Genomic DNA, 144,179 nt, shown 5'->3' on the forward strand with positions numbered 1-144,179 from the left:
ACTCGCCCTATTTCTAGGCCCTCAAGTCTTGACGTGGGCAATTGCTGTGAGGCAATCTAGTTGGCAACTGCGTTTTATCAAAACCAATAGTAGATTCTTTTATATTGTAATTTATTTAGAAATGAATGACTCTATTGTAGCCAATCAATAACATCTAGTTTTTCTATAGAATTTACAGAACTTCAAACAATTTTTATGGAATAAATTGCATGAAGGAGAAGCAAGAGAATCCTCCAATGGTATTTGCCATGCATGCTGGATTTCGCAATAAACAAGAATTTGGATGTGAAAAATACGAATAAATTTTGCAAATCGTCAATTTTGATAAGAGTAGTGCTCCTCTTTTGTACCATTCCAAGTGTGCCATTAATTCTTACACTGAACTACGCTGCCTTCAGTGTCTCAGATCCAATCCGATCCAAATGAAGCAACATCGTGCAAGTTTCTGCTATTTGTATTATGAACTGTTTCTTCTTTTGAGGATGTCACCATGTAACTATAAAGACTATGACCATGACTGTTTATGGGCAATAGCATCCTCGTGATGTATCAAAGATTGTTTGCAAAAAAGAATTGACTGCAGTCACAAGGAACTGAACACGGTTAGATACGTTCTTTTATTTTGCACTTCGAACTTTTATACTGAGCGGCTAAAGTTATACCTTCAACGTTAAGCAGTAGTTCTTTCAGCAATATGTTATCACAAAGGACGGAGGAACATTCCGTCAGTAGTTTGATTATTTGAGTTCCTGCCATTATTAAGCAAACAGCTTGAAGCAGACAGTGCCAGTCATGCGAGTTGCTGAAACACAAAAATGTGGGCAATGAGGTGAAACATCCATGCTGTGACCAGAAAGAATATATGGAGTAGAGAATCCATGTCATAGTTATTCTGCATATTCGGAAGAACCACAACTTGTATATTTTGATCATTTAGGTGTCAAAACTTCTGAACATACTTTTTGGTTCATGGTGTAGATTTTGCTGTTTGTAACCCATGGAATCATACCATTGTTTAATATTGTTCAGGCAGTGATGTGGCAAGAATCTAGTGCTCAATGACTTCATATAGTTTTATGTGTATATCAGACAATCTCAGAACTCAAGTAAAGGTGTGCCAAACTCCTGTTCGGAGGGCCTGAATTTAAATTCCCATTCTCAACCATCATACAAATATGGCTCCTTTCTTTGGGCCAATAGCTGGAGTGACTTAATTGAGTGAAGGAAGGGGGTGCGCTGAGGGAGAGGGTTGTACATAGGAGTATATCAATATCTTACAAAGTACATCTTTTTGCCAATTAATACAGAGCAGTACTGAAGATAATTGTAAAACAAAATCATTGGTCCAGAACATGCAAAGGAGAGAAGCTCACATATTATAGTCAAACTTGAACCCTTCTGAAATCATTAAATTATTCTACTTATGCTCTTACAGTAATTGTATATCCATTGGCAGCCACTACTTTTACTTTCATCTCTTTTTCTTTTTGCCTGAAATCATAGATAAAGAAACTACATACAGCAGCACTGTCTAAGAGTGATCTCATAACACCAGCGATGGACCTCCAGTCCTCATTCTCCATTTAAACACATTTCACCTGGACTGGGGTAGTCTTTCCCTACATTATAACAGTGGCTAACCTTCAAATGGTAAGTCACTGGCTGCCAGAGCACTTTGCGATATCTTGCGATCATGAAACGTACATCACATGCAAGCTCTTTCTTTCTCATGTGAAAATTATAACATATGCAACACCTTTCCATTCCGCAAGACATTTCAAAACACTTTGCAGCTAATTAATTACTTTTGAAGTGCAGTTACTGTTATTATCTGGACAAAAACAGCAGCTAATTTGTACATCACAAATAGTAAAGATGAATGATCAGTTAATCTATTTTGGTGGTGTTGTTTGAGGAATAAATATTAGCCAACACATTGGGGCAACTCCCTTTTATATCAACCTAAATGGATAGATGAGGTCTCTTTTTGCATCTCATCCAAAAGACAGCTTCTCGAAGAACACAACACTCCCCCAGTGTCTCGATGAAGTACTCATTTTGGGAGTGGGGCTTGAACCTACAACCTTTTGACTCAAAAGGCAAGAGTACTACCCGAGCCAAGGCTGACACTACATCAAAAGTGTCACTACATCATCAAAAAGATTGACATCATTGACATTGCTATAACAGAGTTTCATAATTTTACTAGTGAGGCTTGGAAAGACAGCTCTGAAGTGCCCCAGTGTATCTGTGCCTGTACATGTAACTGAAATAAGTCAGAATATCTCAACCCTGTACATAAGAACATAAGAAATAGGAGCGGAAGTAGACCACCTGGCCCCTCGAGCCTGCTCCGCCATTTAATAAGATCATGGCTGATCTGATCATGGACTCAGCTCCACTTCCCAGCCCGCTCCCCATAACCCTTTATTCCCTTATCGCTCAAAAATCTGTTTATCTCCGCCTTAAATATATTCAATGACCCAACCTCCACAGCTCTCTGGGGCAGAGAATTCCACAGAGTTACAACCCTCTGAGAGAAGAAATTCCTCATCATCTCAGCTTTAAATGGGCGGCCCCTTATTCTGAAACTATGCCCCCTAGTGGCAGTTTCCCCTATGAGTGGAAATATCCTCTCTTCATCCACTTTGTCGAGCCCTCGCATTATTTATATGTTTCGATAAGATCACTTCTCATTCTTCTGAACGCCATGAGTATAGGCCCAACATACTCAACCTATCTTCAAAAGTTAACCCCTTCATCTCTGGATTCAACCTAGTGAACAGCCTCCAATGCAAGTATATCCTTCCTTAAATATGGAGCCCAAAACTGTATGCAGTACTATAGGTGTGGCCTCATCAATATCCTGTACAGTTGTAGCAGGACTTCTCTGCTTTAATACTCCATCCCCCTTGCAATAAAGGCCAACATTCCATTTGCCTTCCTGATTACTTGCTGTACCTGCATACTCACTTTTTGTGTTTCATGCACAAGGATCCCCAGGTCACTCTGTACTGCAGCACTTTGCAATTTTTCTCCATTTAAATTATAATTTGCTTTTCTATTTTTTTCTGCCAAAGTAGATAACCTCACATTTTCCCACATTATACTCCATCTGTCAAATTTTTGCCCACTCACTTTGCCTGTCTATATCCCTTTGCAGATTTTTTGTGTCCTCCTCACAATTTGCTTTCCCACCCATCTTTGTATCATCAGCAAACTTGGTTACATTACACTTGGTCCCTTCATCCAAGTCATTCATATAGATTGTAAATAGCTGAAAATTGGCCAACAATGAGTCAATATAAATATAACGTTCATTTCAAAATAATTCATATTTGAGAAATGGAGAAAAATAATGAAATGTTTGATCATATCCTCAGCCTATTGTTTTTTCTTTTACAATGGTATCAGTTTAATAATCAGCATGAAATTAGAGAGGGGCACATTTTTATATTATTATATATTGAAAACATAAACAGGCCTACTTCTATCATCAGTTTATGAGATCATGGATTCTGTTGTTCACAATTTATATTTATATTAATGATTTAGACTTTGGAATTAAAAACACAATTTCTAAATTTGCGGATGACACCAAATTGGCGGGAGGATAGTCAGTACTGAGAAGTACTGCAATGAATTACAGGAGGACATTAATAAACTTGCAGAATGGGCATATCATTTGCAAATGAAGTTCAACACAGATAAATTTACATTTTGGTAGGAAGACTTGGGAGGTCACTTATTACTTTGAGGATGTGAGTCTGGGTGGGGTCGAGGAACAAAGTGATCTCGGAGTACAAATACACTAATCACTAAAAGCTGCAACACAGGTTAGCAAGGCCGGGAAAAAAAGCAAACCAAGCACTAGGGTTTATTTCTCGAGGTATGGAATTGAAAAGTAGGGAAGTTATGCTAAACCTGTATCGTCCTTCTTCCTAGGCAGTCCCTCGGAGTCAAGGATGACTTGCTTCCACACTAATACGAGTTCTCAGGTGACTGATGAGTCCAATGTGGGACCTACAGTCTCTCACAGGTGGGGCAGATGGTGGTTGGAGGGACGGATGGGTGGGGTGCTTGGGTTGTCGTGCTGTATCGAACCTTGGTTAGACCCACACTTAAGAGTACTGTATACAGTTCTGGTCTCCATATTATAAAAAGGAGATAGAGGCACTGGAGAGGGTGCAGAGAAGATTTACAAGGATAATACCAGAAATGCGAGGGTATACATATCAGGAAAGGATGAACATAAGAACATAAGAATTAGGAGCAGAAGTAGGCCATTCAGCCCATCGAGCCTGTTCCGCCATTCAATAAGATCATGGCTGATCTTCTACCTCAACTCCACTTTCCTGCACTGTCCCTATGTGAACTGGCTGAGTAAAGAAGGCTGAGGGGTGACCTAACAGTGGTCTTTAAAATTATGAATGGCTTTGATAGAGTGGATAGTGAGAGAATGTTTCCACTTATGAGGAAGAGCATAACTAGAGGCCATCAATATAAGATAATCACCGAGAAATCCAATAGAGAATTCAGAAGAAACTTCTTTACCCAAAGAAACTGGATACCACAGGGATTGGTTGAGGCGAATAGTATAGATGCATTTAAGGGGAGGCTAGACAAGTATATGAGGGAGAAGGGAATAGAGGGTTATGCTGATAGATTTAGATGAGGAAAGACAGGAGGAGGCGAGAGTTGAGCACAAACGCTGGCATGAACTGGTTGGGCCGAATGGCCTGTTTCTGTCACGTATATCCCATGTAATCTGTTACTAACATCACTATAATTGACCATTGTTCAGTCAGTTAATTCTACCAGGGTTTCACTGGAAATGTAATCAGGTCAATAGATTGCGGCGTATCGCATTCCCTCTCAAATGAAATCAGTTTAAACTACGGACAGACACTGATGTTATGAGATCATCCTCCGAGCAGTGGAATGTGTCGATAATTTGTGTCAAATGAATGCAGAATTGACTGGGTTTTCCATCATATTCTTTGTGTCTTAGTGTTGTGGAGCACATCCTAGAGCAGTAGAAACTTTACTAAAACATCCAAATAAGTTACTAATTATTCTGCGGACAGGTCGCGCCACCATATTCCGTGTCATTTCTGCGAGCGGCTTTCACAGATGAAGATGAGATCTGTGCGCGCACTTTCAAAATCCCATTTTTGATAAAGCCTCACACACTGTGCCGAGATCACTCCGGATGTCTTGAACAACTTTTTCAATGCTTCTGGTATCCTTGAGCATTTCAATGCTTTGGGTATATGGGTTGTAGTGTACAGAATATGGGCGTTTGACTGATTTTGCAAATTCCCTGAAAGAATAAAATGTGTGATTTTTAACAAAGTTTAGTTAGAATTGTATCGAGAACAGTTTAATAAGTAACATTGGATAACAGGAATGTAGGACCATAGAACGCAGAGTGAGAAAAAGCCATTTGATCCATACAGCCTGCTCCTTCCACAGACCATATGCAATCTACCCCATCATGCACTCCTTCTCACCAGTTTCATCTCCTGAAAGAATGCTCCCTGATTCCCAAAAGTAATTTGTCAAAAATCCAAAACATATTTTTTTATTCATGGGATGGCCAGCAGTTACTGCCCATCCCTAGTTGCTCTCGAGAAGGTGGTGGTGAGTTGGTTTTTGAACCACGCAGTCCGTGTGGTGAAGGTACTCCCACAGTGCTGTTAGGTAGGGAGTGTCAGGATTTTGACCCAGCGAAGGTGAATATTTATCTGCCCTCAAATTCAGGCAGCTGCCCTCCACAGACACCAGATCCCATCCCAGGAGTAGGAGTATTAACTCACCTCAGTCCTAAAACCTGCCCACCCTCCCACTTCTACAGATGGGAATATCTGTCTTGGGAGTCGAACTTCCCAGTACGTTAGCAACTACAGTCTAACAAAATATTAATCTACTAAAGTTCAAACATTCAAGGGCTGATTGATAACAGCCTTGTCATTTGGCGTATCAACACTTTGGCAGTGAATTTAATTCCAGTCCTCTGATAGTAAAAAGCGTTCTGAAGCAGCTCGGCTTTGCTACATGACGATTGCTACATGCCTTTACACATATAAGGGATGGGAGAGAATACTGGTCAGGGAAAGGTCTCTTCCTGCATCCCTCAACCACAGGACTGTTGGGGACGAGCTGATAGTCAAAAAGAGGAAGACGGATCACAAAAACATTCAAATACACAGAGTCATCTTTAATTTTAGGATTGAGGTACAATTTTTAAATAAAATGTATTGAGCCTCACTGTAAATGATGTGTTGGATCTGCAACCACGCCACCTGGTGGATCCAAAACAGAACAGCACATCATTGTCCATGAAAGAAACTACAGACCAGGCCTAGCCTCCCTCCTGCTTGAGAATAGCACAGATGAGAGGGACGTCCTAGGGAGGAGGGAGAAAATAGGAGAGAAAAAAAATAAAGAAGCAGTACCTCTTGGTTAAAATCAATACAACTTTAATGGTTGATTGGACAATTAGCCCCCACAAAAATACAATAAAGAATATAAGAACATAAGAAATAGGAGCAGGAGTAGGCCATACGGCCCCTCGAGCCTGCTCCTATTTCCAGCAGGAAGAGCAGTGCAAGGAAGGTAGTGCAGGGGTCCCCTGCGGTCATCCCCCTGCAAAACAGATACACCGTTTTGGGTACTGTTGAGGGGGATGACTCATCACGGGAGGGCAGCAGCAGCCAAGTTCATGGCACCGTGGGTGGCTCTGCTGCACAGGAGGGCAGGAAAAAGAGTGGGAGAGCGATAGTGATAGGTGATTCGATTGTAAGGGGAATAGATAGGCGTTTCTGCGGCCGCAACCGAGACGCCAGGATGGTATGTTGCCTCCCTGGTGCAAGGGTCAAGGATGTCTCGGAGCGGGTGCAGGACATTCTGAAAAGGGAGGGTGAACACCCAGTTGTCATGGTGCACATTGGTACCAACGATATAGGTAAAAAAAGAGATGAGCACCTACAAGTCAAATTTAAGGAGCTAGGAGCTAAATTAAAACGTAGCACCTCAAAAGTAGTAATCTCAGGAATGCTACCAGTGCCACGTGCTAGTCAGAGTAGGAATCACAGGATAGCTCAGATGAATACGTGGCTTGAGCAGTGGTGCAGCAGGGAGGGATTCCAATTCCTGGGGCATTGGAACCGGTTTTGGGAGAGGTGGGATCAGTACAAACCGGACGGTCTGCACCTGGGCAGGACCGGAACCAATGTCCTGGGGGAGTGTTTGCTAGTGCTGTTGGGGAGGAGTTAAACTAATATGGCAGGGGGATGGGAACCAATGCAGGGAGACAGAGGGAAACAAAAAGGAGACAAAAACAAAAGACAGAAAGAAGATGAGTAAAAGTGGAGGGCAGAGAAACCCAAGGCAAAAAACAAAAAGGGCCACTGAATATAAAGGGGCTGCAGGAGGGGTCAAAACTAAAAATCATGGTTTAAAAACTAGTATTAAAACACTCTACCTAAACACACGCAGCATTCGAAATAAAGTAAATGAGTTGACGGCACAAATCATTACAAATGGGTATGATTTGGTGGCCATTACAGAAACATGGTCGCAGGGTGGCCAAGACTGGGAATTAAACATACAGGGGTATCTGACAATTCAGAAAGATAGACAAGAAGGGAAAGGAGGTAGGGTAGCTCTGTTAATAAAGGATGATATCAGGGCAGTTGTAAGAGACGATATTGACTCTAATGAACAAAATGTTGAATCATTGTGGGTGGAGATTAGAGATAGTAAGGGGGAAAAAGTCACTGGTGGGTGTAGTTTATAGGCCCCCAAATAATAACTTCACGGTGGGGAGGGCAATAATCAAGGGAATAATGGAGGCATGTGAAAAAGGAACGGCAGTAATCATGGGGGATTTTAACCTACATATCGATTGGTCAAATCAAATCGCATGGAGTAGCCTGGAGGAGGAATTCATAGAATGCATACGGGATTGTTTCTTAGAACAGTATGTTACAGAACCTACAAGGGAGCAAGCTATCTTAGATCTGGTCCTGTGTAATGAGACAGGAATAATAAACGATCTCTTAGTAAAAGATCCTCTCGGAAGGAGTGATCACAGTATGGTTGAATTTGTAATACAGATTGAGGATAAGGAAGTAGTGTCTCAAACGAGCGTACTATGCTTAAACAAAGGGGACTACAGTGGGATGAGGGCAGAGTTGGCTAAAGTAGACTGGAAACACAGACTAAACGGTGGCACAATTGAGGAACAGTGGAGGACTTTTAAGGAGCTCTTTCATATTGCTCAACAAAAATATATTCCAGTGAAAAAGAAGGGCGGTAAGAGAAGGGATAACCAGCCGTGGATAACCAAGGAAATAAAGGAGAGTATCAAATTAAAAACCAATGCGTATAAGGTGGCCAAGGTTAGTGGGAAAATAGAAGATTGGGAAAATTTTATAAATGACAGCAAAGAATGACTAAGAAAGCAAGAAAGAAAGGAAAGATAGATTACGAAGGTAAACTTGCGCAAAACATAAAAACGGATAGTAAAAGCTTTTACCGATATATAAAATGGAATAGAGTGGCTAAAGTAAATGTTGGCCCCTTAGAAGATGAGAAGGGGGATTTAATAATGGGAAATGTGGAAATGGCTGAGACCTTAAACAATTATTTTGCTTCGGTCTTCACAGTGGAAGACACAAAAACCATGCCAAAAATTGCTGGTCACAGGAATGTGGGAAGGGAGGACCTTGAGACAATCACTATCACTAGGGACGTAGTGCTGGACAGGCTAATGGGACTCAAGGTAGACAAGTCCCCTGGTCCTGATGAAATGCATCCCAGGGTATTAAAAGAGATGGCGGAAGTTATAGCAGATGCATTCGTTATAATCTACCAAAATTCTCTGGACTCTGGGGAGGTACCAGCGGATTGGAAAGCAGCTAATGTAACGCCTCAGTTTAAAAAAGGGGGCAGACAAAAGGCAGGTAACTATAGGCCGGTTAGTTTAACATCTGTAGTGGGGAAAATGCTTGAAACTATCATTAAGGAAGAAATAGCGGGACATCTAGATAGGAATAGTGCAATCAAGCAGACGCAGCATGGATTCATGAAGGGGAAATCATGTTTAACTAATTTACTGGAATTCTTTGAGGATATAATGAGCATGGTGGATAGAGGTGTACCGATGGATGTGGTGTATTTAGATTTTCAAAAGGCATTCGATAAGGTGCCACACAAAAGGTTACTGCAGAAGATAAGGGTACGCGGAGTCAGAGGAAATGTATTAGCATGGATAGAGAATTGGCTGGCGAACAGAAAGCAGAGAGTCGGGATAAATGGGTCCTTTTCGGGTTGGAAATTGGTGGTTAGTGGTGTGCCACAGGGATCGGTGCTGGGACCACAACTGTTTACAATATACATAGATGACCTGGAAGAGGGGACACAGTGTGGTGTAACAAAATTTGCAGATGACACAAAGATTAGTGGGAAAGCGGGTTGTGTAGAGGACACAGAGAAGCTGCAAAGAGATTTAGATAGGTTAAGCGAATGGGCGATGGTTTGGCAAATGGAATACAATGTCGAAAAGTGTGAGGTCATCCACCTTGGGGGAAAAAAACAGTAAAAGGGAATATTATTTGAATGGGGAGAAATTACAACATGCTGCGGTGCAGAGGGACCTGGGGGTCCTTGTGCATGAATCCCAAAAAGTTAGTTTGCAGGTGCAGCAGGTAATCAGGAAGGTGAATGGAATGTTGGCCTTCATTGCGAGAGGGATGGAGTACAAAAGCAGGGAGTTACCCTGCAAATGTATAGGGTATTAGTGAGGCCACACCTGGAGTACTGCGAGCAGTTTTGGTCACCTTACTTAAGGAAGGATTTACTAGCCTTGGAGGGGGTACAGAGACAATTCACGAGGCTGATTCGGGAGTTGAGGGGGTTACCTTATGATGATAGATTGAGTAGACTGGGTCTTTACTCGTTGGAGTTCAGAAGGATGAGGGGTGATCTTATAGAAACATTTAAAATAATGAAAGGGATAGACAAGATAGAGGCAGAGAGGTTGTTTCCACTGGTCGGGGAGACTAGAACTAGGGGGCACAACCTCAAAATATGGGGGAGCCAATTTAAAACCGAGTTGAGAAGGAATTTCTTCTCCCAGAGGGTTGTGAATCTGTGGAATTCACTGCCCAAGGAAGCAGTTAAGGCTAGCTCATTGAACGTATTCAAGTCACAGATAGATAGATTTTTAACCAATAAGGGAATTAAGGGTTATGGGGAGCGGGCGGGTAAGTGGAGCTGAGTCCACGGCCAGATCAGCCATGATCTTGTTGAATAGCGGAGCAGGCTCGAGGGGCTAGATGGCCTACTCCTGTTCCTAATTCTTATGTTCTTATGTTCTTATGCTCCGCCATTTAATACGATCTTGGCTGATCCGATCATGGACTCAGGTCCACTTCCCTGCCCGCTTATCATTTAAGAAACTGTCTATCTCTGTCTTAAATGTATTCAATGTCCCAGCTTACACAGCTCTCTGAGGCAGCGAATTCCACAGATTTACAACCATCTGAGAAAATAAATTTTTCCTCATCTCAGTTTTAAATGGGCAGCCCCTTATTCTAAGATTATGCCCCTTAGTTCTTGTCTCCTACCTACTCATAAGTCAACCCCCTCACCTCCGGAATCAACCTAGTGAACCTTCTCTGAACTGTCTCCAAAGCAAGTATATCCTTTCTCAAATATGGAAATCAAAACTGCATGCAGTATTCCAGGTGTGGCCTCACCAATACTCTGTATAACTGTAGCAAGACTTCCTTGCTTTTTCCATTGGCCTTCCTGTTCACTTGCTGTACCTGCATACTATCCTTTTGTGTTTCATGCACAAGTACCCCCAGGTCCCGCTGTACTGCGGCACTTTGCAATCTTTCTCCATTTAAATAATAACTTGCTCTTTGATTTTTTTTCTGCCAAAGTGCATGACCTCACACTTTCCAACATTATATAAAATAGACTGCACTTTCTTTTTGCTAAAAGAACATTTTCTTTCTGCTCTGTCATTAAGTTTCTCAGGCTGGTTATTTTTGCTGATCTGTTAGGTAACAACTGTCTGTACACCATCTCAAACAACCAGAGCATTTGATTGGTACTCCTCCATGTAAACATCGTAGACCTGAAGCCGCCATTTTAATTTTTGTATACAGGGGAGGGGGCCGAATACAATTGTATTCATTGTCGAAGGAATAGTCGTGCTTTGTGGCTTAACGCAACAGCAAGTTACACTGGCAGAAAAAGCCCAGCAAGCTATCCAGATATTACGGTGCTGAGATATTGAAAAAGCTTGTGCACGTTCAGGGCTGGACTTTCAACTTTGCGACCGGGTTTTTACCGCGATTTGACCTTCCGCGGCGAAAATCCGGTCGGCAGGATCTTCGAGCACCTATTTGCGGCAGCGCTTCCATGTACCGACAGGGAGAGGTGCGCCAATGTGAAACGCCACGGATTGCGTTACCATCGTACTTTCGGCACTCTCCGCCACGCCCAGAATACCGACAAGTCAAACCACTCGGTGCAGTCCTGCCAGCAGTGCTAAGTATGAAGACCTGCAAAAAAGGTAAGTTATAAAGTTTTTATTTTTGAATTCTTTTTCTGCGATTTAGGAGGTAAGGGTTTTGTGAATGTTTTGTGAGTGTTTTTTGCAATTTATTTTTTGTTTGTTTTTCCGCCCTCCCAAAGCCTCTCTCTCAGCGGCCTCGGACTAAAGTTTCCCAAACCCACGGTTTGCGCCGCGAGTCCTCGTGCAATGCCGACTTTACCGATGTATTGTAAAGGCCAAAAATTAGGCCTAAAAACGGTAGCGCAGCAAAAACAGTAATTTTGGCGTAAAACTACCGTTTCCGCCAAAAAACAAAAATCCAGCCCAAATAATCCTTTTCAAAGAACACATACCTATGTATTGTTATGCTAAATAGTATAAACTCACAGCTATTCATCAAATCATTACAAGTACATGGGTAGATAATACATAGTTGCATGGCTGATGTTAAAGTTTAAGTACTGAGTGCGTGTCTTGGAAATTCAGGCCTGGAAGCCCACAGGATTTTCCAAGTATGGATGGTGCTCAAATTCCCCAACACATAAAACTCGGTGCCAGGCACACATTGCAAAGCACATCTATCGTTATGCAAGTGTGTGATAGATTGTACCCTCATTTGCTCAATCTGTAAGGAAATCTCTTGAAATTGCTCTACACAACAAAGTTAGATCAAACTTGTTTTAATTAAAATCTTATCTCAGCTGATTTCAATTCTCTTTGTTTGTGCACGCTACGACTTAACTTTTCGATGTTAGGTACCGAACTGGTGAGACTATGAAGCAGCAAGGTTAGCACTCACCAATGTCACAGTGGGTCAACCCCAGGTGATTATCCAAGCTCCACATTGTTAACTATTCCCATGTGAGTTCCCAACTCAGGCTGGAGTTGGCAGCTGATGCTCAATGTTGGTGGAAAGTGGGAATTAGCCTGAAGTTTCAGCTCTAATAGGCTTTTTAGAGGGATGTACTGATATCAAGAGGCCGGGGATGAACTTTACATGTAAGCCTATGGATGGCTGAAGGAGCTAGTTCCAGTGAGTGGTATTGCTGGTGACTGTGGTTGCCTATTGCAGTGATGTTGAAATCCATTGGACCTTTTGGGCTGCGTTGCTATAACTTTGTGAAATTCCACAGGGAGCCTGCCTCTCTCACATGAAGGGATGAATCCTCACACGGGATCTCATCCGACATAACTTCACTGGAAGAGCCACAGAAACCCCCGCGGAATTGGAGTCATCTCCTGCAGAAATCCCCCCCCCCCCCCAATCTGCTGGCTATGTGGTGGTATTGTTGCTATGTCACCTGTTGGTAGTCGGCCAAAAAAGGAACCAGATTTGGGAGACTTTCTCTTGGTCCAGCCTTAGTAAGAGAATTTTCCACAACATCTCAACTCACATAGACCAGATAGGAGTTCCACCTGCTGCAAATACAGTGGGATGCCTCACCAGGTTGCTGCAAGTAGGAATCCAGAGGTTTCTCCCATACTCGAGACTAAGTTGAGCACTATGGGGTGGCAAAGATGTCAGTGCACTGGGTCTGGCTCAATTGTGCTCCACAAGCTTTTGGATTTAATGCAGCACTTTCTGTTAGCACGACTGATCTTTGGCCATAATCACTGGTGCACGTTTTGGGTATGCCTTAGACACCCTTTCGGATATAGTGGTGCTGGTCACCCTAAGCGTTCTATGTTCAGGAATGTGCCTGTATTTCCCAATATCTAATTCTACAATAGCATAACCTGGGGTGTGACCTATTGATCTGAACTAGATATCATATGATTTTCACCAGTGTCCTCATATACACCTCACCAATCTTTCTGAAGACAGACTGAAACACTTCGATCAGGTCAGATAAAAATAATAAAACTGCTTTATTTTAAAGACAGTAAGTGAGCATAAAGAGTAACAGGCAAAGCAACTTCCCCTTATCTTACTCAATCTCACTTCTCTCCTTGAAATATGAGGAAAAAAAATAATAAACCACATTGTCTGTCCCTGTTGTAGGTGGCTTCCTTGTTATTGGCAATATCCTATCTAGACAACGTTTAATTGCTTAAACTAACCTCCTGCACTTTAGCTTCCAGTTCTGGGCTCCTACACCTCAGAACCTCTTGTTTATAAACCTGACTGCCCATGCATCCCTTTGTCCTTTTCTCTGCATTCCCAGAAGAAGGATGGTTGTGACATTGACATCCTCCCTGTTCAGTGATTCCCCAATAGACCCAAGAACATAAGAAATAGGATCAGGAGTAGGCCATTTGGCCCCTCGAGCCTGCTCCACCATTTAATAAGATCATGGCTGATCCGACCTTGGGCTCAGATCCACTTCCCTGCCCGCTCCCCATAACCCTTTACTCCCTTATCGTTCAAAAATCTGCCTATCTCCACCTGAAATATATTCAATGACCCAGCCTGCACAGCTTTCTGGAGCAAAGAATTCCACAGATTTATGACCCTCAGAGAAGAAATTCCTCCTCATCTCAGATCTAAATGGGCGACCCTAGTTTTAGATTTCCCCATGAGTGGAAACATCCTCTCTGCATCTACTTTGTCGAGCCCCCTCAGTATCTTATATGTTTCAATAAGATCATCTCTCATTCTTCTAAACTCCAATGAGTACAAGCCCAAACTGCTCAACCTTTCTTCATAAGTCAACACCTTCATCTCAGGAATCAACCGAGTGAATCTTCTCTGAACTGCCTCCAATGCAAGTATATCCCTCCTTAAATAAGGAGACCAAAACTGTATGCAGTATTCCAGGTGTGGTCTCACCAATATTCATACTCCGTCCCTTCATCCAAGCCATTAATATAGATTGTAAATAGTTGAGGCCCCAGCACTGATCCCTGTGGCACCCCATTAGTTACCATTTGCAACTGGAAAATTACCCATTTATCCCAACTCTCTATTTTTAGAGTACTGCATACAGTTGTAGCAGGACTTCCCTGCTTTTATACTCCATCCCCCTTGCAATAAAGGCCAACATTCCATTTGCCTTCCTGATTACTTGCTGTACCTGCATACTAACTTTTTGTGTTTTATACACAAGGACCCCCAGGTCCCTCTGTACTGCAACATTTTGTAATCTCTCTCCATTTAAATAACAATTTGCTTTTTTATTTTTCCTGCCAAAGTCAATAACCTCACAATTTCCCACATGCTACTCCATCTGCCAAATGTTTGCCCACTCACTTAGCCTGTCCATATCCTTTGCAGATTCTTTGTGTCCTCACAACTTGCTTTCCCACCCATCTTTGTTTCATCAACAAACTTGGTTACTTTACACTCGGTCCCTTCATCCAAGTCATTACTATGGATTGTAAATAGTTGAGGCCCCAGCACCGACCCCACTAGTTACTGTTTGCCAATCGGAAAATTACCTATTTATCCCTACTCTCTGTTTTCTGTTAGTTAGCGAAACCTCTATCCATGCTAATATATTACCCCCAATCCCATGAGATTTTATCTTGTGCAGTAACCTTTTATGTGGCACCGTATCGAATGCCTTCTGGAAATCTGAATACAGGTTCTCCCTGATGCACCCTGCTTGTTACATCCTCAAAGAACTCCAACAAATTTGTCAAACATGATTTCCCTTTCATAAAACCACGCTGACTCTGCTTGACGGTATTATGCTTTTCCAAATGTCACGCTACTACTTCCTTAATGATGGACTCCAGCATTTTCCCAACAACAGACGTTCGGCTAACTGGTCTATAGTTTCCTGCTTTCTGTCTCCCTCCTTTCTTAAATAGGGGCGTTATATTTGCAGTTTTCCAATCCGCTGGGACCTCTCCAGAATCCAGGGAATTTGGTAGATCACAACCAATGCATCCACTTTCTCTGCAGCCACTTCTTTTAAGACCCTAGGATGCAAGCCATCAGGTCCAGGGGACTTGTCCACCTTTAATCCCATTATTTTACCGAGTACTTTTTCTTTAGTGATACTGATTATTTTAAGTTCCCCTCTCCTGTAGCCCATTAATTATTTATTATTGGAATGTTTTTAGTGTCTTCTACCGTGAAGACCGATACAAAATATTTTTTAAAGTCCCTGCAATTTCCCCATTATTAATTCCCCAGTCTCATCCTCTAAGGGACCAATGTTTACTTTAGCTACGCACTTCCTTTTTATATACCTGTAGAAGCTCTTACTATCTGTTTTTATATTTCTTGCTAGTTTACTCTCTTAATCCATCTTCTCTCTCTTTATTTTTTTAGTCGTCCTTTGCTAGTTTTTAAAAATTTCCTAATCCTCTGGCCTCCCACTAATCTTGGCAACATTGTAAGCCATTATTTTCAATTTGATACCATCCTTTACTTCTTTAGTTAGCCACGGATGGTTCTCCCATCTCTTCTCTTACATAAGAACCTAAGAAATAAGAGCAGGAGTAGGCCATTCAGTCCCTTGTGCCTACTCCGCCATTCAATCAAATAATGGCTGATTTCTACCTCAACTCCACTTTTCTGCACTATCTCCATATCCCTTGATTTTCTTAATATCCAAAAATTTATCGATATCTGCCTTGAATATACTCAACGACTGAGGCAGCACAGCCCTCTGGGGTAGAGAATTCCAAAGATTCGCCACCCTCCGAGTAAGGAGATTTCTCCTCGTCTCAGTCCTAAATGGCTGACCCCTGGTTCTAACTTCCCCAGCCAGGGGAAACATCCTCCCTGCATCTACCCTATCAAGCTCTGTAAGAATTTTGTATCTTTTAATGAGATCACCTCTCATTCTTCTAAACTCTAGAGAATGTAGCCCTACTCAATCTCTCCTCATTAGGACAATTCCCCCCATCCCAGGAATCAGTCTGGTGAACCTTCGTTGTACTCCCTCTATGGCAAGTATATCCTTCTTTAGATAAGGGGACCAAAACTGTACGCAATACTCCAGGTGTGGTCTCACCAGCGGCCTATATAATGGTAGTAAGACATCTTTAATCTTATACTCAAATCCTCTTGTAATAAAGGCCAACATACCATTTCTTATCCTAATTGCTTGCACCTGCATGTTAACTTTCAGTGGTTAATGTTCAATACACCCACGTCCCTCTGACCAACACTTCCCAATCTCTCACCATTTAAAAAATACTCTGCTTTTCTATTTTTCCTACCTCAGTGGAATACTTCACATTTCTCCACATTATATTCCATTTGCCATGTTCTTGCCCACTCACTCAGCCTGTCTATATCCCCTTGAAGCCACACAATCCTCCTCACATCTTACATTCCCACCTAGCTTTGTATCATCAGCAAACGTGGATATATTACATTTGGTCCCCTCATCCAAATCATTGATATAGATTGTGAATAGCTGAGGCCCAAGCACTGATCCTCACAGTCATCATAAGTAGTCCCTCGGAGTCGAGGATGACTTGCTTCCACTCTAAAAGTGAGTTCTCAGGTGACTGAAGAGTCCAATACGCGACCTACAGTCTCTGTCACAGGTGGGGCAGAGTGGTTGAAGGAAAGGGTGGATGGGGAACCTGGTTTTACGTGCGCTCCTTCCGCTGTCTACGATTGATTTCTGCATGCTATTGGCGATGAGACTCGAGGTGCTCAGCGCCCTCCCGGATGCATTTACTTCACTTAGGGTGGTCTTTGGCCAGGGACTCCCAGGTGTCAGTGGGAATTTTGCACTTTATTAGGGAAGCTTTGAGGGTGTCCTTGTAATGTTTCCTCTGCCCACCTTTGGCTTGCTTGCTGTGAAGGAGTTCCAAGTAGAGCGCTTGCTTTGGGAGCCTCGTGTCTGGGATGTGAACGATGTCGCCTGCCCAGTGGAGTTGATCAAGTGTGGTCAGTGCTTCAATGCTGGGGATTTTGGCCTGGTCAAGGATGTAGGATCTTGCGGAGACATCATTGGTGGTATTTCTCCAGTGACTTGAGGTGTGTACTGTCCACCACCAAGCTCATGGTCTACAGGGCTGCAGTAATACCCACCCGCCTGTATGACTCAACGGATATCACTACTGCCCTGTAGACCATAAGCTTGGTGCCAGATTTGAGGTCCTTGTCTTCAAACACTCTCTTCCTCAGGCGACCGAATGCTGCGCTGGCACACTGAAGGCGGTGTTGGACCTCGTCATCGATGTCTGCCCTTGCTGACAGTAGGCTCCCGAAGTATGGAAAATGGTCCACGTTGTCCAAGGCCACGTCGTAGATGTTGATAACTGGAGGGCAGTGCTGTGTTGCGGGGTCAGGTTGGTAGAGAAACTTTGTCTTACGGTACCACAATAGTTACAGCCCGCCAACCCGAAAATGACTCATTTATTCCTACTCTCTATTTTCCCTCCATTAACCAATCCTCAATTCATGCTAGTATATTACCCGAATCCCATGAGCCCTAATTTTGTTTAATAATCTCTTGTGTGGCACCTTATCGAATGCTTTACACCACCTCCACTGGTTCCCCTTATCTATTCTGCTAGTTACAACAGATTTGTCACATAAATCTGTGTTGACTCGGCCCAGACCTATTATTATTTTCTAAGTGCCCTGTTACCACGTCGTTAATAATAGATTCGAGCATTTTCCCTGCTACTGATGTCAGGCTAACTGATCTGCTGTTCCCCTCCTTCCTTTCTTAAATGGTAGGATTACATTTGCTACCTTCCAACCCGTGGGAACCGTTCTAGAATCTATGCAATTTTGGAAGATGAACATAAGAACAAAAGAAATAGGAGCAGGAGTAGGCTATACGGCCCCTCGAGCCTGCTCCACCATTTAATACGATCATGGCTGAAACGATCATGGACTCAGGTCCACTTCCCCGCCCGCTCCCCATAACCCCTTATTGGTTAAGAAACTGTCTATCTCGGTCTTACATTTATTCAATGTCCCAGCTTCCACAGCTCTCTGAGGCAGCAAATTCTACAGATTTACAACCCTCTGAGAGAAGAAATTCCTCCTCACCTCCGTTTTAAATACACAGCCCCTTATTCTAAGATTATGCCCCCTAGTTCTAGTCTCTCCTATCAGTGGAAACATCCTCTCTGCATCCACCTTGTCAAGCCCCCTCATAATCTTATACGTTTTGATTTTTCTGAATTCCAATGAGTAGAGGTCCAACTTAGTGAACCTTCTCTGAACTGACTCCAAAGCAAGTATATCCTTTCTCAAATATGGAAATCAAAACTGTATGCAGTATTCCAGGTGTGGCCTCACCAATACCCTGTATAGCTGTAGCAAGACTTCCCTGCTTTTATACTCTATCCCCTTTGCAATAAAGGCCAAGATTCCATTGGCCTTCCTGATGACTTGCTGTACCTGCATACTAACCTTTTGTATTTCATGCACCAGGATCCCCAGGTCCCGCTGTACTGCAGCACTTTACAATTTACTCCATTTAAATAATAACTTGCTCTTTGATTTTTTTTTTTCTGCAAAAGTGCATAACCTCACACTTTTCAACATTATACTCCATCTGCCAAATTTTTGCCCACTCACTTAGCCTGTCTATGTCCTTTTGCAGGTTTTTTGTGCCCTCCTCACACATTGCTTTTCCTCCCATCTTTGTATCACCAGCAGACTCGGTCCCTTCTTCCAAGTCATTAATATAGATTGTAAATAGTTGGGGTCCCAGCACTGATCCCTGCGGCACCCCACTAGTTACTGATTGCCAACCCGAGAATGAACCATTTATCCTGACTCTCTGTTTTCTGTTAGTTAGCTAATCCTCTATCCATGCTAATATATTACCCCCAACCCCGTGAACTTTTATCTTGTGCAGTAACCTTTTATGTGGCACCTTGTCAAATGCCTTCTGGAAATCCAAATACACCACATCCACTGGTTCCTCTTTATCCACCCTGTTCATTACTTCCTCAAAGAATTCCAGCAAATTTGTCAAACATGACTTCTCCTTCATAAATCCATGCTGACTGCCTGACAATTATGTTTTTCCAAATGTCCTGCTACTGCTTCTTTAATAATGGACTCCAACATTTTCCTAACCACAGATGTTAGGCTAACTGGTCTATAGTTTCCTGCTTTTTGTCTGCCTCCTTTTTTAAATAGTGATTACATATGCAGTTTTCCAATCTGCTGGGACCTCCACAGAATCCAGGGAATTTTGGTAAATTACAACCAATGCATCCACTATCCCTGCCGCTACTTCTCTTAAGACCCTAGGATGCAAGCCATCAGGTCCAGGGGATTTATCCGCATGTAGTCCCATTTTCTTACTGAGTCCCACCTCCTTAGTGATTGTGATTGTGTTAAGTTCCTCCCCCCGCCCCCCCCCCCCTATAGCCCCTTGACTATCCACTGTTGGGATATTGTTAATGTCCTCTACCGTAAAGACTGATACAAAATATTTGTTCAGAGTTTCTGCCATCTCCATGTTCCCCATCACTAATTCCCCGGTCTCGTCTGCTAAGGGACCAACATTTACTTTAGCCACTCTTTTCCTTTTTATATACCTATAGAAACTCTTGCTATCTGTTTTTATATGTCGTGCTAGTTTACTTTCATAGTCCATCTTCCCATTCTTAATCATTTTTGTAGTCATTCTTTGTTGACTTTTAAAAGCTTCCCAATCTTCTGTCCTTCCAATAGTTTTGGCCATTTTGTATGCCCTTGTTTTTAAATTGGATACTATCCTTTATTTCTTTAGTTAGCCACGGGTGGCTTACACCCTTTCCTCCTCATTGAAATATATTTTTCTTGAGAGTTGTGAAATATCTCCTTAAATGTTCATCAACCATCCTACACTTTAATCTAATTTCCCAGTCCACTTTAGCCAACTCTGCCCTCATACCTTTGTAGTCTCCTTTATTTAAACTTAATACATTGGTTTGAGATCCAACTTTCTCACCCTCCATTTGAATTTGAAATTCAACCATGCTATGATCACTCATTCCAAGGGGATCCTTTCCTAGGAGATTGTTTATTAATCCTGTCTCATTACACAGGACCAGATCTAAGATAGCCTGCCCCCTGGTTGGCTCCGTTACATACTGCTCAAGGAACCCGTCCCTTACGCACTCTATGAACGCTTCCTCAAGGCTACCCTGACCAATTTGATTTGTCCAATCAATATGGAGGTTAAAATCACCCATGTTGTTCCCTTTTTACAAGCCCCCATTATTTCTTGGTTTATACGCCAATCAACAGAGTTGCTACTGTTGGGGGGTCTATAGACTACACCCACCAGTGACTTTTTCCCCTTATTGTTCCTTATCTCCACCCAGACTGTTTCAACATCCTGATCATTTGAGTCAATATCATTTCTCACTATTGCAGTGATTCCATCTTTTATCAACAGAGCTACCCCACCTCCTTTTCCTTTCTGTCTATCCTTCCAGATTGTCAAATACCCCTGACTATTTTGTTCCCAGTCCTGGTCACCTTGCAACCACATCTTTGTAATGGCTATCAGATCATTCCCATTAGTATCTCTTTGTACCATCAACTCATCTATTTTGTTACGAATGCTACGTGCACTTAGACAAAGAGCCTTTAAATTAGTTTTTTTTGCCCTTTTTCCTGCTTGTTTCCTCTGTCCTTCAAACCCACTTTCTTTATTTTTGATTTCTAATTCCAGCTTTACTCCCTTCCCTACTGAATCTATTCTCAGGTTCCCATCCCCCTGCCAAGCTAGTTTAAACCCTCCCCAACAGCACTAGCAAACTCCCCAGTGAGGATATTGCTCCCTGCTCTGTTGAGGTGCAACCCATCCGGCTTGTACAGGTCCCACCTCCCCCAAAAGCGGTCCCAATGCCTCAGGAAACTAAAGCCCTTCCTCCTGCACCATCTCTCCAGCCATGCATTCATCTGGTCTATCCTCCTATTTCTGTACTCACTAGCTCGTGGCACCGGAGTAATCCGGTGATTACTACCTTTTGAGGTCCTGCTTTTTAACTTCTCTCCTAGCTCCTTAAACTCTGCCTGCAGGACCTCATCCCTCTTTCTACCTATGTCATTGGTCCCGATATGGACCACGACCTCTGGCTATTCATTCTCTCCCCCCCAGAATGCCCTGCAGCCACTCGGTGACATCCTTGACCCTGGCACCAGGATGACAACCAATGCATCCACTATCTCTGTAACCATCTCTTTTAAAACCCTAGGATGTAGACCATCAAGTCCAGGGATTTATTGGCTTTCAGTCCCATTAATTTCTCCAGTGCTTTTTTTTTTACTAGTACTAATTTCTTTCAGTTCCTCATTCTCGCTAGACCTTTGGTCCTCCTTCCAGGAGGTTTTTCCAGGAGGTTTTTTGTCTATTCTTCTGTGAAGACAAATACAAAGTATTTGTTTAATTTCTCTGCCATTTCCTTATTCTCCATTATAATTTCTCTTGTCTCAGCCTGTAAGGGACCCACATTTACTTCCGCTAGTCTTTTCCTTTTTACATACCTATAGAAGCTTTTACCATCCGTTGTTATAGCTCTCGCTAGTTTACTCTCATATTTATTCTCCCTTGCTTTATCAATTTTTTGGTCCTCCTTTGCTGAATTCTAAAATCCTCCCAATCAGGCTTACTACTCTTTTTGGCAACATTATAAGTCTCTTCCTTTAATCTAATACTATCTTTAATTTCTCTTGTGAGCCACGGTTGGACCATTTTTCTTATGTATTTTTATTCCTTCAGAAAATGTATATTCGTTGTGATTTTAAAATTATTTCTTTAAATGTTTGCCATTGCTTTTCTACTGTCATATCTTTTAATGTGGTTTCCCAACCTACCTTAGCTAACTTGCCACTCATATCTATGAAGTTTGCTTTAACTAACTCACTCTCAAACTCAACATAAAATTCTATCATATTAGTGTGATGTATGCATGCCTACAATGTTATATGTACTGTAACACTGAATGTACCTTCACCCTGTACACATCTTACCTGTACACCAGAGGGTGCTGCTGCCGGAGACCTAAGGGTCACCTGCACACTGCAGGTAACCCAGTATAAAAGGGAGCTCACCTCTTGGTGTCCTCACTCTTGGAGCTGCAATAAAGGACTACAGTCTTCACAGTTTAAGTACCATATCCTGCCTCATGGAGTCATTAACAGAGTGCCTACATATTCAATAATTATAATCACGAATCCACAGAGGTTCCTTTACTGCAAGGTTGTCAATAAAACTAGCTACCTCTCTTCATCCTGGCAAGGGGGCCTTGATGAGACAATTGACTCTCTTTGCATCTATTCAAAATAGACAATAGACTGCAACATTCCACAAACTGGCTTGCCTGGCTTTAATACACATCTTCAATACCTGCAGCCTGTGGCTTTTTTTTTTAAAAACCTGTGTGAATTCACTTTGTTTTCAAACACAATGCATAACTCAATCCCCATATCCTTCCCATGAAGGGAAAAATGCTCAAAAATCTCAAAACATAACAAGCAAAAAGGAGAACATGATGCAGAATGCACAGGCCACACGTAGTCATAACAAAAAAAGTTGATATCTTTCCAGCATTTACTGGTTTTTTATTTCAAATTTGTGGCATTCACGGCTTTTCCTTTTTATTATTGCACCAAGTAATAATTGTCAGCCTTTGAGCTTTTCCACATGGAGTGCTAGAATCACTTTTTTTGCATGGGTGTATGAAGAATAGTCCAGCAGTTGTACCCAGAATGTGGTTTGTCAAACATTACTGCAGACTATAATTTCAAAAAATAAAACTGTAATTTTATTTCTTCCACAAAAATGGTTGGTGAGCTTCAATGTTATTTTCCTCACCAGGGGATTTGTAGGATCTTGCGGAGACATCATTGGTAGTATTTCTCCAGCGACTTGAGGTATCTACTGTATATGATCCATGTCTCTGAGCCATACAGGAGGGCGGGTATTACTACAGCCCTGTAGACCATGAGCTTGGTGGCAATTTTGAGGGCCTGGTCTTCAAACACTCTTTTCCTCAGGCGGCCGAAGGCTGCACTGGCACACTGGAGGCGGTGTTGGATGTCGTTGTCGATGTCTGCTCTTGTTGATAAGAGGCTCCCGAGGTATGGGAAATGGTCCAACAATGTCTGCGCAAGATCCTACAAATCTCCTGGGAGGACAGATGCACCAACATTAGCGTCCTTGACCAGGCCAACATCCCCAGCATTGAAGCACTGACCACACTTGATCAGCTCCGCTGGACAGGCCACATTGTCTGCATGCCAGACACGAGACTCCCAAAGCAAGCGCTCTACTCGGAACTCCTTCACGGCAAACGAGCCAAAGGTGGGCAAAGGAAACATTACAAGGACACCCTCAAAGCCTCCCTTGATAAAGTGCAACATCCCCACTGACACCTGGGAGTCCCTGGCCAAAGACCGCCCTAAGTGGAGGAAGTGCATCCGGGAGGGCGCTGAACACCTCGAGTCTCATCACCGAGAGCATGCAGAAATCAAGCGCAGGCAGCGGAAAGAGCGTGCGGCAAACCTGTCCCACCCTCCCTTTCCCTCAACGACCATCTGTCTCACCTGTGACAGGAACTGCGGTTCTCATATTGGACTGTTCAGCCACCTAAGGACTCATTTTAAGAGTGGAAGCAAGTCTTCCTTGATTTCGAGGGACTGATGATATTTTCCTCACCTATTATGCAATTGTGTTGCAGGTTTGTAAACAAATGAGGGGGAAAGGGATAAGGGAGTCAAGGGTTATGGGGAGCGGGCAGGGAAGTGGAATTGAGGCCAAGATCAGATCGGCCATGATCTTATTGAATGCCGGAGCAGGCTCAAGGGGCTAAATGGCCTACTCCTGTTCCTACTTCTTATATTCGCCAAACTTGTTTTATATGAAGACAGTGCCCCTTTAACGCAAGACAAAGGACAATGGAAATGCTGACTGGGCTTCATCATCATCATCATAGGCAGTCCCTCAGAGTCGAGGATGACTTGCTTCCACTCCAAAAGTGAGTTCTCAATGCAGGACCTGCAGTCTCTGTCACAGGTGGGGCAGGCAGTGGTTGAAGGAAAGGTTGGTCGGGGAGCTCGGTTGATGCACACTCCTTCCGCTTATTACGGGCAGCCACCTAAATCAGGCAAATAGCTCTAACCATTTTCCATTAACATAGGAGTCAATTACAAAGGCCCTGTGTACAACATATTGAGCACGTCGGCTATTTCAGACAGTGGTGGATCCAACGGTGGTTACCACTGTTGCGATACTGGAGCCAGTGAATGAGATTTACTTGCTAATTTTGCTTCATGTTCATCACTTCGATATGTTCGCTCAGACTTGTGCAGCAGTCGCTTTCAGTTTTGATCGCTTTCGAGCAATTTTATGGTCCACTTATTATAGCAAGCAAACCGCGTTAACTCCAATGTGTCGCTATAAGCACTGGGGTCTTTGTGAGCAGACAAATGCTTAACGGGTTCAATTGATATTTCTGTCTCTGCCATTCTAACGGAGGCATTAACCAGTTTATTTTACATAGGTTAAACACCTCCACAAAAATAACAAAGGAATATCATGCCAATGTATTAAGCTCTAATATCCCCAAGCTCTAGATTTGGGAGGAAAACAATTACTTGCCTCATTTTCTCTTTGGCCTCCTCAAAACTTTCTGACAAAAAATAAGCTTCCTGGAAGGTGGTGATGAGGCATTCCTGGGTGCAGGTTGTCTTTGGCTCAAATGGCTTCACAATCGCTTTGTCCGACAGTGCATGCTGTGAGGGACAGTTACAGGGAAATCAGAAATCACATGATTGTGCACTGACTGCAAGCAGATTTTATTGCAAGTAGAAAAAAAAAGCAAAAAGCAATTTCTTGCCTTTAGTTCTCCGATAGAAGACAAAAGTCCCGCACCATAAGCACGCAGTTGTCCTTCTTGTTTACAGAGCCCAAACTCCACTGTGAAGAAGTAGCACTGCAGAGTGACACACAAATTGCAGATTGCTGTGACTGTTTATAATTCCTGTTAAAGTCATCAAAAAATGGCTCTTGCATTCAATAGTACTTCAAGCAGCTACATGAGTAATTTGCTGGGTTTTTTTTAAATGTCCTGCATGATATGATGAGCCAATAGATTAACACGCGGGCCCTTGTGGCAATTTAAGCAACTGCACATTCTGAAGTACATCATCTACCCCAGGAGCAGTGCTAGGTAACAGTAACTGTGGCAACCACATTCTCTCTGCCACCAACCAGCATAACTATGAATCACCAGAACTGAATCTGTTGATCACTAACCATGATAATTACTAAGTTCTTTTATAATCATGCAGATTCTCAAATGCAGGGCAATCAAAGCTAAATAGACCAAAGCAGTTTGTTCACAGACAAGTGCTGTCAAGAATGAGATTAAAAATACTCTGTATAAGAAGATTGCCACGTAAACCAATTTATTCAGTCATGATATATTAATTGTACAATTCATTGTTGATTATAGATCTTAAAAATAGCAACATGCAACAATTATGCAAGTTGTGGTGGTAATACCAGTCAGTTACAGACTATTTTCAAGGATGCAACATCAAAAGTGCTCTTTGTTATTCTACATTGTGTGGGATGCATCAACAGGACTTTGTAATCAGCTTGTGTAAAATAATTCATAAAGAATTGCTTTAAGTTGACTGACACAAGCGAGCTTCCCCAATTAGTAAATTCTGCGTGTGTATTATACGCTGTCAAACCTGGTTATGACAGAAGATTTGTAACAGTGTCTCTTGTTATCGCAAAGGTCAGTCGTAAAACTCAAGACTTAAGTATAATGAAAATCTGGCAGAAGTTATAGCTGCAGGCGTTGCTGTGCTACGTGGTGCTAGCAAATACATTAGTAGGTAAGCTTCGCATATGCTCAGACACCAATCTCAACTGAGCACAGAGAGGGGGAGGGAGCGGTGGGGAGTCAGCCTCATCTGAATTAGTACACCTCATAGTGACTCATTCTGGAGCTTTATTTGCAAAGTTTTGTAAGCAAGTGCTTCACCTGGTAAAGAGAAGCAGGAAGAGGGGAGCAGAGGGGGTAGGCAAAAATGACTGGCGTGTTGGAAGAAGATTACCAGAAAACGAAAGCGTCGCCTTGAGCAGTACAAAGGTGAATATTTTGTTAAGATTCAGTCATGCCGGATCCAAAGTTCAAAATGACATAGAAACATAGAAAATAGGTGCAGGAGTAGGGCATTCGGCCCTTCGAGCCTGCACCGCCATTCAATAAGATCATGGCTGATCATCACCTCAGTACCCCTTTCCTGCTTTCTCTCCATACCCCTCGATCCCTTTAGCCGCAAGGGCCATATCTAACTCCCTCTTGAATATATCCAACGAACTGGCCTCAACAACTCTCTGCGGTCGAGAATTCCACAGGTTAACAACTCTCTGAGTGAAGAAGTTTCTCCTTATCTCGGTCCTAAATGCCTTACCCCTTATCCTTAGACTGTGTCCCCTGGTTCTGGACTTCCCCAATATCGGGAACATTCTTCCTGCATCTAACCTGTCCAAATCCCATCAGTATTTTATATGTTTCTATGAGATCCCCTCTCATTCTTCTAAACTCCAGTGAATACAGGCCAGTCTCTCCTCATATGTCAGTCCTGCCATCCCGGGAATCAGTCTGGTGAATCTTCGCTGCACTCCCTCAATAGCGTCCTTCCTCAGATTAGGAGACCAAAACTGAACAAAATATTCCAGGTGAGGCCTCACCAAGGCCCTGTACAACTGCAGTAAGACCTCCCTGCTCCTATACTCAAATCCCCTAGCTATGAAGGCTAACATGCCATTTGACTTCTTCATCGCCTGCTGAACCTGCATGCCAACTTTCAATGACTGATGTACCATGACACCGAGTTATCGTTGCACCTCCCCTTTTCCTAATCTGTTGCCATTCAGATAATATTCTGCCCTTGTGTTTTTGCCACCAAAGTGGATAACCTCACATTTATCCACATTATACTGCATCTGCCATGCATTTGCCCATTCACCTAACCTGACCAAGTCACCCTGCAGCCTCTTAGCATCCTCCTCGCAGCTCACACCACCACCCAGCTTAGTGTCATCTGCAAACTTGGAGATATTACATTCAATTCCTTCATCTAAATCATCCAAGCTAAACTGTCAGACACTATGTAAAGCTGCATCTACTGTTACATGTATGCTGACAACAGAGCAGAGTAGCACTGGAGTAAGTGAAAACCACAAGGTGATAGGAAGGGACAATATGTATGAATATAAAGGGGCTGCAGGAGGGGTCAAAACTAAAAATCATGGTTTAAAAACTAGTATTAAAACACTCTACCTAAACGCACGCAGCATTCGAAATAAAGTAAATGAGTTGACGGCACAAATCATCACAAATGGGTATGAATGGTGGCCATTACAGAAACGTGGTTGCAGGGTGGCCAAGACTGGGAATTAAACATACAGGGGTATCTTACAATTCGGAAAGATAGTCAAGAAGGGAAAGGAGGTGGGGCAGCTATGTTAATAAAGGATGATATCAGGGCAGTTGTGAGCGATGATATTGACTCTAATGAACAAAATGTTGAATCATTGTGGGTGGAGATTAAAGATCGTAAGCGGAAAAAGTCACTGGTGGGCATAGTTTATAGGCCCGCAAATAATAACTTCACGGTGGGGCGGACAATAATCAAGGGAATAATGGAGGCATGTGAAAAAGGAATGGCAGTAATCATGGGGGATTTTAACCTACATATCGATTGGTCAAATTAAATCGCACGGGGTAGCCTTGAGGAGGAATTCATAGAATGCATACGGGATTGTTTCTTAGAACAGTATGTTACAGAACCTACAAGGGAGCAAGCTATCTTAGATCTGGTCCTGTGTAATGAGACAGGAATAATAAACGATCTCCTGGTAAAAGATCCTCTCGGAATGAGTGATCACAGTATGGTTGAATTTGTAATACAGATTGAGGGTGAGGAAGTAGTGTTGCAAACGAGCATACTATGCTTAAACAAAGGGTACTACAGTGGGATGAGGGCAAAGTTGGCTAAAGTAGACTGGAAACACAGACTAAACGGTGGCACAATTGAGGAACAGTGGAGGACTTTTAAGGAGCTCTTTCTTAGTGCTCAACAAAAGTATATTCCAGTGAAAAAGAAGGGTGGTAAGAGAAGGGATAACCAGCCGTGGATAACCAAGGAAATAAAGGAAAGCATCAAATTAAAAACCAATAAGGTGGCCAAGGTTAGTGGGAAACTAGAAGATTGGGAAAATTTTAAACGACAGCAAAGAATGACTAAGAAAGCAATAAAGAAAGGAAAGATAGATTACGAAAGTAAACTTGCGCAAAACATAAAAACAGATAGTAAAAGCTTTTACCGATATATAAAACGGAAAAGAGTGACTAAAGTAAATGTTGGTCCCTTAGAAGATGAGAAGGGGGATTTAATAATGGGAATTGCGGAAATGGCTGAGACCTTAAACAATTATTTTGGTCTTCACAGTGGAAGACACAAAAACCATGCCAAAAATTGCTGGTCACGGGAATGTGGGAAGGGAGGACCTTGAGACAATCACTGGGGGGATAGTGCTGGACAGGCTAATGAGACTCAAGGTAGACAAGTCCCCTGGTCCTGATGAAATGCATCCCAGGGTATTAAAAGAGATGGCGGAAGTTATAGCAGATGCATTCGTTATAATCTACCAAAATTCTCTGGACTCTGGGGAGGTACCAGCGGATTGGAAAGCAGCTAATGTAATGCCTCTGTTTAAAAAAGGGGGCAGACAAAAGGCAGGTAACTATAGGCCGGTTAGTTTAACATCTGTAGTGGGGAAAATGCTTGAAACTATCATTAAGGAAGAAATAGCGGGACATCTAGATAGGAATAGTGCAATCAAGCAGACGCAACATGGATTCATGAAGGGGAAATCATGTTTAACTAATTTACTGGAATTCTTTGAGGATATAACGAGTATGGTGGATAGAGGTGTACCGATGGATGTGGTGTATTTAGATTTCCAAAAGGCATTCGATAAGGTGCCACACAAAAAGTTACTGCAGAAGATAAGGGTACGCAGAGTCAGAGGAAATGTATTAGCATGGATCGAGAATTGGCTGGCTAACAGAGAGCAGAGAATCGGGATAAATGGGTCCTTTTCGGGTTGGAAATCGGTGGTTAGTGGTGTGCCACAGGGATCGGTGCTGGGACCACAACTGTTTACAATATACATAGATGACCTGGAAGAGGGGACACAGTGTAGTGTAACAAAATTTGCAGATGACACAAAGGTTAGTGGGAAAGCGGGTTGTGTAGAGGACACAGAGAGGCTGCAAAGAGATAGGTTAAGCGAATGGGCTAAGGTTTGGCAGATGGAATACAATGTCGGAAAATGTGAGGTCATCCACCTTGGAAAAAAACACAGTAAAAGGGAATATTATTTGAATGGGGAGAAATTACAACATGCTGCGGTGCAGAGGGACCTGGGGGTCCTTGTGCATGAATCCCAAAAAAGTTAGTTTACAGGTGCAGCAGGTAATCAGAAAGGCGAATGGAATGTTGGCCTTCATTGCGAGAGGGATGGAGTACAAAAGCAGGGAGTTACCCTGCAAATGTATAGGGTATTGGTGAGGCCACACCTGGAGTACTGCGTGCAGTTTTGGTCACCTTACTTAAGGAAGGATATACTAGCTTTGAAGGGGGTACAGAGACGATTCACTAGGCTGATTCCGGAGATGAGGGAGTTACCTTATGATGATAGATTGAGTAGACTGGGTCTTTACTCATTGGAATTCAGAAGGATGAGGGGTGATCTTATAGAAACATTTAAAATAATGAAAGGGATAGACAAGATCGAGGCAGAGAGGTTGTTTCCACTAGTTGTGGAGATTAGGGGGGGCACAGCCTCAAAATACGGGGGAGCCAATTTAAAACTGAGTTGAGAAGGAATTTCTTCTCCCAGAGGGTTGGGAATCTGTGGAATTCTCTGCCCGAGGAAGCAGTTGAGGCTAGCTCATTGAATGTATTCAAATCACAGATAGATAGATTTTTAACCAATAAGGTAATTAAGGGTTATGGGGAGCGGGCAGGTGAGTGGAGCTGAGTCCACAGATCAGCCATGATCTTGTTGAATGGTGGAGCAGGCTCGAGGGGCTAGATGTCTTACTCCTGTTCCTAATTCTTAAGTTCTTATGTTCTTATGTAACACCAAGATCTACCTCATTGCTTCCTCCACTGATCCAAATATTGTTGCCATACTCATAAATATGCTTGTCTGATATTAGCACATCAAAAAAGCTTCCTTCAGCTGCACCGCAGCAAAACTGAGGCCGTGCTTTTCTGCCTCCATCAGCATCTCCAAGCCTCTGGCCTTCAGTCCATCAACGTCCCTGAATAACGAAGTGCGTAATCATAGCATCCTGCCTGACCCTAAACTCAGTTTTCTTCCCCTGTACATCAGTTAGTTACCAAAGCTACACAGCACCGGCCACCGCTTCTTTCTTTCCATTTCTGCTACCATTATTCTAGTCCATACCTTCATCACCTTTATGCTGCTGTTTAAGGAGGGGTTAAACTAATATGGCAAGCGGATGGGAACCTATGCAGGGAGACAGAGGGAAGTAGAATGGGGGCAGAATCAAAAGATAGTAAGAAGAAAAGTAAAAGTGGAGAGCAAAGAAACCCAAGGCAAAAAGCAAAAAGGGCCGCATTACAGCAAAATTCTAAAGGGACAAAGGGTGTTAAAAAGACCAAGCCTGAAGGCTCTGTGCCTCAATGCGAGGAGTATTCGGAATGAGGTGGACGAATTAACTGCGCAGATAATTACATCATAATATGATGTAATTGGCATCACGGAGACATGGTTCCAGGGTGACCAAGGCTGGGAACGTAACATCCAGGGGTATTCAACATTTAGGAAAGATAGACAGCAAGGAAAAGGAGGTGGGGTGGCGTTGTTGGTTAAAGAGGAAATTAATGCAATAGTAAGGAAGGACATTAGCTTGGATGATGTGGAATCTGTATGGGTAGAGCTGCAGAACACCAAAGGGCAGAAAACGCTTGTGGGAGTTGTGCACAGACCACCAAACAGTAGTAGTGAGGTTGGGGACAGCATCAAACAAGAAATTAGGGATGTGTGCAATAAAGGTACAGCAGTTATCATGGGCGATTTTAATCTACATATTGATTGGGCTAACCAAACTGGTAGCAATGTGGTGGAGGAGGATTTCCTGGAGTGTATTAGGGATGGTTTTCTCGACCAATATGTCGAGGAGCCAATGAGAGGGCTGGCCATCCTAGACTGGGTAATGTGTAATGAGAAAGGACTAATTAGCAATCTTGTTGTGCGAGACCCCTTGGGGAAGGAAGAGTGACCATAATATGGTGGAATTCTTTATTAAGATGGAGAGTGACACAGTTAATTCAGAGATTTGGATCCTGAACTTAAAGAAAGGTAACTTCGATGGTATGAGACGTGAATTGGCTAGAATAGACTGGCGAGTGATACTTAAAGGGTTGATGGTGGATAGGCAATGGCAAACATTTAAAGATCACATGGATGAACTTCAACAATTGTACATCCCTGTCTGGAGTAAAAATAAAACGGGGAAGGTGGCTCAACCGTGGCTAACAAGGGAAATTAAGGAGAGTGTTAAATCCAAGGAAGAGGCATATAAATTGGCCAGAAAAAGCAGCAAACCTGAGGACTGGGAGAATTTTGTAAAACAGCAGAGGAGGACAAAGGGTTTAATTAGGAGGGGGAAAATAGAGTATGAGAAGAAGCTTGCTGGGAACATAAAAACTGACTGCAAAAGCTTCTATAGATATGTGAAGAGAAAAAATTAGTGAAAACAAACGTAAGTCCCTTGCAGTCAGATTCAAGTGAATTTATAATGGGGAACAAAGAAATGGCGGACCAGTTAAACAAATACTTTGGTTCTGTCTTCACAAAGGAAGTCACAAATAAGCTTCCGGAAATACTAGGGGACCGAGGGTCCAGTGAGAAGGAGGAACTGAAGGACATCCTTATTAGGCAGGAAATTGTGTAAGGAAAATTGATGGGATTGAAGGCCGATAAATCCCCGGGGCCTGATAGTCTGCATCCCAGAGTACTTAAGAAAGTAGCCCTAGAAATAGTGGAAGCATTGGTGATCATTTTCCAACAGTCTATCACTCTGGATCGGTTCCTATGGACTGGAGGGTAGCTAATGTAACACCATTTTTTAAGAAAGGAGGGAGAGAGAAAATGGGTAATTATAGACCAGTTAGCCTGACATCAGTAGTGGGGAAAATGTTGGAATCAATTATTAAAGATGAAATAGCAGCACATTTTTTGGAAAGCAGTGACGGGATCAGTCCAAGTCAGCATGGATTTATGAAAGGGACATCCTGCTTGACAAATCTTCTAGAATTTTTTGAGGATGTAACTGGTAGAATGGACAAGGGAAAACTAGTGGATGTGTTATATTTGGACTTTCAAAAGGCTTTTGACAAGGTCCCACACAAGAGATTGGTGTGCAAAATTAAAGCACATGGTACTGGGGGTAATGTACTGACGTGGATAGAGAACTGGTTGGCAGACAGGAAGCAGAGAGTAGGAATAAACGGGTCCTTTTTAGAATATCAGGCTGTGACTAGTTGGATACCGCAGGGCTCAGTGCTGGGACCCCAGCTCTTTACAATATATATTAATTATTTAGATGATGGAATTGAGTGTAATATCTCCAAGTTTACAGATGACACTAAACTGGGTGGTGGTGTGAGCTGTGAGGAGGACACTAAGAGGCTGCAGGGTGATTTGGACAGGTTAGGTGAATGGGCAAATACATGGCAGATGCAGTATAATGTGGATAAATGTGAGGTTATCCACTTTTGTGGCAAAAACATGAAGACAGAATATTATCTGAATGGCGGCAGATTAGGAAAAGGGGAGGTGCAACGATACCTGGGTGTCATGGTACATCAGTCATTGAAAGTTGGCATGCAGGTACAGCAGGCGGTGAAGAAGGCAAATGGTATGTTGGCCTTCATAGCTAGGGGATTTGAGTATAGGAGCAGAGAGGTCTTACTGCAGTTGTACAGGGCCTTAGTGAGGCCTCACCTGGAATATTGTGTTCAGTTTTGGTTTCCTAATCTGAGGAAGGACATTCTTGCTATTGAGAGAGTGCAGCGAAGGTTCACCAGACTGATTCTCGGGATGGCAGGACTGACATATGAGGAGAGACTGGATCGACTGGGCCTGTATTCACTGGAGTTTAGAAGGATGAAAGGGGATCTCATAGAAACGTATAAAATTCTGGCGGGACTGGACAGGTTAGATGCAGGAAGAATGTTCCCGATGTTGGGGAAGTCCAGAACCAGGGGACATAGCCTAAGGATAAGGGGTAAGTCATTTAGGACTGAGATGAGGAGAAACTTCTTCACTCAGAGAGTTGTTAACCTGTGGAATTCCCTACCGCAGAGAGTTGTTGATGCCAGTTCATTGGATATATTCAAGAGGGAGTTAGATATGGCCTTTACGGCTAAAGGGATCAAGGGGTATGGAGAGAAAGCAGGAAAGGGGTACTGAGGTGAATGATCAGCTATGATCTTATTGAATGGCGGTGCAGACTCGAAGGGCCGAATGGCCTACTCCTGCACCTATTTTCTATGTTTCTATATTTCCAATGCCCTTCCCGCTGACCTCTTCCCACCCTCACTCCCCATAACCTTCCCGAGCTTGAATTCATCCAACATACCACAGCTTATTTCCTCACCCGTACTGAGACCCCCACACCCAGCCCTCATCCCCCCGTGCACCCCGCCCTCACCCCTACACCCTGCCCTCACCCCATCAGCCCCAGCCCTCAGCCCTCGAGCCCTGCCCTCATCCCTCACCCCCCGCCCTCAGCCCCTGCACCCTCCCCTCACCCCACCCCCCGTGCAACCTGCCCTCGACCCATATACCCTCCTGTCACTCTCCCCTCCCCGCATACCCTTCCCTCACCCCGCATACTCTTCCCTCACCCCCCACGCCCTGCCCTCACCCCCCACACCCTGCCCTCACCCCCCACACCCTCACCCCCCCCCGCCTACCCTTCCCCCTCCCCGCTTACCCTTCCCTCACCCCCCACACCCTGCCCTCAACCCCCACACCCTGCCCTCACACCCTGCCCTCACCAAGCCCCACCAGCTCTCCGTGCCTCCAGCATGTCAATTTCAAATCCCTCACCCTAGTCTTAGATCTCTCAATGGCCTTACCCTCCCTACATTATTGCTACCACCAAAAGTGCATCGCTGCAAACATCGTTCAATCCCAGCTTCAGCAGCCTCGCGTTCAGCCACTGTACTCCTGTCCCCTGGAATTCTGTGCCCGGTGTCCTCCCCCTTCCATTTTCTCTCCCTGCTTTCAAAATCCTCCTCTTTGGCTGTGCCTTTTAATCCCCTTCCTCACTTCTCCACTCTCTTCCCTTTCCACATCTTCAGTGTCCACTGCATCCCTTTTCTTCTTGTTATAAAACATTGAGAGAGGTCTTCCTGCTCGTGAGGAGCACAATACAAAGACAAGTTATTGTAGTTACTGTTCTGTAATCAACTGAAATCTGCAGTGTTGATCTTTTAATACTATTTAATTTTGAACATAAACTTGATTCATACATTATAGCTCAAGCAACAAGATTTACTGGTTTCCCGCTTTCTGAAGATTAGGAACAGACAATTTGCAGTAAGCCAACGATCGTACCAGTATTGTTTTGTTTGATTCTCGGTAGCACCATATTGCTAGATATTATACACACATGGTCAATGTTTGTTCCCTAGGCAAGAAAGGCTCTCTTACAGGAATTGTCCTTGGCACTAAGCATGAAAGAACTATCTGATGTTATCTGAAAGCTGTAACAAGCAATAGGAAATGTCTGACTGGTCTAAATAAGGGAGCAATGCGCTAAGTGTCTGTGTCAGAAGAGCACATTTGGAAAATGAAATTTACCTAAGTCCCTCAGTACTGCACAGCACTTTCAACCTAAATGATTTGCTCAAGTCACTGGAGTGAGATTTGAACACACAACCTTCTGACCCAGAGGCGAGAGGGCTGCCACTGAGCCAAGGCTGGCATTCAAGAGTGCGCTGGCACCCGGGGTGGGCAAAGAAGAAAAGGAGAGAGTGCCCAGTGTGTTACCTTGCCAATCCTGGTGGGGTCGTTAAATTTTTTGCTGCACTGTTCTGTATCCCTGGGGTCGAGGGAGTTGACACTCAGTGCTATTAACAAAGAACTTCCAAAAATATGATAAAGGTGCTCAAATGGCAAAGAGGGGACTAAAAACGACACTAGTGGCCACCTTAAACTTAGTTAAACTTTGACATTAGTTTTGCAGAGGTCTTAGACAGGCTTAGTGTGCTCAAACCAATAAATCCCCAAGGATGGACAATATAGGGTAAATTCATTGATTCTGTGCTCCCAATGGGGACCTGCACTGAAAATATGATATTGACGATGAAATGTTGAAGCTCTATCACTGACCTGTGTTCCATTTGTGTCGTGTGAATTTACTCTTATATACCCGAAAAATCTACCAAGTGCTGACGGTCATTGGGAGGAAGTCAATGGATACAAGGGAGATAGCACTGGAATGGAAGCAAGGCCACATATGGAAACAGGACAAGTTCAATTCAATTCAAATCAGTACAGCTGCAGACCATACTATCTCAATGAATGCTGCTGAGCTGTCTTAGGGAGAAGATGAAAGCCATCTGGGAGTGATAATAAACTCAACACTTACTATATCCAGTCATTGCAGACAAGCAATCAATGTCAAACAGAACATTGAGCAATAAACCTGTTTTGGGAAAAGTAGCAAAAATGGGCTGTTTTGGCACAGGCTCTGGATATTTAGGGCTCAATTTTGGCCAGGAGTTGCTCTGTTTTTTTTTGGAGTAATTTGGTTTTTCTGGCGTAACTTAAAAATTCCCATTTTCCACAATCAATTTGCACCAGTGTAAGTTTTTTTAGCTACGATTTTTTTAGTTCCGTTTTTTTTCTCTCAAAAGGGGGCGTTTCCAGCCACCTACATCAGTTCTGTCCATTTCGACAACTTTGGCCAGCTAATAGTTACTCCAAATCTACTTAGGCCAGCGTATATGGCCACTTCAGAAAACCCTTGCGGAGAATTAAGAAATTGGTACATCGGTGGCCATTCGGCCTGGGATAGGGCCGGGGAAGGAAGCGGAAAGGACCTGTACCTAAAGCACCAAAACTTACAAAGCACCAAACCTTGCAAACAAAAAGTAATAAGCGTTCACTAACAACTAAAAAATTGAAGTAAGTCCTACCTTCATCTTAAAACTTGGCCCGGGAAGGTAGCACTATCAGTTCTCCTGCCCGCCCGCCCCTAGCCCTGGCCGAGTGGCCTCCCGGTGGGATTTCTAAGATTAAAGTGATTAAAGCTTCAAATCAAATGGAACTAAGCAGTCCGTGCAACTGCCACTCCGTACCCCTACTCACAACATTTAGCCGGCATCGGGTCCCACACAGCGGCTGCAGCAAGACACAGAGAGACCGGGGGTGGGGAGTTGCTGCGCATGCGTGGACACCCCATTGCGCATGTGCAGACGTCCCAGCGCTGTTATTGGTGCAGGATGCTGGCTCCACCCCCGACTCGACTGGCCACACTGCGCGACCACGGGGAGGAGGCCGGACAGCGGCCAACGTGGGAAGGAAATTTTTCGGCGCACTTCTGAACGGAGAAAAACGGCGCATCTCCGGTAAGTGCGCCGAAAAACGGGCTTGGCCAAAATTGAGCCCATAGTCATATGAATATATGGTTAAATCGCCTTATCATACTTGTAAAAAATTTCAAACCAGAGGCAACTTACAGTGGCTAACTTCTGAACATCTTCATCTGAGGCAACGAGAGAGACAAGACCTAGTTCTTGTGAAAACTGCGCAAAACTTGGATCCGCCAAAAGAGGTACATGACCCAGCAGTTCATGGCATGTATCTCTGAAAAATACATATTGAAAAAAAGAGGATTATATTGTACACATACATAGCAATGTACAATAGCTAAATTAACTTATACATAAGCATCGCCAGGTACAAGCAGGCATGCACACACGCATCTATAGGTAGTGCATTTCAGATCTTAACCACTCAATGCATCAAAAAGTTTTTCCTCATCTTGCCTTTAGTTCTTTTGCAAATCTCCTTAAATCTGTGTCCTCTGGTTCTCGACCCCTTCTGCCAATGGGAACAGTTTTTCTCTATCTACTCTGTCTAGATCCATCCAGATTTTGAACACCAGAATTGGACACAATACTCTAGTTGAGGCCGGACCAATGTTTTATAAAGGTTCATCATAACTTCCTTGCTTTTGTACTCTCTGCCTCTATTTATGAAGCCCAGGATCCCATAGGCTTTTTAACCGCTTTCTCAACTTGCCCTGCCACCTTCAACGACTTGTGCACATATACCCCCAACTCTCTCTGCTTTCGGATTGTACCCTCTAGTTTATATTTCCTCTCCTCGTTCTTCCTACCAAAATGTATCACCGTACTTTTCTGCGTTAAATTTCATCTGCCACATGTCCGCCCATCCCACCAGCCTGTCCATGTCCTCTTGAAGTCTATCACTATCCTCCTCACTGTTCACTATACTTCCAAGTTTTGTGTCATCTGCAAATTTTGAAATTGTGCCCTGTACACCCACATCCAAGTCATTAACATATATCAAGAAAAGCAGTGGTCCTAGCCCTGGGTAACGCCACTGTATACCTTCCTCCAGTCCAAAAAACAACCGTTCACCACTACTCTCTGTTTCCTGTCACTGAGCCAATTTTGTGTCCATGCTGCCACTGTCCCTTTTATTCCATGGGCTTCAACTTTGCTGGCAAGTCTATTATGTGATACGTTATCAAACACCTTTTGGAAGTCCATATACATCACACCAACTGTATTACCCTCATCACCCCTCTCTTTTACCTCATCAAAAAACGCAATCAAGTTAGTTAAACACGATTTGCCTTTAACAAATCCATGCTGGCTTTTCTTAATTAATCCACACTTGTCCAAGTGACTGTTAATTTTGTCCCTGATTATCGTTTCTAAAACCTTCCCCACTACCAAGGTTAAACTGACCGGCCTGTAGATGATGGGTTTATCCTTAAATCCATTTTTGAATAAGGGTGTAACATTTGCAATTCTCCAGTCCTCCAGCATCACCCCCAGATCCAAGGAGGATTGGAAGATTATGGTCAGTACCTCCCTGATTTCCACCTTTACTTCCCTCAGCATTCTCAGATGCATCCCATCTAGTCCTGGTAACTTATCTACTTTGAGTAAAGCCAGCCTTTCTAGTATCTACTCTATCAATTTTTATCCCATCCAATGTCTCAACTACCTCCTCTTTCACTATGATTTTGGCAGCGTCTTTTTCCTTGGTGAAGACAGATGCAAAGTACCCATTTAGTACTTCAGCCATGCCCTCTGCCTCCATGCGCATGTCTCCTTTTTGGTCCCTAATCAGCCCCACCCCTCCTCTTACTATTTATATGCCTATGGAAGACCTTTGAATTCTCTTTTATGTTAGCCTCGGGATGGTATAGATATAAACTAAAAGTTAAAGCTTTACTTTATAAACAAACATGGTTGTAAAATTCCACCTGCCTGAGATTCCATTGAATGACAGTCAGATTATACTGAATAGTTTTAATATTGATTATGATTAAAAGCATAACAGCAATATTAATCGTCTATTGTTCAATAGAAAACCTTGGAAAGCATTCATTCATTTAATAGTTATTAATTCAATCTCACAACGGTTTCAGAATGACTTGGTACACAGAAGCAAAGTCTGGTAAACAGAAACTTACGGTTCTGGGGTGTAAAAGGGATCCGAGCAGTGACGCACATACTGAGTGCAATGGAAAACTCGAAAAGCTAATCCAGCCAAAAAGTCTCTTGGAGACAAATATCCAGCCACTGGTCGCACTGCAAAGCCTGACCGTTCTGAAACATGGTGGAAACGCGTTTCTACTTAAATTCAATCCATATATTGGGGAGGGAAAATCCATATTAGTGTACAGTGAATGTAGTCCTAAATACCTTTCAAAAATACACAAACATCTTCCAATTGTGGGATATTATCCTCTCTGTAGCCGCAGTGTTTTGTTAGAAGAGGAAAATTCTTAAGGTACTCCTGGCAGGCATGAGTTGGGTAAAGTTTTGTCAGCTCCCTGAACACCGTCCCCCAAGTCTTAATCTCTTCTTCTGTGTATTCAACTCGAGGAATAGGCTGGCCACTAGAGGGCAGCAAAAGAACATGTTACTGAGCTTACTTTGGCAGAAAAATTAGAAACGCAAATTATAATTTCAATCGAGAAAAATTGCAAAATGCTGCCGTACAGAGGGACCTTGGGGTACTTGTGCATGAAACACAAAATGTTAGTATGCAGGCACAGCAAGTAATAAGGAGGGCAAATGGAATATTGGCCTTTATTACAAGGGGGATAGAGTATAAAAGCAGAGAAGTCCTGCTACAACTGTACAGACACACCTACAGTACTGTGTACAGTTTTGGTCTCCGTATTTAAGGAAGGATATACTTGCATTGGAGGAAGTTCAGAGAAGGTTCACTAGGTTGATTCCGGAGATGAGGGGGTTGGCTTATGAAGATTGGGCTTGTACTCATTGGACATAAGGACATAAGCATTAGGAACAGGAGTAGGCCATCTAGCCCCTCGAGCCTGCTCCGCCATTCAACAAGATCATGGCTGATCTGGCCGTGGACTCAGCTCCACTTACCTGCCCGCTCCCCGTAACCCTTAATTCCCTTATTGGTTAAAAATCTATCTATCTGTGACTTGAATACATTCAATGATTTAGCCTCAACTGCTTCCTTGGGCAGAGAATTCCACAGATTCACAACCCTCTGGGAGAAGAAATTCCTTCTCAACTCAGTTTTAAATTGGCTCCCCCTTATTTTGAGGCTGTGCCCCCTAGTTCTAGTCTCCCCTACCAGTGGAAACAACCTCTCTGCCTCTATCTTGTCTATCCCTTTCATTATTTTAAATGTTTCTATAAGATCACCCCTCATCCTGCTGAACTCCAACGAGTAAAGACCCAGTCTACTCAATCTATCATCATAAGGTAACTCCCTCATCTCCGGAATCAGCCTAGTGAATCGTCTCTGTACCCCCTCCAAAGCTATTATATCCTTCCTTAAGTAAGGTGACCAAAACTGCACGCAGTACTCCAGGTGCGGCCTCACCAATACCCTATACAGTTGGAGTTCAGAAGGTGATCTTATCGAAACATAAAAGATAATGAGGGGTCTCGACAAGGTGGATGCAGAGAGGATATTTCCACTCATAGGTGAAACTAGAACTAGGGGACATAGTCTCAGAATAAGGGGCCGCCCATTTAAAACTGAGATGAGGAGGAATTTCTTCTCTCAGAGGGTTGTAAATCTGTGGAATTCTCTGCCCCAGAGAGCTGTGGAGGCTGGGTCATTGAATATATTTAAGGTGGGGGTAGACAGATTTTTGAGCGATAAGGGAATAAAGGGTTATGGGGAGCGGGCAGGGAAGTGGAGCTGAATCCATGATCAAATCAGCCATGATCTTATTAAATGGCGGAGCAGGCTCGAGGGGCCATATGGTCTACTCCTGCTCCTATTTCTTATGTTCTTATGAACAATGCGATGTTCATTCTGCTGAACGTGGAATTGCACATTTTTCATCATCTGTTTGTTGAATATAGTGCGTGGTTCCCTACAGATAACCGGTTGTTGAACATTTACGTGGTTACCCTCTACACAGATAACTAGTTGTTGAATATTTATGTGGTTACCCTCTACACAGATAACTAGTTGTTGAATATTTATGTGGTTACCCTCTCGACAGTTAAATGGTTGTTTAATATTGATGTGGTTACCCTCTACAGATAACTGGTTGTTTAATATTTATGTGGTTACCTGCGTCTTAGCATCAGCTGCCGATTATAAAGACGATACACACACTGGATATCTTTGAAAAGAAAAACTTACATTTATATTGTGCTTTTCAAGGCCCCTGAAGTATTTTTGGAGTGTAGTCACTGTTGTAACGTAGGAAACGCGGCAGCCAATTTGCACACAGCAAGTTCCAATAAGCAGCAATATGATAATGACCAGACTATCTCTTTTCGTGATGTTGTTTGAGGGATAAATATTGGCCAGGACACTGGGGATAACTCACCTGCTCTTTCTTGAAATCGTGCCATGGGATATTTTATTTCCCCTTGAGAGCAGACGAGGTCTTGGTTTAACATCTCATCCAAAAGTCGGCACCTCCGACAGTGCAGCACTCCCTCAGCACTGCACTGGAGTGTCAGCCGAGATTTCAGTGCTGAGGTCCCTGGAGTGGGACTTGAACCCACAACCTGCTGACTGAGGTGAGAGTGCTATCCACTGAGCCACAGTTGACACTTTGCTTTATAGGGTTAAATATTACAATACTAATGTCCGTCCTGATATTTCAGTATATTAGTGTAAGTTTCAGCATCATAGTCCGGGAGCTGAAATCTTTCAAAGTGGCCAGTCCAGGTGAACCATTAGCGGTAAATAGAAAAAACAGTGAGTGCTAGAACTCTGAAAATGCTGGAAAAGCACAGCAAATCCTTCAGCAAATGAAAAGAAAAAGGATAGGTTAACATGAAAATGTTATAATATGTAGTAAAAATGTCAAATTCCCAATGGTAATCGATCAAATTGGTAAATTTACTAAAGTCCCGAGACGTAACTATATAATGTGCAGAATATCTAAAGAGCAAGGGCTGTTCCATAAATGCCCAAACGATATATAAGTTGACCCACATAAGAAAACAGTGCACTTCAATGTAGTCACACACCATCCTGACTTGGAAATATATCACCGTTCCTTCATCGTCACTGAGTCAAAATCCTGGAGCTCCCTCCCTAACAGCGGCTCTGTGGGAGCACCTTCACCACACGGACTGCAGCGATTCAAGAAGGCAGCTCACCACCACCTTCTCCAGGGCAATTGTGGACGGGCAATAAATGCTGGCCTTGCCAGTGACGCCCACATCCCAGGACCTCTTGTTTTTTTAATTCCTGGGAGTTATACATGATGCTTTCATTCTTTAGCAATCAGAAAGATGCCATAGCTCTGTGAAAGAGAAGGATGGATTGCCGGCTGGCTACTAGAAAGTATTACGTGCAGCAACCATAGCCGTGACAACCTCTGTTCAACGTGCACACCATAGCAGAGAACAGCTACAAGGGAAAGCCAAATGGCCTCAGTGAGCAGACATTTAGGGTGCTGAAGTCGGTCAGAGGGGACCTTTGAACAGGCCCAGAGAAAGTGTGCAGGGGCCACAGTATGGACTTGAATGGCGAGTAGTTGAAAATCACAGAAGAGGAGCAGGATTTTGGTGCAGAGTAACCAACTATCGCAGACCAGCCACCGCAGTCAGTGAGAGAGGTTACGAGCTCAGTGACCAGTTCTTCAACAACTTTATTGGGCACTTTTACTTTCTATCGGGCGTATTTACAAATCATAGAACTGATGTTTGAATTATCTGGGGGGGGTTTTGTATAGTAAACAGTACATTAGCTTTACTGTTGGAAAACTGACACTTCCATATCTGCAAATTGAAAGAATGACAGATATATTATAAGTGAAGATATTTTATTTTATCTTTAATGCATATGGTGTAGGTGTTTGTCGTGGTTTTTTCAGGTGTATTTTCCCTTGCGTGCCATGAACTTCTGTGCGTTGACTGTTGATATGGCTGACACCTGGATGCTCGCACAGTTGACGCAGTATCACTGCTGCCCAGCCTGCAGTAGGAGATACACTGCCATCAGTCCCAGGAACCTCCGTTGCCAGAATCGGTGTGGGCTGTTTGCTTTCAGAGCCAACATTTACTGTCACTTGTGCAGAGCTGGATGATGCCACAGAACTATGACTGACATGAGTGCCTCTGGCTGCTCCTGTGCTATTCCATGCATGCAATTGCTGGAGACCCCTCACAAGCTCCGCTGATCTGTGTGAGCACAGAAAGTGGGAATCTATGAGGTCTTCACTGTGGTTTCCTGGAACCCTTCTCCAAGTAAGATGAATTTGGTTGCAAGTGCGTCTTATGGTTGGGACTCTAAAGTCTCCACAGCAGTGTTCACAAGAGATATTGGTACTGGGTCTTATTAACTGTATTACCAATATCACCACTGCTAGTTTTGTCATATTAATCAATGGCAACAAGAGTGCTAATTGTTACTCTTCCAACAAACCATTCCCTTTCCATCTGCCATGTATATCAAAACAACTTTCTTTTCACAGAGTCACCAAGCATTCGTTTCAAAGCAAGTTAGGCTCCTCTCTATAACGCTTCATCTCTCCACCTCTTTTAACACCCTCCTTAAACCTACCTCTTTCACTAAGCTTTTAGTTATCTTTCCTAATACCTCCATCTTTGGCTCCCAGTGAATTGTTGACTGATAATGCTTCTGTGAAGCACCCGGGATGTTTTTCTACATTAAAAGTGCTTTATAAATGCATGGTATGGTTGTTGTAGAGCTCCCCAAAACAGCAGGGACGAGTGACAATAGATCTTGGGGTAGAAATTCGGTCACTTAGCGCCCCTGGAAAGGGTCGGAACAGGGGCGTTAAAGGGCTTGGAGCTGCGGGCGTCGGCATTCGCGCCGTCCGGCACATTCAGTGTGCCGGTGCCGCTGACCAGTACTGCCGGGGAGCGTCAGGTAGTGTGCGATGTCCCCGGTTTCGACAGCGCTTTGATTTTTGTTTCGCGCTGACCCTGTAGCGTCCCACAGTGCCCTGTACAGAGACCACCTGAAAAACCAGATGGTCAGAGCTGTCCCAGCAGCAGTGAGGGAAAGAATTACTGAATGAGATACGTGAGATTGTTTTTTTTTATTTTTGCGATTTATGTTTATGTTGGGTAAACAAGATATTGGGAATGTTTTTTGTGGGGTTTTTTTCCCCCAGGGAAGCTTCTTTGAGGCCGGCTCTTTAGCAATGGATTTTCAGTTGCTCAGCCGGCTTTGCGCCCCAAGACAGGTGTGGAACGCCTCCCTTAGTGCTCCGCTCCACACTCAGGGTCCAGTTGCTGAACTTTGTGACTGCAGACACAAACCATTTCCCGCCCCACCGCCCCCAACCCAATTTCCACCCTGAAAGCAAAAGATATCTTAAAAATTAAAACTGGTGCTCTGTACTCCATTGTTTCATCTTCAACCCACTGGGATCTTCTTCTTTGCGAGCTGGGGGTGAGATTTAAGTCTAGATGGTAATGATTTTGTGCAACTTGTAGACTACTGGGTTCTCCTTGCTCTGTGAAGAGATAGAACATTGTGAATGCATAAGCACACTTATCCATTTGCAAGCTTAGAGGCTAATGTACAATCAGTTTTATTAATGTTAAATATGCAAATCATGGTTATATGGTACATACCAGCTGTTCCACACATCCACGTAACATCCATAGTCCCAACACCTTTCAAGCCCCCTCCTGAATAAATCGACTATTCCTTCCTCACATTCCATGAGAGTAGAGATCCCCCATCAGTGTCCTCCAGTTACGTGCGAGTTTTGCCTTTAAACATAAAAGCAGTGAGGATTAAGATGAAGTGATTTAGGCCATGAAAATGATTTCTCACTGTGAATTCTCTTTTCCACCAAGGTAGCATAACACGATCTACATGCCTTTTGGCTAAGATCACGCGTAACTGACCTGACAGGGGAGTAACCATGACCCCAAAGTGGTTCTCCCTGGATCAGGAAGGTGGTTCTCCTATTTTTTTTTTGGAAATAGGAGGTGGGTGGGGTGGCCTGACCCATCCACCTCCATGGCATGAACCTGGTATTGCAGTACTTCCAGGAACGGTGCAGTGGCTCTCGGCCTTTTGGCTAAGAGCATTGGCGCAGAGTGATCCTTGGTGTGTGCAAGGTGACCTCTGGCGTTTGTGATTTGACAAAGAATTGGAAAGATTGGCTACGAATTTTTTAAAAAAACACGATCTACATGCCACGACTATTTTTAACGTGTGGTGACCGTTGCACATCAGCCACCACACAGGCTTGACAGAGCCAGGCCTTTATCCAGTGCAAACATTTCCCATGTGTCAATGCAGCATTTTTGCTTCGATCTTTCACAACTATGATTGTCCAACTATGTATAGCCTATAGTGCTACTATTGCCACATCAGTTGCCTCCAGATCATCCTCCCATATCAAAAAGGTTCTCCTATTTCTTTATAACACAGTTAAGAAGAGTATCGGGCAAGCAGTTAGCAATTTGTACCTGGATCACCAATTTTTTTTCTTATTTATACTAATTAAGTGGCTCATTAACTACTCGAGTAGTGTTAAAGGTACATTGTTGCAGGTGATCAATGATAGGGCTTGTTTTTTTCATAGCAAACTTAATTATATTTTAAAAAACGCACAATTCAAAATCAGATGTTTCTGCCATTTTAGTAGACCATCAATGATGACCATTTAGCAAGACAGGAAGATGCAAGTGTAAAAGTTCCACAACAGATGATTCCAGGATGTTGTGGGAGCGAAAGCTCGTAGTTCTGAAAAGCTTCGGCGCAGTCTGGAGAAATCGAAGGGGGTTGAAGGTTGAAAATTGAGGTTTGGATCGAAACAGGCTGCTCGGCGATATGGAGCCATTGAACCATTCAAATGTGTCTGTCTGATCACCTGTGTGTTTACAGTACTTCATGGTGGGAGTTGATTGAAGCAGAGACTTGATTTCGGGACAATGAGTGGCTGGTCATTTATCTGCCTGGTTAACCCTTGCCACTGGATAAAGGCCTCACTCTGTCAAACCCGTGTGGTGGCTGATGTGCAACGGTCACCACACGTTAAAAAAATCCACGCACAGGCATCTTCCACCCCTTCAATTAGAGTTCAGAACTGGAACATCAGGTCCTTCATTGAAACGCCTGTGAACTCATGTGGAAGCAAGTCATTCTCGTTTGAGGGCGTGCCTATGATGGGATGAATTATTTGTATGTATCATTGATACTATCTATGCATGGAATCAAAGAAACTCCTCTGCCAATCATCTGGTTTGTGTACAGTAATTGTCTGTATGTTAAGTATTTGAATGTACCATTTGTTACTATGCGAGGAAACAATCTGGTTTGTGTATAATAATTCAGAAAGCAGTTAGTCGTGATTTCAGGACAATGCCATTTGAGTCTACACCATCTGCATGTTAATTGTCTGTATGTACTATGCAAGGAAACAAGAGTTCAAAGGCTTTTTAGGTATAAGAGATGGAATTGGCTGTTTGTTAGACACACACACTAGACACTGGAAACTCGGAAGGTGTGTTTCACAAGCAGCCTTGGAAATCGGAACAAGCAGAAAGCTGCCGCTGTGAAGTGTCTCAGTAGCTTTCATATTTGGTTTGTATGGTATGAATATCTAAATAAAAGACCTGATCCTGCCATTTACTACAACTGAGTGTGTATATAATTCGACATTTAACGCAACAAAGCAAAAAGAGCCAAGAAAGCTGTCCAACAGATGTGATCAGACATTCACCTATTGCGCATGGCTGATCACATCTATGGATTTGAGGGAAACTCACAACCGTGGAGAGGACGGACTCTCTGCATAGAGGCAGGGTTTCCGGGCACTGCTGCAGGGATTTAAAGAGCTGCAGCAACAAAGTGCAGCATTATTTCTTTCTTTGCCATATTGCCCTCAGAGATGAAACTATGAAACTTCAAATTTAAAAAAAATAACTACAGTTGGCAGACCACACAGTGGAATCAAGCGCGCACACACAAGGAAAGATGGCATAGTTCTATATACAGTTTGGTTCAATTGGTATCACGCTGGTCTCTGTTCAGGAGGTCGTTGGTTTAAGCACCACTCAAGGAGTTGTGCACATAACCTCGGCTGAGGTTCCAGTGAAGTACTGAGGGAATGCTGGATTGTCAGAGGTGCCATCCTCTTCATGTACATATAAAAGATCTTCACAACACTACTTAGAGTCTTCCCAGTGTTAGTGACAGCATTTCTCCCTCTATTCATTCACCTCGTTTGCTGATTGTGGGATCTTGCTGTGTACAAACTGCACGCCACATAATAGCAGTGAGTGTGTTTTTAAAAGTAATAAATTGGTTGTGAAACACTTTCGAATGTCCTGAGGATGTGAGCAGGCGCTATATAAGTGCAATACCAAGTGGCCTAACTTAAAATGTAGAAGGAGGTGACAAACCTGAGGACAGGTAAAAGTTAAACCTATCCACTTGATTCTTATAGCAAGTGTGACAGAAACGGAGCTCTTTCACATGAAAAGATAAGCCAATATGTCATGAATTTAAAATAGTCTTCTGTTATTACATTCTCAAAAGAGTCCCTTTGCCTTTGTGGGGAACATACCACAATATACGAATACTCTCCAGAATATTTCTATGGAGGCTATATGGACTAGCGACCTCCCAGAGAGGAGCATTACATATACTCACAAGATCATTGCATCAGAAATTCCCTGATGTCTTTGAAAAGTTAAGTGCATGGGAAACCTGCAGACACCTGATGATCATGCGAAGGTTGTCCTCACAATCAATCTATTTTGTGTGTAAGCCTATAAACACTGCTGAGCAATGCTTCTGTCACTTGTTTGACATATCTGTGGACACCAAAATTGGCTGAAACGCTAGCCTAGAAGGAGATGGAGGCATAATAGGGAGGAGTTGACTTTGATTGCCACTCACAAATGTTTCCTTTCAGGTGGTGGTGAGCTGCAGCTACCTCAACAGTAGATAGCACAGGTCTGCAACTGCCTCTGTACTGGCAGGAGAGGCATGAGTTCGGGGCCCAGAAAGGTGAGGGCCCAGGGGCAGCACGGGCCAGCACACACTGCAATATGTGCGCTCACTAGGCCGGTGCACCAGAGCTGGTCTCCAACCATCTTGGTTAATCCTTGCCACTGGACCAAGACCGAGCTCTGTCAAGCCCATATGGTGGCTGGTGTGCAACGGCCACCACACGTTAAAAAAATTCACGCACAGGCATCTTCCACCCTTCAAGATGTAGTTCGAGACCTGGAATATTAGGTCCTTCACTGAAACACCTGTAAACTCATCCGTTTTTGGCGTGGAAGCAAATCATCCTCAATATGAGGGACTGCCTATGATGATGATGATGACTGACTTGGAGCATACAGAAGCAGTTCCCCTCAGTCATTGGCAAGTTGGTGTGTCATGATATACAGATACCATTGGTGGCATAACAGTGGGTGCAACCAGTCTGATTTTGGTACCAACCATATGCCTTCTTTGATATTCTTCATCTTCAAGTATGAAAACCTGTTGTAGAGGTGCTTTGAACACAAACACCATTTTTACAGAAAAATGCCCTTTAAAAAAACATGTGTGATAATGTCGCTGGCCTTTAATGACCACTTTCAATGAGTAGACTTAATACGAGGGACAACTTAGGCTCAAAGCAGAGGAAATGGAGGGCTGTGTTGCAATGGTCCCATTAACACAGAGCATCCACCCACAATGAAACTTTTACACATTTTGTGCAACGAAGAACAAGAGTGGACAAGTTGAGGTGGAAAACAGAGTGGGGCACCTTAGAATTGGAGGAGCCAATGAGAGCTGTTTTTCCAGTCCCTGCTCACCCACTTACTGACACCCAGACCATTCCCATCGATCAAAAGATCTACCTTATCGATCTTTATGTCAATTGGGGAGAAACAATTTTAAATGTTATTTCCTGACATCAGGCGTGTGACTTTTTCCATGTAAGAATCCCACTGGTTGTCGACCAATAGGACAACCTCTTGGTAGCAGGCTCCCAGTTTCTGATGATGCAGCCAATATGACATAAAACAAGCTTCATGTTGGGACAGTAACACTGTATATAACCTTAAGCTCTCTTAAGTAAGCTGATCTACACATTTTTAAATAACTTCGATTAAATTCTCTTTGTCACCTGCGAACACTTACATTTTGTGATTCCTGGCAACGTCCACAAAGTACTTCCTTCGCCTTCTGTAGACATTGTCTTTAAAGCCCTGGGAACGGAGGGAGATTAAGGCTGCACTTACACTACAACAGTAGCATCAGTGCAAACCAAAACCGCTTCGCACGGACACTACAGTTGCAGTGTAAATGCAGCCTAAGACACATCATTTTAAAAGGATATCATACAACATATCATTGTTATCAGAGCTGACAGTATGCCCGTACTAAAGAAACCACCAAAGTGCGGATTGATATTACATGATGAAACTGTAAAAGAAGCCTTTTCAGTCACACATTTATGAACTATATTCATCAAGAAAATCCAGATCGTGTGGAGTTCAGAAATTCAGGAACAGTAAACTAAACTATTGCAGCTTATTAATTCCATTGTACAAATCCTCTAAAGTAGCAGATTATTCATCAATACCTCCGTTATGTTTTGACTTGATGAAGAGGGAGTTAAGCCTCATCAACAGAAGTAGGTATCAGAAACTGGGGCACAGGTTACAACCAATTTTCCCAACCAGTAAGTTGAACGGTCAGAAATTCATGTGTAGAATGTGTCCACATTTCTGATGAATACCTCTGAGGTCAATAACTAAGGGGCATAGATTTAAAGTAATTGGTAGAAGGATTAGAGGGGAGTTGAGGAGAACTTTTTCACCCAGAAGATGGTGGGGTTTGGAACTCACTGCCTGAAAGGGTGATAGAGACAGAAACCCTAGTCGCATTTAAAAAGTACTTGGGCATGCACTTGAAGTGCTGTAACCTACAGGGCTACGGACCAAAAGCTGGAAAGTGGGATTAGCCTGGATAGCTCTTTTTCAGCCGGCACAGACACGATGGGCCGAATGGCCTCCTACTGTGCTATAATTTCTGTGATTCCGTGACAGATAAGCCCCTTAACAGTGTCATTTTATTCATTTATAATATCAGGATTTTGAGATACAATTTCTACCAGGGTTCCCGATCTCTTACCATAACTTCAGTGGAAGATGGGAGGGAACCCGTTGTGAAATCTGCTGATCTTCCACCAAAGTTATGGTAAAAGGTTGGGAAATACCCCACAGAAATGTCACCTCGTGAGATGGATCATAGAATCATACCGCGCAGAAGGAGGCCATTTGGCCGATCGTGCCTGTGCCAGCTCCCTGAAAGAGCTATCGACTAGTCCCAGTTCCCTGTTCTTTCCCCATTGCTCTGCAAATTTCTGCAGAATTTGAGGACATTTATTTTTATTCGTTTAAAAAGTAAATTTTCTCTCCTTCTTTAGAAGCCTCCACCTGTCGCATCTATGTTAAATATTAGTCGTGACCTGGAACGGTAGGCAGGCACTTGCTTCGAGGCCTTTTGAGGTGGCCATAGTAGCCTAGTCATTATGGTATTGGACTAGAAATCCAGGGACACAGTTCAAAAACACCCACCATGGCAAGTTGTGAAAGTGACTTCAATAAAATGTGATCATTTGTGGGTTAACGCTCGAAAATAACATAAAAGCTGCGATTGTTATAAAAACAGGGAAAGGAACTTGGTCTGCTCTATATGTGGGCTCCGGTGCCACACTATGTCTTTGAATTTTAATGCCCTCAGGGCAACTAGTACTGTCTACATCCCAAGAACAAATTTTTAGAAAAGGTAACGGGAGCACAATGGGGTAGATTTCATTCTTTACGGACTGGGCAGAGCTAACTAGAACAAAGTAACCAGTTTATTTTCTAATCCTTTATGGACTAATTTGGACACTTACCCAGAATTGCATTAAAACCAGTATCTCCACAGAAAAGGCTAGCTTCGGAGACTAGTGGCAACTCAGTTCTGTAATAATCTTCCTTTTGCTATTTAAACAATGACTGTTGGTACTCACTGGATGATCTGCATCAAGATCTGATCCATACATCAGGACTCGCTGGGAACTTTTATCTAATTCAGAAATCTTTCTTGGGAACCAAGGAATGCTACCCAGTTCTAGACAACACACATTAAAATAAAGATATAAGCACAGTTGAACCATGAGCACATTCTAAGTAGTAGTATCAGAATGAATTGAGTAACTTTCTAATTATGAGATAGTTTCCCCAGTTATGATCCTGAAAATCCATGGGCCTCTGATCCCAGCAATTATGCCGGGATCACAGCAGTCATTAACCTCCTCCCCTGATTCTGGTCAACCTTTTGGGGTCAGGGGGGAGGTTCCCTCTTTTGCATGCTGATGGTGGGTGCCAGATCACCAGTGGCACATCTCGGGCATCCGCCTCTCTCAAGGTGCTGGAAAATCCAGCGACTGTTGCCTTTTCTGGGCGGGCTGTTATCCTTTCCTGGAAAAAACATAGATGTGTCCCCACGGCCTCCTTTAGAAGGAGGTTTTGTTTACAGAATCAATGATCGTTTTATACTCCCATCAAATATATTAGCATGGTATCTGCTTTCACAATATAAATGATGGCATTGTCCTGACTACAATTACAAAATAGCATGAGTGACATGGCTGTAAAGAGGTACAATGGAGGAGATGTTCCTGGCTCTGCTCACAGGTGCACTGGATGCTTCCATGGATGCAGACCCATGAAAATCTCTCCTAATGTATTTTGGTGCAAGAGGTTCTGCTTGGTTGTGGTCTTCGCTGCCAATGACATTATTTTAAAACCAGTTGTACTGGCTTGTAGACTAATAAAAGTTGCTAATAGTTCAATGTAATGATTGGTCAGCATTACCCTTGGGTGATCCTTATAGGTAACTAGTAACTGGACAGTTTTCCCCTTATGTAGTTAGGCTATTTTTTATTAAGGTTACTTGAGAATGTAGTGGAATCTGTCCACAATGACCTCTGGAATACCTTGTAAAATGTAGTAACTGCAGGTTACATCTGAATGAAAGCATCAACACGTTAGAAGAAGCAACAGGCATGTGTTTAGCATTCAGGTGTGGCAGTAAATTACCACTGGAATTCAAGTAAGGGATCAAGTTAATCCACGTGGAAATGGGTCAGCAATACTGGCAATCTGCCTCTTCATTGGTGGGTCTATAGTAGAGATGCAAGAAGCTAATACTCGCTGTAGCTGATAAGTCACATTCTTAGGCCACTGGAGCCAGGACTGCATCGTGTTTACACGATTTATGCAAGTGAAAATATCTGCCAAAATTGAGCAAACCTACCACATGGTGTTGCCTATTGCCAACTACCAGCAGAAAAATAAATATCTTCTTTGACCCTTAAGGTACAGAAGTAAACAATGTGAAAGGTTGGCGACAATTAGAGCTCGAGTTGTACTGAATTGTAAAATATGACATCTGGCCTATGATTCCCAACATATTGATGCCCCAATCTCATCCATGTTATGAGAAAGTTTTGCAAAGAAAGAAAAATTCTGAAGAGTGATGCTTTTCCATCGATATATTTAATGACAGTTGTAAATTGTGAGAGCAGTTTTGTCCTGTGATCGCAATGCCAGTAGGAAATGAACACCACAAAACAACTTCTCTGATGAGCCTTGCATTGCAATCTCTGGATGCATTTCAGCCCAGCTCCCAGGAGGTGAAAAGGCATTATATCTATCAGGAAAGAATGAACAGGCTGGATCTCTTTTCTCTTGAAAAGAGAAGGCTGAGGGGTGACCTAAATTATGAAAAGTTTTGATAGAATAGACAGAGAATGACTGTTTCCACTTCAGGGGAAGAGCATAACTAGAGGCCATCAATATAAAATAGTCACCAAGAAATCCAATAGGAAATTCAGAAGAAACTTCTTTACCCAGAGAGTGGCGAGAATGTGGAACTCGCTACCACAGGGAGTGGTTGAAGCGAATAGTACCAATGATTTAAGGGGAGGTTAGATAAGCACATGAGGGAGAAGGGAATAGAGGGTTATCCTGATAGAGTTAGATGAGGAAACCCAGGAAGAGGCTCGAGTGGAGCATAAATGCCGGCATGGACTGGTTGGGCCGAATGGCTTGTTTCTGTGCCATATATCCTATGTATTTCTATATAAGGCAAAATTCAAATTCACATTGACGCCCAGCTGCTTTGACTCAATTGCCCTACTAACATGACCAGTACAAATACAAGGTAGTTGTGACTCCTACCTTCCTCCTCTATCCAGTTGCTGGCCAGTGGATTCAATGAAACGATGTTTGTGTGGGCTCTTAGTAACTGAATCAGTTCATTAAAGTCTTCTTTAGTGCTGCTACAATCCACAAATATCTCAACTTCTGAATCTCTCCTCTTTGACTTTCTGGATTCGATATGATCTAGGTTGATGTGTTTCTCCTGTTGAAACATAATTTAATTCAAAGTTTAGAGTTTGCACAGGAAGAGTCAAAATGAAGTGTCATATTAAGGTGAAATGCTGTTAGAGGGTAGGGGATAATTAGACTAGGGAACACAGACATAATTCTATCTCGAGTTTAAACTGATACATTCTTTATTTTTAAACTAACACTCTAGGGCCCAAGTTTGCCCAGGAGTTGCTCCGTTTTTTTTTGGAGCAACTAGATTTTTTTGGAGTAACTTAAAAATCGCAATTCTTCCCATTTAAGTTGCTCCAGTGTAAGTGAGTTAATTAGGACTTTTTATAGTTCCGGTTTTTTTTCCCCCCAAAAGGGGGCGTTACCAGCCACTTATGCCGGTTTTGGCCATTTAATCAAGTTTAGCCAGCTAAAACTTACTCCAAACTAAGTTAGGCCAGTGTAAGTGTATGTTCTGAAAAACCCTGCGGTGAATTAAGAAACCAGCGCAGGCAGCCAGAGATAGAGGGGGAAAGGGGACCTTACAAAGCACTAAACAGCTTCACAACAACATTAAAGAAGCATAAATACATTTAAAGCACCAAGCACTAAACAAAGCAGTACATTTGAACATAGCACTTAACAAAGCACAAAAAGTAATAAGCAATTAATTAACAAATAAAAAATTGAAGGAACCCTGCACCGAAAGCACCAAGACCAAAGTAATAAGCAATCAATCAATAAATAATGAAAAATAGAAGTCCTACCTTAGGGAATGTAGTGGGCCACCGATGAGGGAGCCCACTCGGCCAGGGCTAGGGGCGACGTGCTTCGGGCCCTTCCCACACAGCCTGCAGAGCATCGCACAGATTCGGGCTGCCAGGAACTACTGCACATGCGCGCACACTCTAGCGCGCATGTGCAGAGGTCCCAATACTGTTTTCAGCGCCGGGACCTGGCTCCGCCCCAAGTCCACTGGCCACACTATACCACCACCGAGGAGAGGCTGGGGAGCGGCCAGAATTGGGAGGAAGATTTTCTGCGCGCTTGGAGGCGGACAAAAGTGGCGCACCTCGGGTGAGGGCGCCAGAAAAAGGGGTTGGGGAAATTTGGGCACTAAGATTCTATTTTCTCAGTTATCATAGGTAGTCCCTCGAAACGAGGATGACTTGCTTCCACACCATAAAAGGGATGAGTTCACAGGTGTTTCAAAGAAGGACCTAATATTCCCAAGTCCTGAACTACATAGTGTAGGGTGGAAGATGCCTCTGCGTGGATTATTTTTGCCGTTGCACACCAGCCACTACACAGGCTTGACAGAGCCAGGTCTTGGTTCAGTGGCAAGGATTAACCAGGACGACTGGAGACCTGCTCTGCTGCACGGGCCTAGTACGCACACATATTGCAGTGTGGGCTGGTCCGTGCTGCCCCTGGACCCTCGCCTCTTCTGGTCCTGAACTCGCACCTCTCCCGGGCCCCGATCACATGCCTCTACAATCTCTCGCTGCTCCTTTGCCCCGACCTCGCCGCACCGACAGAAAAAGCTATCGGGGGCACCGCGCGGTGGATCTATGATTTTTCCATCCAAATTTCGCTGGGCGTGCCATGGAGGTGCAGGAGAGCGGCGGTGCACGCTTTGATGACATGCTTCGGACGGTCGACAGCAGCAGGGCAGAAGTGGAGACCGCCAGAAAAATCCCAGAGGTGAATTTCACTAGCAGTGGCCATTGCACCAGAAGTCGGCAGCTGATCGCCTCTGCCGCTTTCTGGCCTTTTTGGGAGGCTGAATTTCGGCCCCAAGATTTTTAATATGTTATAGAAACATAGAAACATAGAAAATAGGTGCAGGAGTAGGCCATTCGGCCCTTCTAGCCTGCACCGCCATTCAATGAGTTCATGGCTGAACATTCAACTTCAGTACCCCATTCCTGCTTTCTCGCCATACCCCTTGATCCCCCTAGTAGTAAGGACCTCATCTAACTCCTTTTTGAATATATTTAGTGAATTGGCCTCAACAACTTTCTGTGGTAGAGAATTCCACAGGTTCACCACTCTCTGGGTGAAGAAGTTCCTCCGCATCTCGGTCCTTATAGTTAATTCTCAGCAGGTAAGCTTAATCTCTTCAGTGATAGTTGTTTATCTATACACTGTAGAATCTTACTTGAAATATTTGAAGGGCTTTCACTAGTCCACCAACTTCATTTTTTAAGGCAAACATAATTGAGATCCTGGATGGCTCATTCTTTAAGTTTTCTTTGCTGACTTTCTTCTCATCATATTTGCTGGACCGTCCTATATTTACCTGCAAAATGTTTCAAATAAAATAATTAAACTTAGAATAAAAGCAGTGTTATGTTAGTCGTCTAACAAAAAACCTCCTGATTTTTTAAAGTAGTGATTAATATGTATAATATAATGAAACTAGAGAACTCTTCTTTTCCGCGAGGATTCAGTGCTGATATGTGTTGTGTATGGAGAATGTTCAGTCTGACTCTAAGTAAAGTGTGACCGTAGTCTTTTATTGCAGGTCTCCAGAGTGCCTCTCCAACCAGTGAAGCCTTCTTAAATACCTGTGCTCCCGAGGGATTATGGGATCCCTTGGGACTCCAGGGGATGAGCCCTCTGGTGGCGGCAAAGAGTAAATACAAGTTTACATATATAACAACACTCTTTCTTCTCCTCCCCCCCCCCCCCCCCCAAAGTCAATAGAGTAACTATTTACAATGTGAGTCGACCTGGGGCCCTTCTTGATCGTCTCAGTGTGAAAGCCGGTACTGTTGAATCATTTGTTGGGCCCTCACTGGGCTGCTGTGCAGCTGGCCTTGCTGGGCTGCCTGGTGTGTTGGGCCCTGCAGGGCTGCTGTGGATGATGGGTTCTGCTTCATGGTCAACTGTGGTGCCGGTTGCCACTGGTGTGTATGTTGGGGGATCAAAAAAGGTAGGGTCCAAAGTGGGTTGTTCAGGGTAGTCCGTGAATCTGAGTTTGATTTGGTCCAAGTGTTTCCGGTGAATGAGTCAATTGGAAGTTTGACCTGAAACACCCTGCTCCCCTCTTTGGCCACGACAGTGCCGGGAAGCCACTTGGGACCTTGTCCATAATTTAATACAAATACAGGATCATTGATTTCAATCTCGCATGACACATTTGCGCTATCATGGTATGCACTTTGTTGAAGCCGCCTGCTCTCTACCTGTTCATGTAGATCAGGGGGAACTAATGAGAGCCTTGCCTTCAGTGCTCTTTTCATGAGCAGTTCAGCAGGTGTGATCCCAGTGAGTGAGTGTGGTCTCGTGCGGTAGCTAAGCAGGACTCGGGATAGGCGAGTCTGCAGTGAGCCTTCAGTTAGCCTCTTCAAGCCTTGCTTGATGGTTTGCACTGCTCTCTCTGCCTGACCATTGGACTCTGGTTTAAATGGGGCGGATGTAACATGTTTGATCCCGTTGCGGGTCATGAATTCTTTGAACTCGCACTGGTAAAACATGGCCCGTTATCGCTCACCAGGACATCGGGTAGGCCGTGAGTGGCAAACATGGCCCGCAGGCTTTCAGTAGTGGCAGCGGATGTGCTAGCCGATATTATCGCACATTCAATCCACTTGGAGTATGCGTCTACAACCACAAGGAACATTTTAGCCAAGAACGGGCCTGCATAGTCAACGTGTACCCTAGACCACGGTTTGGAGGGCCAAGACCATAAACTTAGCGGCACCTCCCTGGGTACATTGCTTAACTGCGAGCATGTATTACATCTGTGAACGCAGGACTAAGTCCGCAGCGATATCAGGCCACCACACATGGGATCTGGCTACCGCTTTCATCATTACGATGCCTGGGTGGGTACTGTGGAGGTCATTGATGAAGGAGTCTTTGCTCTTCTTGAAGACCACTACTTGATTGCCCCACAGAAGGCAGTCTGCTTGTATAGACATTTCATCTTTGCGCCACTGGAACGGCTTTATCTCTTCCTGCATTTCCACTGGGACACTGGACCAGCTCCCATGAAGCACACAGCTTTTGACTAGAGATAATAAGGGGTCCTGGCATGTCCAGGTTTTGATCTGCCGGGCAGTGACAGGTGATTGCTCACTCTCAAATGCTTCCATAACCATGGCTAGATCTGCGGGCTGCGCAATGGCAGCCTACTGAGAGCATCGGTGCAGTTTTCTGTGCCTGGCTTGTGGCGGATGGCGTAGTTGTATGCGGACAATGTGAGCGTCCATCTCTGGATGCGGGCCGATGCGTTGGTATTTATCCCTTTACTCTTGGAGAACAGGGATATAAGTGGCTTATGGTCAGTTTCCAATTCGAATTTTAGCCCAAACAGGTATTGATGCATTTTCTTTAACCCATAGACACACGCTAACGCTTCTTTCTCAATCATGCTGTAGGCTCTCTCAGCCTTAGACAGACTCCTGGATAAATAAGCAACCGGTTGCAGTTGCCCGAAATCATTAGCTTGTTGCAATACACACCCGACGCCATATGACGACGCATCACATGCTAGAACCAAACACTTACATGGATCATACAACACAAGCAATTTGTTTGAGCATAACAATTTTCTCACTTTTACAAAGGCATTTTCTCGGCTTTTGCCCCAAACCCATTAGTCCCCTTTTCATAGTAAGACATGTAGTGGTTCTAACAGTGTGCTGAGACCCGGTAAGAAGTTACTAAAGTAATTCAGGAGTCCCAGAAACGACCGCAGCTCCGTCACGTTCTGTGGCCTCGGTGCGTTCTCGATTGCCTCCATCTTCGTGTTGGTGGACCTGATAACGTCCGCCGCAATCCTCCTTCCCAGGAACTCCACTTCAGGCGCCAGAAAAACGCACTTTGAGCATTTTAACCTGAGCCCCATACAGTTGAGTCAACTAAGAACCTCCTCCAGGTTCTGCAGATGCTCGACTGTGTTCCGACCTATGACCAAGATGTCGTCCTGGAAGACCACAGTGTGCGAGACCGACTTCAGTAAACTTTCCATGTTTCTCTGGAATATCGCCGCCGCTGATCAGATTCCAAACGGGCTTCTGTTATAAACAAAAAGACCTTTGTGCGTGTTAATGCAGGTGAGGGCCTTCGATGATTCCTCCAGTTCCTGCATCATGTAGGCTGAAGTCAGATCCAGCTTCATGAACGTCTTTCCTCCTGCCAGCATTGCAAGGAGGTCGTCGGCCTTTGGTAATAGGTATTGGTCCTGCAGGGAGAAAAGATTGATAGTTACTTTGTAATCGCCACAGATTCTGACGGTGCCATCTCGCTTGAGGACTGGGACGATAGGACTGGCCCACTCATTGAACTCGATCGGGGAAATAATGCCCTCTCTTTGCAGCTGGTCTAGCTCGATCTCTACCCTTTCTCTCATCATGTATGGTACTGCTCTCGCCTTGTGATGGATGGGTCGCGCCCCCGGAATCAGGTGGATCTGCACTTTTGCTCCTTGGAATTTCCCGATGCCTGGTTCGAACAGCAAAGGAAATTTGTTTAAGACCTGGGCACATGAAGTGTCGTCAGCGAACGATAGCACTCGGACGTCGTCCCAGTTCCAGCCAGCTCCTGCCGAGCAGCGTGGGACCATCGCCCGGTACCACCCAGAGTGGTAGCTTGTGCACCGCTCCATCGTAGGAGACCTTTACGGTAGCACTGCCGATTACAGGAATCAGTTCTTTTGTGTAAGTTCTTAGTTTTGTGTGAACTGGAGTTAAGACTGGCCTTGATGCCTTGTTGCATCACAACCTTTCGAAAGTCTTTTTGCCCATGATCGACTGGCTCGCACCTGTGTCCAGCTCCATTGACACCGGAGTCCATTTAGTTCAAAATTCAGCATTATTGGGGGAAAATTTGTGGCGAATATGTGCACCCTATATACCTCCGCCTCCTCAATCTGAGGCTCTGGTTTGTCATGATCCTCCGTAGATCTGTCCTCCTCTGCAACATGGTGGTTTGCAGGTTTAACAGGCTTTGCAGCTTCCCTGCACACTCGTTGGAGGTGCCCCATTGTTCCACAGCCCTTGCAAACGTACCCTTTGAATTGGCATGAATGGAAATGATGATTACCCCCGCAGCACCAACAAGGTGTTAATGGCTTTGCATTCATCACCCTTGATGGTGGACTCAGACATCTGCGGACGTGTAGATGCAGGTATGTGTGACCTCCCCTGTACGTTGCGATTCAAAAACATCATCACTTTGTTCACAGTACTTGTAGCAGCACTTGTGTGCTGAGAGATTTGCTTCGTATTGTCACTGGTGGCAATGAATGCCTGGGCTATCGCTATGGCCTTACTCAAGGTTGGGGTCTCTACATTCAAAAGTTTGCGAAGTATGGTTTCATGGCCAATGCCGAGTATGAAAAAGTCTCTGAGCATGTGCTCCAAATGTCGTTCAAATTTGCAATGTCCTGCAAGGCGTCTTAGCTCGGCGACATAACTCGCCACTTCCTGGCCTTCAGACCTCTTGTAGGTGTAGAACCGGTACCACGCCATCAGAACGCTTTCCTTCAGGTTCAAATGCTTTCGGACCAGTGTGCACAAATCGTCATACGATTTCTCCGTGGGTTTCGCTGGAGTGAGCAGATTCTTCATGAGGCCATACGTTGGTGCCCCACAGACGGTGAGGAGGATCGCCCTTCGTTTGGCAGCACTCTCTTCCCCATCTAGCTCATTGGCCACGAAGTATTGGTCGAGTCGCTCCACAAAAGTTTCCCAATCATCTCCCTCAGAGAATTTCTCCAGGATGCCCACTGTTCTCTGCATCTTTGGGTTCGCTATCTGTATCTCGTTGCCAGTTGGTGTATGGAGAAAGAGTTAGACTAAACACTGTGAGCTCAAAGTAAAGTGTGACCTTAGTCTTTTATTGCAGGTCTTCAGAGTGCCTCTCCAACCTGTGAAGCATGCTTAAATACCTGTGCTCCCAAGGGATTATGGGATCCCTGGGGACTCAAGGGGATAAGCCCTCTGGTGGCTGTACAGAGTAAATACAAGTTTACATATATAACAATATGAAAGAAAAGAAAGACAGACTTGCATTTATATAGCACCTTTCACGACCACTGGATGTCACAAAGCGCTTTACAGCCAATTAAGTACTTTGAGTCACTGTTGTAATGCCATTGAATATGAAGGAGAGGTGATTAGACTCTCAGATTGTCATTTTCTCATGTGGCATGAATGTTACTTGCCACTTATCAGCCCAAGCCTGGATGTTGTCCAGTTCTTGCTGAATACAGGCTTTGACTGCTGCATTATCTGAAGCATTGCGAATGGAGCAGACGTCTGTAGTATCATTGACCCCATTTCTTGCCTTATAATGCATTGGTGAAGGAGCTGAAGATAGTTGGGTGTAGAACACTGCCTTGAGGAACTCCTGGGCCTCCAACAACCACAGCCATCTTCTTTTGTGCCAGGTATGACTCCACCCACTGGAGCATTTTCCTACTAATTTCCAAATGACTTCAGTTTTACTGGGGCTCCCTGGTGCCACACCCAGCCAAATGCTGCCTTGGTGTCAAGAGCAGTCACGTTCACATCACCCTGTAATTCAGCTCATTTCGACGAAGGCTGCAATGAGATCTGGAGCCAAGTGGTTCTGGCTAAATCAAAACTGAATATCGGTGAGCATGTTATTGGTGAGTAAGTGCCACTTGATAGCACTGTTGATGACGCCTTCCATTAATTTGCTGATGATTGGGAATAGACTGTTTGGATTTGACCCGCTTTTTGTGGAGAGGACATAGCTGGACAATTTTCACATTGTCGGGTAAAAGCCAGTGTTGCAGCTGTACTGGAACAGCTGGTTTAGGAGGTGTAGTTAATAACAGAGCAGAGGTGTTTAAAATTACAGCTGAGATGTTGTCGGGCCCTGTAGCCTTTGCTATGTTTGGTGCACAAAGCCATTTCTTGATGTTTCATGGACTGGATTCAGTTGGCTGAAGACTGGCATCTGTAAAAGTGGGAGACTCAAGAGGAAGCCTCTTTGTCAATAAGGGTGATGTATTTTAGGAGACCTAAATATGTATCTTCTTGAATTCCTGAGAAAGTGTTTTTTAGTCTGCATTGTTCTTCCCATCATACCATTAATTTGTGTGTACCTGGGATTTCTTATGATGTGAGCAAATTCATATTGCTTTGTCAGTAAATGAAAGGCCAGAGCTGAAATTGTGGTCCTGAAATTACCTGGTGTTGCATGACATGTAATCAATTTCAAGTTATGCAAGAGCTCTTTGCATATTATAGATTTCTTGTTCTTGTTTAGACAGATAACCCGGGAGCTTGTCCTGTTCGATTCAGGATTTCGATTTGTTGCTATAGTGAGGGTCCCCCTAGTGCAATCATTTTCCAGTTACTAGGATTCCAAAAGGGTTGCAAGGATACTCCTGTGTAGATATACAAATTGATGTGACATTTTGTAAGAAGTAACCTGAATGTCCTGAGGTTTCTTGTTGCTGTATTTCACTGGGGAATGCATTTTCTTGTTCACTCTCTCGAACTGAGCCGTTTCTGGCATGACACCTGCAAGTGCCCCTTCCTCGGACACACACGGCACTTTCTGTTTCCAGCAAAGCAAATATCTCTGGAGTATGGGGGCAACGGTCCACAGCTGTTGTGGTCATTTGGTCCATCGGGGTCTTGCTCACTCCATTTATGACTTTGCTTTTGGCTGGGGCACTTATGTAGGCTAATGAGGCTTTCGCCATCTTCAGCTGATCTATATTTGCTTTCCCATCAGTCTGGTTTCTTACTACTGTCAGCAGCATTTTTAATAGCTTCACTCTCTCTTGCCTTTGGACTAGCTTCTCAAATGGAAGATCAGGATTGAGCTGAAGCCTGTTTGACTGTCACAGGCCAACTACAGCATGGTCACATCTCACTTCTTCATGTACATGATGTTATCTATATAGACTATAGATATACTCTCTGTGTAGTCACTGTATAGTTGCATAAGATGGAGAATTGTTACCTGATGTACTGTCAATAAGGTTTACACTGTATATATACACTATGCTGGCACCACTAGAGGGTGCAACTGGTGGAGACCGGGGTTTCCTGCCGCTGTGGCAGAGGCTGTCCACCAGAGGGCACTGTGGTGGGAGACCTGAGGGTTACCTGCATAGGTGTGCAGGGCCCAGTATAAAAGGCTGCCCACCATGCTTGTGCCTCACTCTGGAGTTATGAATAAAGGACCAAGGTTACTACAGTTTGAGTACAACACATTGCCTTATGGAGTCATTCATAAGTGCATTACAGACATAACACATAAGAACATGAGAAATAGGAGCAGGCGTAGGCCATTTAGCCCTTCGAGCCTGCTCCGCCATTGAACAAGATCATGGCTGTTCTTCTACCTCAACTCCACCTTCCCGCACGACCCCCAGATCACTTAATTCCCAAAAATGTATCGACCTGTCTTGAATATACTCAACAACTGAGCATCCACAGCTCTCTGTGATTCTTTGAAATTATTTATCACAAACTTTGAGTGAAGAAATTTCTCAACATCTCAGTCTTCAATGGCCGAGCCCTTATTCTGAGACTGTGACCCCGTGTTCTAGATTCCCCAGCCAGGCGAAACATTTTCTCAGTAAGTAATGTGCCATACACGCAGTACTTTATTAATCAGTATGGACGATGATGAAACTGTCTGCATATGCCCCCTCTTGTCTCATCTTGTAAAATTTCTCAAAATCACAAAATGACTTTCAAATGTTTCCACTGTCTTCTCACACCCCATCGGACGCTTTTTTACATTAAATTAACTGAGAATATCTTCTACTTCTTTCCCTACCATATATATCAGTAAGCAGAGCGGGAATCATCACAGCTTTTTCACAGCTGTTCTGTACCTCCGTGAGTTGCATTTATCTCACAGGCATAAATGTAATGCATGAAGTTTCTAGGCGAAAATCTATCTGTTGGTTGCCACTGAAATGCTGTCACTTTATTTTTTGCTCTCTGCCTTTCTTTCACTCTCACTTATGAAACATCGCCTCTGGACACCAGCATAGGCTCTGATTGTTAAGTCTCTTCTCACATGTAGTCTTGTGCGTCTCTTTATTTTTAAAATCTACATGGTATCCCCAGGCTGCCTCCCATCAAAGTACTAACCAGGCCTGATTCTGCTTAGCTTCCGAGATCAGACGAGGTCGGTCGGGGCATTGTCAGACTTTTATGGCGTCACTTTCTTCTTTGCAAAAGTATGTCAGCTGCCACTAGGTGGTGCTGTGGCTTCTCTTAATTCTTACTCATTGAATAATGAATAAGTGAGATTTTAACACCACAAGTTGGGTATCCATTTCTTATAACCAATTGTATTTTGCAACACATTACAATCTTAATATTTTCCAGCAGGAAATCTTTACACTCAATTAAAATCATCATAGGCAATCTCTCAGAATCAAGGAAGACTTGCTTCCACTCTAAAAATGAGTTCTTAGGTGTCTGAACAGTCCTTGTCACAGGTGGGACAATTAAAATGCAACCGTGATAGAAACAGTCCTAAGACTGCTACATTGCAACAGTACATTACTTTACTCAACCTATGAATTCTTGCCAAGAATCAAACTCATGGCATTGGGTAAAGGATCACAGGATAATCGGACCAGGGTGTGCAGACATAATTCGGTCCCCATCTTAAAGTTGTACATTGTCGCCATATTTATATAAATCCATTATAATTCCAAGATACACATTTATTAGGAAACATGCCTATGCAAATGTGTCCATTTAATTACATCCTCCCAAGAACGGTGGTGCTGTGGGGGGTGGGGGGGGGGGTGATTAAAATGCAGCAAGCTCACACGGTCAGTCTCCACATGAATGCAGACATTTTCTATAACATACTAACACATTATAGATTTGCAATGTTCATATCTACAAAAACTTGTGCTCGCCTTTTGAATGTTGCTGTGACAGGGACACAGCACCAATTTGAATCAAGAAAGTGAAGATACTCTAGCATGATGTCTGACTGCTTTAACTATAGAAGAGCTAATGCAGAATTCGGTCATGCGCCCAATACACTCAGGGAGTCTCCCATCCAAGTACTAACCAGGCATGACTCTGCTTAGCTTCTAAGATCAGTCAAGATTGGGTGGTTTCAGACTAGTACAGCTGTAAGCAAAACATACTGCACCTGGTATTCCCAAGCGGTCTCCCATCAAAGTACTAACCACACCTGACTCTGCTTAGCTTCTGAGATCAGACAAGATCAGGCATATTCAGACTTTTATGGCCGTAGCTGTGCATCACTTTCTTCTTTGCAAAAGTATGTCAGCTGCGACTAAGTGGTGCTGTGACTTTTTTTAATGCTTACTCATTGAACAGTGAACAAGTGAGTTTAATTATCACAGAAACATTCTATGTTTCAGCAAATGACCTTCACCCATGTCTCACGTCAAGTAGAACTAACCCCTCTACTCACTGGAGATGAGAGAGGGGGCTTATTTTCCAACTTTGCATATCAGAAATTCAGGCACATACAGTGCACGATTTTCCAACCTTAGTTGGACAGTCACACACACATTTCCAATAAGGTCAAAGCTCTCTGCCAGCACTGTGAAATCAGAAAATTACCCCTAACATGTGATCATAACCTGTAATTTGAATATATCATAACTCTACAAAACCTTGCTGTTTTCCTTTGAAAAATAGCACACAAAAAACTTGTGGTAAAAGGTCCCATGGCTTAGTTCCAGTTGAGAATAACCACATGCGATCTGGAAATGCCACTCTTGAAGTTTGGCTCTTAATGAAACGGTTTCAAAATGTATTGATTTTTGTTTGACTTGTGATTCAATGCAGATTAAATTTGCAACTCCCCTTGCTGAAGTAAACTCATTAGATCCAGATGTCCAGAAATGTATGTTTAAGCAAACCAAGCAAAATAATTGCTGACTGCAAATGACAGTATTTAATTAGTAGCTTAAATTTAATTAAAATGAAAAAAATTGCATCCATGTAAATATTTCAGGAAGTAATTGTATGTATTCATATTTTGTGAGGTAAGTAAGCATAGTGGTTGTGGAGAATACATTTGTTTTTTTGATCAGACAAATATAAACATTATAATAATATAGAAAGGATCATCAATTCAGCAATAACGTTAGTTATTACCAGGCATCATTCCCCAGGTACTGCCATTTTACTCTGTCGATTGCTTTCAGTTTTATCTTTCCAATCATATGTCTGTCACCACTTTCCATTATTCAGTTATTCTCTAACCAGAGCTGTCTTGTGCAGTGCTTCATCATCACACCTTTAGTTGGTTTTTCTCGAAATTACATGAGGTCTAGTATGGTAACCTTTACTGCATTATAGAACGCTACCTACCCCATGTATCATAGCAGCTTCCACTGGAAGTAAGAGTTAACCAACATGAATTCCTCTGTGTAGTATAAAACTATGAGCTTGTGTTGTTACACATTCAGAATCATTAAGGAATACTACATGATATGGTCCAGCAATAGTGTGAAGTATTTTTGGAACAATATAAAGAGTAGGCAGAGTAAAATAAAGTATGCTTTAAAGGTTACTTCTAATGTTGATCATTTGGTTCGGCTCACCTTGATGTTTATTGAATGTATTCCAAGTTAAGCAAACAGAGTATCTGAACCAAGATTAACATATCTGTTCTTACTATTGCACTGTTATACTGGCTTTGAACTTATGGTGCAATTATTTTAATTTGTGCAGAGAATTGTTGGTAGATTGTGGAGAAACTGGATTCAGTGAAACTACAATAGGTTTCTTCAACCTGGTTTTAGTCAGTTCAACTGATATAATTATGATATTATGCAAATATAATTACATCATTTCAGTACCACAAACTTGCCCATATGCATTGGGATGAGAACTTAAAATTAAATTCACAGCCAGATAAATATAAATGATTTGAGGCAAACCAAGCATGTGATTGGGATGCTGCAGGAACACCTAATGTCAGTAGATTACTCTCTTAATTTATGACGTGACTTTAATATATATTCTTTTGTGTCCAAACCTAAAATCTATAATAAAATTGCAGGGTTTTCACAATATAACTTACAAGAGAAGATACTGAGCAAGACTCTAGGAATGAGTGTCAATGACCACCGAATGAAATTCTCAATTGTTAAAAATGCAACAATGTTTATGAGCTTTTGAATGAATTCACGGAATAACAGGTTTTAGTGCCCTTGCAAAAAGGGGGCATTTGAGTTAAGTTTCAGCTAAAACAGTTGTAAACTATTCATACACTGGAGTGCGTGCAAACCAGAGTTTATTACCTACGGACTCTGACTAAAAAGGCAAACTTCAAAATAAATAATGTGCCATTTCATTAGTACTGTAGAGAGCAAAATAGTTCTAAATACAGTTAAAGTGTGGCCAATTTCCTGCAACTATAGTTAATTGAAGGAGTGTCCAGGCAATCCAATATTAATGTCAACCATAAACCGATGAACTATTACTTTTAATGAATTTTGTCTTGCCTAATTTACCCGATTGTCCAGGCAAAATCATATTCACTGTAGTGACAAAAGCTATAACTGAATCTCCAATCTGAGTAACTAAATAATCACTAAATATTGCCCATCCTGAAACTCCTCCATAAGTGAACATTTTATGAGCTCTATCACCCAGATGTCTGTAAACTCTGTGATCAGGGTAAAATCCAACCTGAACATTTTGCCAGAACTCTGAAAGGAGTGGCCTAGTGAATTATTTTTTAATTTTACTAAATAATAGTTTATTAATAACAGAATGTTTTGAAACTTAAATTAATTATTACAATGCAGAATACCTCATGTGAAAGGTGTAGCAACTGGGACTAATAATCCAGAGAACTGGCCTTCAAAATTCCACCATGGCAGTTTGAGAATTTAAAGAGTAATTTTTTTTAAATCTGGAAATAAAAAGCTGGCATCAGGAGAGGTGACTATGAGGTTGCCAGACTGTTGTAAAATCCCCACTGGCTCACTAATGTCCTTTCGGGGAGGAAACCTGCCGCCCTTGCCCGGTCTGGTCTATATGTGACCACAGTGCCGTACAAACTTGGTTGATTTAACTGCCCTGTGAAGTAGCCTAGCAAGTCATTCAGGTATCCCACCACCACTTCTCTAGGGGTGAACAACATATGCTGGCTTTGCCAGTGATGCCCACATCGGAGAATGAAAAACAAGGAAAGGAAATATCTCAAACTTAACAGTAAAAACATTTTGCCACCAGCTCTTAAAGGTATTTATTGATGTATTTTATAGGAAACCCTTTAAGAGTGTCAGATGTAATGTGTACAGCTTCATATCTGCTTCATTCAGAGCACAGAAACTCAGTCTTAAAAAGAAACACGTGGAACAGATTTGTTCCTGGAGCATTTGGTCTTTTTGACAACACGGAAACTTTAAAATCTACAAAAAGTGAATAGTTTTGCCTTATTTGGTCGTTGACATCTCCCACTGCTAAAAAGGGCGCTGTAAAATCTTATCAGCTGTAACACATAAAATCGGCCATTACCCATACTTTTACAACTCGTGACTACTTAACGGAAAGTGCTGCTTTGCCTTCCTCACTTAACACCCGTAAACTTGTCTCACTTCCCTCTGCCTCAACACTTCCTATTGTTCAGCTACCGCCAGTAAGTCTGCCATGTACCAAGTGTTCGCTCATTTCAAACAAGTACTCAGTCTGAATCTGCATTGGAGTCATTTCATTTGAAAACTTTACTCTTCAATTAGCTTCATTGTGCTCCAAGTTTTATTAATTCTCCTAAATATACATAGTCCACACTCTTTATTTTAAATTTCTCCAGCAGTAGAACCAACCTTCAGATCACATTTCGAGTATCTATATGGGGGTTTTGGTACAGTACGGGTTCTCTGATTTGATAAACTTGCAGCAACCTCAAATAATACAGGACAGTTGGTTATATCTTGGTTCCAACACATCTTGTGTAAACCCCTGGATAGACCATTACCAGTTTAGCAAAGTGTCAATTAAATGGCTTTTTAGGTAACCTAATATAAATTACCACCTTATAAAAAGGACAACCGAGGGATGGGCAATAAATGCTGGCCTTGCCAGTGACGCCTATAATCACAGAGTGAATAAAGAAACAATGACCACAGTATGAAGTTTAATATTTTCACAATGGGTTATTTTACCATTTTTAAGAGTTGTTCAGTAAAAAGAGAATAAGGAGCCAACCTCAGCAAGTAGCAATGATCTGCTGTATATCAGGGCACCTCCTGAGCTCACATGTGAATAAAAGTGCAGTTTAATTGCTGTTTAAGATTGCACAAGCCAGTTGCAATTAAATATCTCGGGTTCAATTTATTACATATAAACGTCCCAACATGGGAACGGACCAGTGGGCTCAACAAGGCTGTGCCGGTGTTTATTGGGACGTTTTATTACGTTAAAAGGCGCTATATAAATATAAGTTGTGTTGTTTACCCTCGACCCACATTTACCCAATCTGTTCCCAAATGTCCCTCATCCACCTATCCAATATAATCATAAATACTGACATTCTCCCTCAACCACTGACCCTGGAAATGAATCCCACAGTCTCTCCTGCCCTCAGTTCTAAACCTCTTGCAGTTAATCCATGAATCCTCCGTCTTGACACCTCAACTATCCGCAGCTGTGAACGCACCTGCTTGCTTAAATGTTGTTCTTCCAGTAAGGCCGAATCCAGCGACATTCCTCTCTTCGCCCAGTATTTACTTCCGATCATCATCTTGGCAACGTTTTTAGGGAGGGAGGTTTACAAGACTGGAAAGAGAGAGCGTGTTCTTCAATGGGACTGCGAATCAATCTGGGGTGATGTCCTTCTGTAGTGGCTGCTCTGGGTGTTTAAATACTGTGCAGTGCTGATGGGATGATAAGACTTGCTGCTGTGCGCATCTTAGAGACATCAACGTGACATCCTCACTACCCTGCTCTCTCAGCTTTTTCCTGTGGTGCACACAGCAACTTGTATTTGCAGCAACTCCAAAGATGGCTTTAACTCTGTCTAGTGGACCCTGGTGTGTGTTCAGAGTTCAGTGTACAATGTAAAGTCGAGAGGCATCACGGCACATTCAGTGAGACTCCCAGAAACTTTGCCTCGGATGCTTTGAGATCTTATTTGGGTTATTTGTTTTGAAAGGGAATGGACTGAAATTTGTATTGGGAGATCGATCTGTCTCCCCCAATTGTATAACAGCCATACCTGCAACATCTTTTTATTGCTCCCATTTACCTATGGTTTGATTGACATGACGCACTATGAACAGTTCTTCCACTTTGCAAGTTGCACTTGCGCAAGTAACGCAACAGATTTTCGATTTAACTTCCAGCCTTTCATTTATATCACAATGTTGAACGCCATGCCATACGTGGGGGACTTTTTTTTACGAGAAACTCGAGGAGGGTAAACTGAAATAGCCGCATGCTCATTTTCAATAACGTTTATCTCAGTTCAAATTTATTTTTCACAAAATCATAAGGCTCGATGCTTCGTTCTCCTCATTGTCCTGAGAGTAAGTGAATGCAAGTTAGCATTGAGCTCGAATAAAGCACCCTCCACTCTTGCTGATACCCAGAGATTTCAATGCCGAGTGAGTTTTCTAACTCTTAACACGTAATGTATTCGAGATTTATCTTACACTTTAGTCCTTTCATTTGTCCTTCCCAGATTTCAGCGGCCGCCAAATCCCTCGGTTTGATCATTAATCGCTGTTTGATTGAAACACTTCCAATGCCAGTGTGAAGATTTAAAGTAAACGTTAAAACCTGTCAATAAAATGTGCAAATCAGCATGCACAGCAGAAAATGTATCCGAGCGAGTGAAACCTTATTTTTTTCTACTGAATACACATTTTTCATCAAATTAAAATCATTTACATAAAATTTAAGCCTCATGCGGTAAAATGTGCTTATCCTGCGCCTGGCCCGTTTCCCTGTGCTTAGTGCCTCTTCACATCCGGATTTTTTCAGTATCTCCTCCCCCCGAGCTATCTTTTGACAATAAGGACGCTTTCTCTAATTAAAATTGAATTACCATCATAGGAATATGTAACAAACACATGTGAGACAACTAGGTTAATGGATGTATTTAATCCAGACTACCAATACGTATAATAAACAATAAATCAATCAATCTAGTTTGCTTGCACTTTCAAAAGAAATCTGTAAAATTAATGCAATCTGGTGTCTAAATGTTTTTGAGTAAGATTTGTTTGAAAATGTAAATCCAGCCGGATGCAATATTGTGAGTTCTATGAGTTTAAGAGTATATACAGTCACAAATGTTTCAGCTATGAATCTGCCAGGTAGCCAGTTTGTGTGAGCCACCATGGGCAGGTGATCAGGGCGACCTTAGATCGTGTGGGAGAGGAGTCCAATCGAGTTCTTTCACTATTGCTTGTTGATAGTGCATTAGGGACCAGGCCAGAATGCCTAATCAGGAATTTCAAAGTTAGCATTGTCGAAGATGGGAAGGAAAAGAAAGACACATTTATATTTTGCCTTTCACAACCACCGAACCGCTCAAAGCGCTTTGCAGCCGATGAAGTACTTTTGGAATGTAGTCACTGTTGTAATGTGGGAAACGCAGCAGCCAATTTTGCACACAGCAAGCTCCCACAAACAGCAATGTGATTGACTCTTAACTACCCTCGGAACTGTACCAAACCACTTCAAAGAAGTATCACCACACGGACTGTAGCGGTTCAAGAAGGGGGCTCACCACCACCTTCTCGGGGGCAATTAGGGATGGGCAATAAAAGCTGGCCTTGCCAGTGTTGCCCACATCCCATGAACACATTTTTTAAAAATGACCAGATAATCTGTTTTTGTTATGTTGATTGAGGGATAAATATTGGCCAGGACACGGGAAATAACTCCTCTGCTCTTCTTCGAAATAGTACCATGGGATCTTTTACGTCCACCTGAGAGCCAATGGGTTTAACGTCATATCCGAAAGTCGCCCCTTCGACGGTGCAGCACTCCCTCAGCACTGGACTTGAGAGTCAGCTTAGATTTATATGTTCAAGTCCCTGGAGTAAGTATGTGATTAACAGTAATATTAATTTTGTTTCCCTTTTAATATTTTGAGACTGTCCTGCCATTAATAAATACAATTCATGCAAATAGTATTCAAAAAGTGTATAAGAAAGTTGTCACAAATGACTTGTAGAAACCCAAAATGTAAACCAACTGCTTTCCAGGTACTTCCTTTAAGATTTAAAAGCTATGTTTGTTTAAAACTTGGACTTCTCAATGGTTTAAATCATTCCTAAAATGACTGATGTAGCAACTAAGATTTTAACAGATGCAGTCAAAAATAATGGAAATGTGTTATATGAGCACCAGTCTAAGTGGCAGTTGGAGTTTAGAGGAATCAGTTCAGTATATTTGTGAAGAGCCACTTGTATATAAACTGATTTCAAATATTTTTATCTGTTTTGTGGGTTTTTCCATAATGAGTTTTCTCATTCTATGCAGATACATTACTGATACTTTTACTGTTCTGTTGAGGTATTTTTAAACCAGCTCCTAAGAGACAGTGTGTGTGGGGAAAATGTCTTGTTTGGGCTTTTGTTTCAATACCTTTTGTGAACCAGAGGTCAAAGTTATTTTTGATTGTGCTTTGCATTGCAGAGCTAATGAGCCAAACAGCAATAAACAGCTAATGAGAAAGACTCACAAAGAATCGACCAAAGATAATAAACTTAGAGGACATAATCAGGAATACCATGCTTTTATTTTGCTCCTCTTAGAAATATAGAAACACAGAAAATAGGTGCAGGATTAGACCATTTGGCCCTTGAGCCTGGACCACCATTCAATATGATCATGGCTGATCAAGCAACTTCAGTACCCCATTCCTGCTTTCTCTCCATACCCCCTGATCCCTTTAGCCGTAAGGGCCACATCTAACTCCCTTTTGAATATATCCAACGAACTGGCCTCAACAACTTTCTGTGGTAGAGAATTCCACAGGTTCACAATTCTCTGAGTGAAGAAGTTTCTCCTCATCTCAGTCCAAGATGGCTTACCCTTTATCCTTAGACTGTGACCCCTGGTTCTGGACTGCCCCAATATTGGGAATATTCTTCCTGCATCTAACCTGTCCAATCCCGTCAGAATCTTATATGTTTCTATGAGATCCCCTCTCATTCTTCTAAATTCTTCTCCCTTAGTCTATAGAACAGGAAAAATGACAGATCTTTCCACCATTAGCAACTTTGGTATCTTCCGTCTGTGGTGTCCAACACTGAAGTATCATAAGGATTGTTAATTTACATGTTCTCACTTCTCCCCTTCCAAAAATGGCATAAATCCCCCCCAAAATCCAGATTGGTACAATAATACTGGGATAATATTTGTTGCAGTGCTTTCCTTGCAACTGTCTGATATTCTCCAAGATCGCATTCCTTTTTTTTCTCCAAGTGGCTTGATTTCTTTTCACTGATATAGACTCTGATCATTTCATCATCCATATTCTGTGACTTCAGCCATAAAAAATGACTTCTATTAGAGCGGGAATCTACAACAGGAACTACATTCAGCTTGACACATGTGAAGACCTAAAGAATGCACAGATTGTGGTAAGCAGCGGTCAAATTCCCTAATGGGAGTAGCAAAAGCAGCAATAATATTGAAGAAACATCCGGACAATAAGATTGATACCCCCAAACATCACTAAATTGATTCCCTTAAAACATAACTCAGGGAATCAAAAATATCAAACAACCACCTGCAGATTAAAGTTCGACAAATTCTCAAAGCCAGCGCTGAGAAGCACTGAGATATTTTCTGCAGAAAGATTGAATGAGAGCAAGATACCAAATGATTCCCGCATCAGATTCACATAGCTGCAGGTTAGAGGCAGAGGAAAAAGCTACATGTGCTGGACTGGAGTGCAGAGACATGTAGCAATGTAGCAATGCTGAAATGTGAGCCAATCAAAAGTGTGACATAAGAATTGTGTTTCTGGCAACTGGGAAATGCTTACACTGGGGCTGAATGTGTGGCCCCTATGGGGCGTACTAAGCGCGTATGCGCCCGTAGGGGCCCTGAAAGTTCCAGGGTGAGGAATGCACTGCGCATGCGTTGAAACTTGCCACTTACGATTTCTCAAGATTCCTCTTGGACAGATCGTAAGAATCTGAAAGAAAAAGGCATTCCCTGGTGGAGAATTGGGCTATTTATTCTTCTTCTGCCCAGCGAATGCCCTTGAAATTCTTATGCCTGATAAAAGCAGGCCAGCTTAAGAGTTTTTAAAAATAGAAACATAAACTTATCACTCATTTATACAAACCCTGCCATTGTTCATATTGAGTTGGAGGAAATGCTGCTTTTTAATGCAGCTTTTTAATGCAGCTGTGCTGTACCATGTGACACAATGCACAATGTATTGTTACTAGAGATATTAAATTACATTGACTGAATTTTCATTGCGAGAGGGATGGAGTACAAAAGCAGGGAGGTCCTTCTGCAACTGTATAGGGTATTGGTGAGGCCGCACCTGGAGTACTGCATGCAGTTTTGGTCACCTTACTTAAGGAAGGATATACTAGCTTTGGAGGGAGTACAGAGACGATTCACACGGCTGATTCCAGAGATGGGGGGGTTACCTTATGATGATAGATTGAGTAGACTGAGTCTTTACTCGGAGTTCAGAAGGATGAGGGGTGATCTTATAGAAACATTTAAAATAATGAAAGGGATAGACAAGATAGAGGCAGAGAGGTTGTTTCCACTGGTCGGCGAGACTAGAACTAGGGGGCACAGCTTGAAAATAGGGGAGAGCCAATTTAAAACCGAGTTGAGAAGGAATTTCTTCTCCCAGAGGGTTGTGAATCTGTGGTATTCTCTGCCCAAGGAAGCAGTTGAGGCTAGCTCATTGAATGTATTCAAGTCACAGATAGATAGATTTTTAACCAATAAGGGAATTAAGGGTTATGGGGAGCGGGCGGGTAAGTGGAGCTGAGTCCACGGCCAGATCAGCCATGATCTTGTTGAATGGCGGAGCAGGCTCGAGGGGCTAGATGGCCTACTCCTGTTCCTAATTCTTATGAATAAGTCAAACTGCATTGTTAATATAGTATTGTGTGACTTTTATCAGTGTTTTGGGAATCAAATTACGCAACAATAACATTTCTGTGAAAACTTAAAACAGTGGCTTTGATTATTATATGTTCCTTTACATACATACTCTATTTTTTATCTCATGCTTATTTTTAAAGCCCAGGATATACAGCAAGTTAATAGGCACCGTCTACCAGGCTGGAGGTAGATACCTGCCATTAGCAATGCTGCGGAAGGGATTCATTGTAGGGTTCAGCTGCTCTGAAGGTAGTAATATGAGGGAAGTGAATGGTCCTGGGGTTGAAAAGCATGGGATATTCTAGGGCTTGGCAGCACTGAAGGGATAATCCCTTGATTTGATTAGTTCTGACAAAAGACCTGCTGAGTGTTGGTTACCAATTGCTGCTGCTCTCAATTATTTTCGGCTGAGAAACATTTACATGCATAATCATGTCCTGGACATTTTAGCAGAAATTCATATTCCAATGTGACAAACATTTTTGATACCGTATAACAATTGATAACATCTTAGGAGCAGGGTTTATTTGAATGTTAATATATTGCAGCGGAAATTATAGGATACAGATCATCAACATCAGTATTAGCTTCACTGGTGGTACAATGAGAGAGTGTGACTCATTCCACTGATAACTGATGGTCATGAGGTTAGCAACAGTGATGGACTAAAATTCTAAGTGTCTACCTTGTACAATAGAGAAGTGTGAATGTTGTGAAAATGAATTAGGAGAAATATCTCAATCATTACACTACTGATCAATCCAATTCTTAGTGAGCAAATGTGTATTTCCCTTCTCATATTTACATGAACCCCTTATCTGAAAATATACGTATAAAAGTGACAGTCACATTTGATTCTGAACAGGATCATATTGCAAAATTTGGAAAAGTTGCAACATGTACCAAGTTCTTCTCCCGCAATTCCACAGAAATGAAAAGAAAAACACAACATCCAATCAAAAGTCATCATTAATCTTGATTTCAGATCATTTTTTGTTCATTAGCTCTTAACCTCCTTCATTCTCATCCAAGTAACGCTCAAAGTAGTGTCAATTTAGAAAATAACTGCTTATTTAGGATCCCTAACAGAGTGGAGAGATGCTGCAGTTTGTTCCTTGCAACTACTTCCAAAGAATAATGATGGAACATTTGTAATCTCCCTTGACAGAATATGGCACGGTACTCTTTTAAACAAGTTACTATCATATGGTGTGCTACCAAAGCTATGTTCGTGGCTATGCAGTTGCCTTTGAAATCATTGCGGTTGTTGTAGGAAAATTTGTTAAGGAGTAACACCTTCCCCAGTGTAATTTTTTGTCTCTGCTCCTGCAATGATACCGTCTTTCAACCTGCGATCCTGGGGGCAGTGGCAAGGAAGGGCAGCAGTAACAGCAAGTCCAATGAGGACAGCAACAGGACCAGTTATACAAAATATATGGGCCCTGTAACAGATTCCTGCTCTCCCGAACAAATCTAATGCAGAGTCTTTTCCCTCAAAGTAAACGCCCCCTTTCAATGAAAATGCTAAGTGTCAGCCGTGGCTCAGTGGGTAGCACTCTCGCCTGAGTCAGAAGGTTGTGGGTTCAGGTCCCACTCCAGGCACTTGAGCACAAAAATCTAAGTTGACACTCCAGTGTCGTGCTGAGGAAGTGCTGCATTGTTGGAGATGCTGTCTTTCAGATGAGATGTTAAACCGAGACCGTCTATTCTCTCAAGTAGACGTAAAAGATTCCATGGCACTATTTTGAAGAGCAGGGGAAGTTATCCTTGGTGTCCTGGCCAATATTTCTCTCTCAATCAATGTAACAAAAACAGATTATCTGGTCATTATCACATTGCTGTTTGTGAGAGCTTGCTGTGTGCAAACTGGCTGTTGCATTTCCCACATTACAACAATAACTACACTTCAAAAAGTACTTCATTGGCTGTAAAGTGCTTTGAGACATCTGGTGATTATGAAAGGCACGAGATAAATCCAAGTCTTTTTTAAGATAAAATCTCACGATTAGAAGAAAACATGAAATGAGAAAAAAAAGCTGACCATCAAACCCATTTCTTTACAGAAAACTCTTATCAGGTATGCTGCACAGCACATTTAATCTCATGAGGAAAGGGTCTGTAAAGTTTCTCCAAGCTCCCCAATGCCATTTTCAGTATCTATGTCATTTTTGACCCCAAAGAAAATAGATTTTTGCCAGTGCATCAATCCTGATCATACTCTTAATCTTTCTAAGATTTCCCAGTTTAATTTGTCTATGGAAAGGTAGGAATTGTGGGGAAATTTGCCATACATTTTGTGCTTTGCTACAATGCAAGAAATGGTTTTAGCCATTCTAGATCTTATAATCCACTTAACAGTGACAAAGCTCAATTTCCAGTCGCAATAACCAAACAAAGAAATGACACAGATATCATGCCCAGAATTAGACATGAACTAGATGTGAAACTAAGGATGAAGTCAAATTTGCAAACAGTTAAATAATTCTCATTCCACAAATAAAAAAAATAGATGCAGCACTATCTCTTGAAAGCATACATCTTTTTCATTCACAAAAGTAAACAAAGTACTGAAGATCATCAGATACTACATATAAAATATTAGGAGTGGCTGCCCTTTCATTGTAACAATGGCTTTTCTGTATCATGGAATGAAGAGGTACCACATATGCAATCATAAAATCAGGAAGTAAAAATATGAATTTACTGATATTGTACCTTAATTACTTCCAAAGTAAAAGTTAAATTTGTCCACATGACAGAATGAGGTTATAATGAAAACTCAATGTTTTGTACAATGGCATATATAAATTTAATTAATCATTTATTTCATCTACAATATTATGGGTCCAAGTTTGACAATGTCTGAAACAATAATTCGATTTGAGATCAATGTAACTTTATGTACATATCGCAGAAATGTGTCCAAATCCAGCAACCTACAGAGACAAATGTTCCACATCAAGGTTCTTATGGCACAATTTTTAATAAAACTCATTTCCTTATAAATGGCAGAGAATATATGTCATAGCTATTGAAACACAGCACAATAAATCTTTTAAAACTAGTAAGAAATTTGGAGAACGGGCAAATTTCACAAACATAAACTGAAAGATTATGTCGATTTGTGCTAATTTCCTGGGCAACAGGAAATTAAAACCTAGAACACTAGCACTCTTCTTTGCCTCCCTATAATTGTCGGTGTAAACTTAAAAAAAACTTCCTGCAAATGTGTAAATAATGCTTTCCTTTAATTTTAAGGCAGATTATTACAAAAATATGCTTTAAACTGTGTATCTGTCCTGGAAATGGCTCTGCTCTCAATGTAATTTTTAATACTTCAGGTTATTAAGGAAATCCATAATGAAAAAGTTTAATTTTAATAAGCTAATTGAAGATTTTCAAATCAATAATAGACACAAATTTTGCAGTACAGAAAGAAGCCATTCGGCCTATAGTGCCTCTACCCTCAATCTGAAAGCTATCCATTTAGTGCCATTCACCTTCCCCATATCATATATTCAATTTTTCATTTTTAAAAGTTATTCATTCCTTTTTGTGCTTCATAGTTCCACACCATTCTAAAGATATAGACATTAGTTGCTTTAACCAGTACAAATTCTGGCCAGATTTTATATTTTGTCTAATCAGATTGGTAACAGCATTCGATTCAGTAGGCAGATTACTGCACTGGGGTCATTGCTCATCCTACAAATCATGCAATTCTGTACAGGAAGGTTATGGAGAAAATATAGTTTCAAGATTGTAGAGGAGTTGGTCTGTTTACAGGAACTGCTGTGAAATCATTGAGGAATGTTTCTATAGTGCCTGTGAGATATGTTCCAGTCAGAGTGGATAATGTATGGCCTCCACCTAGAAAATATCATGTAGTGTGTATGCTTTTTGAAGACATGTACAACAGACCCCCTTACACACCACAATATGCCCCTGAAGAGGAAGTGGTAGGCTAATGCCACCAGTGATCCTCAAATGTATAGGCAAAGTACCTCAAATGAAGAATATCCCTGGGGAAGGCGAGATAGGCTTCTTGAACCTCTCTTCCTGTACTGCCCCATCCCATGTCTGCCTTGGACCTGAAGTGCTAAATTATGGTACACAATTAAGTCAATGGCATGTTGAGAATATAAACCAATGATTTTTTTTATAAAAAAGCAAAGTTTTTGAACATTTTAAACTTAAAATTGTTTATGTGTGGACCTTAAATGTTTGCCAGTGTTCCTGTTTTAACTTGAAATATTTGTAATGTATAGTTTCTTGAAATAAAATGTGGGGAAAAATGCCAAAAATTGTAAAACCCTTGTAGAAGTCAACCACAGGGGAAATGACACTAGGAAGTAACTGGTAACTTGAATGGCTCAAAATACAGAGCTACTATCAGGGCTGAAACACCAAGGCATTGTCTGTTCGGTCAATGGCACTGTGGTTAATGGTTTGCTCAGCCTCAGTTACTTGAGTTCTTGTGAGTATTCATTAACATCCTCCAGGAATTCAGAGTGAATGAAATCAGGCTGAGCTGAGAACTACGTGAAGGTCATTAGCTAAAGCTAATAGTTCCAGAAATGTGTAGTTATAATTAAATGTTTCTGTGTCACAATTCTATTAATGGGCAGTATCATATAAACATCAATGGAATTCTGTCTTCTTTCCATGGTACATGGATTTTCGTGCCTTTATAAAATAAAATGATCGAGTTTTCCATAATAAAAAGCAAGCAGCACAAATAGGGATTTTTTTTCCTCAAACCGTATTTGTTGGAAAAAAGTTTTTGTGAACACAAAGTACAAATTTGAGAGAGGAGAGTTATATATTACATTTACTTTTGTACACGTAATCAGAATACAAAATTTCAGGCTTTATACAACTGTTAGAAATTTTGCCACTGTACATTTCTTAAAATATAGTAAAAATCATAAGGTAAATCAAGTTTTACATTTATTCAACATGCTTTATTATACCATACATTAAAGTATGGACCGGCAATGCAACAGCTTAAAAATTAAGCTTTTCAACACGTGTTCTCAGCTGATAAGATTATACAAAATCTTTTTTTTTGCATTTTGAAATAGGGTATTAGTTTACTAAGCACTCTATCAATCGCAATTTAAGAAGCTTTGTTGGCAGTTCTGAACATCTCACGCATAAGAAAGCTTATCAGGACCCTGAGAGTTCTGGGTAATGCTGTCTACTAACTTCAGGTCTAGTAAAATAACCTCAGAATGGTAAACCAAATGATCATCTGGCCTCATTATTTGACAATAATATGAACACTAATTAACACTGCATATAACAATGCATTGCAGCAGCAAAATCTGTAAAGATTTTTTTCTTCTAGAACATTGCAGTTTACGATATTAATTAAATTGCTAAAGTCTCATTTGCAGTATTCACAGGTTTTTTTTTACTAAGTGGTTGTGATCAAATTTGTTAGAACCATCAGTATGGCTAATCCAAAATCTACAGGGTAGCCCAACACATTATTTTTTTCTTAGAACAATTACAGCTAGTAGAGCTTTTTAAAAGAATTAATCAATAGCTGAACGTTATCTAAAATCATCCACCCACTCCATTTATTTTCCGAAATCTTGATCTCCCACAAAAACCGGTCAAGTATAAGGTATCACCCAAGTTGCCCTATTTTAGACAGGTATTAATCATCTGTGTGGATTGGACAAGCTAGTTATCAGATCTAAGTAAATCTTGTACATTTAACATTTTTAAAAACTACAAAAAACATTACTTCTTTGATTTCAGCAGGCATTTGAGAGAAAAAAAACACTTTTAAAAATAAAATCATATATACTAATTGGACAAGCTTTCATGAATTAACAAAATATTTGTTTTTATATTAATACAAAACAAAACCTCATTGTTATCCAACATCCATGCAAATGCTTGACATGAGGAAGTCTGAAAAAATGCAGTTCCAAATGAAGGCCATTATGGTTTAAGTAATTAGAAAAATGTATATTTCCTCTGCATTCATTTGTTTTAAACATTCAGAATTGTTACTGGTGCATTTCCTGTCCTATCCCCCTCTCTCTCTCGCCTTACACAACATATCTAAACCCACTGATCATTCCAAATACTGATGTGTCATCTATGAGGACTTCAGCAAAAAGTTAACACATTGTGGCATCACTCGTTCCTCGGGTTCCACACTTGCAGCTTTTAGTTTCATTCCACAGCTGTCATCTTGTGCCCATTTTGTGGAGTGTCTCCATGTCCTGCTAAGCCTTCATTCGCTGGGGTAAAGGAGGTTGTTGCCACACCTGAATGGTTTGCCCTCCAGGGACGTTTGATAACCGATGCACTGCTTTCCAAATCAGGGGTTACAATAGTGCTATCCTTTAGGCCCAGAATCTCACCAACAGCCTGTGGCAAATCCTACATAATATAAAGAATTATTTAATTAAAAAAATTATAAGGAAGTTTTATTTTGAAGTTATTGCTGTTCTACATAAAAACACACATGCTATTATTCAAAATATTAGCATGACTTTGGTAACAAGAATAGCACACAGGAAATTGAAATATGGTCGTCTAAGGTTGCTATGGTAAACCTTTTGTCACTGAATCCTCTGCAGTTTTCCTATATTAACTGATCAGTTCATGTGACAACAGAGATAGCCAAGAGAGTTTGAAATGTGTCTTTTGAGTGCAGAGGCGCACGTATTCCAGGGGCTTATGCGTATGCTGGGATCACGTGAGCCTGTACCACCAATCACAATCTAGTACAGGTGCAAGGCCTAAAATCCGGAACACTCGGGACCGAGGCTGTACTGGATATCGGGCTTTCGATTTGTTTGCTGACGTCACGAATCCGGAAACACCCAAGCCCAGGTTCCAGTATTTCCGGATTTCGGAACGTCAGAAAGGGGGGTGGGGGATTTCCGCCGAGGAGCTGTTCAGGCCGTCTGGCCCTGCCGAGGTGGTGTTTGGGCGTGTCCCCCCGGAGGATGTTGTCGTTGAGCGGGCCCCCGCCGAGGAGGAGGCCAGGCGGGACCCCGCTGACGTGGTGTTCGGGCAGGCCCCCGCCGATGAGGTTGTCGGGCTGGTCGGTGTGGGGGGGGATCCGAGGTAAGGGCAGCGGCGGCGAGGAGAGGCCTGGAAGTCGGCAGGGTCTCCGGCTCCGTATTCCTAACAATTTACAGATTCCAGACGATCCTGCCACCAACCAATCCGGAGTCTGGATTTAGGAACATTCTGGAACTCCAGATTCTCAACGCTGCACCTGTATTCTCATTCATAGTAATTGGAGCTCCGAGCTCCCATTACTATCAATGAGAATACTTCCAAATAAAACACAAACATAAATAATAAAAACACTTCACTTTTAAAAAATTAATAGAAATTGCATTCATTTAAATGTTTTGAGAAAAATTTATTTTTTAGAATTAAAAAAATGTTTTAATAGTTAATAATAAACTTACCTTCATAGATAGGGTTTTCTTATATTAAAAAAAAGTAATAACATTTATTTTTTCTATCTATTAAAACTCTTTCGCTGGTAAAACGCAGGCTTTTATCACGAGTAAGAGTTTGAAGGACATTTGCTGAGCAAGAGTTGGGCAAATAGCCCGAATCTCCACCAGCAAAGATCCTTCTCCCAGGGATGCGTTGGAACGGTCAAAAGAAACTGACAGTTTGCATGTGCCGAATCCTAAACCCGGAACTTGCACGGCTTCCAGCATGCGTGCGCACATCGTGCGAGCCCGTAGAGACCGCGATTTTTGGCCCCATGCGTAATCCAAGAGCTTTGTCATTTTCTCAAGCACAATTCATTGCAACAATGTGCTTAAAAACTTCAAAGTATACCACTCACCTTACACTTCATCATTTGGCAGTAAATTGCCTCTGCTTTACAAAGCATTTCTTCTACGTCCAATTTCAAGGAAAGTTCATTGATGTGCTAAAGAATACACAAATAAAAAGCCCTCAATATGGATTTGGAGAAAAAATTGCAATCTTGCACTATACAACCTTTAAAGGAGGATTGAGCCATAGGACTTTTTATATACTGATCTGAAATATATGCAAAACACACCTCTGCATCTGACCTTTTAGTGAATAAGTAATTCAGTACCTTTAGAATTTCATTAAAGCCGTAATGGTTTTCCATTATCTTCTGTTTTTCAGTATCTAGTATAGCACAGCATATCAAAAGATGAAAATTCTGACAAGGCAATCCAGTCCACATAACCTACAAAATGGAGAAATGTTTTCCACTGTTACTCAGAATTCAATTTCCTACCTTCTCGTGATTTTTTATTACTATTGTGACTCTGTTCCAGAAGTGTATAAGGATAAATGAACATTCTTGATACAGTTCTGGTGTCAGCTCTTTAAAGAAATAATCTGCAAATATCTGTTCAATTTTATGGTTTTTGTTTCTTCACCTGGTTGATGTTAATAATTGTTTTATCCATACTTTACAGTAGTAAATTTAGTTCAACATCTGGCTGAAGACACTTTTTTAAAAACAGGAAACAATATTCACTCAACATTCCCTGAGGAAACTCAATATATCCTCCCTAAATGATTGAACTCAATGTAACAAAAAAAATGATTGCGAGAGAATCAAATAATGCATACGTAAATCAAAATTTCTACCCGTCCTTTTGGGGACCACAAATCGTGAATATGTATTTTCTCAGGGATTGTGTTAAGAGTAAATTAGTGTTGGCACACTACCCGTTTGCCTATGGGAGCAAGGGTCTAATGCAACCCAGACTAATGCAATAAATATATGTGGCTTTTCAGAAGACGTGATAAAATACTACATATGGAGCTTATAGATTAAAGATCAATGAATTATTAGCAAATTAGCTAGCTGCGTTCGAAGAAATGAAGAAAATTGAAAATGTTTTGGTTAGGAACAGAAATAATAACATTCTCTGAAGTTTCCAATGAAATTTCATACGTTGTGTGTGTGTAATTTCAAGAGCAACCAAGTACGTGTTAAAGTAGTAGCTTGATTAAATTGAAACAAATATATTTGCATTAATAAATAAAGCAGCAAATATCCACACACGATAGACCATTTATGCTCAGATTTTAAAACAGCATTACTGGTCTAAGGTTATGACTTACTTTCTGATCTGGAAAATCCAGCACAAAATATGCCTCAGAATGAGCTACCCAAGTTTCATGCTGCAGCACCCAATACTCATAACTAAACTGAAATATGCAGAAACTGAGAAATCAATGGACCACTCGTTTTGTTCCTTCAGATGAAAGTGGAGTTACTTCAAAGTAACTCTTCAACTTTTCTTCAAAGATCAATTGCGAATCAAAAGAACATTCATATGTACATTATGTATGAAATAATTCTAACCTCCCAAAGTCTAAGAGTATCTTGAAAGCTGAACTCCCTTTTGAACCGAATCAGAAGCCACCTGAAGCAGAAGTAGAGATATCCAGATTCTTGAGATTCTAGGAAAACAACTTAGCTTGTTAAAAATCCTCTTATCCAGTTGAATAGGGCTATCTAAAATTCTTCACTCTGTAGCATAGTTATTTTGTCCATATTTTTATTCAAATACCAAAGCTGAAATACAATCTGAACTCAGCAAAAACAAAAGGAAACTCGCATTTATATAGCGCCTTTCACCCCAAAGCGCTTTACAGCCAATAAAGTATTTTTGAAATGTAATCAGTACTGTTATGTAAGGAAATGGAGCAGCCAATGTGCGCAAAGCAAAGTCCCACAAACAGCAATGAGATAAATGATCAGTTAATCTGTTTGGGTGGCGTTGGTTGAGGAAGACATTGTGACGAGGACGCCAAGAGAACTCCCCTGCTCTTCTTCAAATCAGTGCCAGGGGACGACCATTTACATCCAGCTGAGAAGTTAGTTGGGGCTTCAATTTAACGTCCAATCCAAAAGACAGAAGAAGAAAAAACACTGAACATTCAGAAACCAAACTTTTTAAAACTTAATTTTCAAATGGGGGCGCCAACTAGATTAAACTCTGCACGAGCTCCTCGTAGCCTTTCAAATTAAAAGCAAATATAATTAACTGTACATTCATTATTTTTTAACTACAAGAAATGACTGAATTAGCAGGAGTAGACTACACTTTGGGAGAAGGTCCTACGGTGACTACATTAATTTTTTTTTTTTAAATGCAGCTCTCTATTCAAAGAATGTATTATTTTCAAAAACTACAAGGTGGCTGGCCACCTACAACCACTGTCTCTTGGGGAGTGTGAGGAATGTGAAAACACAACATCCCGCTACTGTACCGTGGTTTCCAGAGTCTCTGCGCTAGTTTTCAATCTGCAGGCAACAATTATTAATGATGGTCCCAAACATAGTCAGTTCAATAGACAGTCCCTCGGAATCAAGGAAGACTTGCTTTCACTCCTAAAATGAGTTCTTTGGTGGCTGAACAGTCCAACACGAGAACCACAGACTCTGTCACAGGTGGGGCAGATATTCGTTGGCGGAAGGGAGGGGGTGGCACTGATTTACCACACGTTCCTTGTGCCTGACCTCTTCACGCTCGCAGTGTTGAGATTCGAAGAGCACTACGCCCTCCCGGATGCACTTTCTCCACCTAGGGTGGTCGTCGGCCAGGGACTCCCAGGTGTCAGTGGTGATGTCGCACTTCACCAGGGAGGCTTTGAGGGTGTCCTTGTAATGTTTCCGCTGCTCACCTTTGGCTCGTTTGCCATGAAGGAGCTCCGCATAGAGCAATTGCTTAGGGAGTCTCGTGTCTGGAATGCGAACTAAGTGGCCTGCCCAGCAAAGGTGATCGAGTGTGGTTAGTGCTTCAATGCTGGGGATGTTAGCCTGGGCGAGGACACTGATGTTGGTGCGTCTGTCCTCCCAAGGGATTTGCAGGATCTTGCGGAGACACCGTTGGTGATATATCTCCAGCGACTTGATGTATTTTCTGTAAGTCGTCCATGCCTCTGATCCCTACAGGAGGGCGGGTATTACTACAACCCTGTAGACCATGAACTTGGTAGTAGGTTTGAGGGTCTGGCTTTCGAACACTCTTTTCCTCAGGTGGCCAAAGGCTGCATCGGCGGCAATGATGAATCTCCGCATCAATGTCTGCCTTTGTTGACAAGAGGAATGGGAAGTGGTCCATATTGTCGAAGGCCGCGCCGTGAATCTTGATGACTGGGGGGCAATGCTGTGTGGCGAGGACAGGTTGATGGAGGAACTTTGTCTAACGGATGTTAAGCGTAAGGCCTATGCTTTCATATGCCTCGGTGAATACATCGACTATATCCTGGAGTTCAGCCTCAGAATGTGCGCAGACGCAGGCATCATCCGCGTACTGCAGTTCAATGACAGAGGTTGGGGTGATCTTGGACCTGGCCTGGAGGCGGTGTAGGTTAAACAACTTCCCACTGGTTCTGTAGTTTAGTTCCACTCCACCTGGGAGCTTGTTGACAGCAGGGAGCAGCGCCAGTCCTTATACATGGCCTTTTTCGATCTTACAAAGGCCCTGTCGACCATGAGGGCTTATGGAGTGTCCTCCTCCATTTTGGGTGCCCCCAATAGTTTGTCAACATTCTTCGCCTGCTCCACGACGACATGCAGGCAGTGATCTTTACCAGCGGATCCATTACGGACCCATTCCACATCCGAACCAGGGTCAAACAGGGCTGCGTCATCGCTCCAACCCTCTTCTCAATTTTCCTCGCTGCCATGCTCCACCTCACAAAGTCAGTTACCTCACAGAAGGTTAAACATTGTACTTTGTTTTAATGAATACAAGGCTAAACCTAGTTCCTTTATATACATACTTGAAAATACACACTTACCAAGGTAATTCCAGAACCCAAGGTCTAGTAATTTAAGTAGTGAACTCAGCTGGGATAATTCTGTTTTCATGCCTTGCATTTGCTCCTCAAAGTTACAATGCTACAATAAAATTAAAGATATTACTCATACTTCCATGATATTACAAATTTATGTGCAGTAAAACAAACAAGTCATTTTGATAGTTATCATACTGTGTATTAAATATTGTATCTTACTCTCAAATTAACCTTGTGGCTAACCACATACACCAACCAATATTGCTTAGCTTTGCCTTGTAATTATTAATTTTAGACAATTTAAAAGTTCTGAATTCCCATTTTCGCTAATCTCTTCAGAGTTGTGGGAGATAAGCAAGGAAATAAGAAAAAGGCAACATCGAAAGATTAAATGCAAGGTGAGAAATAGAACAGGAAAGGCAAGAGAAGAACATTATATAAAATAATCAACAAGTGAAGGAATAAAATACAGTAATAGGAAAGGAAGAACATAAATATGGAAGAGAGATGGCAAATAAAAGGATGCAATGATACATAAGGAAATGGAAATGATTGAGATATCAGATTCAAACAAAAAAGGAATGGTGGGTTGATCGATTTGGAAGATCAAAATCAGAATTGGAACTGCCTGACAAAAATTTTTTTTGCATTGGAGAAATATTGTTGGTTACATCAGAAAGAATGTAATTTTTCTGTTCTAACCTCAAAAATAGTCAGGAAATATGTTTTATGTCAATTTGTAAAGTTTGGAATAAGTTAGATTATTTAACAATATATACTTAGATTTCTACTCTAGCACTATTTGGTGAATTGCCACTAACGCTGTGTGGCTACACAACCCAAGTATTAGGACATTTCCAAAATTCTCTCAGTTGCTGTAAATTGTGAATTTGTGACATGAAAACATACATTTATTTTTCAAAACTAGTTAGTTTATATTTCTAGCTCTATGGCTAATTGAAGAAATAAAAGGGTACTAAAATAGTAACTTCTGCCTTACTGGCAACAGTAACACATGCCTAACTCAGGTGGCCATTTGACATTTTTCACCAATATTTTTCCTAAGGCCACACTCACCTTAAAATAATGGCCATTAAAATTACAGACATTATTTTAAAAATTCTAAAATTATGTTTTATTATGTGTAACAAAGAGACAGAATATGCCAATTGGCTGGTATAGACAGTATCTATCCTACAGGTCAGAAGAACTTATACATTTTACTTGTGCTTTTGAGTTGCTCAGTTCCTTCCACTTGAGCTAAATTCTGTACCCAAACTTCCATTTGAAAAGATTGGAAATTATATCTCTAAGATGCTTGCAAAAATTAGAATTCACTACTAGCTCATTTTGATTCTTACCATTTGTTCGATAAAGGCAACAAAGCACCAAAAGGCATCCACTTCATTTTCCATAACATACAAAATAGGGGAAAGCAAATCACTCATTCCTTGAACATATCCTAAAAATTAAAAAGTTCATAATTTAGCAACATTAAAGTCACTTTATTTGACGAGCAATTCCAACAGCTCCTGAACTAACTTGAAATCAGTAACTTAATAGCATGCGCTTATCATCTGCATAGTTTGATATTTCAAGTAAAGATGCAGTCACTATCTATATAGTCTTACCGTTGTAACATTTTCATTAATACACAACTTAAATATTGCAAACATTAAATATTTTGGTAAAAAATGTTATAGTACATATTTTACCTGTAAAGATTCAAAAAAACACATGTAAATATTTGTGTAAACAAAACTGAATAGTTTTCGTAGAACATAATACTTACCAAGGTCAAAATCATACATGCAATAGGTCATTAATATGTCATGCAATAGAATCAATCCAGGATTTTCTTGCCCTTCATAAAAAGGATTTGTTCGATCTGTTCTGTTGACATCTTTCTCTAAAATAATGTTTTATTTCAAAAAAAGAAAACAAAATTAAATTTTCTAAACTACCATTAAAGTACAATGAAAATGTATACTACGAGACAAGTTTGAAACAATACCTTCAGATATAAATTTTCTTTTACTGCTCCTAGTTTCTGGTGGATTTTTTCCCCTCCCAAAGTGAAATACATTAAATCAACAATGAAATACACATGCTGTTTAAACCATCAAAGCACTGCACCAAAAGCTCTGATCAGAATCAGGAATTTATGCACTGACATTTCAGCAGGGATCCAAATAAAGCAGCATCAAGGAGCAAAACTAATAAAAATGTTCAATAATTTCAAAACCTCAACAGTTTAAGATAAAAACTCTGAAACACAATCATCTTAACAGTTCAAAGACTGACTCTTTAAAAGGAGGACTGATTTGTATTGAACAAGTTAAATATTGGCTACTGCTCTACTACAACACACGTTAAGTTCAAGGTGGTGGTGCAATTTGGGAGTCAGATCAGCAGTCTGGCTTCCAGGTATATCACAGCAAGAGTTGAGAGACCACGTCTCTCACCAAACAGTAGCATAATCTCAGCCCATTGTAAGGCCGCATTTTAAAACTATCCAGGTAGTTCACTGGACCTCCTCAGAACAGCTTTCTTTAGGCGTTATTAATGTCATGAGAAGAGCCTCCCATGCTCTCAAAGTTACAATTTTGCTGGCATGGGAATGGAATGCTGTGCTCTCATCAAAGAATATATGTGTAGAGCTCCTTTGTTCCTGCGGTCAGCACAACCTTAAGCTGGCAACATGACCCACGGCAGGTCTGCTGCGCATATGCTCTGCAGATACTGGCCTGAGATCAGAATCCGTCGTAAAATGGCAGCATTCGAGAAACCTACAGTTTACATTTAAAAGGATGATAACATTTCTCATCAAACTGTTAAAGCAAATTTAACTATTCTTCAGTTCTCCATGAAAAAGCCAGGATTGTTAAATGACAATCTATAGAAACATAGATAATAGGTGCAGGAGTAGGCCATTCGGCCCTTCGAGCCTGCACCGCCATTCAATGAGTTCATGGCTGAACATGCAACTTCAGTACGCCATACTCCTTGATACCCCTAATAAGGACTACATCTAACTCGTTTTTGAATATATTTAGTAAGTTGGCCTCAACAACTTTTTGTGGTAGAGAATTCCACAGGTTCACCACTCTCTGGGTGAAGAAGTTTCTCCTCATCTCGGTCCTAAATGGCTTACCCCTTATCCTTAGATATAACGAGAACGAACAGGAGTATGGCAAATGCAGAATCTGGTAGTTATTGATTGCATTACTGCTTAATACCATTAAACCACATTACAATAATATCTCACTCCAACAAAGCAATAAACAGCAGCATGGGCAGCCTTGTAAAGCAAATGTCTCAGAGGAAACAAAGGGTCAGAAATGGCTAACATAGCAAAACCAATACTTTTGGGCGAAGCAATGTTTTTCTCACAAGGCTGCAGGTACAATGTTTTTTTTGTATTACAGAATGTCTCCAGTGGCAGCTAAGAAAATAAGAACGTATGTCTCATGAATTTGGCATCTGTTATTGCTGGAACAGAAAGATTTGGAAGAATCGCACTAGGAAAACAGCAGCCAAGTCAGAGACTTTGCCCAGCCTGGACTTCCATGCCATCAATAGCTTCTCTGGACATCGCCAATTGTTTGACCCAATGTGAATCAGATATATTTACAATTACCAAGCCAAGAAGCTGAACATTTGTAAGTGAAGACTGATTTTTTTTTTAAATTACAGAAGAGTTATTTAGACAGCATGATAATCAACCGCTCAACTAAATTACTGCCTTGTTATTCTCAGCACTGATTGTAACTAATGATTTGTTCCCCTCCTGTGTGTATGTCTCACTTCAGTAATTTAGTCATCACTTGCTTTACTGATAAGGAAATTAAATACTTTATGATGCGAAGTGTCATCAGCAAAGAGGATGTTTCTTTTGATGACATTAACAAAGTCAGTGAAGAATGGGACCAAGCACAGAAGCTGTGATAAGACAAGCATCCAAGTATTGTGAAAAAGGCGTGGAAGATCAGTTCAGCAATGAAGGTGCAGTCGGGAAAGAGATCGGTCATGTTATACAGGCGTAAGGAGCTAGTATTGGTGATAGACTGGGTGTGAGGTTTAAAGCTCATCTCAGAGATCAAAAGCCTCAAAAGTACTGCAAAACTGCTTTCCCTGAATCAGGAATACGTGATGTATGGAATACAAATAAGGAATGAGAAATTGATGATGCCATGCAGTTTATGCAACTATGATAGTAAACTAGCCTTGGCCTGGATTAAAATCTAGCCCAAACAGATGGGATTTTCCCTTTGTTAGTTGGAGAGTTCTGAAACGAAACAATTTGAGAGGTCTTAACTCGGTTCCTAGTGGACACCCCTAATAAGAACAGAACTGCTGAGAAATCATGCTCAGAGACCAAAAGGATGACAGGTGTTGGAAATGAAAAATATATATATATATTAGTGCCATGGGGAGAAGGGTGTTTTGTGAAAGTTGAAGTCAAGATGTGCTACTGGAATAGAGCATGGGAAGTTTCATTTTGCATTCGGTATATATTTATTCCGAGCATGACTTATGCAGGCAATGAGTACCAAAAGTAATAAAACATTCCATAACTCTCATCTTGCTCGACATGAACATTCTCAGTCACAGAATTATTACAATTTCCATTTGAATACTTGTTTTTTTCCTTTCAAAATTAATTTTAAAAAGATTAGTTTACCTATAAGACTCTTGTAATCTTTCAATCTTGTATTTCTTTTCTCTTGTTCTTCACTGACTGACTTCCACTGTAGCTTCATCCTGAAGTACTCGTCTCTATACACGTGAAATATAAGCAAGATCTAAAATGTGCCGATTGATGCGCCAACCAGACTAACTTGCATTGCTAGATAAACAAAGATCAATTCTAAAATCATGGTTATTAAATGTTTTATTAAAAATGTAGTTTTAAATATATGATCAAGTCCACTAAAGCAGAAGTAATACCCACAACAAAAGAACATATCGGCTATACACAGAAACTGCAATCTACCTGCTCAGACCCTGAAACAGACCAGAAGGGGTCCAGAAACATCCCACAGTAGCACTCGTTTTCTCAAAACTACGTTATGTCTAGAAGAACGAAAATAACTCACGTTTTTCTTTTGGTTAATAGTCTTCTGAATTCTTTTGTACTATCCCATGGGAAGTAATTTAGAAGAAATTTCCATGTTACTTTTCTTATTGCATGGCAAAGTCCCTGTGAGAGAAATACATTAAATACAGGAACAAAGTCACATATTTATAAAAGGAACCAATTCTTTTGGTGATCGAACACTGGTATCCTATTCTGTTAGTCTCATAGTCCAGTAGCAGTCCATCTAGGCTAAATTTATACATAAATAGTGTGCGTGTGTGTGTGGTGAGACAAGCAATCATAAAACTTAAAATAATTTGCTTTTTTCCTTCTTTACCATATATCTCTTAGATTTGCTAAAAGGTTCTGAAATTTAGGATTTTTATTCTAAATGTATCAAAATTTCCACTATTTAGTTATTTTGTTCCTCTCTCTCTCGTGTAAGAGAACCGGGGACCGAGAGTGGAACCGGACCAGAAGAATGGGGACCTAGAATGGGATCAGACAGCCTTCGGGCAGGGTTGGAGGCAAGTTGCTGTTATGTGTTTTTCAACTCTTTTAGTGTGTGTCAGGGCACCTGCTGCACTGATTTCCTTACGTGCCAATTTATTTAACTCTCCAAAGGGTTTTCTGCACAGGCCACATACGCTGGCCTAAGCAGAACTGGTGTAGCTCTCAGCTGGCCAAACTTCCATAAATGACCAGAATTGGCACGGGCGGCTGGCTATGCCCCCTTTGACTGAAAAAAAAAAACTGAAAATCGTAACTGAGTTACACTAGTGCAAATTGATTGGGGAAACTGTGGTTTTTCAACTTAGGCCAAAAAGAGCAGCCTGCTCAAAAAAAAATGGTGCAAATCACTGAGGAAAATTGAGCCCATATTTCTGCCAAGTTACATCAGCAAAAGTTAAAGATCATGCTTCACATTTTAATGTTTTATACCAAAAAAGGTATTTTGTTCTGTTTTCTGGCGATTTTCGTCTTCAGTAATTTCTCATCTATATAGAGAAGTACAGGAAAGGGCCCAAGTTACAAATATCAAGTCCTGACAGGCTGTGTGAATGACAAATTTTCAGTCAATCATGACAAATGTCTGGGAACTGTAGACACTGATACATACTGGGAATTGTAGCCTGCTATCTTGTTGAGGCTCTGCAAATGCTAGCAATGTCTCAGGAAGCCCATGAAACAATATTTAGTTCGAGTGAGTTTAATCACACATGATTAAAAGTGCCTTTTTTTTTATGAATAAATTATGGTATTCATAGAAGTGGGGAGGGAATGGGGCTTTAGCTAGTCAGATATAGCGGCACTGCTCAGGTTAGGTTGGCAGATGTGCTCATTTATAAGGGTAAGAGCATTATACTTCTGCACATGTACTTCTGCTAAAATGCAGGTATGTGTCCCTATAAGGCTGAGATCTAATTGTTCTGCATTCTTGAAATTAATTAAATGTAGATTGCTCTTAGCAGATCCTCCAATAAATTGGAAGTCAAGACTTTTTTTTTTATACTTTGCGATGCAGACATGCGCACTGTGACACTTAGAATATGATGGACACAGGCACACTTCATATAAAAATGTTGTTAATATGCACCTGTCACACCTCAGGCTTACACTTGATATGCAAAGCATGCAGCTGACTAGCTCAAATTTCATGTGATTTGTTGCAGTTTTCTGACCAACTGAACAGTTAGGGAATACACTGAGTAAACAGTTTTTCCAATTAAAAAGTAGTCAGAGCATTTGAAAAACAAACAACAATGAGTAATCATCAAAACCTACCAATAAAAAAAGTAGACAAAACCATTGAAATCCCTCCAAATATTTTTTGATTTTTTTTTTTGACCACCATCTTGGACTCCCTCTAACCTGAGCTACTTAGTACTAGAAATAAGGTTTGTAACATTCTTACAAGAAAATAATTAAACTTACCTATACAATAGTACTTTTTGTTTTTAATATAGGTCTAACAATGTTTTTGATTTAGCCTGTACCTCTCGAAGAAGCCTAGGGATTGAATTGATGGCTTCCTGCGCCATCACTAGTATTTGCAGAGCCTCAACAAGGGAGCAGCCTACAATTCCCAGTATGCAGCAGTGTCTACAGCTCCAAGATATTTTTCGCGATTGATTTGCCATTCACACAGCCTGTCAGGACGTGGTATTTGTAACTCGGGCCCCTTCTTGTACTTCCCTGTATAGATGACAAATTACTGAAGAAAACTGCTGAAAACAGTACGAAATAGCAGTTTTTGGTATAAAGCATCAAAACTTGAAGCATGCTCTCTAACTTTTGTTGATGGAACTTGGCAAAAATATAGGCTTCTGTATTCAAGGGCTTGTCTATTTAGCGCATACGGTAATGCATTCAAAATATTACGCTACACGTGTGCACAATCTTGCTTGTGAAAAGCAGATTTCACAGAACACCAACTGACTCGTGAATTATTAAACTAACCTGCAAACATAATATAGGTGCAGCACCAAAAATCCGGAACCCTTGGGACAGAGGCCATTCCGGATTCCGGGCTTTTCTGGACTTTCGATTTTCTTTCTGACATCACGAATCTGGAAACACCCGAGCCCAGGTTCGGGAATTTCTGGATTTCGGAATGTCAGAAAGAGGGCTGGGGGGGACCTGTCGAGGAGGTGTTCGTGTCGGTGGGGCCCCGTCGAATAGGATGAGGTCGGGCGGGCCAGCCCCACCGAGGAGGTGTTTACGTCGGGCGGGCCAGCCCCGCCGAGGAGGTGTTTACGTCGGGCGGGCCAGCCCCGCCGAGGTCGTTGTCGTCGGGCAGGGCCCCGCCGAGGAGGTCGTCAGGCGGGCCAGCAAGGATGCCCCAAGGTAAGGGCAGTGGTGGTGAGTCGAGCGGGGCGACATGAGCGGCGGCGAGACCCGAGGTCGGCAGGATCGCCAGGTCCGGATTCCGGATAACCCTGCCATTGATCGGTCCGGATTCTGGAACATTCCGGAATCTCGACGCTGCACCTGTCGTGGCATTTCATCCTTACCATGCAACTGTTCACCAAAAACAAAAAGATTCTTAGTTCCATGAAAGGAACTAATCTGGCCACAAAAGCAATCCTGCCACAGTGAAAGGATTATCTCATCATTCATGTAGTATCCTTTGTGTGAGATGACACAATTGAGCATTAATGTGGGAAGACTACTTTGCATCCAATACTATACAGATTAAAATGGCATGTTATCAGCCAACAGAGTTCATCACCATTGATTGTGCTTCATGTTTGACCAAAAATAAAAAGGCAATTTATAAATGTGAGTTTCTACATGAAATTATCCCTCCCCGTGCAGAATAATTAATTATTTAACAATCAAATATGCAGGCTTGCCATGACGGATATGATATTTAACAGCTTTGAAACGTAGATGAGGTATTAGTACAAATTATGAAATAATTATATACTTAATTATATAATTAATTAATTATTAAATTAGCAAATACAAATATTGCAGTAACTGAGCAATATTTTTGAATCCATATCCACTATACTGGTCTATTTATGTTACATGGCAAAAAAATAAAAAAATACTGGCCAACAAGCTTGCTGTACTAATTACAACAGTGTTAAAGATTCCAGTTACCCCTTTGAATATGATTTTTTTCAGGTTGTCTGGGTCTAGGACTTTTCCTTCTGCATCCATATTCTGTGACCACCCCTCAGCAGAAACTGGTTCTCCTCTTTGAATTTCAGGCCTTGTTCCAAGGTCAATCTGAAACAGATGATATTAAAATGTATGCTTTTCATTTAATCCTATTCCAGAGTTTCTTTACAAGCACTTGAAGTATAGTGAACAGTGAGGAGGAGAGTGATAAGACTTCAAGAGGACAGACGGGCTGGTGGAATGGGCGGACACGTGGAAGATAAAATTTAATACAGAAAAGTGTGAAGTGATATATTTTGATAGAAAGGAGGAAAGGAAATATAAACTAAAGTGTACAATCCTGAAGGGGGTGCATGAACAGAGAGTCCTAGGGGTACAAAAGCAAAATACTGCGGATGATGGAATCTGAAATAAAAACAGAAAATGCTGGAACTCTCAGCAGGACAGGCAGCATCTGTGGAGAGAAACAGAGTTAATGTTTCGGGTCTGTGACCCTTTGTCAGAACTGGAAAAGTTTGAGATGTAACAGATTCGTAAGGAAGTGCAGGGGCAGGGAAAGGAAGAGGGGAGGAAAGAACAAAAGGGAAAGTCTGTGATAGGGTGGAAGGCAGAAGAGACTTGAGAGAAAAGGGATGATGGGCAAAAATAAGATGGTAATGGCAAGTTAGGAAACAAGAGAGACTAGATGGGGTGTGAATAGCAGAATCATCACAAACTGCCATGGGAAAGAGAAAAGAAATGGGGGGGGAGGAGGGGTTTAGACCTAGGGGTATATGTGCACAAATTGTTGAAGGTGGCAGGGTAGGTTGAGAAAGCAGTTAAAAAAGCTTATGGTATCCTGGGCTTTGTGAATACAAGAGTACAAAAGCGTGGAAATGATGAAGAACCTGTATAAAACACTGGCTCAACATCAACTGGAGTACTGTGTCCAATTCTGCACACTGCACGTTAGGAAAGATGTGAAGGCCTTAGAGAGGGTACAGAAAAGATTTACAAGAATAATTGCAGGGATGAGGGTCTTCAGTTTTGTGGATAGACCGGAGAAGCTGGGGTTGTTCTCCATCAAGCAAAGATTGAGAGGAGATTTGCTAGAGGTGTTCAAAATCATGAGGAGCCTGGACAGAGTAGATCGAGAGAAACTGTTCCCATTGGCAGAAGGGTCGAGAACCAGAGGATACAAATTTAAGGTGATTGGCAAAAGAATCAAGGGCACCATAAGAGAAAACTTTTTTTTTTTTAAACACAGCGAGTGGTTGGGATCTAGAATGCACTGCCTGAAAGGGTGATGGAGGCAGACTCAATCATGGCTTTCAAAAGGGAGTTGGATAAGAACCTGAAAGAAGCACTATGGGGAAAGGGCAGGGGAGTGGGATGAGCAGAGGTACTCTTTCAGAGAGCTGGCATGGGCTCAATGGGTCAAATTGCCTTCTTCTTTGCTGTAACCATTCTAGGATTCTATGAAGCAAGCAATAGAATAGCTAAAACACACATTAAAAACTGAAAATTCTTAAGATATGTGTAAGTGAAATTTGGCATTAGCCAGCGGGACAAGGGTTAAAGTGCTGGTTCCTGCACCGACCCATAAGGGGGTAAAAGGCCTCTCTTCGGCCTTGCACGTTCCAGTACCAAAGCTCCAGAAATTATTAATTCAATATGTAACAGGACATTAGATAATATTCTGACAGGATACGATGTGAGAACCTAAACAGACATTGATAAGACCTTGCGACAAGGCATGAGGCAGACTCACGGGCACCAAGGAGAATCAGCAAACTCTAACCTGATGAAATCATCTTAGTAGGGTTTAAGGCTGCCTAGGGGTCTGTCAATCCAAAGTATTACTGATAAGATAACCCAATTGGAGATCGGGGAGGGTCATACCAGGGGGCGAAGGGGTTTGTGAAATGTAGAAATGATGTGTGATTTTGCTACACGAGGTGCATCTCCACTCACAGGCGGCTGTGATGAGGTGTTCCCGGACGTTCGTAAATAAAGATCGCTATACTTTGCCATCCGTCTCTGTCTGCTAACTCCGGGGGCGGTTACGCGGGTTGGGGCGAGCGTCGACCCTTTATATCAGAGGGTCCACTCGTGGGAAAAGAAGCCTTCCCAATTTTCCCTTACAATATGCTTCTTCAGCACAATGGTTTTTAAATAAGTAGTGCAGGTTTATGGCACCGAGAACTTACTCGTGTGATGACTTCAAAACCTGGCTCCTCCTGATGATTAATTTCCAGACCCGAAATAGATTCGCTGAGATCCATTTCAGATGCAGGTCTTTGCTGGGGTGCTGTCTCATAACCACGAAAAGCTTCCAGAATGTAGTTTGTAACTTTGGAAAAGCCTCCTAATGTTGTTGTATATGGATCCTTCTTGAACTTCTGTAAAATTAACCCCATCGTAATAAATTAACACTATAGTGATGCATAAACATACCCAAAAAGGTGCATTGTTTAACAATCACTAAAGCATAATTCCATTCCATTTCTGTTGAATCCTGGGCAACAGTAACAAGGTGAAGCTTGAACTGTGCAGAAATATGAAAAAGTACTTATAAAAAAAAATTGGGAGCAACAATACAAAAATATTCTCTAAAAATAATTATTTTAATAGATATGTTTTGTGTATGCATAATACTATACAATGCTAAGATTGTAGAGCGCCTCCACTGTTGATCAGTTTGTATCTGAACAGTCTGGAGCTCTTGTCTCTAGAAGGTGGCCTGATAGAGGTCTTTAAAATTGTGAAGGAGTTGCATAGGATAGACATAGGGAAGATGTTTCCACTTGTGGGGGAGTCCAAAACTAGGGGCAACTAATAAATCATGTCGAGAATTCAGGAGAAACATCCTTACTCAGAGTGGCAAGAACATAGAACTCACCACCACATGGAGTGGTTAAGGCAAATAGCATAGATGCATTTAAGGGGAAGCTAGATAAATACATAAGGAAGAAAGGAATAGGTGGTTAGGATGAGTTGAAGGATGATGGGTGGAGGTTTCATCTGGGACATAAGCACTGGCATGGACCTGTTGGGTTGAATGGCCTGTTTCTATGCTATAAAATACTATGTAATTCCATGTAATATCAATCTGTATCAATCAGAAGCCAGCACTCATCCATCACAACTACAATACCACTGATCAGATTATTAGAAAATAATTTTCAACTCATTTCAGTTGCACTGATAGTTCCCCATTTCTTCCTCCATTCCAAGTAGTTTACTCAGTGTGCCATACCACTGGTAACATGCCAAGCTTCTCCTGCCTTGATGCATGCCAGGCTCGCTCTAAATGTCCCAGTTCTGCTCCATCCAACTGAAGCCTGTCCCATGTTCCAACCCAACTCTTTCCCTTCAAGAAGGCTGCCAGAGAACAGTAGTGGCAGGGAGCTCTCTGGCTGTTTTCTGCAGGCCCGCTGTTAAACTTCATCATACTTCCACCATGTATTTTTCGTTAAACATTTTAAATGAAATCAGGCTGTGCCCCATCCAAGGACAGGGGATATTTAAAAGAATCCAGGATAATCAATTTGATGATGGGTCCATGTGTTACAATATCTGCATGCCTGTGGGAGATCAGATACTGAAGAACGCTGCCTTAGTGAAGTTTGGGTCCTCCTCTTGGGCTTAAAGGCTCTCACTTTGTCGTGTTCTAACATAGCACAGCATGTATGCTTTCCAATATTAACTAAAGTGATGATCTGAGTAAAATACTTAACAAATTGGTAAACACTGCAGCAATTTTGGGACACAAGACAATTGAAAAGAATATTGTTACAAAGGCATCCACAATTAGTTTTTTTTTTAAGTACTGCTACTGTGAAATTATACGTACAAAAGGTTTTATGAAATTTGATGCGATGATGTAACTCTATATATATATATAAATATATATATAAATAGAAGTGGACATAGTTGAATGTACAATTATGTATATTTATAATATATGTAATGTATATATTCTATATATATGTAGTCACACATTATCTCTTTCTCACACCCAGCTATTCTATTCCTATACAAATAGCAGAAGCAAATATGATGCAGAATTTTTATTTATGCAACTACAATGTTTAAGTGATATTTATTTATTTACAAGTGGATCTCTTCTGGAATTGCCCCTAGTAAATTTTGTAAAAAGTTTATCATGTATTGCACAAAATATGATGCTAAAGGGGTGATGTCACTTTAAGGCACTTTTAGTTGAGCAAACAGATGCTCAGGTCACTCAGAATGTAATTGTTTTAGCTGCACATCAGAAGTTCCCAGCATTAAGCTAGTGGCTTTTTAATTCGCTCCCCTTTCTTTTTTCCAAATTATTTGCATCTTGTAACAAAGTGTTAACATCTGACATGCATTGATGTACGGTTTTAATATATTACTAACAGATCTCCAGTGATACTGCTTATCCTGAATTGGAGGATATGCTATACAACATACAATAGGATATTAGGGCTACTGATTTACAGCAACTGAATAAGACAAACTGTTTTTGACTATAGAGTAATGTAGGAGTGCTAGTGATATTTTTGAGCTTGAATTTTACAATTATATGGAAAGTAACAAAATCAGTGGTTCTGATTACTAGTAAATGTTTGTTTAAATATGTAGGTAATTATATTTTTTTTTATATAAAAAAGCTTAGGATACAGAAGAAATAATTTCCCCCTGGAAATGTGGGCAAGGCTATATTTATTGCCCATCCCTAATTGCCCTAAGCAATTGCTTTTACAACCGTGGCTTCAGAGGCCATCCACAGTCTCGTGTTCAAAAACTTTACTGACTCCCGAACACCTCATGCTTTGTCCTCATAAATAGAATCATTCTTACCACAATGGACGTGAACATTTGTTGGCCATTGCAGATGAAATAATGAATTGCTCTTTAGTGGGCTAGGATTGAACAAAATGATTGTTAATGCTTCTGGATTGTTGAAAAAATCCAATATGCTCATTCCTGTTCTTCAGGGAATGGAATCCCTACCTGGTCTGGCCTACATTACATGATTGACTCACTGCGAGGTGTTGGGGTTGGGGCCCAGAGTTTGAAGCTAAACTGTTAGAAGTTGTCTAAAAATAAAAGAATGGTAATGCAAAAATTAAGTCAGTCCATGATAGGAATAGGGCACCTGTTTTCCTCATTCATTTTTTAAGGGGAGAAGCGAGATCGAGTGAAGTAAGTGGAATTGGCTTTAATGGTTACTTCACTTGTTTGTAAATATAGCAGCTTAACAATTAGCATCTGGCATCGTCTCACTAAGTGTTTCTCAATCTGCTTTTGGAAAGATTGGACAATTGTACATGAGGATACAAGACATCTAATTCAGACCAAGGGGGACTATTGTTACACCCATGGAGCACGCTATTGTACAATTAAATATTGGGCAGTATGGACACACTCTTACACCTAAGACAATCAGAAAAAATACTTTAAAGTTATACATCTTAAATATGTCATGCACTTACATGCACTAAGCCAACTGCGTTTCCCTCAAACAGGTTCTCAAAAGACTGAGAAAGTGCCTTACTATTGTATGTAACAAGGAGTACTCGGTCATCCTGTGATGATCTATAGGAAAACAACAAAAAGTTAGATCACATCACGCAGAGTTCATTTACGTTTAGCTGTGTTCATTTGGTTCAATGACACATGCCGTCAAATCTAGCTGCAGAAAAAAAACTATCAACATTTATTTTCAGTTTTCAAATCAAAGATTATAATTAAGATAACAAAAAAATATTTTATGCACTATCGAAAGAAATACAATATAAAACACTCAGCATTATAAGATGCGTTATTGAGAAGAGTCAGAAAAGAAAGAGCTTTACAATAGTATTCGTGCATGAGAGAGTGAACTTCAGTATGTAGATACTGAACTGCTTCAACATCCTCAGATTGAAATTAAGTCTTCAGTTTTGGCACACTCTGTGCCTAGGACTTAACTACACCTTCACAATGGTATCTGCTGCTCCAGGACAAGATCCTATAATTATATTATTCTCCAGCTCTTGAAAGATAATGATGCTGGAAGCCAAGGCTAAATGATGAAACATCATGGGGGAAATTTAGCACACAAAAAACAGGTCCAATGGTTTTGGGTCCGATGTTAAAAATGTTTAAATCTGAATCCAGACCTCAAACCGCTACTTCAGAGTTTTACAGAGGTAGGTCAAGGGGAGGGCAGCCAACCTGCTCTCAGGAGGCGGATTGACAATATAAATATTTTCGTGAGGCCGGCAGCCTCTGATTTAACCTGCTTTGTTGATTTTACAGTGGGCTGCCAGGTTTCCCAGGTCTCCGGAAACCTGGCAGCTGAAATGAGGTGAGAACCTGTGGGCCAGGAGGAGCAGGAGTGCTTCCCCCAAGTTCCCCACATCAGATGTCCATCCATACAAAGGCCTCCGGGGTTCGAGATTGAACACCCCCCCACCCCACCCCCGGTCGCCGAGATCGGCCCCCATCCCTGTGGTCATGGATCAGAACTTCCCAGTCCTGCTGCCTGCTCCCCACTTAACTGGATGCCAAGCCCGTCAATCAGGCTGACTTCCGGGCGGGGAACCGGATTTCCCAGTTTCCCATACGGAACTCCGCCCCCGTGTATGTAACCCATCCCTCTTAATATCCAGGCCCACGTTTCATGCCTAACCTCAGAAATGCTGAAGATAATCACATCTGAAAGGAATTATTTGTAAAAAGGTTTTTTTTGTTCAAAACTATATTATGTGGTGCTATAAATGAGGGTTGTTCTAAAGACCAAAATACAAAATTGTATATAGTTATGCAAATTCCCACCACAGAAATATCACAATTATATATAAAACAAACATGTTTCACTATGTATTTGCAGCTTTAGAAGCTTCAGTTATTATCAGTGATTACCTTTTTTAAATTTCTGATGCTGAAAGTGAGGGTAATTAGTGCTGTTGAATGGTATACCTTCCCAGTATCAGCATCAAGCACTCCCAAGATCAAGTACAGCACATCTAGACAGCAAAATCTTCCCCAATGACGTGCCTTCCTTTCCACTGCACCAGTGTGGCATTTTCTTCTATTTCCCACAAAACCCATCCAGTCTCCTTGACTGAGATTGACAATTAGGGGCAGTTTTGTGCATGTGCTCACTGGATTAAGACTGGCCAAACTCATTTCGTGTAGCACCCTTACAGCAGAGGAGACTTTTATCCCATCAGTTTGGGCTTAAACTGAATTGAGGTCCCAGAGGTAAATGGCCAGTGTCTAACTCACTGCACTATCCAGGGTGTATTTTACGAAGAATACTCAAGGACAAGATCATTGCAGCTCTTCACCCTAGAATACTACTTTGAGCAAAATCTGCTTATGACTATAGAGCTCAGGCATTGATGGGCTTTAGTTGTTACTTTATTTGAGTATTACACAAGCTTTATAAAAAGCTTATTTTTACAGCAGGTTTTTCATAATTAAATTTATCGGGAAGACTCCAAACTGATCACTTTGCTTTTTGCTATGTCTGTCTTTCAGGATAATGATAATCCAATGTTGCAGCAATTACATTTCTTATTGCGTGTCGCTGAACAGTTATGCATCTTATCTCAGCTGGACCTAATCCACGCACTTCTATTATTGAAGTTGAACGATAAGAACTTTAATAACTGAAAACTGTTGGCAAACCTGGGATAACAGGATGCGCTTATTTGAAATGAGAAATCTGACACAGCCTTTCCATCTAAGAGACAAGCTGATACTGTACACGATTGAGGTGGCAGCAGTTAAACAATGACTAATTCATTTTACTGCAGACAGCTGGGTTATAAAGAACTAACCAGACAGATTCAACACAAAACTGGAAAAAATGAATAAGCTTTGTGAATCATTACCGTGCTTCTGTTGACTAGGAGCTCACAATCCACAAGATAGCTTAGAAACCACAGTAAACATTGCAATAAGCTCCATAAGTGGCTGTAATTCATGTATCAAAAACTGAAGAACAGTTACAGAATCAACATTTCAAGGTCAAATATTTAGAAACTTTGTCTCTCTCTATAATTCCAAGATACAGATATTAACATCTGCTCTCCCCATCCCAAAGCGCGCACACAACTATTTATATGAACTACTGGCCATATATTTTTTGGGATGGAGGGAGAAAGAAGAAGAAACAGTCAAAAAGCTTGATTAATCACTGCTTCAAGCTAAAATGCAAATCATTTTTCTGAGGGTATTAGTCAATCTCCCATGCGGTTGTACATGTGAGTCAAGACCAAGTACAGTCTGCAGGTCAAGGTCGGAAGGCAGGCGTTTGTTTGACCAGGGTGTGCAGAGCTAATTCAGTCCCCATTTTAAGGCCATGTATTCCATCCCTTTTTTTTTTAAACATACTTTGATTTTATATTATTTGAATTGCAAAATTTATGCAATTTGTAAAGCAGTGACTAAAGTTGGTTGGAGCATAGGAGCTTCTCTGCAACACAGGCTGAGAATTTGAGAGACAAGACAGGCGCTACTGTGTCACCACTCGTGGGTGAGTGTAAATACAACATGAGGTTACACAGCTGGTTTCCATTATATATGTTATGTATGTAAACATTGTAACTGTGTTAGACTTGCCACCAGAGGGCGCAACTGTTGGAGGCCCAAGGGTCACCTGCACACCTCGGGCAAGGGAGTATAAAAGGTTGTCTGCCATGCTGCTTAGGCACTCTGGAGTTGTATTAAAGAGACTAAGGTCACGTCAGTTTTAGCTCACAGTACTCGGTCTTGTGGAGCTCTTCCATACTTAACAATATATGTGGACGCATGGAAGTGTGACAAAACCATGACCACAGAAAATAGTTTTTTTTTTAAACCAGGAAGGATAGGCAAATGCAAGATTTTTAATATATTACATCCCCAGATTATTCATATTAGCATGTTGCAGCTGTCTAAACCTCTAGCCTCAGACATTTACAATATTCAAACAAATGACTACCAAGCACCATTATGCGAACAGTCAGGCATCCAGACAAGTTTGGAAAAAAAAAATCAGATTAAAATGTTTTATTAATTAATTTATGCACATTTTAAGTAGTTCCTCCAAAAAGCAAATTCAGGTATAGATCTATTTTTATATTCCACAAAAGGCACTCTTTTATTTTAAACTCTGGGTCATATTCATTTTTTAACCTAACTTCCTTGATTATTTACTTCATTTTTTATTCCTCGATCAGTGTCATATCTCCCTTTGCCTCAAAGCAGCCACACACCAAATTCCTAGTTCATTCAGGCCCCATCCTCTGCCCAACATGGATTTCCCTTTCCTTTCTAGTGATACCACAATTTGAAACCTTGGCCTGCACAGCTTGTTGCTCGTCCGTACCCAAACCAAATCTGTCCTCATCTCAAGAGTGCTCGGCTCGGAAATGAAACAAAGAATGACTTTGAAAGGCAAAGGTAAAGAAAGAAAAACAGTTTTAAAAAAAAGATATGAATGATGAAAATATGCAACTGATTGACAGTTAGACAGAAACAAAAAGAGACAGAAGAAAAGACAGATACAGAGAAAGACACGAAGTGCATGGCAGGCTTACAGAATGGCCAACAGGAAATAGGATGCAAAGGAAAGGACAGACTTACAAGAAGTGAGAGAAATTCTCAGATCCACAGATAAGAAAAACCTGAGAAAAAGTGCAAGAAAACACACAAACAGAAACAGAGTCAAAGGATCAGAGTGGGAGACACAAATGTTATTTATCTTTTCAACTAGTATATTTGTAAAATTAAGTTAATTACTAATGCCAAATGTTTTAACACGTGATGGATCTTTTAATACCATCATCATAGGCAGTCGATCGGAATCGAGGAAGACTTGCTTCCACTCTAAAAATGAGTCCTTATGTGGCTGAACAGTCCAATGAGAGAACCATAGTCCCTGTTACAAGTGGGACAGATAGTCTTTGAGGGAACGGGTTGGTGGGACAGGTTTGCTGTGCGCTCTTTCCGCAGCCTGCGCTTGATTTCTGCATGCTCTCAGCGACGAGACTCGAGGTGCTCAGCACCCTCCCGGATGCACTTCCTCCACTTAGGGCGGTCTTGGCCAGGGACTCCCAGGTGTCAGTGGGGATGTTGCACTTTATCAGGGAGACTTTGTAATGTTTCCTCTGCCCACCTTTGGCTCGTTTGCCGTGAAGGAGTTCAGAGTAGAGCGCTTGCTTTGGGAGTCTTGTGTCTGGCATGCAAACAATGTGGCCTGCCCAGCGGAGCTGATCAAGTGTGGTCAGTGCTTCAATGCTGAGGATGTTGGCCTATAATCTTTTAATACAATTACTATCTAAAACTCTCACTGTTGGCCTTCAATTTTATCAAATTTAAATTCGCCTCAATGTATCATCACTGCCTGGCTCTCATCCACATCCCTCACATAAACATTGGAAAACAACTTATATGAAACAAGATGCCATCAACATGTTGGTACTAAGGTTGAAGGCACAGAATTAGTATTCTTAACATATGAACAGTTTATGAATAAGAGATTAAAATTTTAAAAGGTACATCAGGTTAGGAATAGTTTAAAACGCTCAAAAAAAGGCAAAAAACCCATATGGGGCGTGTGGGTTCTGATGAGGGAGGATGGTAGGAGAACAGAGGGCCTTCCAAAATATGGAGCAGAGAGACATGTTCTCTCATCTCCCTCCCCCGCCAACCATGGCATCAGTAACAGCAAAACAAGCATATGCAATATCAATTTTAAGCTGGATGACATTTCTGTGTCTGCTAGATTGCTGATCGCATTTTGTGATTACATTTTATGAAAAAGTGTCTTTTAGACCAAAATGTATTGAGTATGACTGAGGCTAGTGAGAGAGGCATCAATGAAATACATGCCAAAGCAGCAGCTGCAAGCACTTACTAAAATTTGTACAATTCAAGAAAATTATGAAATATTTCATCTGAAGTATCAGTAGCTGCACATTTTGTCGTATAATTCATTCTATAGAAGAGAATCATTCTTCCTGTCCCTGGGAATCTTAATTTTCACTTATTTAAATTAACATTTTCATACAAATTATAATTGAATTTTTAAAAATCAGAAATCTAACTTCCAACCGCAAGCTGTAACCTGGGGATTTGTGAACACTTAAATATTACCAGCAATTCCTCACTGGATATGCTCAGGGCAATTTTAAATTCTGCAGTTATACTGCACTACCAGGCTAAAACTGGTAGTTTCCAAGAGTGGCGACATCAGAATTGTATTGTGAGCAGCCCCCCCAGTTGCAAATCTGCACTCCCACCATCAAGATTGAACTCTGTGCAGGCATTTGACCACATATGTGTAGTGTTCTGCTCCCAGCCAGTCAAATGATTTGAAAGTACAGGTCAGAGTGTTCACACATTCAACATATTAAGGAAAACTCTGCTTACGTTTATAAGGAGGTCCAACACATCTCTTGGAACACTCCTCAAATCTGACTTTATACTCCATGTGGTGTCAAGCCCAAGCAGTACGAGAATGCTTCCACAAGAGGGTGTCACACTCCTGCACTCTGGAGTCAAATCCGAATCTGACTCCAAAATGATATCCATACAAACATGAGCACCCTTGGAGACATAACACAATTTGCTGTCAGAGATCATTTATGCTAGCATTAGATAGAGTGGATAGGAAGAACTTATTTCTTCACCAGCTAGCAGATTTGGGAGTAAGATTTTATAATTACAATTTATATGAAAATGCTACTTTCAACATTAAACTGAGGGATGGGGTAATTGATGGAAGAACATATCTTTTTCCTTTCAAGAATGAATTGATTCCATGAGGGTATTCAGTCAAGGAGGGGAAAAGGTAGACAGAATTAATGTAGAATACTATCCAAATATCTTTTAACTCATCTGGGGTGTTTACTATGGAAACCGACAGGTGCCAATCTATAATTCCTTAAAAAAAATTAAAAGCTTTCCCAAAAGGATACACAAAATGCATATTCTGATAATCCTAGTGGCCAAAGCAACTTCTATGTTGAACAAGAGTTTCTCAGCTTGCATTAGATACAAAGTCCACATTATATAATTAAAGGCAATGTATTAAATACAGAGGTAACTCGATTCTGCAACTGACCATGCTCGATGACAATGCTGGTTTTCCAAAATGAAGATCTTTAGTACAAACAACCCTCATCCAGATATTTAAAACAATGCACTCAAGTAGACACACAATGACTAGTGGACTTACTGGGCAGCAAAATAAGAAAAAAAAATTCCTAGATGATAAAATGTCGATAGACGATAACTGTCTTCCTTTCAATAAGCATTTTTTTTTTAAAGTGGAAAACACAGGTCATATGCCAAGTTACACACCTGAAAGGTAGGTAGGTCTGCCGTCAAATTGAAACACATTTTTCTAAATTTTAAACAGATTTCAGAAATCCACAACTCGAAGTGGGCACCATGCTCCATTAAAAAAAGTGTAACATTTCTTAAAACTGCCTGCAATTTGTATGTAACTAGTGTGAATGTAAAACCCATAATTAAACGAGGGTATAAGTAGGATTTTTGAAACTGGTCTCTTTTACTTAATGATGGGTTTTAAATTTGTATGTCTACTTTCTTCTGACGTTTTAACTACTTGCTCAGTGATTTATTCAAACTTATCTAATAACTGGATGGAATGATGGAGGAAGAGGGAGGGATTTTGTTAGTGCTACTTATATATCTAGCTTCAAATATTAATCTATTTAATAGCATTCCTGGGTAAGCTTGATTGGCATCCCACCCTCCACCTTAAACATTCACTCCCTGCACCGTGGCTGCACTGTGTACCATCTACAAGATGCACTGCAACAACTCGCCAAGGCTTCTTCGACAGCACATCCCAAACCCACGACCTCTCCCACTTAGAAGGACAAGGGCGGCAGGCGCATGGGAGCACCACCACCACCAAGTTTCCCTCCAAGTCACACACCATCCTGACTTGGAAATATATCATAGTCGCTGGGTCAAAATCCTAAACACCCTCCCCAACAGCACTGTGGGAGTACTTCATACAAATCTAAACTAAATTAAAAATGACAGACAGGTAAAGACCATCTGGTCCATCGAGCCTGTTCCACAGAATTGCGATACCTTGTATATCACAACATATAAACTCCACCCCACCCAAAACCATGTGAACTCCTGGGAGAGGCAAAAAACAGATTAAAAAAAACCAGGCCTGCAGGGGTTCAAGAAGGCAACTCACCACTAGCTTCTCAGGGGCAATTAGGGATGGGCAATAAATACTGATCTTGCTGGCGATGCTCATGTCCCGTGAATGAATTTTTAAAAAGTTATTATTTTGTAATTGGTCTGAAGTAAATAATGAAATGTAATTTCTCACTTGTGAAACAGACAATCATTACATTAAAGTGCAGAAGAGGAGGCCATCTGGCCTATTTAGCTCACGCTTTGATAGGAGCCTTAATTCACCCACTGCCCCCCAAAACAGCGTTTAACTGCCTCTTGCTTGACACATTGCAATCATTAATCCTTCTGTGTGGATATCACCATGCATCTTCATAACTTTCACTGGCACTAACAATTACCATGACAGTCACAACTGGCAATAAAATAAGCAATAATATTGGTCTTGCAGTTTAATTCATCCAACCACAGCAACCACCACCCCCCCCCCCCAAACAATAAAATTGCTGCCTTAGGAACAAGTATTCACTATCCTGCAGGATATAATAAAAGTTTTTATTAATATAGAAGTGAGGTTCTATACATTTGAATCTATCTTTTCAGATTCATCTCAACCTGCTCAATCTATGATTTTCATTTATTTTATAATATACACTAAATTTATTAGTTTGAATTGACCAATATACTTTCAGGATTCATCTATGGCTTAAATATAATCTACAACATAACATATCAAACACCATGCGATATCATTTTACAATTAATGTAGTAATAGCACAATTGTAATTATTCCATAAGAACATAAGAAATAGGAGCAGGAGCAGGCCATTCGGCCCTTCGAGCCTGATCCGACATTCAGTAATATTACAGCTGATCTTCTACATCAACTCCACCTTCACGCACTATTTACATATCCCTAGATTCCCTTAATATCTAAAAATCTATCAATCTCTGCCTTGAGTATACTCAACAACTGAGCATCCACAGCTCTCTGGGGTAGAGAATTCCAAAGATTCACAACTCTTAAGTGAAGAAATTTCTCCTCAACTCGGTCCTAAATGGCCGACCCATTATTCTGAGACTGTGACCCCTAGTTCTAGACTCCCAAGCCAGGGGAATCCTCCCTGCATCCACCCTGTCAAAATGTGTAAGAATTTTGTATGTTTCAATGAGATCACCTCTCATTCTTCTAAATTCTAGGGAATATAGGCCTAGTCTCCTCAAAGGACGATCCCACCCATCCCAGAAATCAGTCCGGTGAACCTTTAAGGCAAGTATTTCCTTCCTTAAGAAAAAGAGAACAAAACTGCACACAGTACTCCAAGTGTGGTCTTACCAAAGCCCTATATAGTGCTTTTGTTTGTAGAATAATTGCTGTCTGTGATACAAAACAGTAACTTAGTTTTTGTATAAAAAATTCAAAATAGTTACTGGAGGAAAAAACTTTAAAGTATGAAAGATAACAGGACTCAAGTCATTTTGTCAAACAAGTAGTAATTTGTAGTAGCCATTTAAAACAATGTGTTATAATATAGAATTTTGTTAGATTTGTTCTCATTGCTTGGGAAGGATAAAATTGAATTTCTCATGCAACATAATTTGTGGTACTAAAAAGCATAATGAGATCAGCTTTTGGCTAGTTATCAAAGATTAACTGATAATGGAATGCCATCTAGTGGCGACACATGCACAACTGCCAACTGATCTGTGTATTTCCAGTATTTTCTATTTAGTTTGATTTCCAGCAATTGAGGGTTATTTTTTCTTTTTACTTGTACTGTAATAAAATAAATACTTGAAAAAACAATGACAATGAGCTCCTGATTGGAGTAGATCAGGACTAACAATAGATTATGGAGATACTCTCATGATTCTCACACCTCCTTCAGTCATGGTGAGTTTTAAGCCACAAACAAATCATTTGGAACCAGAACTTACGTACCCAGATGCAAAATTTTCAAAATTCTCATGCACTGCCTAAAAACTATAAAAGTAGAAACTGTATAGATTGGGAGAAAAATCATGTTTGTTTTGTGTTTGGTGTATCAATTAATCTTGCGACTAAAATTTTTTAATCGCAATTAATCTTGGTTTTAATCGCTTATTTAATTGATACCATTGTGGCCAGCATTGTTAAATCACATCTTTACATTGTTTGGACCCAAGTTTCCACGTGATATGCTCCTGATTTTTAGGAGCAACTAGTGTAGAACGGAGTATCTTAGAAATCGGAATTCTCCACATTTAGGCCCCAAGTTTCCACACGCGGCAAAACAGGCGCCCCTCCGAGCTGGGCGCCCGTTTTTCGCGGCGCACAGGGGGCGGAGCCTACCACTCACGGCAATTTTGTAAGCAGGAGGGGGCGGGTACAATTTAAATGAGTTTTTTTCGTGCGCGCAGTCTGAGGAAACATTGGCACTCGGCCATTTTAAAAAGTGCTGCAGAAAAAGTAAAAATGTGTTTATTGAACCCTTGCAAAGGCTTGCATTTTAATTTTCTTGATATTTCTGTGTTTGAGGGTGAGGGAGTGCATTCTGTAATTAAAGACTGACTGTGATAAACGGGACACTTGTTTGAGACTATTCAAATTCTTTGTAGCTGTTCAATTTTTAAAATTTTTTAATAAAACCACATTGCCCTTCCATGATCAGCACTGAGGCTTCTTGCAGCTTTCTCCCCCTGCCGACCGTCGGGCCCGACGGGAAACGGCTGCCTCAAGTAATGAGGCTTCCTGTAGCCTACTCCCTGCCTTCCCCCCCCTGCCGTCGGGAATGGCTGCCTCAAGCAATGAGGCTTCCTGTAGCCTACTCCCTGCCTCCCCCCCCTGCCGTCGGGAATGGCTGCCTCAAGCAATGAGGCTTCCTGTAGCCTACTCCCTGCCTTCCCCCCCCCCCTGCCGTCCGTCGGGCCCGGCGGCAAACGGCTGCCTCAAGTACTGAGGCTTCTTGCAGCTTTCTCCCTCCCTCCTCCCCATTGCCGTCGGTCTGTCCCGACGGCAAACCGCTGCCTGAAAGGCCTGCCTGAAGCACTTTCACACAGGTAGGAACATGGTTTATTTAATCTTTTTTTTGCTTATAAATTTTTATTCAGGTTGGATTTATTTGTATAATATTTGTATAAGTATAACTAAGGATTTATTGTAGAATTTAATTACTTCCCTTCCCCCCCCCCCCCACCTCGTTCCCGACGCCTAATTTGTAACCTGCGCTTGATTTTTTAATGTGTAGACAAGGTTTTTTCAAGCCTACAAAAATCTTCACTTGCTCCATTCTAAGTTAGTTTGGAGTACGTTTTCACTGTGGAAACTTTCAAATCAGGCATCAGTGGCCGGACACGCCCCCTTTTGAAAAAAAAATTCTGTTCAAAAGTGAAACTATTCTACCTGACTAGAACTGCAGAAAACTTAAATGTGGAGAATTCCGATTTCTAAGATACTCCGTTCTCCACCTGTTGCTCCTAAAAATCAGGAGCAAATCATGTGGAAACTTGGGGCCTTAGTTTGCTCCAGTTCTAGTCAGTTAGAACAGTTTCACTTTGGAACAGAATTTTTTTTTCAAAAGGGGGCGTGTCCGACCACTTACGCCTGATTTCAAAGTTTCGTGAGTGAAAACTTACTCCAAACTAACTTAGAATGGAGTAAGTGAAGATTTTTGTACGCTCGAAAAAATCTTGTCTACACTTTAGAAAATCAGGCGTAAGTTACAAATTAGGCGTAGGGAACAGGGGGGGGGGGGGAGGGGGGGGGAAGGGAAGTCATTAAATTCTACAATCAATCCTTAGTTATACTTATACAAATATTATACAAATAAATCCAACTTGAATAAAAATTTATAAGCAAAGAAAAGATTAAATAAACCATGTTCCTAACTGTGTGAAAGTGCTTCAGGCAGGCCTTTCATGTTGGAGACAGGCAGCGGTGTGGCGTCAGTGTCTCGACAGCAGCGGCAGCAAGCTTCGAGCTGAGCTGCAGTGCTTGAGGCAGGCCTTCATTCTCTTCGTGGCTGGCCGCAAAGCAGCAGCACCGGACGGACCCGAGGCCATTTGGCCACGAGATATCAGTGGCTGGCCGGCAGCCGAAGAATCAGCGGACCGACGTGAGGCCATTCGGCCATAGGATATCAGCGGCGTCAGTGGCTGGCCGGCAGCCGAAGATACAGCAGCAGCCTTCGAGCTGTGAGGGGGACTGAGGCCATTTGGACAGGGAGAGGCAGCCACATCGACAGTTTTATATTTAAATTTGCAGAATGGGTGCTGCATTGTCAATACCACGGATTATTGCAAAGTTGAATTGGCACTCTTATTTCCCCAAACACACAGTCCTTAATTTGTATGCACCAATGCAGCACCGGTTCTGCAAGTTTAGCTGTGAAATGCTGAACTCACTGATTTCAGCAGGTGATTTATTCAGCAGTGCTGCTAAAAGCACTCCCTCACACACAGAAATATCAAAAAAAATTAAATTACAAGCCTTTGCAGGGTCCAAGAAACAAATCTTCACTTTTTCTGCAGTATTTTTAAAAATGGCCGAGTGCCAATGTTTGTGTGAGACTGCGCGTGCGCGCACACTCCAACGCGCACACGCAGGGTTGCCGGCACCACGAAGGCCAATTTAAATTGTACCCGCCCCCGCTACTTAGAAAATCGGCGCGAGTGTTAGGCTCCGCCCCCTGCTGCGAAGAGCGCGCCACGCCAAGCAGACATCGAGCTTTAGGCGCAGTTTCGACGCGAAAAACAGGCACCCAGCTCGGAGGTGCGCTGTTTTCGCCGCGGCACGAAACTTGGGGCCATAATCTCTAGTTAGCATGCTGGTGTCTATTTTGATCTGTGTGCCAATAAGTCAGCCTTGTCTTTACTGTTCGTGGGGGTGATTTGTCTGGTGGGATAAAGGTTGATTATAAGATGGATGGATGGACAAGGAGCTTATAGTACCAGTGGTTACACGTTAGAATTAACCGCATAATACAGAGATACTCAAAAATCTTTTAACTGAAAACTAAAGGAAAAGTAATGGTAAATTACCTTTCAAGTCAATCTCCGCCTTTAAGTTATTACGGTAAAAATAACAATGAGGCGATAAGCGCTCACTATTTTTAAAGGGTAAATCGGACAGCAACTTTGGGCAACTGCACATGCATAGTTAAATGTGGAAATCAGGCAGTTGCTGTCCGAGTTGCCCTATGCCTCCTGAAGCTTTGTTATAGCAGCACCCCGCCGAAAGACTCGTTATTGAAACACATGGAAGGGCGTGAAGTTGGGGTACTTACATGATAGATACCTACTAAACATGCCAGAAAAAGTTAGGGCTTGTGCATTCAAATGTAGGTGAATTTTTAATGGCATGATAAGTCTTACTCACTGCCAAACAACCATTCTGACACTGAAAATTTTACTTTACAAATGTGAAGTCTCATTCCTTCAGATTTTAATTAATGTTGGAGATTTAAAAAAAATTAAAACATTTTAAATAAAAACGTTTTACTTTTTCTTTCCGTCTCATCACTCTCTCTGAACCCCATCTTTCTTTCTCTCTCTTTAATTTGCTTTCTGTCCATGATTTGACATTGAATCATTTTATCTTATACTTCCTGGTTCAGACTGCATGCCTCAGTAAGGATTCTTCAATGCGATTGGTTAAGCAGATACACAATTGCTCGTCATGTTCACACAGGTCGCAGACCCGCTGTAGTGGGCAGCGCGCTGTTTTAGATTTCTAATCACCACCAGTTCCAGTGCAAAAACCCATCGAAAGTCTGTGGGCAAGTGTAAGTGTAAGGAACGGCGAGCTCCGTTCGTTCGCTGCTGTCTGCAAAATCTGGGTCATTGAGTTCCTGAGTAAAACGTTGAGTGTAACTGAGTGATTGCAACTAGCTCAGCCCTGAACGCAGCTTCCAAATGGCTCAGGTTCTGCCGTTCCCGCCCTCGAACTGCTCCCTCCTGTCTGACTTTTCCTTCCCTGACCCACCCTAGCAGAAGTTAACTGCAATATACTGACAGTTAACTGTTAGGAACCATTTGCTCATTCATCACAACGCAGCAAAACTAAACTACATTCGCAAAAATTTGCCCTCATGAGGAAGAGACATCAACTAAAGATAATGAGAAGTTACAGCCTCAAATTTTCTATCAAAATGATCCACAAAATCCCACAAAGTAAACAGGAAAGGGGTACTGAGGGAATGATCAGCCATGATCTTATTGAATGGCAGTGCAGGCTCGAAGAGCCAAATGGTCTACTCCTACACCTATTTTCTATGTTTCTATTCCTCATCTGAGCTTTCAGATGAAGCAGCACCTCAGAGGGAAGGGCTAAGAACTGCTGCTCCTCCTGGCACTACAAAAATAATTTTAGACTTACCTTTTTGGGGCCTCTTCCTGTTGTGCACTAGGTTTTACTGAGTGGTGCATTTTCAGTGTATGCTCAACCTAGTAGGCTATCAAGCTTGCACTGGGGTCCTCTGTATGTCATAGGACCCGGCTTTGCAGAGATGAATGAGGTTCTCACCTGATTTAGGCAGGTACCCAGATGAAGGTGCAAGTTAAAACAGCAGTGGAATTGGAACAGAGCAGCGTCGATTTACCATCCCATTTTCACCCGGCACAGGGAGATAAAAATCACCCCGTATCTTCCGACTGATCATAACCCATCTAAATGGAACTGCTGCCTATGTTCAGGATAATTACATTGAATAACCTCAATCGAGCATCCCATTAGTCGTAAATCTAATTAACCTTAAAAGCTGCCGCATGGATCAGGGCCCGGTGGGAAAGAAAAGGAGGTATAGTATGCCTCTTAAAGAAAGGCAGTCTGCCAATTTTGTTGATAAAAGATTCTCTCACTAAAATGTAGGCTCACTCCACCTTCAGGCTACTCATTAAAAATGTAAAAATCAGGATGCATCAATACGCGCCTCCGACAAGCATTGTGCAATTAGATGTAACTAAATATATATATGTAAATGGACACTTAATAGAATATATAAAAGTGATCTCCTCAAATATACAATGGCTTCATATGCACGATCTTGAGAATCTAATTAAAAAATGTATTTTCGATATAGCTCAAAAATGTGAAATCTCTCACTTTACCAAATAAATTCCAAACTGCACAATTTAGTTGTTGATGAAAATATTCTTCACGAACAATGTGGTGCAAGTAATAATTCAAAAATGATACAGCACACCAAGGGTAGAGAGGAATAGAAGTTCAGTGCCAGTGTGCTTAATCTTAGTACAGAACATCAATGACAGCAGAAAGATTGTTTTAAACATTGGAGGTGCACAGTATTGCTAGTCAGGTTGCAGAATTCATGTCTGTGCTACTTTATTTAATTGCTACTTTATTTAATTGCAGTTTAATTTAGTCAGACTCTTCATTATTCACCAACTTCGATCAGGAGACTCTCCTCCATTGTTACACAGAATCAAGTTTCCTCTGCATTTACCTAGTCAACATACAATGCAATCTTACAGTGCACATTTTTGGAAGCGTATTCCCTATGTGCAAAAAAAAAATTACATTCCCCAAATGCCTTCAATTGTTTTAATCAAAAAAGGTACAAAGTGTACAAATCCCCATTAAGTGATGAAGCAAAAACAGAAAATGCTGGAAACACTTCACAGGTCAGGCTGCCTCTATAGAGAGAACATACAAGTTAATGTTTCACATATGGACCCTTCACCAGAACTTCATACTAGAGATGAGAAGCATTTAAAAAGAAACAGAAACAAGGGAGAGAGAAAAAATACAGACAAACATATACACAAGGAAAGTCTTTATGTGGGAAACAGGAGAAGTGATATTAGCATATGGGAATAGATGAGAGAAATTAAAGACATATACTAGATGCAGAGATTGTGACACTAGCTAAAGGGATGGAGGGGAAAGGCAGGTTTAAAGGAAAGCATGGAAAATAGGCAAATCAGAGAAGGCCTCAATGGTCCAGAAGCCTGGTGGAAGAAAAAAAGCCGGTTGCCACCAAAGGTGCAGACCAACTCACCAGCACAGTGTACCAACTAGGTGATGCCCACCCCAAGCACCAGCCCGCACCTTCCCCATGTGCCCACCCCCTCCCTTCCCCAGAACACAGACACGCTAATCCTACATTGCCAGCATGTCATCGTGAAGCAGGCGGAGGATGGTGACAAACTTTTGAGGGCAGCCAAATTTGAGGAGGACACTCCATAATCCCTCACGGTGTCGAAGGCCTTTGTGAGGTCAAAGGCGGCCATGTACAGAAGTTGGTGCTGCTCCCTGCATTTCTCTTGAATTTGACGCACAGTGAAGATCGGAGAGAAAATGAGAGGTATAATTATGGTCTGAAGTTATTAAAGTCAGTATTAAGGCTAGAGGGCTGCAAAGTGCCTAGCAGAAAGATAAGCAGCTGTTCCACAAGTTTGCATCAAGTTTTATTGGAACAACGTAGAAGGCCAAAGTCAGAAAGGGGAGGACAGGGAACTGAAGTGGCAAGTGACAAGTGAGCTGGGGGGTCGCACTTGCAGACAGAATGCAGGTGTTCAGTAAAGCTGTCATTTATTAATAGAGTAACAGAACAACAAACTGCAGAAAATTGATTGCCTGTGGCACAAGCACTGTATAACATGCAGTGATAATGAAGGAATAATGTTTGCTGAATGATTAGCATGAAAATTGTCACTAAAGTTCAAACGTTTCAAAACAATCCCCTCCCTCTCTTGAAAAAGGTTGGGTGTTTTATTTCAACGGGAAAATGTAAAAAATAATTCAGTTGGCGATATGAGGAAAAATTTTAAATGTTACAAAAATGTATTAAAAAGTGCTGCCACATATATTAAATTCAGAAATTTGGTTAACACCTTAAGTTTTGTTATTTTAGTTTAAGCCTTTTTCAATTACTCACTCACTAAGAAGAATAAATCTCTTAAGGCACTGGAGTAGAATCGTGCTGCCTCCATGGTGGAAATGAAGAGCTGGCAGAAAGGTATCGTCCCAAAGACAAAATACCATGTATGACCAGCCCATGCCTTCTGTATTTCTTTTGATGGATTTGAGGTCAGTCAGGCTGAAGGAGAATGCCCATTTACTTCTCTTACTCATATTATATGCTGAATCATCTGAAAAAGTTAAACAGAACATAGATCTATTTTAAGTTAGGATTTACAATTATGAGTCACACAAGGTTTTGTGCTCAAACCTGGGAAAACTGATTTCATTGCTGCTTGAAAAACAATGCAAAAAGAAAAGACTTGCATTTATATAGCGCCTTTCACGACCACCGGACGTCTCAAAGCACTTTACAGCCAATTACGTATTTTTGGAGTGCTGTAATGAAGGAATTTGTGCACAAGCAAACTCCCACAAACAGCAATGTGATAATGACCAGATAATCTGTTTCTCTGTTATGTTGATTGCATTTAGAAATACAATATTTATCCCTCAATCATTTGTAAATGTACAGAACAATTAATATGACAGCCAGCGTTAATTCTCTCTGGCTATTTTATTCCAAGTCCAGATGGTATTGCTGGATTTTTTTTTTTATGTATGTATATAAATCTTGTATATATAAATCTGACTTTATCCAACTTTGAAAGAAGAATCTTCTCTGCGGAGCTAGCCCCAAAATATGTTTACGTTGCTTTGTGTTATCAACAGCTTGGTGTTTATTAGTCTACAGCAAAGTAAACTATAAAATGAAAGATGCTTATCCTCTACAAAGATCACCAAAACTTTGATTAGTATCTTTGAAGTAATTCTAAAGTTATTTTCTCCCATCATTTTGGCACAGAGCCAGTTAAGAACAAAGCATACTCTACAAAGTAGTGATGGGGTAAACTTATGCTTCTAGACATTCAAATCAAGGCTTCACTTGGAAATGAAGTTCTTAATTTTAGCACAGTAATCAGAAATGATAAGCAAAGGAACACATTTCATGTCCAGCCCAAAAGAGAAAAAACTAACCCTTTCAGAAATGAACTTTCTGTTATAATATAATCCCATTGTAAGGCTTCAAAAACCAAAAGCAGTTCTTGTTCATTTATCCCAATATTTCATAAGAGCCCATTTAAGATTGTATCCTTTCCAAAAGCACTTCAGCTACTCAGTTAAGCTAAAATATAAATGCTTTGTAATATGTTTCTTACTTAGGCCTGGATGATTGGATCCATTAATGTTCCTTGAAACCACATAAAAAGGTCTCAATTAGCTCAATAATCCCTTCCAATCAGCAATTCTACAGCATCATTACTTCACTTCTTATAGCAGACACCTACTTTTTCTCTTCATGCCTTCCACATTTAAAAACAATCTCCCTGCACCAAGTACCGTTTTCCAGCTGACCTAGTCCCATGCCCCTGCCAAAGCCACGACTGCCAAAAAGCAGTAAGAGTGATTTTGCCTTCATTATTGTAAAAGTGCCTGGCCGCCATTCAAAACTGGCCTTTCAAAGCATGACCTTACTTAAAGAATACACAATATCCAATCTTAAATCTCCAAGGTACTTAAGTACTAAAATGCTGCATTACCAGAAGGGCTTTAAAAAAAACTTAACTTAATATGTTGTATTTGGCGAGTGCTGTGGCTTACGATATAAAAGGATTTTTTTTCCAATTGAATCAAACTAGCATTATCCAACATAGCGTTAAGAATATTCATTTTCCTTGTTAATACAGTGTTAGATTACTAATCAAGTGCTGCAAGAAAACTTCAGCTATATTTTACTTTTATGCAGTAGTTTTGTAAAGCCAATTTCAGATTTTGCCCTTTGAATTTGTGTTTTAGTGCTGCAAGATGTTACTAATGATTTACTTCCACCAATGAACTTACTATTCCCAAAACATAGACCCTTTAGTGCACTGATGACAGTGTAAACATATTATTCAGCAGTATTTTACATACCATCACCATTCATAAAGGGTTTCTTTTTGAAGGAAACTGTATTAACCATGTCCCATTCAGCTTCACAACTGTTTTGGTGCACTGTACCTCTGGAAGATTTTTCTTTAGGACATTGAGTCCATTCAACAACTGAACTGGAATCCTAAAAGGGAAAAAAAAAATCAATAAAAATAAAGATCAATTTTTCTTCCTGTAACAGTTTCACATTGAAATTTATAAAAGAAATACAGGTATATATTTTCCATATTTGTTTCTTTTGTCCATAAAGACAGAAAGCAGTGACATTAGGGGAGGGACTACCTAATGGTCTGCTTTTAAAGGATTAAATAAAAAGGTTATGTAATTTCAATCTGAAACTCATTTTTAGCATTAAACAAGAAATCAGCAGACTTTTAATTTGCGACACATGAGCCAGCCAAACAATACTTTAATAAACTACGCTTGCAATGTTTTGGACTGTCAATGCAAACATATTTACAGGAAAATAATGGGAATTGTACAATGCATTTTCTCGTGATTATTTTAGCAGTTCATCATCATCATAGGCAGCTCCTGAGTCAAGGATGACTTGTTTCCACTCTAAGGGCCCAAGTTTCCACATGATTCGCGCCTGATTTTTTAGGAGCAACTGGTGGAGAACGGACTATTTTAGAAATCGCAATACTCCACATTTTTTTTTCTGCAGTTCTAGTCAGGTAGAACAGTTCTAGTTTAGAACAGAATTTGTTCTTCAAAAGGGGGCGTGTCCGGCCACTGACGCCTGATTTGAAAGTTTCCACAGTGAAAATGTACTCCAAACTAAAGTAGAATGGAGCCAGTGAAGATTTTTGTAGAACTGAAAAAACCTGTTCTACACATTAAAAAATCAGGCGCAGGTTACAAATTAGGCGTCCAGAACGAGGTGGGGGGTAAAGGGAACTCTTTCAATTCGACAATAAATCCTTATTTATACTTCTACAAATAAATCCAACCTGAATAAACATTTATAAGCCAAGAAAAGATTAAATAAACCATCTTCCTACCTGTGTGAAAGTGCTTCAGCCAGGGAGTATTCTGCAGCCGTTCGTGCCGCTGAGCAGGAGCGGAAGAGAGAGAGAGAGAGAGAGAGAGAGAGAGAGAGAGAGAGAGGGGGAGAGCGCGCGCGGGGGGGGAGGGAGAGCGCGCGGGGGGGGGGGGAGGGAGGGAGAGCGCGCGGGGGGGGGGAGGGAGAGCGCGCGGGGGGGGGGGAGGGAGAGCGCGCGGGGGGGGGGAGGGAGAGCGCGCGGGGGGGGGAGGGAGAGCGCACGGGGGGGGGAGGGAGAGCGCGCGGGGGGGGGGGGAGGGAGAGCGCGCGGGGGGGGGGGGAGGGAGAGCGCGCGGGGGGGGGGGAGGGAGGGAGAGCGCGCGGGGGGGGGGAGGGAGGGAGAGCGCGCGGGGGGGGGGAGGGAGGGAGAGCACGCGGGGGGGGGGAGGGAGAGCGCGCGGGGGGGGGAGGGAGAGCGCGCGGGGGGGGGAGGGAGAGCGCGCGGGGGGGGGGAGGGAGAGCACGCGGGGGGGGGGAGGGAGAGCGCGGGGGGGGGAGGGAGAGCGCGGGGGGGGGAGGGAGAGCGCGGGGGGGGGGAGGGAGAGCGCGGGGGGGGGGGGGAGGGAGAGCGCGCGGGGGGGGGAGGGAGAGCGCGCGGGGGGGGGAGGGAGAGCGCGGGGGGGGGGAGGGAGAGCGCGGGGGGGGGGGAGGGAGAGCGCGGGGGGGGGGAGGGAGAGCGCGCGGGGGGGGGGAGGGAGAGCGCGCGCGGGGGGGGAGGGAGAGCGCGCGGGGGGGGAGGGAGAGCGCGCGGGGGGGGAGTAGGGAGAGCGCGCGGGGGGGGGGTAGGGAGAGCGCGCGGGGGGGGGAGGGAGAGCGCGCGGGGGGGGGAGGGAGAGCGCGCGGGGGGGGGAGGGAGAGCGCGCGGGGGGGGGAGGGAGAGCGCGCGGGGGGGGGGAGGGAGAGCGCGCGGGGGGGGGAGGGAGAGCGCGCGGGGGGGGGAGGGAGAGCGCGCGGGGGGGGGAGGAGAGCGCGCGGGGGGGGAGGGAGAGCGCGCGGGGGGGGGAGGGAGAGCGCGCGGGGGGGGGAGGAGGAGAGAGAGCGGGGGGGGGGGGGAGGAGAGAGAGCGGGGGGGGGGGGGGAGGAGAGAGAGCGGGGGGGGGGGGAGGAGAGAGAGCGGGGGGGGGGGGAGGAGAGAGAGCGGGGGGGGGAGGAGGAGAGCGGGGGGGGGAGGAGAGAGAGCGGGGGGGGAGGGGAGAGAGCGGGGGGGGAGGGGAGAGAGCGGGGGGGGGGAGGGAGAGCGCGCGGGGGGGGAGGGAGAGCGCGCGGGGGGGGAGGGAGAGCGCGCGGGGGGGGAGGGAGAGCGCGGGGGGGGGGAGGAGGAGAGAGAGCGGGGGGGGGGGAGGAGAGAGAGCGGGGGGGGGGGGAGGAGAGAGAGCGGGGGGGGGGGGGAGGAGAGAGAGCGGGGGGGGGGGGGGAGGAGAGAGAGCGGGGGGGGGGGAGGAGAGAGAGCGGGGGGGGGGAGGAGAGAGAGCGGGGGGGGAGGAGAGAGAGCGGGGGGGGGGGGGGGGGAGGGGAGAGAGCGGGGGGGGGGGGGGGAGAGAGCGGGGGGGGGGGGGGAGGGGAGAGAGCGGGGGGGGGGGGAGGGGAGAGAGCGGGGGGGGGGGGGGAGGGGAGAGAGCGGGGGGTGGGAGGGGAGAGAGCGGGGGGGGGCGCGGGTCGGGTCAGTCGGGGGCACGGGTGTCGGTCTGGTCGGGGGGGGGAGCAGGAGCTGGCCGTGGGAGGAGCCTCATTCACGCAGCCCCAGTGAGGCCATTCAGCCAGGGCTAGGGGTTGCATGCTTCGGGCCCCTCCCACACAGTTCGGCGCTTGGAGCTACTGCACTTGCGTGCCGACTGTAGCGCGCATGTGCAGAGGTCCCGGCACTACTTCTCCAGCATTTTGAGGTGTCTGCTGTATGTAGTCCACGTGTCAGCCATATAGCAGGGCGGGTATCACTACTGCCCTGTAGACCATAAGCTTGGTGCCAGATTTGAGGTCCTGGTCTTCAAATACTCTCTTCCTCAGGCAACCAGAGGCTGCACTGGTGCACTGAAGGCGGTGTTGGACCTTGTCGGCAGTGTCTGCTCTTGCTGATAGTCGACTCCCGAGGCATGGAAAATGGTCCACATTGTCTAAGGTCTTGTCGTGGATTTTTGATAATGCTGGGGGGGGGGCGGTGCTGTGTGACGGGATCAGGTTGGTAGAGGACCTATGTCTTACGGATGTTTAGCATAAGGTCTGTGCTTTCGTATGCCTCGGTGAAGGTGTTAACGATGGATTGGAGTCCGGCCTCCGAGTGTGCGCAGACGCAAACATCATTTGCATACTGCAATTCAATGACAGAGGATGGGACGAACTTGGATCTGGCCCGGAGGCGGCGGAGGTTGAACAGGTTCCCTCCCATCTGTACTAGAATTTGCTCCACTCCAGCGGGGAGCTTTCCAAGGGTGAGATGTAGCATTGCAGCAAGGAAGATCGAAAAGAGTGTTGGTGCGATGACGCAGTCTTGCTTGACCCCGGTCCGGACTTAGATGGAGTCTGTGGTGGATCCATTGAGCAGGATCACTGCCTGCATGTCAGCGTGGAGCAGACAGAGGATGGTGACAAACTTTTGAGGGCAGCCGAAACGGAGAATTAGAATTAAAATTAAAATTCAGACTGGATATGGTTACTACCTTTATAAAGTAGAACTCAAACTAGTTTGTTGTTTGCCCCTCAGTTGGCCTCCATAAAATGGGACTGCACATGGTCTTCATAGGCAGCTTGTCGGTTCTCTGGAAAGGTCCTTTGGCACACTGGACACTTGTAAATAAAGTGCTTCTCTCTGTCCTTGATGAGCATCTCACTATTCTTGGCCCTCAGTGTGGTAGGGCCTTGGGTGCTTGGGCCACAGGTTGTCTTGACTGCGTTGAAGAATCTACACATGTCGTGGTTGTCGGCTATCTCCTGGATCTACACCCACCAGCTGTTTTTTAGGTTGCGGGTTTTTTGTTGGACATCGGTTTTCAGCTGTCTGTAAAGCTGCTTTCTTGCTATCGTGTTGCGTTGCTGTTTTAAGTTCAGAAATGCCTTGTGCTTGCAGCTAATTAGCTCCTGGATCTCCTGGTCGTTCTCATCAAACCAGTCTTAGTGTTTCCTGGTCGAATGACAGAGCATCTCTTCGCAGGTGCTGGTTATGGAGGCCTTGAGGGCAGGCCAAGCGTTGTGGGCATTCTGTGTTATCGAGGAAGCTACATTGCTATTCACTTACAAACTTTTTAAATGTGTATATTTATTTGGTCCTCATGTTAGTTGACATTGTAAATGATGCCCCTTCCTCAGGTATTGTACCACCCCCCCGAAAAACCATCATTACCCCTCCCTCAAAAAATGCGCCCTCAACCCATCTGACCTTGCAAACTACTGCTGCATCTCCAACCTCATTTTCCTCTCCAACGTCCTTGAACATGTCGTCGCCGTCCAAATTCGTGCCCATTTTCCTACATTTAAATCTCTCCAAACAAGTTTCCAACCTTACCACAGCGCTGAAACAGCCTTAATCTTCTGTGACTGTTGTCTTCAGCCCCCACCAAGAACTCCATACCCTTGCCACCTTCTACCATCAGAATGTCGCCCACCCTGCCTCCGTCCATGTGGTGCTGAAACTCTCCTCCCTGCCTTTGGCACCTTTAAACTCGACATTCCAATGCTCTCCTTCATGACCTCCCAGAAATATCAGATCATCCAACACAGTACTTCCCATATTCTATCTTGCAGCAAGTCCTGCACACCCATTGTCCCATCATCTCTGACCTACATTGGCTACCAGTCATCTAACGCTTTCAAGAATAGAACAGATATCATCAACTATCTGGTGCAAATGTTTCAGGCAGCAAAATTCACAGGCACTTTAAATTTGAATAATGATACAAGTTAGAACACCGATGGGCAAAGTTTTATGGATGTGTTTCAAGTCTGAAATAATTGGTAATTCATTCCGTAGTTGTTTATATTGTGGATTCACTCTGGGACATGCTTGCAGTTTATATCACAGTAAAGCAACTCAACCATTCCAGAGAGAAGAGAATAATGAATATCCAAAATGGTGAGACTCCTAATTAAGTAAGTGTTTTTTCAAAGAATCATTTCTAGAACTCTGGCCTACCAAAGTAAACTACACTGAAATCCATTTGGTAGACCAGAAGATAAGCTCTAATCATTTTAATATTAATATATTTAATTCATAATTCATTGTAATGAGGGTCTTTGGTAAAGCTGGAATTTTGTTAAACAGGTACCAGGATTTGACAAAGTGAGATCCTACTGTATTAGTAAATTATATCACTAAACACAAATGTAGAAAGATCACAATTAAAACACTAATCATTTTTTCAACCACTGCAGTCAAACAGATACACAGATGAGCATTAGCTGAACTAATCATATGGCACAAATGTATACTACGCAAAATATACTGTAAGTGGACATTAGACATATCAGAGTAACACTATGCTGTTACAGCTTTTGTCAAACTGCTCACTTCACCAGACACAGAACTGAAATCAAACTATTTCACTTGCTTATGTTATAACTTACCTTTCCCGCACAAAAAATATTTGAAGAATCCAGAGACTCATCCACTGGTGACCAATCCACTATACCTCCTGAACCCTGGGAGAACAAGAATATAAGGCAATAAACACCATCAACTATCTGATGCAAATGTTTCAGGCAACAAAATTCACAGACACTTTAAATTTGAATAATGATGCAAGATAGAATACCAATGGACAAAGTTTTATGGATGTGTTTTGAGTCTGAAATGATTGGTAATTCATTCAGTAGTTGATTTTATTGTGGATTCACTCTGGGACATGCTTGCAGTTTATACCACAACAATGCAATTCAATGCAACCCTAACCCTAAATCATACACAAATCTTCTGCAATTTAAATGCCTATTAAATAAATCAATCAAGTTGGAAGTAGTATTACAAGTAGCTTCTACAACTTGCACAAGCAGATCTCGCGTCACATGTTCACAGGGAATCAGAGGATGCACTATTTTATAACAATCGGATATTTATGCCACGTAGGGAATATCAGAACCACTGATTTACATTGATTGAATATATCAAATTCCGTTTTTATTAAAAAAATTAGCCCAGAATACTATTTAAACTGGTGTTTTGGGGATTGAATTCTAAAACTCATTTTTTTGTGACAACTGTAAATGAGCAGCATATATTATGATAAATAAAATTTATATCTTACCAGTTTTATACAGTTTTTTACAATTTATACAGCAAGATATACTAGTTAAGAGTTAAATATCTGTCGGTACTGGGTAGGGAGAGCAGGTTTAGCTCTCGAAGTCCCATTCACCCATGCTTGCTGACCTACATTAGCTCCTGGTCCAGCAGCGCTTAATTTTAAAATTCTCATCCTTGATGGTAAATCCCTCCATGGCCTCGCCCATCCCCATCTCTGTAAACCTCCTCCAACCCCACAACCCTCTGAGATCTCTGCGCTCCTCCAATTCTAGCCTCTTGCACATCCACGATTTTCATCGCTCTATCATTGCTGGCCATGCCTTCAGCTGTGTTGGCCCTAAACTCTGGAACACTCTCCCCAAACCTCTCCAACTCTTGCTCCTCCTTTAAGATGTTCCTTAAAACCTACCTCTTTGACTAAGCTTTTGGTCACCTCTGCGTGCGTGATCACAATTCAAGATGTAAACATTTTCTAACTAACAAAACACCAGAACAGGTGACAATTGGAGACTTTGCTTTCCAAATTATGAAGAATGACATTACTCTCTCTAAAATAAAATGCTTTCTGAAGTTTATAGAACATTTAACATTCAAACACTAACTAAAGCTAAAACAGATGTGTAATCAGTATAGTATATTTGTTCTCTTACATTCAACCTCTACATTTTAAAAATAATTCAAAATTTTACTTGAATAAAGCTTTTGAAATTTGTCCTCTAACTGTATAGTTTTAATAATGAACCAAGTAGATTTTGTTAGAGACAGGCAATCTACCAGTTAGCTAGCTTAAATGCTACTGATTCACCTTGGGAAATTGAGCACTCTGCACATGCTCAGATTGCAGTATGTGCTTTCAGCCAAGTGTCAATGCTCTGGGTAAAAATATCAAGTCCAAATCCAGGCTTTTGGGAAAGGCTGAGGCTTTCAAGTAAAGTTTTTAATGAAGGTTTTTAAAAAGGTACAACAAATTCACTGGATAAATTTAATAATGTAAATTGTGAAATACATATATTTATATTGTTTAAAATCTTAAATATTAGCTATTTCAGTTACTGTGAAAATTGGCAGACAATATCTTTCGAGTGGTTCATTAACAAATTGTGACAGTGAAATGTTTACATGGTTTTCCATTCTAAAAAGGTTTATATAAATGATTACGTACAAAATGTCATTATAATGATTAAGTAGAAAGTTTCCATTTTAAATATTGAAATATAAAGTATTATAGGAATTGTAAATATTAAATGTCTACATGTACACCACTTACTAACACTTTCCTATCATAGAAACATACAAAATAGGTGCAGGAGTAGGCCATTCGGCCCTGCACCACCATTCAATATGATCATGGCTGATCATGCAACTTCAGTACCCCTGGTTGTGGACTTCCCCAACATTGGGAACATTCTTCCTGTATCTAACCTGTCCAATCCCATCAGAATTTTATGATTCTATGAGATCCCCTCTCATTCTTCTAAATTCCAGCAAATATAGAAACATAGAAAATTGACCATTCGGCCCTTCGAGCCTGCACCACCATTCAATATGATCATGGCTGATCAGGCAACTTCAGTACCCCATTCCTGCTTTCTCTCCATTGCCCTTGATCCCTTTTGTTGTGAGGGTCACATCTAACACCCTTTTGAATATATCTAACGAACTGGCCTCAACAACTTTCTGTGGTAGAGAATTCCACAGGTTCATAATTCTCTGAGTGAAGAAGTTACTCCTCATCTCGGTCCTAAATGGCTTACCCCTTATCCTTAGACTGTGACCCCTGGTTCTGGGCTTCCCCAACGCCGGGAACATTCTTCCTGCATCTAACCTGTCCAATCCCGTCAGAATTTTATATGTTTCTATGAGATCCTATAAGCCTAGTCAATCCAGTCTTTCTTCATATGTCAGTCCTGCCATCCCGGGAATCAGTCTGGCGAACCTTCGCTGCACTCCCTCAATAGCAAGAATGTCCTTCCTCAGATTAGAGACCAAAACTGCACACAATATGTTGTAGAGAGTAGAAAGATATATATAGACTTAGGCATTAGGCACCTGCTGGATATTTAAAACTCACATAAGCTTAAATGGACACACACATAAAATGGCTGCCCAGGCATGATGGGAAACCAGGTAGTCAAGCTGTGAACTGTTGAACGTTCACTGACCGAGCAATAACCCTGTGAGGCCCACTGTAGGAATGCCTGGGAAGACAGAGATAAGAAGGAAACCATCTCCTGTGAGCAAGGTCATAAACCAATTAATTCCCCAGGAAGAAAGATAAGAGGGAAGCCATTTGCTGTAAACAAGGCTATAAACCAATTATTTCTCCCAGATGAAAGAACTAGGGAGAGAACCTATAAAGTCATCGATCAGCCCAAACTGACAATAACCGAACATATGGTTCCCTGGATACTAGGAGAATTCTATTGGGTTAAAAGAACCTATATGTAATCTATAATCGTTGTGATTGGCTTGTGTCCAGCCGTGATGGGCTGTGTAACTGTAGTAAACTGTTTTGTAACTGTTGTGAAACATATAAAGGTACATGTAACTCTTTGTTCTGTGAAGAGAAACCTGGATACGGTCCTGAGTTTTTCCTTCCCGCTGAGCGTAATAAAAGCCGCATCAGCATTGGAACCGACCCTGAGTGTTGAGTGATTCTTCTAAGAAAACACTAACGCTAACAATGGCGTAGTCGACGGGATTTCCCGGAGTCGCTGGGCGCCCTTGGAAAAAACCCGGGTGAGTATAAAAAACAATTTTTAAGTATAAAGGGTGCGGAAGGTGGAAGCTGGTTGATCGACATGAGGAGACGGTCTAATATCTCAAACGCCTAGCCTGAGCCTGAATTAAGAGGACTTTTGTCCCACGTGACGGCCAGGAACCAAGTAGGCGTAGGGAACACACTTAGACCGTGGGATCGTGATACCTAGAGACATCTTCCGGACCCAGTAGTGTAATTTGAAATACCCCGGGGTAGAACCAAGCGGTGTACAGCGGCTAACGGAATCCAAACCTGTGAACAGGGTCGGACCAACGGGCTGAGCGGTGGTAGGTAGTCGTTAAGGATACGTAGAGCACTGCGGGAATTGCTTAAACGCGTTTTTAAGAATTGTATAAGTTTGTGTAACAGCAGAACTTGTGACCTGACAGTAGCCAAGAGACAGTTTACTACAAGTCGCGCTAGAAAGAAAGCGGACCTGAGAGTAGATTCCTAACGGTACTAGTCCTACCCAGGAATGGCCATGAAAACAAGTAAACTCAAGTGGGAACCAGAAGGGTCGCTTACCCGCCACCTGGCGGAAAAACAAAAGAAGCTAATTGAAAAAATGATTAAAGCAGGGTGGAATCCTCAGGAATTAGTTATGTGAGGAATTATTTAGATAAAACTACGAATTCCCTGAAAGGTCATGGATCCAAAAATAGAGCCGGCCAAAACAAGAAGAGAGATTGTTGTAAATGTCTGATCGTTGAGTGAGAAGTGTCTGTGTGATTTTTGACTGCAGAATGAATTTTTTTATGTTTTCATGTTCCGAAAGCCTGGTTGGAAGAGGAATGCAAGTGTCTGTTTATTTTAGAAACAGAGTGAAAGTCTTTTTTTTAAACCCTTTGTAATGTTGTCCTGTATGTGGGAAGTTTTAAGACATTTAAGTTAGAAACGCAGGTGTGGATTTATTCGGATGATAAGTTACGGAGCTAGGAAAATAAACAAATAAAGAATAGGTTTGTTGAGCAAAATATTTATTTGACATGCTCACTTACTTGCCGAAAGAAAACATGCAATGATTGATTGGGTTGAAAGACATAAATTTAGTCTCGGAATGAGATAAAGAATGCTTTAAAAAAAAAAGAGCTTCTAAAAAAAAAAGTTTTAAATAAAGATTGAAATTACAAAGTTTGAATTGGGATTTTGAGATATTCAGAGAAGGCACAGGAAATACTGAGGTGGATTTAAAAAAAAAGAAAAAGATTAAATTAAATCTGATCAGGTCAAACTCCTGGGCAAGTGGCGAGCTATCTGCGAAGGTGTAAAAGGAACTTTTGGAAAATGTTAAAAAAACAGCAAGCTTTAGTAACGACTTTGAAACTGGAGCATTTTGAGATAACGAAATTAACAACTTTATGGAGTTACGAACCCTCCGTGTAAAATACAAAACCTAATTTGAAGAAAGGAAAAAAAGATGTAACGGACTAAATGGAAAAAGACATAACTTACTAAATACTAGTTGATGTTTGCTGTGAAAAAGATATTGGTTTAATTAGAAGAGAAAAAAAAAATTGGAATAAGTAAAAAACACTCTACATGGATTCGAATTTTCAAGTTTCAATGCAGTTTGAAAAGATTTCCAAAATGGACAGTGTTTATCAAAAATGTCCCGAACAGTCTAAACAAGCAGGAGGGTTTTGAAGATAACGAGGAGAAAGAGAGAAATAAAAAAAAAACAGAATTGAATTTCAGTAAACAAAATTGCTATTGTATGTGTGGTCTTGTTTTAAAACAATTTAAAAAAAAAAATTCTTTGGCAAGTACTTGAATTAGAAGTTAAGAAAACATTGGAGTTTACTCTAATGATTTATGCTGTTTTTAACGGATTCCTAATTTCGAAGCCAGTTTTGAAGGCACAAAGACTTTTTTTTTCAGATGATTACGTGAAGTCACGTAATTACATCAGGTCTTCTTACAAACCTGGAAAGGAGTTAACCCTTTCCATTGACAGCCGTTTTATATTTCTTAATAGAAAAAAAAAGACTCACCTAACAGAGGAAACAAAAATAAAAACAGAACTAGCTTATGTAATAATACTTGCCTGATACAATAAAGAAATAGATATTCAATAAAACAAATTGAAGAGTTAAAAGCTAAGATAAACAGGCTGGAAGAGATAACGGGACTAGACGGATAGTGCAGTGCGCAGCCATAGCACCATCACCTCTGGCAATAGAGCCAATGTACCCCACGGTGGGTAGGTGTAGTCCACAAACCCAACCTAACGGTAAAGCAGACAGCGATGTTTGGAGGAATAGCTTTGGCCTTGGTCATAGGAGTTTGGGTAATATTTAAATGGGTAAAGACACGGGCGCACGCCCTACAGATTCAGCTCGAAATGGTTCGATTATAACCTTGTGCTTCTGATTTTGCAGGGTGACCGGGACACTCGTAGAGCAAAAAAACTTAACCCCTGGTGACGACCAGGCCGTCTGTTTAAAATTACAGATAATACTTACCGGAATGGGAATACGAACGGCGCTACTCGTAATATGGATAGCCCTGCGACATGCACGTACCCTGAGCAACACCAACGGACAGCAGAGCACGCTGGAAATAAACAACTATATGAACTATGGAGTCTTGTTTAATTTAACGGACGGAATGTGCATTCCAGCAGCCAAGGACTGGAGCAAGGACAGGACTTATTTTAATGCATGGTTACAAGTGAATCCTAATAAGAATCCTAATAAGAATAAGAGTATGTGTACAGTGCTCCACGGGTATAAGGAGCAGATGCATTAAACGGAGGGATGTCAAAGGGCCTGATGAATGTACTTTCGGCATAATTTGTGCGCCTCCGGGACAATCCCAGCAATCAGTCATCCGCAAGAAGGGAATGGGGCTGTGTGGGTATTACGAGGAGGCGGGGGCGGCTGCAATATCATTGTATGTATGTTTCTCACCCCCTCCGACACCGCGCCCCATAAGAATCACTACATTGCCCGAGGAACTGCCTTGCCCCATAACTACGAAGGGACCAGAGAATGGGATTGTAATGTACAGCGAGGGGGAACTGTTGTATGATAATATTAGACATGAAATTGTGCCTGTTCTGATCAATATTTCAGGCATCCAGATGCCGGAATACTGTACAGAACAGTCAAGGAAGATGTACAATGTATTAAGTAAAGTTGTAATGCAGCAGGCTGCCGATGCAATGGGTGCCAGTAGGTTCCGGGGACAGGGGTTAGCCCCCAGGATGAAGAGGGAAATAGTTAATGATGTTGCTACCGTTTTCAATACAGAGACCTCCGTAGTGAACTCGATAGACATACAAGAATTAAATGAGAGGGTGGAGCAAAACCAGGAAGACCAAGCCTATCTAGGAAAGGAGGGTGCCAAAATCCAGCTGGATGGCATCTCAGTCCTGGAAGCTCACGCCAGAACCATCAATCACCTCATTGATAGAGAACAGGAAGATTTAGCTCAGTTGGCTAACCAAAGGGGGACACTGGATAATTGTACTCTGAAGGGACTGACCAGAGTATACCCAGCAATTCCAGATTGCCAGATGGGTAGGACTACCGGGATAGGGACAGTCCTGATGATCCCTATAGTCACGCCGGACTCAGGGCCGTTCCCCCTATACCAACGAGAGAATATCGGAGTAATACGGGAAAATGTCTCCATACGCTACTACCTAACCACCACCTCTGCCGTTCGTCGAAACAACATACTTACTGGGATTTCCCTAGCAGATTGCAAGCAAAGGGGGGGAAATCACAGTATGCCCTCACCCGGTGGGCCGAGGTGAACTAGACGAGTGCGGGTTTAACCGAACCAATGGGTGTGTACTAGAAATAGTGCCCGCACACATGCACTTCGCGAGGGCAGGCTACGGAGGGAGGGGAAGATACTGCGTCTCTACCACAGAGCGTTCATACCAGTATAATGACCTGCAGTGCCCTATACCGCAGCCAAACTTTTGCTTTACACCACTACGACCTGTCGCGATCGGGCAAGCGCATATCACCCAGGTTAGGCGCCGGAAGTCCGAAGTTATCGAGGTAACCGATCAGCTCCATGATCATTTACAGGATTATGACGAGCCAGAGCAGGTCCCTATCCCACATCTAACCGAGGTATTACGGGAGTTAAGGCTCAGAGTGGGGCAATCCGTAAAAATCTATCACCAGATACAAACTAAAATCAAAGAACTGGAAGAAGATACCGAGGTAGACTTACAAAGTCAGAGTTGGTGGAGAAAGGTCTGGGACTGGGGAATAAATGTGAACATCCACCCATGGATCCGAATTATTTCACACACACTGGTCGGTATACAATTAATCTTAGCAATAACATGGGGCGTGATGGCCTGCCAGGTATGCAGGCGCCACAAATGGCGGAAACGGACTAATCACAGTTCCCTGGATATTAAACAAGCCTGTTTGATAAGGGGACGGGAGGAGCTAGCCTTTGTTAATTTGATTTAAGCAACCGGAACTCCTGAAACCGCGTGACTGGCCAGCACGTTGAGGCAAGGAATACCGGGCCGTGCACAAATATCAGATAAAGGCAGTATTTCGGTTAAAAGGGGACTAGGACTAGTCCCTTTACCGAAAGGGGGAATTGTTGTAGAGAGTAGAAAGATATATATAGACTTAGGCATTAGGCACCTGCTGGATATTTAAAACTCACATAAGCTTAAATGGACACACACATAAAATGGCTGCGCAGGCATGATGGGAAACCAGGTAGTCAAGCTGTGAACTGTTGAACGTTCACTGACCGAGCAATAACCCTGTGAGGCCCACTGTAGGAATGCCTGGGAAGACAGAGATAAGAAGGAAACCATCTCCTGTGAGCAAGGTCATAAACCAATTAATTCCCCAGGAAGAAAGATAAGAGGGAAGCCATTTGCTGTAAACAAGGCTATAAACCAATTATTTCTCCCAGATGAAAGAACTAGGGAGAGAACCTATAAAGTCATCGATCAGCCCAAACTGACAATAACCGAACATATGGTTCCCTGGATACTAGGAGAATTCTATTGGGTTAAAAGAACCTATATGTAATCTATAATCGTTGTGATTGGCTTGTGTCCAGCCGTGATGGGCTGTGTAACTGTAGTAAACTGTTTTGTAACTGTTGTGAAACATATAAAGGTACATGTAACTCTTTGTTCTGTGAAGAGAAACCTGGATACGGTCCTGAGTTTTTCCTTCCCGCTGAGCGTAATAAAAGCCGCATCAGCATTGGAACCGACCCTGAGTGTTGAGTGATTCTTCTAAGAAAACACTAACGCTAACACAATACTCAAGGTGTATTATTATTATTATGCCTCATTTCTGTCACCATTAAACTTAACTATTCATTTTATTTCCTTCCGATTGAATCCTCCATGGTAAACTGACACTTACTTACTTCAGAGAACTTCCAGCTGGGTCTTCAAGACAGGTGGCGCTATTTTTCAAAGGTACTAAAATCGAACCGCAGCTCCCTACTGCCTGACTCTGCCCTGTTGCTGTCATCTCCCACCCATCGCAACCCTGACCTGACCTGACTTTTTTTCTTCTACTTAAAAAGGGTTTCCCCGGTAGTGACCTGAGGAAACTTACACCATACTTAAATACTCAGCTATCTTTTTAGCAACATAGGTTCCCCGAAGTCACTCCTCGGGATACCCTTGTACGAAATTGCCCGACTGCCACAGCTACTGTGTCCCTGCAGACCACTCCCCCCACCCCCATATCATGTACCCCACTGAAGACCCACCCGAGAAAATCCAGCATCTGATTTTCAGATTACTTCAAGCTATTTAGTTACATAACCTATTCAACAACAATTTGTATTTATATAGCGCCTTTAATGTAGTGAAGCGTCCTAAGGCGCTTCACAGGAGTATTATGAGATAAAAATTTGACACCTAGCAGCATAAGTAGAAATTAGCGCAGGTGACCAATAGCTTGGACAAAAAGATATGTTTTAAGGAGTGTCTTGAAGGAGGCAAGAGAGGTAGAGAGACAGAGAGGTTTAGGTAGGGAGTTCAAAGAGATTGGGGGCTAGGCAACAGAAGGCACAGCCACCAATGGTTGAGTGATTACAATTAGGGATGCTCAGGAGGGCAGAATTAGAGGAGCACAGACATCTTCAAGATTCAAAAGAGCACTGGCAACATTTCAATGAATCTAGATATATTATAATAGACTAACAAACAATGACAGATGGCACTGAATTGGAGACTGTAATATACATTGGTAATAAGTACAGAACATCCAGTTTTCAAATACAAAATAGAAATTTGTGAAGGCAGAAGGTGAGAAACAACCCTGAAGATTTCAAACTTCAGTGTAATGCTAGAGAAAGCTTGTGACAGAATTCTGTTAACCAAAAGGTAGTAAGTGATATGGGGCAAAGACGGGTATATGGAGTTAGGTCACAGATCAGCCATGATTTCACTGAATGACGGAACAGATTTAAGGGGCTAAATGGCCGACAATGTTCCAATATTCAGTCCCAGATATGCACATTCCCACAGCACCAAGGCTCAAGACGGTAATAACCACTCCTATCACAAACTAAGGAAGTTTCACAGCTTCATTTCAAGATAAAAGTCTGCCTGCCACTTAAGTAGAATTTACAGCTGTTGTTTAATAAGGACAGGAAAAGGAAACAAATTGAGTTTGATACTGAATCTCCTCATAGAATCATAGAATGGTTACAGCACGGAAGGAGGCCATTCAGCTGTCGAGCCTGTGCCGGCTCTCTGCAAGAGCCCCTCTGCTAGTTCCACTTCCCTGCCCTTTCTCCACAGCCCTACAAATTATGTACACCAAGTCAACCACATTGCCTTCATCAACCCTCTCTTGCTACCTCATCAAAAAATAAAATAAAGTTGGTTAAACACGATTTGCCTTTAACAAATCTGTGCTGGATTTCCTTAATTAATCCACACTTGTCCAAGTGACTGTTAATTTTATCTCTGATTATTGTTTCCAAAAGCTTCCCCATTACCGAGGTTAAACTGACCGGCCTATAGTTGCTAGGTTTACCTTTACACCCTTTTTTGAACATCTGCAATTCTCCAGTCCTCTGGCACCACGCCCGTTTCTAAGGAGGATTAGACAATTACGACCAGTACCTCCGCGATTTCTTCCTTCACTTCCCTCAGCGTCCTAGGATGCATCCCATCCGGTCCTGGTGACTTATCTACTTTAAGTACAGCCAGCCTTTCTAGTACCTCGTCTTTATCAATTCTTATCCCATCCAGTATCTCCTCTACCTCCTCCTTTACTATGTCTATGGAAGCATCTTCTTCCTTGGTGAAGACAGATGCAAAGTACTCATTTAATACCTCAGCCATACCCTCTGCCTCGTTTTTGGTCCCTAATCAGCCCCACCCTTCCTGTTACTATCCGTTTACTATTTATATGCCGATAGAAAACTTTTGGATTATCCTTTATGTTAACTGCCATTCTATTCCCATACCCTCTCTTTGTCTCTCATTTTCTTTTTCATTTCTTCTCTGAACTTTCTTTATTTAGCCTGATTCCCAGATGTATCCTCGACTTGACATCTGTCATACGTGCTCTTTTTCTGCTTCATCTTACTCTCTATCTTTTTCGTCATCCAAAGAGCACTTTAGTTGCCCTGCCTTTCCCCCTAGTACCTCGACTAAAGAAGTTAGATGCAGTCCTTACTACTAGGGGGATCAAGAGGTATGGCGAGAAAGCAGGAATGGCGTACTGAAGTTGCATGTTCAGCCATGAATGGCGGTGCAGGCTCGAAGGGCCGAATGGCCTACTCCTGCACCTATTTTCTATGTTTCTATGACTGTACCTGAAATATTTCCTTTTAAAGGCAGCCCATTGTTCCACTTTTTGCAGTTTTGCCTGCCAATCTTTGATTCCAATTTACCCAGGCCAGATCCGTTCTCATCCCACTGAAATTTACCTTCCTCCAATTAAGTATTTTTACTCTAGATTGCTCCCTGTCCTTTTCCATAGCTAATCTAAACCTTATGATACGATGATCACCATTCCCTAAATGTTCATCTACTGACACTTGCTCCACTTGACCTAACGTTTCCCCAGAACCAGCAATGCCTCCTTCTTCATTGGACCGGAAACATATTGATCAAGAAAGTGATCAAGGACACACTTCAGAAATTCTTCCCCTCTCTATTACACTATTATCCCAGTCTATATTAGGATATTTGAGGTCACCCATTATCACTACTCTATAGTTCTTGCATCTCTGTGTAATTTCTCTGCAAATTTGCTCCTACATATTTTTCCCCACTAGTTGGTGGCTATAGAATACACCTATTAGAAGACACTAAAAACATCCCAATAGTGGATAATCAAGGGGCTATAGGGAGGGAGGAACTTAATACTATTAATGAAGTAGTACTAGGTAAAATAATGGGACTAAAGGCAGATAAGTCCCCTGGACCTGATGCCTTACATCCTAGGGTCTTAAGAGATAGTGGGTGCATTGGTTGTAATCTTACAAATTTCCTGGATTCTGGGATGGTCCCAGCGTATTGGAAAAACACAAATATAACACCCCTATTTAAAAAAAAGGAGGCTGACAAAAAGCAGGAAATTATAGACCAGTTAGCCTAACATCTGTGGTTGGGAAAATGCTGGAGTCCATTATTAAGGACGCAGTAGCGGGACATTTGAAAAAGCATGATTCAATCAAGCAGAGTCAGCATGGTTTTATGAAAGGGAAATCGTGTTTGCCAAATTTGCTGGAGTTCTTTGAGGATGTAACGAGCAGGGTGGATAAAGGGGAACCAGTGGATGTGGTGTATTTGGATTTCCAGAAGGAATTCATTCGATAAGGTGCCACATAAGAGGTTACTGCACTAGATAAAAGCTCACGAGGTTGGGGGTAGCATGGATAGAGGATTGGCTAACGAACAGAAAACAGAGAGTCGGGATAAATGGGTCATTTAACACTTGGCAAAGTGACTAGTGGGGTGCCACAGATCGGTGCTGGGGCCTCAACTATTTACAATCGATATTAATGACTTAGATGAAGGGACCGAGTGTAATGTAGCCAAGTTTGCTGATGATACAAAGATGGGTGGGAAAGCAAATTGTGAGGAGGACAAAAAATATGCAAAGGGATATAGACAGGCTATGTGAGTGGGCAAAATTTTGGCAGATGGAGTATAATGTGGGAAAATGAGAGGTTATCCACTTTGGCAGAAATAATAGAAAAGCAAATTATAATTTAAATGAGAAAAACTGCAAAGTGCTGCAGTAGAGAGACACCTGGGGGTCCTTGTGCATGAAACACAAAAAGTTAGTATGCAGGTACAGCAAGTAATCAGGAAGGCAAATGGAATGTTGCAAGGGGGATAGAGTATAAAAGCAGAGAAGTCCTGCTACAACTGTACAAGGTATTGGTGAGGCCACACCTAGAGTACTGTGTACAGTTTTGGTTTCCGTATTTAAGGAAGGATATATTTGCATTGAAGGCTGTTCAGCGAAGGTTCACTAGGTTAATTCCGGAGATGAGGGGGTTGGCTTAAGAAGATAGGTTGAGTAGGTTGGGCCTATACACATTGGAGTTCAGAAGAATGAGAGGTGATCTTATTGAAACATATGATAATGAGGGGGCTTGACAAAGTGGATGCATGGAGGATATTTCCACTCATAGGGGAAACTAAAACTAGGGGACATAATCTTAGAATAAGGGGCCGCCCATTTAAAACTGAGATGAGGAGAAATTTCTTCTCTGAAGGTTGTAAATCTGTGGAATTCTCTGCCCCAGAGAGCTATGGAGGCTGGGTCATTGAACATATTTAAGGCGGAGATAAACAGATTTTTGAGCGATAAGGGAGTAAAGGGTTACGGGGAGCAGGCAGGGAAGTGAAGCGGAGTCCATGATCAGATCAGCCATGATCTTATTGAATGGCGGAGCAAGCTCGAGGGGCCAAATAGCCTACTCCTGTTCCTATTTTTTATGTTATTAGTGTAATGGCACCTCTATTATTTCTTAACTCTAGCCATATAGATTCTGTCCTTGACCCTTCCAGGACAACCTCGCTCTCCAGCACTAACATTTTTCTTAACCAATACTATCACACCACCTCTTATCTTTCCATCCCTATCTTTCCTGAACACCTTATATCCAGGAATATTTAATACCCAATCCTGCCCTTTTTTGAGCCAGGTCGTTATTGTCACATCATATTCCCATGGGGCTGTTTGCGCCTGCAGCTCACCAACATTGTTTACTATGCTTTGTGCATTTATATACATACACTTTAAACCTATCTTTGATCTTCACTGAATATTGTCCTTGGATTGTTCGGATACCATCACAAAGATGCATCAAATCTTGAGGTGCATATTGCCTCCATTTGATTAAACGTGAACACAGATTAATGCGTCCCTATTGCATTGTAAGCCTTCATAGTAGACAAAACATGTTCAAACAAAAGTTCCATTCCCTTCCAGAGAATGAATGAAACAACCAAATGCATGGGAAATGTGTTTTGTTTGCTACATGTGACCTTCTTACTGGGAACATTGGGCGAATTTTCTGCATTAGCTATTTACCCAGACTGACTTGGCGAGGAATCGTGTGCATGTTGGAATAGGCAACACTGACCAAATGGATGAACTGTTCCGTCAATCAATCTGGACACACAGGAACCACAATCACTTCCAAGGGTATTGATACTTAAAGCAAAAGTCAGTGACAGTCTTAGGATAGCTGGCTGGCAACAAAATATACTCAAATACAATGACACCTAATACGAGCTCAGATATCAACAGTTTTCTTCACAGTGTGCATCTTGCACAGTGAAAATGTAGACCTGGTTCTTGATGACTCAGTTTTCATGCAGTCTTCAATCACAAAGTTAAAATTGGAAAAAAGAGATGGAATGCAAAATCTCTAAATTGGTATAACCAGCACCATTGGATTTGTCATCACTGAAAGCTACAAAGAAATGTCATGTTTTCATCCTAATAGCAATTATGGCCTTTAAATGTGATACCATCTTTGTGAGTCATACTGCACGATATGAAGTTTTTATTTCACAGAATGTTCCAAAAAAATGAGTATACCTGTACCAAATAAAGAAAAAAACCTCAACAGGTTAGCTACTCTAAAACACGAATCAAAAACTCCTGTGCTTTTTTCCCAGAATTACATAGAATCTAAGATTTGGTTGCCTCTGCCCATCACTAATCACATTTAGACAGCACTTTATAAAGTAGCACAATCGAGACAAATTAGTACAATTGTTTTTGTTGTAAAGATATAACTAGAAAAACAAATTCACTGGCTGAGGTACCTTATCAATCAACCTCAGTATTCCCGGAAGTGTATCTTGTTCTCCAATTCTTTCAGAGCAGGAATGAATGAACACTCCATCTTGTTCATATACAACCTGCAAAACCAAAAGTGGAATAGAACTTTAAAAAATAAAAATTGCATTTGGTTGAAAGCGCAGCGAATAAATGAAAAGCTGTCCTTCAACTCAGCAGCTTTAAAAATGTGCGGAATTAAGTCAAATCCTCAACAATAGCAAAGTTGAGTTAAACCAGTGAGTGCTTGGCTCAATGGTAGCACTCACAACGGAGTTTAATGGGGTCATTGGCCTCTCAGATGAGACATTAAACCAATGTTCTATCTACTAGTTCAGATGGACATAAAAGATCCCATGGTACAGTTCAAAGAAGAGCCGAGAATTCTCCCAGCATCCTGGCCAACATTTATCCTTCAACCAACAGCAACAAAACAGATTAACTGGTTATTGATCTCAGTACTGTTTGTGGGGCTTTGCTATATGCAAATTGTCTGCTGAGTTTTCTTACATAACACTTCAAAATAATGAATTGGCTTTGAAGCACTTAGATGTTGCATATGCGCAAGCTGTGAATGCTGACTTATTTGATTCTGCAGCAGGGAGAGAAGGAAAAAAGTAGAAAAAAATCGAAAGGTGACATCACAGCCAAGGGGGTAAGTGATTGGTAAGTAGTTTTTATTTTTCTTTTCTTTATCAGTAAGTAGCCTTAGCATTGTTGTTGCCAAATTAAGTTTATCTAAGGATTAAGTCATGGCAGGACAGCTCGGACACGTGTTATGCTCCTCCTTTTCTATGTGGGAAGTCAGGGATGTTTCCGGAGCTGCGGGTGGATGAACTCTGGAGCATCTACGATGCTGAAAATGACGTGAGTTGGTCTTACTGCAGGTAAAGGGTACACAGCCAAATAGGGACTGGGTGAGCAACAGGAAGAGCAGTGCAAGGAAGGTAGTGCAGAGGTCCCCTGCGGTCATCCCCCTGCAAAACAATACACTGCTTTGGGTAATGTTGAGGGAAGATGACTCATCAGGGGAGGGCAGCAGCAGCCAAGTTCGTGGCACCGTGGGTGGCTCTACTGCACAGGAGGGCAGGAAAAAGAGTGGGAGAGCTATAGTGATAGGGGATTCAATTGCAAGTGGAATAGATAGACGTTTCTGCAGCCGCAACCGAGACTCCAGGATGGTATGTTGCCTCCCTGGTGCAAGGGTCAAGGATGTCTCGGAGCAGGTGCAGGGCATTCTGAAAAGGGAGGGTGAACAGCCAGTTGTCGTGGTGCATATAGGTACCAACGATATAGGTAAAAAACGGTTTGAGGTCCTACAAGACAAATTTAGGGAACTCAGAGCTAAATTAAAAAGTAGGACCTCAAAAGTAGTAATCTCAGGATTGCTGCCAGTGCCACATGCTAGTCAGAGTAGGAATCGCAGAATAGCTCAGATGAATACGTGGCTTGAGGAGTGGTGCAGAGGAGAGGGATTCAAATTCCTGGGACATTGGAACCGGTTCTAGGGGAGGTAGGACCAGTACAAACCGGACAGTCTGCACCTCGGCAGGACCGGAACCAATGTCCTAGGGGGAGTATTTGCTAGTGCTGTTGGGGGAGGAGTTAAACTAATATAGCAGGGGGTTGGGAACCTATGCAGGGAGACAGAGGGAAGTAGAATGGGGGCAGAAGCAAAAGATAGAAAGAAGAAAAGCAAAAGTGGAGGGCAGAGAAAGCAAAAAGGGCCACATTACAGCAAAATTTTAAAGGGGCAAAGTGTGTTCGAAAGACAAGCCTGAAGGCTCTGTGCCTCAATGTGAGGAGTATTCCGAATAATTTGGACACATTAACTGCGCAGCTAGTAGTTAACGGGTATGTTGTAATTAGCATCATAGAGTCATGGCTCCAGGGTGATCAAGGTTGGGAACTCAACATCCAGGGGTTTTCAACATTTAGGAAGGATAGACAGAAAGGAAAAGGAGACGGGGTGGCATTGCTAGTTAAAGAGGAAATTAATGTAATAGTAAGAAAGGACATTAGCTTGGATGATATGGAATCGGTATGGGTGGAGCTACGGAATACCAAAGGGCAGAAAACGCTCGTGGGAGTTGTGCACAGTAGTAGTGAGGTTGGGGACAGCATCAAACAAGAAATTAGGGATGCATGCAATAAAGGTTCAGCAGTTATCATGGGTAACTTTAATCTACATATTGATTGGGCTAACCAAACTGGTAGCAATGCGGTGGAGGAGGATTTCCTGGAGTGTATTAGGGATGGTTTTCTAGACCAATATGTCGAGGAACCAACAAGGGAGCTGGCCATCCTAAACTGGGTGATGTGTAATGAGAAGGGACTAATTAGCAATCTTGTTGTACGAGGCCCCTTGGGGAAGAGTGACCAAAACATGGTAGAATTCTTTACTAAGGTGGAGAGTGACACAGTTAATTCAGAAATTAAGGTCCTGAACTGAAGGAAAGGTAACTTCGATGGTTTGAGGCGCAAATTGGCTAGAATAGACTGGCAAATGATACTTAAAAGGGTTGACGATGGATAGGCAATTGCAAACATTTAAAGATCACATGGATGAACTTCAGCAATTTTACATTCCTGTCTGGAGTAAAAATAAAACTGGGAAGGTGGCTCAACCATGGCTAACAAAGGAAATTAAGGATAGTGTTAAATCCAAGGAAGAGGCATATAAATTGGCCAGAAAAAGCAGCAAATCTGAGGACTGGGAGAAATTTAGAATTCAGTAGAGGAGGACAAAGGGTTTAATTAAGAGGGGGAAAATAGAGCACGAGAAAAAGCTTGCCGGGAACATAAAAACTGACGGCAAAAGCTTCTATAGATATGTGAAGAGAAAAAGATTAGTGAAGACAAACGTAGGTCCCTTGCAGTCGGATTCAGGTGAATTTATAATGGGGAACAAAGAAATGGCAGACCAATTGAGCAAATACTTTGGTTGTGTCTTCACGAAGGAAGACACAAATAACCTTCTGGAGGTACTAGGCGACCGAGGGTCTAGTGAGAAGGAGGAACTGAAGGATATCCTTATCAGGTGGGAAATTGTGTTAGGGAAATTGATGGGATTGAAGGCTGATAAATCACCAGGGCCTGATAGTTTGCACCCCAGAGTACTTAAGGAAGTGGCCCTAGAAATAGTGGATGCATTGGTGATCATTTTCCAACAGTTTATCAACTCTGGGTCAGTTCCTATGGACTGGAGGGTAGCTAATCTAACACCACTTTTTAAAAAGGGAGGGAGAGAAAGCGGGTACTTATAGACCAGTTAGCCTGACATCAGTAGTGGGGAAAATGTTGGAATCAATTATTAAGGATGAAATAGCAGCGCATTTGGAAAGCAGTGACAGGATCGGTCCAAGTCAGCATAGATTTATGAAAGGGAAATCATGCTTGACAAACCTTCTGGAATTTTTTGAGGATGTAACTAGTAGAGTGGACAAGGGAAAACCAGTGGATGTGGTGTATTTGGACTTTCAAAAGATTGGTGTGCAAAATCAAAGCACATGGTATTGGGGTAATATAGTCTCGTGGATAGAGAATTGGTTGGCAGGCAGGAAGCAGAGAGTCGGGATAAACGGGTCCTTTTCAGATGGCAGGCAGTGACTAGTGGACTGCCGCAGGGCTCAGTGCTGGGAGCCCAGCTCTTTACAATATACATCATTGATTTAGATGAAGGAATTGAGTGTAATATCTCCAAGTTTGCAGATGACGCTAAACTGGGTGGCGGTGTGATCTGTGAGGGGGACGCCAAGAGGCTGCAGGGTGACTTGGACAGGTTAGGTGAGTGGCAAATGCATGGCAGGTGCAGTATAATGTGGATAAATGTGAGGTTATCCACTTTGGGGGCAAAAACACGACAGAATATTATCTTAATGGCGACAGATTAGGAAAAGGGGAGGTGCAACGAGATTTGGGTGTCATGGTTCATCAGTCATTGAAAGTTGGCATACAGGTACAGCAGGCGGTGAAGAAGGCAAATGGTATGTTGGCCTTCATAGCTAGGGGATTTGAATATAGGAGCAGGGAGGTCTTACTGCAGTTGTACAGGGTCTTGGTGTGGCCTCACCTGGAATATTGTGTGCAGTTTTGGTCTCCTAATCTGAAGAAGGATGTTCTTGCTATTGAGGGAGTGCAGCAAAGGTTCACCAGACTGATTCCCAGGATGGCTGGACTGACATATGAGGAGAGACTGGATCAACTGGGCCTTTATACACTGGAGTTTAGAAGGATGAGAAGGGATCTCATAGAAACATAAAAGATTCTGACGGGACTGGACAAGTTAGATGCGGGAAGAATGTTCCCGATGTTGTGGAAGTCCAGAACCAGGGGACACAGTCTTAGGATAAGGGGTAGGCCATTTAGGACTGAGATGAGGAGAAACTTCTTCACTCAGAGTTGTTAACCTGTGGAATTCCCTGCCGCAGAGTTTTATTGATGCCAGTTCATTGGATATATTCAGGAGGGAGTTAGATATGGAGAGAAATCAGGAAAGGGGTACTGAGGGAATGATCAGCCATGATCTTATTGAATGGTGTGCAGGTTCGAAGGGCCGAATGGCCTACTCCTGCACCTATTTTCTATGTTTCGATGTTTACATGCTGACATGTAAATGAAGGACCTAAAATTCCAGGTCCCGAA

General features: G+C 42.2%; 2 protein-coding genes, 1 non-coding gene and 1 pseudogene across 3 annotated transcripts in view; 1 reads left to right on the top strand and 3 right to left on the bottom strand.

The window, feature by feature from the left end:
• Positions 1-4,976: 4,976 nt before the first annotated feature.
• LOC139281422 (tryptophan 5-hydroxylase 2-like) lies at positions 4,977-69,383 on the bottom strand. Its single transcript, XM_070901586.1, has 11 exons — positions 69,249-69,383; positions 55,786-55,926; positions 53,484-53,667; positions 51,269-51,369; positions 49,387-49,454; positions 39,492-39,688; positions 39,260-39,395; positions 37,266-37,392; positions 25,289-25,384; positions 25,051-25,184; positions 4,977-5,323 (listed from the first exon to the last, which is right to left on the bottom strand). The coding sequence occupies exons 1-11, from the start codon at positions 69,330-69,332 to the stop codon at positions 5,161-5,163; spliced, it is 1,431 nt and encodes a 476-aa protein (XP_070757687.1). The 5' UTR covers positions 69,333-69,383; the 3' UTR covers positions 4,977-5,160.
• LOC139226061 (U2 spliceosomal RNA) lies at positions 45,095-45,300 on the top strand (annotated as a pseudogene).
• LOC139226107 (small nucleolar RNA SNORA15) lies at positions 64,498-64,628 on the bottom strand. The gene has a single exon (XR_011587217.1). It is a non-coding gene; the product is annotated as a small nucleolar RNA SNORA15 (small nucleolar RNA).
• An 8,107-nt stretch (positions 69,384-77,490) lies between the features above and the next one.
• Positions 77,491-144,179, bottom strand: part of tbc1d15 (TBC1 domain family, member 15) — a 73,960-nt gene continuing 7,271 nt past the window's right edge. Inside the window, exons 2-17 of the mRNA XM_070900200.1 lie at positions 139,523-139,618; positions 124,820-124,894; positions 119,203-119,344; positions 117,206-117,419; positions 100,661-100,763; positions 97,385-97,576; positions 95,175-95,303; positions 91,585-91,688; positions 91,170-91,264; positions 88,278-88,394; positions 87,847-87,947; positions 86,489-86,588; positions 84,042-84,139; positions 82,791-82,907; positions 82,530-82,616; positions 77,491-81,091 (exon numbers count right to left, since the gene is read on the bottom strand). Coding sequence (XP_070756301.1) covers positions 80,882-81,091; positions 82,530-82,616; positions 82,791-82,907; positions 84,042-84,139; positions 86,489-86,588; positions 87,847-87,947; positions 88,278-88,394; positions 91,170-91,264; positions 91,585-91,688; positions 95,175-95,303; positions 97,385-97,576; positions 100,661-100,763; positions 117,206-117,419; positions 119,203-119,344; positions 124,820-124,894; positions 139,523-139,618 — 1,980 coding nt within the window. The 3' untranslated portion in view covers positions 77,491-80,881. The remainder of the gene's footprint in view (positions 81,092-82,529; positions 82,617-82,790; positions 82,908-84,041; positions 84,140-86,488; positions 86,589-87,846; positions 87,948-88,277; positions 88,395-91,169; positions 91,265-91,584; positions 91,689-95,174; positions 95,304-97,384; positions 97,577-100,660; positions 100,764-117,205; positions 117,420-119,202; positions 119,345-124,819; positions 124,895-139,522; positions 139,619-144,179) is intronic.

The sequence above is a fragment of the Pristiophorus japonicus genome, chromosome 15 (genome assembly GCF_044704955.1).
Source record: "Pristiophorus japonicus isolate sPriJap1 chromosome 15, sPriJap1.hap1, whole genome shotgun sequence".
NCBI classification, from domain to species: domain Eukaryota; kingdom Metazoa; phylum Chordata; class Chondrichthyes; family Pristiophoridae; genus Pristiophorus; species Pristiophorus japonicus.

Coding starts and splice junctions, on each gene's coding strand:
- LOC139281422 (XM_070901586.1), bottom strand. CDS start 69,332: ATGATGATCGGAAGTAAATACTGGGCGAAGAGAGGAATGTCGCTGGAT. Junction 53,668..55,785: donor AAGCCCTTCAAATATTTCAA/GTAAGATTCTAC, acceptor ATGTTTCAACAG/GAGAAACACATCAACCTAGA. Junction 25,185..25,288: donor CTTCTATCGGAGAACTAAAG/GCAAGAAATTGC, acceptor TGTCCCTCACAG/CATGCACTGTCGGACAAAGC.